The 144,179-nt window shown below is 40.4% G+C and overlaps 9 protein-coding genes across 13 annotated transcripts in view; 2 read left to right on the top strand and 7 right to left on the bottom strand.

Moving 5' to 3' along the window:
- Positions 1–1,056: 1,056 nt before the first annotated feature.
- inab (internexin neuronal intermediate filament protein, alpha b) lies at positions 1,057–5,861 on the bottom strand. Its single transcript, XM_063882941.1, has 3 exons — positions 4,793–5,861; positions 4,187–4,311; positions 1,057–3,973 (listed from the first exon to the last, which is right to left on the bottom strand). Exons 1-3 carry the CDS (start codon positions 5,828–5,830, stop codon positions 3,691–3,693), a joined length of 1,446 nt encoding a protein of 481 aa, XP_063739011.1. The 5' UTR covers positions 5,831–5,861; the 3' UTR covers positions 1,057–3,690.
- A 2,927-nt stretch (positions 5,862–8,788) lies between these two features.
- nt5c2b (5'-nucleotidase, cytosolic IIb) lies at positions 8,789–34,876 on the top strand. Of its 3 annotated transcripts, XM_063882939.1 has the most exons (19): positions 9,053–9,627; positions 9,906–9,950; positions 12,422–12,541; positions 17,050–17,123; positions 21,854–21,971; positions 23,271–23,366; positions 23,884–23,975; positions 24,171–24,228; positions 24,809–24,902; positions 26,092–26,145; positions 26,242–26,325; positions 26,427–26,468; positions 26,580–26,687; positions 27,234–27,300; positions 27,386–27,556; positions 28,616–28,667; positions 28,904–28,964; positions 30,273–30,449; positions 31,792–34,876. In XM_063882939.1, the coding sequence occupies exons 3-19, from the start codon at positions 12,441–12,443 to the stop codon at positions 32,029–32,031; spliced, it is 1,689 nt and encodes a 562-aa protein (XP_063739009.1). In that variant the 5' UTR covers positions 9,053–9,627; positions 9,906–9,950; positions 12,422–12,440; the 3' UTR covers positions 32,032–34,876. The 3 variants fall into 3 exon arrangements, with proteins under 3 accessions (XP_063739008.1, XP_063739009.1, XP_063739010.1); XM_063882938.1 differs by lacking the exons at positions 9,053–9,627; positions 9,906–9,950 and adding an exon at positions 8,789–9,022; XM_063882940.1 differs by lacking the exon at positions 9,906–9,950.
- Positions 34,877–39,444: 4,568 nt separating this feature from the next.
- Positions 39,445–77,528, bottom strand: cnnm2b (cyclin and CBS domain divalent metal cation transport mediator 2b). The gene is given in 9 exon segments (XM_063882680.1): positions 39,445–42,658; positions 42,861–43,039; positions 46,038–46,100; positions 46,737–46,830; positions 48,297–48,466; positions 50,735–50,872; positions 51,842–51,985; positions 75,861–76,103; positions 76,106–77,528. Coding segments are annotated over 9 exon segments (2,571 nt in total). The 5' UTR covers positions 77,358–77,528; the 3' UTR covers positions 39,445–42,370.
- Positions 77,529–78,132: 604 nt separating this feature from the next.
- On the bottom strand, positions 78,133–85,197 carry as3mt (arsenite methyltransferase). The gene is given in 12 exon segments (XM_063883306.1): positions 78,133–78,792; positions 79,711–79,833; positions 79,907–80,046; positions 81,050–81,131; positions 81,133–81,182; positions 81,262–81,343; positions 81,435–81,504; positions 81,590–81,726; positions 83,014–83,164; positions 83,259–83,386; positions 83,916–83,964; positions 84,239–85,197. Coding segments are annotated over 12 exon segments (1,134 nt in total). The 5' UTR covers positions 84,256–85,197; the 3' UTR covers positions 78,133–78,687.
- A 187-nt stretch (positions 85,198–85,384) lies between these two features.
- wbp1lb (WW domain binding protein 1-like b) lies at positions 85,385–101,694 on the bottom strand. Of its 2 annotated transcripts, none has more exons than XM_063883304.1 (4): positions 101,324–101,694; positions 94,665–94,767; positions 91,293–91,454; positions 85,385–88,921 (listed from the first exon to the last, which is right to left on the bottom strand). In XM_063883304.1, exons 1-4 carry the CDS (start codon positions 101,408–101,410, stop codon positions 88,110–88,112), a joined length of 1,164 nt encoding a protein of 387 aa, XP_063739374.1. In that variant the 5' UTR covers positions 101,411–101,694; the 3' UTR covers positions 85,385–88,109. The 2 variants fall into 2 exon arrangements, with proteins under 2 accessions (XP_063739374.1, XP_063739375.1); XM_063883305.1 differs by lacking the exon at positions 101,324–101,694 and adding an exon at positions 96,256–96,410.
- Positions 101,695–102,014: 320 nt separating this feature from the next.
- poll (polymerase (DNA directed), lambda) lies at positions 102,015–110,712 on the bottom strand. The gene is made up of 9 exons (XM_063884829.1): positions 110,642–110,712; positions 109,382–109,525; positions 108,910–109,207; positions 108,509–108,626; positions 105,361–105,699; positions 105,053–105,226; positions 103,902–104,030; positions 103,147–103,315; positions 102,015–103,047 (listed from the first exon to the last, which is right to left on the bottom strand). Exons 1-9 carry the CDS (start codon positions 110,649–110,651, stop codon positions 102,692–102,694), a joined length of 1,737 nt encoding a protein of 578 aa, XP_063740899.1. The 5' UTR covers positions 110,652–110,712; the 3' UTR covers positions 102,015–102,691.
- A 162-nt stretch (positions 110,713–110,874) lies between these two features.
- On the top strand, positions 110,875–113,185 carry dpcd (deleted in primary ciliary dyskinesia homolog (mouse)). Of its 2 annotated transcripts, none has more exons than XM_063884412.1 (6): positions 110,875–110,985; positions 111,506–111,586; positions 111,693–111,817; positions 111,947–112,080; positions 112,254–112,356; positions 112,764–113,185. In XM_063884412.1, exons 1-6 carry the CDS (start codon positions 110,922–110,924, stop codon positions 112,866–112,868), a joined length of 612 nt encoding a protein of 203 aa, XP_063740482.1. In that variant the 5' UTR covers positions 110,875–110,921; the 3' UTR covers positions 112,869–113,185. The 2 variants fall into 2 exon arrangements, with proteins under 2 accessions (XP_063740482.1, XP_063740483.1); XM_063884413.1 differs by having other exon boundaries at positions 112,254–112,350.
- Positions 113,186–114,922: 1,737 nt separating this feature from the next.
- fgf8b (fibroblast growth factor 8b) lies at positions 114,923–119,187 on the bottom strand. The gene is made up of 5 exons (XM_063884411.1): positions 118,495–119,187; positions 118,362–118,398; positions 117,585–117,765; positions 115,973–116,079; positions 114,923–115,701 (listed from the first exon to the last, which is right to left on the bottom strand). The coding sequence occupies exons 1-5, from the start codon at positions 118,551–118,553 to the stop codon at positions 115,405–115,407; spliced, it is 681 nt and encodes a 226-aa protein (XP_063740481.1). The 5' UTR covers positions 118,554–119,187; the 3' UTR covers positions 114,923–115,404.
- A 23,476-nt stretch (positions 119,188–142,663) lies between these two features.
- Positions 142,664–144,179, bottom strand: part of slc2a15b (solute carrier family 2 member 15b) — a 16,504-nt gene continuing 14,988 nt past the window's right edge. Inside the window, exon 12 of the mRNA XM_063884402.1 lies at positions 142,664–144,015. Coding sequence (XP_063740472.1) covers positions 143,794–144,015 — 222 coding nt within the window. The 3' untranslated portion in view covers positions 142,664–143,793. The remainder of the gene's footprint in view (positions 144,016–144,179) is intronic.

Below are 144,179 nucleotides of genomic sequence, written 5' to 3' on the forward strand. Positions count from 1 at the left end.
ACAAGGATAGCATGATCTCTGAAACTATTACTTAAGGTTGTGAATATTCTCTCAATCCTTTCAATATATTGTTAAATCACATTTAAAAATCAACGATGGACAAGGTGCTCAGATATTTTAAGTGAACAATATAGAAATACAAAATGTTTCTACTAAAAGCATCAATAGTAAAAATATTCATTCTGCAGAATGGCTCCTTTTTAGAACGTTGTGTATTTTATTAATGGATTATTATCACTGATGCATTAATGTGTACATCACTCCTCATTGCAGCTGGCAAAGGGCGGGGCTTATAATTATTCATTTGAATACTGCTGGATGGCTAGTGTATGGAAGAGGATTAGGGCCAAAATGACAAAAATATTATATATTTTTTTTAGTTCTGCGATTAAAGTCATAGTTCTGACTTTAATCGCAGAACAAAAAAAAAACAGGTTTTTGTGTGCTCCTAATCCTCTTTCGTCCTAGTGAAACTTCCCTCGGTCATCAAAAAAGTTTTCCTTAATATTACATCATGTTTTTTTTCATAATATTTTGTTTTATAAGCTTGAATCTGCATTAAATAATAATTGTATCTACCAAACATATGTAAATAGTACAATAATACATTCTGAAGTAACAGCACCTCCCGTGTGTATGCACGAAGACTTTCCCATTGGTTGGGTTTTATATATAAATCTCTCCTTGGGCTGGTTCCTTCTTATCTGTGCACAAACAGTATATGTGTAAACAACCAAATCTACATGGCCTGCACTCCCATGATATTATACAGATGTTGGTTCCCAGAGTTAGAACAGAACTAGGGAAAAAAGCTTTTAAATATGCTGCAGCTTCTGCCTAGAATAATTTACAGAAGGAGTTAAAACTGTCAGATCTGATCACTATGGGGGAGTGCAAGTCCATCTTAATGACACTTTTTGCCAGGTTAAATAAAATATTTATATACATAATTGTATTTTGTTAATGTACTTGGTTACTTTCCCCTTCGTTATTAGACACCAAAAGTTGGTGTTGAATAAAAAAATGAACACAATGAAAATCGTGTGCAGTCTCAATAATGTCAAGTCTTTATTGATATATATGGTGTCGTACAGCAATACATAGTAATAACAGTAAAGAGAATAGCATGTCAACTACATTCAATCCCTATGCTTTTTGTTGCCATGGTTGCTCTAATAAGACATAATAATGATTACACCCCACTGGACAGAATCATACACATCACACACGACCAGAAAAGAAAGCTGCTGGTGTTTTAAGGCATTTCACATCCTACAGTTATTTGTTCTATGGCTAAATGTTGATTGTTGGTTTTGCACTGGTCACGTGCTATATTTTCAGAAAACTCTTGATTTTTTATTCCATGGAGAAGTGGTGTTGTATGTGCACTTAGAAAAGTTTGGCAGTGCAGGAGTTGCAGCAGTATGGATGGGTTTTTTTCAGACACCAATGAAAACTCTTTTGGTTTACAGTGTAAAGATAAAGGCTTGACATTTGCAACCATGAAACATTCATCCATTGTTATAGCTGTATACTATAAAACGCTCCTAACATTGTAAGTTTTAACATCTTTTCATCTGCTTTACACTTGAATTCAGTTATCTGTTAAACAAAATGCCCAACTTTCAGATTTGCTGCCGCTCTGAATATTCCCTGTCATGATAGGCCACTGTGTAGAGATACAGACACACTCTCTGCAGTACTGAAGTAACCACAAGTATCACAATCCTCAAGTTAAACAACCAAACCCGTTCTAGAACAGTCTGCCGTACAATCAGTCATTTTTTATTTTTTTCGTCTGAGTGCAGTTTGTCAGGTCGTGGGTCGTCATGACCAGCAGCATTACAATAAGATGTGTTAAATTCGGCAGTTCACAGGCAGAAAAAACAAGCTATTCCTTTGTCTGTTGTACTGAGTATTTCTAGTGGTGAGGTCGTACTACAACAGACATTTTATCCCGTCATGACCGCTGTTATAAAGAGAGAAGTTAATTTGTTTCAAATGTGTTGCAATCTGGCGTTTCCAACTGATTTTGTGTGTTGATTTTAGGGCTGTGTATCAGTAATCTGTATCAGTAAAGTCTTGACCGAAATAACCCAAAACTTTCGATAACTCTCCAGTCAAACAAAACCAGATTTTCTTTAACCCACATCTAAAATATGTCTTTATTGGTATGCTCATAGCCAATCGACGCAAACATTCTTTGATCCATGCGACGTCTGGTTGGTGTCAAATCAATTTCTCTGGTATGGTATACTAGTGTGTTGATACTGGTATCGAAACATTTTTTACGATACCCAGCCCTAGGTGATGCCATGGTTTTTCTTCTGGCTGAGTGATATGGTATGGATTCTGGGGCTCACATGTGCTTCAAGCATCATTGATGGCAACATGGGAAATGATGTGGTGTAGGCATACAGCCATATGGATCATACAGAGTCTTGTATATTTGTGCTGAAGCGTGATTTACTGTTTCAAAAGAAAAATCACTTCCACTTTAATATCATATTAGCTGCATTTTGCCTCCATTACGGCATCTTTGCTCAATGTTCCCTGTTCCCTGTATCCTTCGACAAACTGTGCAATCTGCTTTGCAAATTTGCCAGATAACTTCCTGTATAAGTGCCTAAAGAGATTTCCTTATTCCTATCCTCACAGCTTTTACATCTACCTAAGACCTACCTAGCTTACAGGCTAACAAGCGCATGTCTATGACTTTTATGAGTTTTGTGCCTGATGAAGCTCAGCATGGAAGATGGTGAGAAGGAAGGCATGAGTCGGCCTTTTATCTCCGAACAATGAATTTGTGTCCCAAGAGCACTGAGCCGATGGATTCCATGCAATCATCTACATACAACATGCAAATTATGCTCGATTATTAGTTTGCCTTAGATTCAATTTAAATGAGGAATCCACTTTTGGGAATGAAACTTCACTAGGGAAGTTAAAAAGGAGTTTAAAGAGAATGACTCTTTCATACTTATGTCATGCAGAGCTGATTGGACCACAGTCAAACCAGTGAAGAAATTGTGCAAGGACACATTTTGCTCATGTACCTGATAATTAGTCTTTGAAAAATTGGCTCAGCAGTACACTATCATATTTTACGGTTTTTCTTGGCTGGGTTTCCATGAACTGTGCGCTTCCTCGCTAAACTGTTGCAGGTTGTTTTTTTGCGTGTTAGTGGACACACACACGTGCTTCCATTGGAATGTGTTGAGAGTATCTCACAGCTTGTGGTAGTTGGTGAATGACCAGAGTTTTTATTATCTGCCGTGTTTCAGTAGTGTGAAAGACCAGAATAATATTATTTTCTGATAGAACCTGAAAGAGATGCTACGTAAGTGCTTGTTATTGTTTGAGTGTGTGAACTACAAAGAGAGAGCACTGTGGTTTTGTAAAGAGTGATTGTTACAGATGATTTATAATGGATTTCCTTTGGGGAACACATGTGGGGGGGAAATGGGAGAAAGGGAAGGATAAAACAACATCTAAATCCTACACTCACTCACACACTTGTGGACATATAGCAGATAGAAACCATGACCATCTGCTTATAATACAAGGCAAGGCGTTCATCGTAGATGCCCACAAGTGTGTAAGTGTGAAGGTTCAGGGTTTGTTTTAGCTTGGGAAATGATAAGATGTATGCGGAGTTAAGGGTCAGAAACTAGCTTACAGTATAGGCTCTTAGTTTTTCTGATTGGTGGAATTGTCGCTGGGGTCTTGCTGCTTCTCCATCTTCTTGGTGGTGACAACGGTCTCCTCGTAGACCTCACGCTGGGTTACCTTGCCCATGGACTTGCTCTGCTGCTGCAGCTGCTCCTCGTCCTTGCCCTTGGAGCTCTTGCCGGAGCTGCTGTACATACGACTCTGGTAGTTGTAGCCTTGCCCGGCACTGATGCTGCTCATGGAGGACCCGGGAAAGCTGATCCCAGTCCCGATGCGGGTCTCCTCCCCCTCAAGCAGTTTCCTGCAGAGAGAACAACAGGGGAAGGGTTTAGAACAGGTAGAGACTACACAAAGATAAAGAGTAAATGAAAGGACAAGCATTTTTACAATGGAGGAAGTGATTTTATCCCATTGTATGTCTGTATCTTGTGTTTTCAATTCCATTTTATGGTGATCATAACTTAAGAGTGATTTTTAAGAGTGATAGCGAGTTGTGTTTAAGAGAACAGCCTACCTGTAAGCTGCAATTTCAATATCCAGTGCCATCTTGACATTCAGCAGATCCTGGTACTCCCTGAGGTGACGAGCCATCTCGCCCTTAGTGGCCCTCAGGTCGTTCTCCAGCTCCATCATGTTGTCCTAAGGGCAATCAAAGAATACAGGAAAAGTACGTTCAACATTTGTTTAAAAAAAATAGTTTTAAAAAGTCTTTCTCCTAAGGAAATTATGGCAGTGACAATACAAAGACCTCTGTCAGTAATGTTTTTTGATCCATTGTGTAGCTGGCAATTCTAATAATTTATAAACATAATTGGTTCTACAAAAACATTTTCTCAGCTAGGATTTTTGGATCTAAAACAGCACAGAAAAAATACTGATCCAGCACATCCACTCAGTGGGCGTTGTCAGATGCAGCTGCACCAAGCTGTCCCATGGGAGCGAGTTTCAGCACCACGGACAGAGCTCAGCTGCTCCTCATATTATTACCGCACTGACACTTATTTTTAATATAAGAAGAAATGTTCATATGCAATGTTTACTATTCAATGTAATTATACCTTTATTCGACTGAAAATGAAATGATTTTTCTAGCATTTAAAAAGTAATTTAAGACGATTACCTGGTAGTTTCCAATCTCCACATTGTGCCTTTCCTCCATCTCCCGCAGCTGCTTTTCCAGAGACTCGTTGGTTCCCCTCAGACTCTCTATCTCGATGGTCTTGGACTGCAGCTGCCTCCTGAACTCGTTCAATTCCTCCCTGCTGGCCCGGATGGCGTCATTGCTCCGGGTGGCCTGCTCGGACAGGTCGGCAAACTTGGTCTTGTACCACTCCTCGGCGGACTGCAGGTTCTTGGACGCCATGGACTCGTACTGGCCTCGGATCTCCTTGAGAGCGGAGGTGAGGTCCGGCTTGGACACCTCCATCTCCACGGACACCTGGGCAGCGTGGATCATGTCCGTCAGCTCGGCCACCTCCTCCTCGTGCACCTTCCTGAGGAAGTTGATCTCGTCCAGGAGAGATTCCACCTTCTTCTCCAGGTCCAGGCGCACCATTGTGGCATCATCCACATCTTTCTTAAAAGCCTTGAGAAGGGCCTCAGCTTCCTCGCGGGCGCGGAACTCGTCTTCGTATTTCCCCCTGAGCTTCTGCAGCTCGTCCTCGATAGAATCCCTCTCTATCATGAACTGGGACTTCTCCCCGCTCAGCCCCTCCAGCTGGGAGCGCAGTTCGCGGATCTCTTGCTGGTAGAGCTCCGCCAGGCGGGACGGTTCGGCCTGCCTCTGGCGCAGAGTAGTCAACTCTGTCTCCAGCACTGCGTTGTGCTGCTCCAAGTTGCGCACTTTGTCGATGAACATGGCGAAGCGGTCGTTGAGACCCTGCATTTGTTCCTTCTCATTGGTGCGGACAATTTTGAACTCATTGTTGAGGTTATTGCTCTGTGTCAGGTCGAAGGTCTCCATTGGCATGGAGCGGCCGGACTTTCTGTTGTACGAGCCCAGGACGGAGGCGCTGCTCCGGGACGCAGAGGTTGACCGGTAACCTGTCCTGGAGGACAGGTTAACGGTTGACCGCGACGGAGAGGATGCATAACGGGGAGATTCCCCGAAAATCTTCCGGTAGGAGGAGGCGGAGAAGGATTCAGATCCGTAGCTCATCTTGGCGTGTATGGAGAGACAGAGCAGAGCAGTGGGCGCGTCTCCTTTATATAGGGGGACCAGCCCAGTCACTTAAAAATGCAGAACATGGGAACATCCGGACTCATTGCTTCAATATGCATCAGGTAGAAGAGTAAAGAGAATCACAGTAGAATTTTTTTTTTATTATTACTATTCTGACGTAAAATTAGTCTGAAGTAATCTTACTGTTGGTCCAGATGTGCACAGTGTAAAGTTGTCTTCGTGTGGAGCAGATGGAACTGTCCTTTTTGGCGCAGTGGTGCGTCAGAGTTGTATCGCTTCTTTTACACCTAAAACAGAAGAAATCATAATTAAATGCTCCTCCAGAAGCAAATGATTACAGTTTTCATGTTAAGGGAGCCTCTCCATCTGATCTTGAAAACGAGATTTATCGCAAATGTGTAAAACAACCCCCTATATTTACATCAAATCTGAAATTGTTTTATAGGTTTATCTTTAACATCGTAATTGATATTGAATGTACCTTTTTCTTTTATAGTAGTAAAAATAGTAGATCACTTTTGATTGGTGTATATTTAAGTTTCCTCAACATCCCTTTAGCACGTCTCCACTTACAGGCCTTTGCTGCCCTCTGTTGTCAAACTGCAGTACACTGCAAGCAGCCAGGACATTTTAATATAAAGGCTGGAATCACTTGGCAGATTAGAAAGCTTCTATCCTTTTTTACGTTCCTGTTTATTCTGTAGTCACATTTTCAAAGCTCAAATCCAAATTATTCCAACATTCATCTGTTGAGAAACTTTATTAACACAGCACATAGTTTTCATCTTCTAATTTATGGGTATGTTCTGTCTTGTTTATGCCAGCAATGAATGAAAACAGTTCAGAACCTTAAATATTGTCAAATGAAAAATAGCTCAACACAACTCTAAATTGTGCAAATTACAGCAGCAAGGAAGGGCAAGGCTTGCAATGTATTTCTTCCAATTAGCATAGCAATATATACGATGTGAACAAGAACATGTTAAAAATGCAGATTGGCTGTGTTTTGATAGACTTAGATTCTTGTACAGGTAAAAAAAACAACAAGACATTGCAATGAGAAACGGACCACAACCAAACAACAGACACAAGACATAAAGGACGTAGGGGTTAAAATAATAAAATAAAGTGCTTGTTAGAAAGAATGGTAAAAGCAATACCACTGCTGTTTAGCAACTGCAATTTAAAGGTTTTTCCTAACATGTCCAGATAGGTTCAAGAGTTAAGTATGCCCTGCAGCTCATTAAGAGCTTGCAGGGCATAACATGATTTTCAGATTTGTCTGTGTCTGAGTCATAGAAGCAGGTTTTAATAGAGAGTCTGTTCTGGGGGGGTTGTGTTTAGTGTGACAGAAAGTGCGCTATCATACAGATGTAACGGGATCACGTCCATGGTTTCATGTGGGGTTGCTGTGTATACAGTTGCCTTCCAGTACCACTGGGTTTCAGTGAATAAATACCCGCCACAAGTATCTGTCCGAAGAGTTTAGGAATTTAAATGACATACTCTAATTAGTTAGTTGAACATGGGGAGTCAACATGTTGCCACTAATGTTTTAGTAAAGGTTTAGTGTATGTTACCTCAATTTGGGTGTCTAGGTTGCTAACATTTTTGGTTGGATATGGCTAACATTTTGTGGTTGGATATGACTAACATTATGGTAGATTTTGTTCAGTGTCCCTTGGATGAGTTGTTGGAGCAATGTGCCTGGGAGCAGTTGGTGAAGATTGCTCATTGTTACTTTGATGTTGATTCTTAACAAACAAAGGAAAACTTGAACCTCTCTCTCTCCTGTTGGGTTGCTTGGCTCTGCTGACTGTTGGTTTGGTTGTCTCTGCTTTATACACTGAAACATGTTCACACACTGATTAACAGATTTCGCAATTAACTTAGTTTCTTTAAATAAATGTACATTAATTGGAAATGAATCATAAATGAAACATCCTTGTTTTGTCAGTCCTTGTGCCAGGGCGTGACACCTGGCTATAAAAAATATAATTTACAAAATAAAAGCTTTAGAAAACAAAATAAGAGCCCCACCTTTACCAGCTGCACCAGTAAACACGTAATAAACACCTTGATGAACGAATCATTACCAAAAAAACTGTGGTGTAAAGTAGCTGAGTTAATTTTACTTGAGTACTGTACTTAAGTACAATTATGAGATACTTGTACTATACTTTATATACTTTTACATTAAGTCACTTTACAGACATGGACTTATGATGTGAAATATATTCAACACTTAAATCAGACTTTAGTAACACCTGGTGTTATAATCAAAACATATATTATTCTGAAATGGACCAATCTGCATAATGAGTACTTTTTCTGTCGGTATTTTAAGTATATGTTGACGCTAATACTGTTGTAGTGTTACTTGAGTAACATATTGAATGCAGGACATTTACTAACAGAGTATCCCTACACTCCGTTACTTCTACTTCTACTCAAGTACAAGATCTGAGTGCTTCTCCCACCTCTGCTACTCAATTATATAATCATCCTGAAATGGGCCTTTGTACAGGATACATTTTGTGCTATTATTGATTGACTAGTTAATTGATAAAATAAGTAATATTTTGTATGCAGGACTTTTATTGTGGTATTTCTAATTTCACACAAGTAAAATATCTGATACTTATCATAGAATGCACATGTTAGAGGTATATGAACCTAATCAGATGTGAATCCAATCATCAAACATGAGACAACCTACTTTATGCGGTTTGTTGTGATTTTAATAGGGTTGTGATAACTGAGTAATTCTTTCACAGCTGCAGGCACACTCAAAGCAAAGGAAATGTTCTTGCAGCGAGATAAAGGATGCAATCCGCCTAGTGTCTCTTGTAGTGAACTGATAACCGATGCAGAACCGCGGTGTCACGTTTCTGTGCCACGACAACAGCGAGTCCCCCCTCCTCCTGGCAGACAGGAGGAGACGCACAGCCCCTGAACGCCTCACAACAACAGCTGGTAGCACAGAGAGGAAGAGAGTGAGAGCTAAGCACAGAGCAGGAACAGCACTCATCCGCTGCCTGGCGTTTTACAGTGAAGACAGATAGAGGAAAACACAGCGGCTATTTCCCTCCGACTTTCCACACAGCTCAAGGCGCATGCTCAGACAGACAAAGTGACGGTGCAGTTGTTTTATCCAGGAACTCGGAGGTGAGTACAACGGTGCCAGTCACGACTAAAAGCAGTGAAATCTGCCCCCGACACTTTGTGACTTTTGTTATTGCATCAAAGCCAGCTAACGCGTTAGCTTCGCCCGAATCACTTTTATCCGTCCTTCTCAGTAATGTCAGCTATGAGAAACAGAGCCGGACCGAGACTGTTAGAGCGGACTGTTAGCTAGCTTCACGTTGTTTTGCACCGTCGTTAAACCCTGCGAACAAGAGGTTTCTTTGCTGTTAGCTTGAAAAGATACTTTTACAGCAAGTTAGCTTAAGCTAATCTCTCAGCGTTTACCGTTGGCTTAATTACACCCCTGTTTAATGTAAACAGCTATGCAAACGTTATTCCTATATGTCCTTTATCCTATGTTGAGTGACAGCTAACGTTACGTGAACCATTGTTTGAGATGAGCGTCGACCCTCTTTCTCAAGACTGACCTGCGGCAACAAATCCTTTAACAAGTTATGTTATGCCCTTATGAAGATTTTTGCAGTGTAGTCCTGCAGGTTTTCCTATTGTTTGGATGGAAATGTCTGCAAACCACAGCTCCCTTCTCCTTCAGACCCCAGTGGACCCAGTTCAGACAATGGGCCAAGGTACCATAAAGGCATTAGATGAAATAAAACAAATGCATTGGAAAAATCTTTAAAATGTCTAGTTATGCTATTGTTCAAACCCTATGTGGAATAAGAGTCCAGATTGTAAAAAGCAAACATATCAAAGCTTTTGTTTACCCTCATGTAAAGTCAAGATTCATTACGTTGTTAATACTCTAACGCAGTGTTAGTTGACACTAGCGTCAGCATGCTACTTTCATTTGCATTTTATGCTGGCAACAAAAACAAGAAAGCTGATCTGCCTTTCCTTCTTGCAGCCCAGCCTCCAGCGACAGTATGAAAATGATAGGGAGAAAACAAAGGTACAACTCTGGCCTTAAAGACAAGACTAGGCCTACATAGCACAAAGAACACATTACCGACACATCGATTCCACACATTATCTTCTCTGTCCACACATATCTGATGTTTCATCACCAAAGAAAGACTTGATTGCGTTATTTCCGTAAAATACCCTACTGGTATGACCCTGTGTTAAATTGTTCCATTAGCTTTTGATTCAGTCTTCTGTCTCATGTTGTTTGACTCTGCCTTGTGATTTAGTCATGGTTTGATAAACAGACTAGGTTGAATCTTCATAATTTGATCTGTCTCCTAAAATGAACCCTGTGGCCCCCCCTTCCCCCCATGACCTCTATTTGCAGTTGAACACACAACAGGAAAGGCCCCATTAAATGATGATGATGAACAACAGTGATGCTAACTAAATGTATGAACAGAATGTAAAGGATTCACAGGTTGAAGTTATATCAGTCAGCTGTGTATTGTCTAACAGACTTATCTGATGAAATTAGCATGCTAACTGACTAGCCTGGGACTGTCCCATAATCATGTCCTCTTGAGGCAATGGTACATCACTAAAATCATAATGGCTGAAACAGGAAAACCCAACTACATCACATCTGGTTTTATCCCAGGGGGCTTCAAACTTTCTGTTGCTGCCTTTGCAAGTTATACCAGACTTTCTCCAGCTGTGACCCTTGTCACTGGGGCTTGTGTTTCTAGGAACCTTCCTTCTACCATATTGCAGCCATTAAAAGAAAACAGCTTACTAAGCTCTAAGCTGCTAAGGTGCATTGTGTAGGTGGTTGAAGCTTAAGGGCTGCACTGCACTCCATCTGAAGAAGATTTCTATACGTATGGCATATTCTGATTGTCTGCTATAGCGTTCTGGATCCAATATTGCCTCTGTCGAAGGATACTAAGGAAGAACCTCAAACCACCTATTATACCCTATACAATAATGTTGGCTAAACCATGAATGCCACCAATGTTCCTCTCTTTTAAGCCGTCAACAAACTCCCTATTGTTCTTGACCCAACAAGTCTGGATTCCTGTTACTGCATATCTGAAAAATGTAAAAAGGACAACGCAAGGTACCACCGGACCTGTCGCCTTAGCTTCACAAACATTAAACGGTAATGGGCACACAAAAGAAGAACTTCTGGTCAAAGTTATCAGCTGACAGAAGATTGCACAACTATGAGTAGAGCAAGACATGAAGACCAATCTGCAGAAACAGTGACAAAGAAGCTCCAGTACCAGGTAATGACAATGCATCCTAATGAGCGGTTGAATGAAATTCTGAATGGAAACATATGGACTAACCGGCTGGTTGGACTGCTATTGCACAGAAGTTCAAATACCCTGTTGCATGTTTTGAACAGACCTGTATAACAGACAGAAGACCTACCTAACAACTATCAAGAGACGGCAGCAGTGTGTGGGAAGAACCAGTTAAGACAAAAGCGTACATGGCACAACTGGGATATTTCCCAGGGTGTTAATGACGGAAGGCTGGACATGTTTTCTCAAAGCCATCTCTCCTACTCTTGCAGCTAATCCTGTATGTAAAGCGTGCTGACAACCAAGCAGAATGCATATGGGTCAATCAATACTTTCAACCAGAAGCACAAAGTCCTGCAGACTGGCGATGCATCAGGAAAGGTCATCTGCGGCAGATCTGTTACAAACCAAATGTTGGTCCAAGAACTGATCAGGTCAACTGCGGATGCATATATGAATGCCGTGGAAGGTGCAAATGCTACAGCTTTGGTTTTGCCTGCCCAGCACTTTGTAAGTGTAAGGCTGGAAGACTAGGCTGTAAATCAAACCAGAGTTTTGATTAATAATACATGTCTATCAACTATGAGAACACAGGCTAATGTTCAGGTTATTTAAGTTACAGATGTGTCCAAGGATAAAACATTTACATAGATGCTAAAGTGGTCAGTTTACACATGACTGTATGTTGTATTTTTTATGCTAGAGAAGTGGTTTAAAGAATAGTGACCATAGGGCTTTGTTCAGTTCTTTGTTTGCAAATCAAGTTAGCATTTCTGTGCAAAATTCCTAATAAAATTTGGTTGAAATAACGCTGTTTTTATGCATATTTTTTTACAGTTCAATTTAGATTTTTAAAAATAGAAAGAAAATGTAAGAGAAGTGCTGTTTTATGAATTTTTTCTATATCTAAAAACTTGTCATGCGACTCTGGAATTATGTGTTGGACAAAGAAATTTGGGGCTTTTTTAAAAATAGCAGCCATTTCAAAAATGTATTTAACCAATGGGATTTTAAAGAATGAACCAACATTTACATTCAGTCAAATGTGGGTGCTTCTTTCCAGATTTGAAATATTTGTTCTGCTTTACTGGGAAGAACACTATAGTTAAGTTAGTTAACAATCCTCTAATGTGATAGAATTACATGTGTTTGTGTATGACTGAATATTTTCTAATTGAACCCCTCCATGTGTGTTTCTTCTTCCCAGACACTGAACGGTTTTAAAGATGACCACTTCATGGAGCGACAGACTGCAGAACTTTGCAGACTTGCCTGCAAACATGGACCGCGTGACGATGAAAAAATACAGAAGAGAGCCATACCACAGGTGAGGAGCATATGTGGAGGTACAAGGTGCATTTCTGACTATCTGAAACTACATCCGGATGGGAGTGTTTCATGCCATAAAATACACAGCCACACTTTGAAGTCAGCCCGCACTAGTTGGTTATATTTGAAAAAAGTGAATTTGTCAAGGAAATGCATCAGCAGCAGGACTATTCGATAGTATTTATTTATTTTTTTTATCATGAAACTAAAGATTGAAAGCCATGTCATCATCATGTAGAAATATACATGCAAAAAACATTGGGTCTATTTCCACCCATCTTAAATTCCCACTTTGTAGAACCAAAATGTATGAAGTTATTTCATTTTAAACAGTCTCTTTTTAAAGCAAGACCTTTGATACTCATTGAATCCGTAAACGTTGGCTTTAGTTTAATATATTATGTCAACAAAATACACATAATTGTTTTAGGATACTTGTGAAAGCAATACCTTTTAGTTTAAATTAAAAAAACATTATTGCGTTCATCCAACCTAACACATTTATGTGTACATTGTTGACATAATACTTTTAATTAAAGACAACGTTTCATTTTTTTTCAAGTCTCTTAATGTATTTTACATTTCACATTCCCCGATATTTATTGATGCAGAAGCCTTTAGTTCTAAAACATGTTTGGTCAATAAGATTTCGGGTGTGGTTTTCACACTATTATTTAAAATTCCTCTCTGCCCTGTGGCAGAACATCACTGGTCTGTTGAGGTTCTGGAAGTGAGCGAATGCGTGACTCAGCTTGTAGTTGGCTTCAGGGTTAAACGATACTTTTCACATTTGCTGGAATTGAATAAAGTTGTTTGTTGTTTTATACATGCACAATAAAGAGTCTCATTATAGTAAGACTTCCTTGTTCCTGTACCTGCTCAATGGAAACGCCCTGCAGCCATTCAGGCTGAAAGTCTCATGTTAGGAAGCATTCAGCCCTGTTGAGAGCTATAAAACATGTGTTGCTGGTCAATGTTTAACTCGTATCCACCGCTGCTCTTTCACACTGTTATATAACACAAAATGCTCACAGGGTTTATGAAGCTGTCAGTCATCCTTTAGCTCTGCATGTGCCCAGTTGTCCCCCTACCCCCTACGCGCTCCAGACACAGTTGTGCAAAGATTTTTTTTAAAAAGGTACAAAGGTGGAGTTGAGATAATAGAAACAATCTAAAGTGAATAGTTCAGTTTGATTGATTTAACCAACCTTGATCTGCTGAGAGACCATTGAAAGTTAACATTTTGGTTTATCTCACGTGGAGACAGAGAGCATTCCTTTTTAAAGTAAGTGCTCAGCTGAAACAATGCAGGCTGACAGTGAGTTGTGGGTATCACATAGCACAGGGCTGACGGCTCTGCTCGGAAACAGATAAACGTTCTATCTCAGCGAGTAGAACCACTGTCTGCAAGAGATTAGAGAGCAGTGGAAAAAATCTGACAGATTGTCACACAGCTGAGCTCACGTGGAAGTTGTTAAGGGATTCGGTCCTAGGTGAGGTGCCGCCCATGAGGGATATTTGAGGCAATCTGGTTGTCAGTTGACCAAAGCCGAGGCCGGTAATCAAGGTGCCCCCTTGAAACCTTGAAACCTTGAAACCCACCCATCCCATCCCAATCCATTGTCAATATGGGCGAGCTTTAGAGCATGATCTCACTTAGGTTATGAGTTATTGCTGTCATTTACTACACCTCCCAGATATATTAAGGAAGAGGTCATACGTGAAATGACAACTGCTCAATAAAATAGCCAAGAATTAGATTTGAATCCCTCTCTGGAAAAGACGTAGGCTCGCTCAATCCTGAGAAATACTGAGAGGACAGGAGTAATATATTGGTTTTTGTTCAGGCATATCTGTGCTTGAGACAGACCATGGAGGAACGGTAAGGCCATAAAAATGTTAATTTTATAAGCAACTGCAGATAAACAATCAGGAATGAATACTTCATTTGGCATTCAAATGAATGGATAACACAGACATATCATATTTTTATGTTAATGTTTTTTTCCCCAAAGGAAATTCTAAACTTACTTGTTCTGGGTTAATAGTTATTCTAAATTTGTTTTTCTTGGATCTAATGAAACTGAACATATAACATAATTTAATTGATTAGAGCAATTTTGAATTTCGATTTGACTTAAATTTAAGATGCAAGTTGATCAATCAAAATTGAGCATCTTAAGATATTTCTTTTATATGTTACACTTTTTCTAGTTGAACTTCCCAGTAACAGTTATTATGTAATGAAAGCCCGAAATAATATTAACTAGTAATTACATTGTTACAATTTAGCAGTAATTTGCATGATTTCCCTCCCATAAAATGGGTTTTATAAGATAAAATTAGAATAAAACCTAATGCCCCTCTGAGAGAACTTATCCTAAGTGTCTACATTGAACCAAATGTCAGTATGGTAAGCAGCTGTCCCTCTGTTGGTGTTGTGAAGGGGTGGTGCTGGGGGGGGGGGGGGGGGGCGCACAAACATCACCGCAACAACAACAACAACAATCCTGACTGGCGGCAGACGGACAACAACAGAGAATGACGCAGAAGGGCCACAATCGTTTTTGCAACAAGTCAGGAAATTTTCTGAATGGCAAGAAAGCAAAGAGAGAGAGAGAGAGAGAGAGAGAGAGAGGAGGGTGGGGGGTGCATTGTTTGTGGACCAGAGCTACCCTGTGTAGCCCGAGCAGTTTAGAACAACGGAGAGTCAAAGTGAGGTTTAATTTTGCTCAGAATGCATCGCCAGTCGTCTGCTGGGCTAACGTCTAAATGGGAACTCGTTCACTATGGGTCTGCCGCCAGGTATTTCACAACTGATTTAGAGACTGGTGATGATGAGAAGGTCATTGTCACAGATTTACAACAAGATAAGATGCCTTGCTGATGGATATACTAGAGAGATTGTGTTTTTGTTTGAGTGTTTGAATACCCTTTGGCTGATCTGCAGCCTATTTCTAGCTTGACTAAATATTGACTTGTGTGAAAAGATCCAGGAACACGGCTACATGTTCAGTTCAGGCACAGATGCTGAAGATAAGGTATGAAGGTCTGTGCCAGCAGTTTAGCAAGCAGCATATGTCTTTTCGTTGGTAGCCCTGTCACTGTGTAAACACTGTCTATCACTGTGGGCTCTGCGGTGTCCTGATTGATTTATGACTCAGCACAGGAGAGCTGTTCCCTGTAAGATGTGCTCAGTGTGGTTTCAACACCCCCTGGTTTTTCTAAACTTCCTGTGGTTTTAGCAGCCGCTGGACTCGAGACATGGGGTTTAGGATTACCCAACAATTTTGAGTCTTTGTTACCCAAGTTTACCCTTGTGTTGTGCAATAATAATGTGTTGCAAGATGCAGTCTTGATTTGAATTCATAGTTTCTGATGCCTGATTATTTCAACGTTTTCCTTTGAATATGTTGATTAAATGCACAAAAGTGTCATCAATTGCTAGATGTTCCAGTTATTTGGGATTTTTTTAACAACTGCTGATCTTTGCTTAAGTATCTGTCATTTTGCTTTTGATTAGCTAGGTTTGCTTTTCTCCAACATAGAAATACAACCCACATGTAACACATAGTAAACTGCCTCCTGGTACATCATGCAGTTCTTACACTTAAACAGTAGGACTCAACTCGAATGGCGTTCCCTTCTTTAATAGTTTTGGGTAATTTTAGAATCCTTGCAATGCAAAACTACCCCCCTTTGTGCTTGAACGACAACAAAAAAAAGATTTATAGAGTGGAGACCTCTGCGAAGGCCAATGGTGTTTCCGATTTCCGGGAAAGAAAGTTGTTTTTGCAACTTTATTCATGAGCTTTATATCATATTGTTAATATAACACAGGCGCTATAAAGAAAAAGTGTTATCTTTATTGCTCACTGTGTTAAAACAACCCGTTGATTGTTTAAGCCAAGTTGTTGGTCTGACTTAATGGGGCGTTGGGTACTATTTTTATTTTTGATTACTGACGTCACATGAAAGCAGCAAAAATGCCCTGATGTCCTGTTAATACAAAGGAATCATGAGCTTAATGTCCTGTGATTTGGATCACCTACTACATGTAATGGATGCTTTCTTGGCCCTTGTTCACGTCAACAAAGTTTCATGAAAATGTAAAGCGATAATTACATGGCACGTTGTTGTGTTTCAATGGGGTTTAATTATGACACACTGTGCAATTGTTTTAGTTCACAGGATTGCACTGCTCAATTTAATACATTTTTTAAAAAGTCAACATTTATACCCGAGGTTCTGAATGCAAATGCCCAAGAGCTTGATCTATTGCACATTTCATTGTACGTGTAATTGGCTTATGGAGTTGCAGCAGTATTTTTAGACATTTTCACATTACCAGCTTTTTTTCATTCTGAATAGGCTGATTATTTAGGCCCACACATTGATTATAGTGAGTCCATTCAGTTAGAGACACAGCTTCTTTTGGGCCTGCCAGATTGCTCATTGTTGAAAACTATTGAAACTAAAACAGGAACCTCTACTTTTGTCTTACAGAGTGTTTGTCAACAGAAGCTTGGCAATGGAGAAGATTAAATGCTTTGGCTTTGACATGGATTACACTTTAGCAGGTAAGTTTGATGCACATTTTATGGCCAGAATTATTATTGTTTTATTGGATAAACAGTTGATACGTTTATTGGTTGATAAAGTAATCTATTGTTCCAACGCTGTGCTTTACTGTTGGTGCTTTTACATTTTTGGTAGCAGTCAAAGTTGGACAGAGGAGTCTCTTTCCTGTTGTCATATTAATACTATAGACTACTCCTGATGAGCAAGTGTCACTTGATCAATGTAGAATGATGAAAATGTATCTTTAGAAGTGAATCAAAAAGTATGCTTTAATCAAAAAGAGAAAACACCAGTGTTCATTTGGATTTTTAAAGAATTTGGAGTCCATGAAAAAGCATATCTCCATGTACTGAATGAATGTTAAAGTCTTCCGTATCCTCTCTTTTCAACTCTATATTTGTCCTCCGTCCCATCCCCCCAGGACTGCAGCTATTCCACAAAATATTATTTAGGTCAACGCTGCGGTGATACTTAGATAACAAAATGTTAAGCTTGGCTCCCTGGTACACAGAGTATGGAGATGTTCTTTTTCTACTGACCTCTAACCTGATTGAAAATACCCAGATTTTTGAAGCCACTCTGAGCTGTGACTCAGCTCCAGTTTTTTGGTCTCGCTATAAATACATCCTCCCTGACTTTGAAAAAGCAGGTCACGTTTGTTTGTTGAATTCACCGGTGATGGCTCCCATGAGAACGGGGATCACTCGTAGTCCCTCTCCGGCTCTGCGGCCCTATCCCCGCAGAGGCCGCGGGAGATATTACAGACGCTCAGCTGTTGACATGAGTCTCTTTATGGGCGCTCATAACCGAGTGTTAATGTTTACTGAAAGCACGGCTATCATGTATCTTTCTGGGTGCTGTTCAGGTTTAGAACCACAGAGGTACTCCACCAACTGCAGGGAGCTGGGGGTGTCACAGACTGGCTGCTGTTTAACCCCGGTGTTTGTTTATCAGGGGGTTGTAAACGGCTGCACAATTTGAAAAATGTGTGTTTGTTTTTAAGAAAAGGTTCCCAAAGACTTTTTTTTCGGAGGCAACTGCTATAAAAAAATTCATGACTAAGTTTAAACTAAGTGAGGTAAAATTGAAAACACCAATTATGTTTTGACAAAGTTGACAAACGTGTCTGTTATAAGGCATACAGAGCAGTGGAGAAAACTCATTTAATTATTTTGCCTTTAAAAAACTGTACCGCCCTTTCTCATTAAGGTTGTCTACTAATTGCTATATAACCACTTATGTGAAGGATTCAAATCAGATATTCCGCCATAGAGAAGTTCATCCATAATGACTAAAGCTGTAACCAGTAGTCAGCTAACCAATAAGTGGATTAACAAAGATCAGATCATGATTATAATAATACTATAATTGTTCATACAAATAATGCAGAAAATACTATTTTCAAAAGTGGAGAATTTCTGCTTTCCTCTGTTAAATTGCATATTAAAAAGAATACTGTTGGTTTTTGGAGTGACTAAACAAGCTGCTAGTTTCTCCTCATATTGTTAAGCCTTTCTGACAAAACATATAAAGCTCAGAGATTGCTGAAAGATGTACAACTACTACAATGCGTGCATAACACGTCACATTTTGTAGTAATTTGTAAGACTAAAAACCAACATCAGACAACATTGGCTATTCTGTTCTTTGTGCCCCAAAAGGAAGCACATAGCCTGCAGAAAATGTGGCCCAACCACACTGATAAGCCAAGTTTTCACTGAGGGAAACACATATTTTTGTCCTAGTTTTCCAACACACTTTTGGCTGCACTGTATCTCCCCGAGGCTGCTGTTCAATTTTCTTTCCGATATGTTTCATGGTGTCATAAATCTGTGACAAAAGCCTATTTGCGTAATTAAGAGCGATGACGCGCTGGATTCTAATATAGATAGCTATGCTGCATGGTTCAGATTAAGTCACACTTTTATGGGATTGTGTTTGAGGGCTCAATTAGGAGAAGGGTGCGAGATGTTTACCTTGTGTGTGTGTGAGGGGGGAGTTAGGCCTGAGGTGACCTGCCCTTTAGACTCTGGAGAGAAACCGCACACTACAGCAATCGGAGCGGCGGGAGTATGATTAACTGGCAACGATCTCATCGCAGACTCGGCGTTAAAGAGCCCTGAAGCAAAGGACGCTTCCCGCCCCAGCTCTGTGTGTTTGTGACAGCGTGAGAAATGTGAGAAGGGGCGCACAGCAGGGGAGCAAATACCCCTATAAAACAGAAATGTGCAAAAGTCAAGCACACGACAAACAACAGTAACACGACTTCCGCTCTGCTGTGACTCTAACCCTTTCACCAGATTACTTTTTCACTAAATGATGCGTCTTTTAATGACAGCTAGGAAAAACTGTTCGCAAATGACTCCACCGCTCAAGCCTTTAACCTTTTAAATAGTGCGGGGCGCCTAGAATTACTTTTGATAAGGATACACTACTGCGGGCCAGGGGTATGGTGTGTCAGTGTTGAGTTTGTTTGTAAGAGGGGGGGGGGCTTCCATCCCTCCATCAGTGCTGCCGTAAAGTTGTTGTTGTCATAGTTCCAGCCGTTGGTGCGCCGTGGAACCGAGTTATTTTTTATCTTAGCGGAAAAAATATGATCATCTTGTAGTCAATAAAAAAAATTCAATTAATATTGGGAGTCATTAGTTTGTTTAGTATCTGGCCGGGTATTAAGCCAGATAATTGTGCAGCTGTCAAGTGTTCTTTTCCGCATAATGACCACCGCGCTGCACATTATCCCTTGCGTACGGCTAAGGGGCGGGACATCTCTAAACAGTTGACCAACCTCAACAGAGCCGGCCAGCTAACCAATCAGAGCAGACTGGGCTCTGGTTTCAGACAGAGGGTGAAAATAGGTGCTGCAGCACAGGCACTATGAGAAAAATAAAGAGCTTTTTGAACATTAAAGCATGGAGACATGTCACAGTAGAGGTACAAAGTACAGATATGAAGCTGAAAATGAGCATAACAGTGGCCCATATATCAGTTGGGAAATAGTTATCTGGTTATTATGTCATAAAACAACTTCCCGCTCATAAATGACTAGCGTGACTCACTCTGACATTACCTAGAGATGAGATTTTATTGCCTGTTATGCAAGTGGGAGGACCCCACCAGTGTCCGAAGGTCAACACGTGGAAAGAGCCACCGAGAGAAAGAGAGAGTGATGATAGCAAAGGTGACGGAGGGGAAGCGGCTCCTAAAATAGGTTTCTTTGTGGAGCTTAAAGAAGATTATGACAAGCCATGGACGAGAAGCAGGAGGAGTACGAGCAATTTAGTGGCTGTACGCTGCTGCCCTGGGCACCCGGCCCAAACCCCTCAGTTTTGCTGGGAAACCACAACGGGGGGTTTGCGGAGGGAGAAAGGGGGACGTGATTGTAATACAGAAACAGGCTCAACAAAAGCTTTGCTCTACACAAGATGTTCCTGTAGCCCCGTGCATACATTAAGCTTCTGTGTGTAACTCAGCACGCAGTAGGACACAGATGTTTTCCTGTTTGTCCTCCAATGCTGCGCCCCCCCCCCCCCAACCCTTTCTAACTGTCCTTTATCCAAGCATCATCAGCAAACATTTCTCCCCCCCCTCCAAGGGCCTTTCACAAGCCCCACTGGGCAGTGGAAAGCAGGCAACAACACAAGCACATTCTCCCATCGTATTTATAACATCTGACATATTCTCTTCCCAGTGTCACATAGCGTTTAAATCCTCTGCGGGGTTATTCTGAGCGCAGCATCAATCTGAGTTTTGTATATTTTCAGAGCCCCCACACCCCCTCCTCTTGGTTTTGGTAAATATGTTAGCTGTGGCGGTGACATGGTGGGGAGGGCTCATTGGTGACTTTTCATTTTCACGCCTGATCCTGTTTCTTTCTGTGGATCTATGTCCCTCGTTGATAGCGAGGAAAGACGAAGAGGGGGGGGGGGTTAACTGTAGGGTGAGAACATGTCAGAATACTGAGACAGCACAATGGACTCTCGAGGGGATGAGAAAAGTCTTGTGTGCATGTTGAGTAACACTGAAGGCTCCTCTGAGTGTGTTGCCTCTAATGAAAGCGTGTTAGTTGTGTAATCGCAGCTCACGTTCCTTTAACTGTAAACATAAACCAGTGTTTGTGTATTTGACCTGTATGTGACATGTACCATACTGTAAATGGTTGACTGTTGTTCTTTCAAAGAGCCATAAAACTTAACTGTCACCTTTTTAACTGTGGACAAAATCTGTAGTTTGCCAAGTTGCCATAGACTCTTTTTAAAAAATATATGTTTTTTTAAACTACTTTGTTTCTTTCTGACAACATATAAAAAACTTGAAAAATATTTACTTACTCAAATTGAAAGCGTCAGTCACAGAATCAGCACTTCAGGAACAGGGCTGAAATAGAGGGGTATGAGGCATGCTACAATGAGGGATATGTTTGGTATTTTGAGCAAAACACTTCACAGATAAGTTTTGTATAGATATTGCCCTACAATATATAGTTAAAATATAGCATAATAGGAGACCTTTAAAATGACTGACAAAGTCTCCCAATAAAGCAGTGATCAGAGCAAACCGCTTAATAAGCCAGAAATAAAACAATCTGAGAACAAACTGTATATGTAGCATTGGATATTTGTTTTAAATGTCAACAAAAACCTCTTTTATAGAAAATTAGACCCCAAATGATGCTGTGGCATCACATGCATTGGTACCTTTTATTAAGTTTGTTTGTATGTTTTGTTTCTAGTGTACAAGTCACCAGAGTACGAGTCCCTGGGTTTCGAGCTGACGGTGGAGCGGCTGGTCTCCATCGGTTACCCGCAGGAGCTGCTCAGCTTCGTCTACGACCCGACTTTCCCCACCAGGTCAGACCCATTACAGCCCCCCCCACATACGGACGCCATGATGATGATAGCCATCCGTTTAATGGCCGGGCTGTGGCTTTTATTGCCTCATCGGTTATTATTTGAGTTCATTAACAAGCTAACCTCAGTGGAAGGAGCTCAGATGTTAAGCAGGGATCAGGGAGTGGGGGGTAAAAAAAAAAACCCGTCACCTGTTCAAAGTTCAGCTCCACCCTGGGGAAATACCTCTTAATCTTTAGAAATGATAACTGTGATCATTGCATAAGTGATAGCGGGGACAGTTCTTCTCAATTACTTTCGTTTCAGCATTCTCTAAATTGTAAGTGCAATCGTTGGATATCACAGCTCTAATATATACCTAAGAAAGGTAGTTATTCACCTAAAAACATTGTATTTATGCTTACAAACCTAGGTATTATGTCAGTAAATAAGACACCCATATGGAAAGGTGTTTTGTCATTTTGTGTGTAAGGTCTAGATCAGGGGTGTCCAAACTACTGCGGCCCTTTGTCCATTTTTAATCGGCCCTCAGCAAATTCAAAAGCATTATGGAATATGGCCCACACCTGAAACGTGTGCTTTCCTTATATTGTACTTCTTGAATATATATTTATAGACAGATGTTACACAGCAGTAATCATGTGTTAATAAGCTCACTTTTCAAATAAATTGTGTCAATAAAGATTGAAAACATTTTCTGACAAATGTTAGTTGGTTAAAAAAGCCCAATAACTTACATGCATAACAAGCTTGCAATATGTCCTTCCTATTTCCACTTATTATAAGTAATCTGAGGCTTCTGTTTTAAGGAATGAGCTGCCAATAACATAAACGAAACCCTACGGAGAGCTGTGGTGTAGGCTGTTTGTTTGTTCTAGCATATTCAAACATCATTTACCGAAATTTGATTGATTTTGCTGATTGCTTAACTTAGGAGGCAATATACCTCTAGTGAGGGGCCCAGCCCTTCGTATTTGTTTTTCTGTATGCGGCCCTCAGAGAAAAAAGTTTGGACACCCCTGGTGTAGAGGTTTTTCATTATGGAGGTTCACCCTGGAAAGGTGTCTTGTATTCAAATCTCATTTTTGGTCTGTTTTGGTTCAATATTTTAATTTACAACTACATACTTTTCAATATAACTATGCGGTTTTGATTTTTAGCTCAATGCTTATCTGTATTACACTGAGCGTTTTAGATTCCTGACAGAAGATGACTGGGAAAAGTCACTACTGTTCATCATTATAATACACAGTGTAAATCCTGTAGCCTAATGAAGCATCTGTTCCCTCCGACTCTCAGGGGCCTTGTGTTTGATACCATGTATGGGAACCTGTTGAAGGTTGATGCCTACGGTAACATCCTGGTCTGCTGCCATGGATTCAACTTCCTCCGAGGGTGAGTGTGTCCCACATTTGTTTGTGTTGAAAGTTTGGAAAATGCATCAAAATGACAGTTTATTTTCCAGCTTGGTATTATACTTTAATTTAAATAATGAAATACTTGATTATACCCGTGTACATTTTTTTACTGTTTTTAAGCTTTTCTAAGTTTGTTTGTTGTGTTCTGGGAATTGAGATGTGTTGAAATGAAGAAATCATGTTAAAAAAAAAAATAAAGTTGGTACTGTGAACAGCTGTTCAAATAAACAGTTACATTCATTACTTTAGGTATAAAATAATTCTGTAAACTTTATTTTGGCAATTATATTTACAACAATTTAGGCTTCAAGATTTTTGGAAAGTGTTGGTTATTTTACCTTGAATGTGCTTAAAAAGTGCTTGAATTGTACTCTATAAATGCTATATAACCTTGATTTAGCTTTTTCTCTGATATTTTCTACTCTAAATGTATATGAGCACGAAAAAAAAAGGGCAAACAGAAACATACTCTTGTCTTTTTCCTGTTTTTCCAGCCCTGAGATCCGCGAACGGTACCCAAACAAGTTCATCCAGAGGGATGACACCGAGCGCTTTTATATCCTTAACACACTCTTCAACCTGCCAGGTAAGGCCTCTGCGCTCAGAGGGAAGCATCACGGGAGTGTTGCAGAGAAATTTAACCTGCAAGAAAGACTTTTAATCAGATTAAAAGCTGAGCATGATGTGATGGGGGATTCAAACAGAACATGTTCCCTGTCAGTTTGACTGAGCTGCTTCCCCCCCGCTAAAGACTCCTCCCCCACCTCTGTTTCGTTCACAGAGACCTACCTCTTTGCTTGTCTTGGGGATTTTTTCTCCAACTGTGACAGATACACAAGGTAAGGAACTGTTTGTAACACTATCCGTCATGTGACAAGTGTCTGGTGACACCAAGACAGTTGCGAACCAAACCGGGGTCAGCATGGGAGGGTGCGGGTGTCTCCACCGCTAATCTAAGCTAATGGTTTTAAATGGAAATCAAATGGGAGTTCAGCCATCTTTGTTTCGCTGTAACAATGATTTATATTAATCTCTTCTACTAATTGTAGAAAAGCATGGATTCTTATCAGAATGAGATAGGAATGAACAATGTTCTCACTAACTATTGAAAGAGAATGAAACCCTGATAAAGCTACGAGATAATCTTTTATAATGTTACTCTGATGAGATCTAATGGCCTGTAAATCTGTTGAGAATGTAATCTGGAATGGTTGCATGTCCTTTGTCCTCTGAAACCTGGTTGTTGGTCTTTTAGGGGGAGAATGCTTTCCTGTTTGGCTGGGGACCCCTCCAACAAGGGAAGGCTATCCCATTTAAAAGCAAACAAAAAAACAAAATGTCATGTTTTGGAAAACCTCCTGTATAAATGTGGCCTGTCCGACGGCTGTGCTCGTGTGTGTCTGTGCTCCTCTCCCCCAGCTGTGAAAGTGGCTTCAAAAATGGCGACCTCTTCATGTCCTACAAGAGCATGTTCCAGGATGTCCGGGATGCCGTCGACTGGGTCCACTTCAAGGTGAGACTGCTTTTGAAAATGTGTCAGTTAGTGAATACTGCGCTCCCTTTCAAGCCACTCGACTCAATTGACCACAACATTTTAAAGGGGCTCTTTTCCCCATACTACCTGTGCTGCAGCACCTCTTTTCACCTTGTCTGAAACCAGAGTCGGCTCTGATTGGTTAGCTGGCCAGCTCTATTTTGATTGGTCCTCAGCTAAGAGATGTCCCGCCCCCTTAGCCTATTATGTAAAATGTGTTGGAGTGCTAGCCTATAGAAGCGTGAATGTTAAATAGTGATGTCACTGTGTTATGGAAGTAAACAAAGGGGCCCAATCAAGGCTTTTTACGCAGGGGTGGACTCTGGGATTTTTTCCTTTGCAGACCATTTAGATGCCGTTTATAAAACTGATATAACACACGGGAATACCCCCAACAAGCATAAAAGGGCCTAAATAACGATTTATATATAGGTAATTTATATAATAATATCATTTTCTAATTTGGGATAAATGAAGTCCTATGTATTTTATAAATTCATCAATTAATTGTGTTTTAATATGTCATACATATATATGTAAAAAAAAATGCCCACCATAAATATAAGTAGTTTGTTATCTACGCCCCGTTCAAAGCCACCAGACTCCTTTCACAAATCATTTCACCTCACAGACCGTGGGACTATTAAGATATTAAGATATTTCTTTGATTAAAAATAACTTTACATTTTGAGTTATAGGTTGTTTATTTGTTCAGATTCATGAATTCATCATATTGTCTTTAAAATGTCACAAAACAGTGAAAGATTCTCACCACAAGTTTAAGTAGTTTGTTATCTACGCTCACCTTAATGCCATTACCTCATGGAAGTTGCTACATCTTCCTCCAAATCCATCAGCCATTTGACTCTCTAGTTGTTGGAAAATGACACACTTGAAAATAAATGTAAAGCTTAATCCCTTTCCTCTTTTCGTTATTTTCTGTTGCATCTTCTCTCCCATTGTGTGACGAGTTGCATCTTTTCACCAGCTAAAAAATAAAAATCTTGCTTAGTTTTCTCCCCTTTTTGTACGACCTACAGCTAAACGCCACAATTCCCTATGTGCTCTGTGTGGGTTGCCACTGACAACTGTTACTCAACTGTTACCCTGGCATTTATTCAAATCTCTCTGATGAATGTTTGTTCTGACTCTGTGTTTCTCATTGCAGGGTACTCTGAAGGAGAAGACGGTGGAGAACCTGGAGAAATATGTCGTGAGGGATGTAAGTAGTACTATTTATATAAGAAGGATTCTTGTTTTAATCTGCTGGTTTGTAAAGAGGCTAACGTCTTTTTTTCTACTCCTCTGTTCCCTCCAGGGGAAGCTGCCTCTTCTCCTCAGCAGAATGAATGAAGTAGCCAAAGTTTTCTTGGCTACCAACAGCGACTACAAATACACAGAGGTGAGCAACGGTGATGAATTTAACTCTGAGATCCAAGTCTCTCTGCTAGTCTGTTGTATTAACGCTAAACACTGCTGTGTGTGTGTTTTGTGTTCTCACAGAAAATCATGACCTACCTGTTCGACTTCCCCCATGGCCCCAAGGTAAAACATTGCCCCCCCTCCTGCTTTTCACACTTTTTAATATGTGGAACATGCAGGTGACAGTGGAAGATGTATGTGTGGCTTTATTTCCTGTGTGCTTTCGTTTTACAGCCTGGAACCTCCCACCGGCCTTGGCAGTCCTACTTCGATCTGATCCTGGTAGACGCCAGGAAGCCGCTCTTCTTCGGAGAGGGGACGGTGCTCAGACAAGTGGACACGGTGAGCAGAAAGAGCTGGGACATTGATGCACTGTATGTGGAACACATTTGTGGACATTTTGAAACCTCTTTTTTAGAAATTGATAACCTTTCTCGGACTGAAACTAAAATATTTTGTCAGTTTGTGTTTTTGTTCAGTTAGCAGGCATCCTAGGCCACACACACCTGAAACTGCTTCTTAAAAGACAGTTTTACAAATTGGATTTCACATTTTTTGTGACATTTTTTTTTATACTTAAAAGTAGACAACATCTAGATGCTCCTGCTCTGATTCAGCTTCACTCGTGATTGAGATCAGATGGAGAAAGATTAATGTAACCAAAACAATATTTGTCTCAAATACAAGCATGACTCATTATGAGTTGCCTTTGTTTTACTATGACTTGATAAACAATCTGATAAATTGTAGTTGTTTGCAGATAATTTGGATTCTAACTATGTATGAAAAAATATAGTTTTAGCATGTGGCTTCATTCATGCACATTTGAGTTATTCACCTCTGTGAAGGTCTTTCTAACCAATCAGATATTTGTGTTCTTTATTTCAGATAACAGGGCGTTTAAAGATAGGAACCTATACCGGACCGCTGCAGCACGGCATCGTCTACTCCGGAGGTACGTCTTTTTCTACCAGTCTTGCATTCTTTGACCTCATGCTAGCTTTGTCGGATACGGGTATTTTAATGTCCATCTCCTCCAGGTTCCTCCGACATTGTGTGCGACCTGCTGGGGGCCAAGGGGAAGGACATCGTGTACATCGGGGACCACATCTTCGGAGATATCCTCAAGTCCAAGAAGCGTCAAGGCTGGAGGACTTTCCTGGTTATCCCCGAGCTCGCCCAGGAGCTGCATGTGTGGACCGACAAGAGCTGTGAGTCTGAAGGCGGAACACATAAACACGGGCCCTAACACACGTGTGTAGTGTCATTTAGAAATAGTAGCTTGACTGCATACACTGGAGATGCCCCGAAATATCAGCTGGGCACCGGAGTGGACAATTTTGTGTCAGATTTACCTAAATGGACCATGCCACGGTGCCACACACACTGTGGAAACCCAGTGTGTACAAACACACACACATACACACGCACACACACTGTTGCCTACTTACAGACTTTCCCGCCATATTTAGCAACTTTTCAAACCCTCTCAGTGACTTTATAACTATTTAAAAGACAATTAAGTCTTGATGTAGCAATAAGATATTTACTGAGGAGATACTATGGCCTGTAAAAAAGCCACAGGCGACATTTGTCGAGTGAAAAAAAGAAAAGATATGTTCAGAAATATCATATTGTAATTCATATAAAGTAACCGCTGCGACTGGCTCTTCTGCCAACAGCCGGGGGTCTCTCCATCTCCTCATGCTGTGTGTACAGACAGTGGGTGGTGGGCAGGCAGAAGGACAACGCCTGCTGCAGGAGTGGGAGTTAATATATTATAATAAACACCTTTACATTCTTTAAAAAAAGTTATAAACGTAGTTTTAAAAGGATCACACATGTCTCTTTATTATGTGTTATTAAGAGCACACACAGTTTTCTCAAAAATATTCATGTATGTTGTAAATAATATTGCACAGAAGGAAGAAAACACAGTCCGCAGGTCCGACTTTAAAGGAATTATAGATCAGAGTCAGCAAAGTAAACGGAGCCGGTGCATCTCTATTATGTATGTATCTGGATTTAGACTGTTTCCCAGTACTGCAGCCCTGGTGGCATAGAAACCAGGCTCAGCAGGGATGTGACCTAGAACAGCAGCCCCAAAGTCAGATCTGCTAACTCAGAAACACTCATAGTAAACACGCTAAATGTGATAAAGATCCTCAAACCAGAACTACGCCAAGAACATGCCTCATTCTCAGAGCCATGAGCTCTGATACACTGACGCCAGAACCCTGTTTTCACCCTCCTCCTGTGTTTTTTTTCAGCGTTATTCGAGGAACTGCAGGGCCTGGACATTTTCTTGGCAGAACTATACAAGTAAGAACTCCGACCTTTGACCTCTTCACTTCAGTTTTGTGTTTGAGCGGGAACGACGGTGCCAGCAGAGTAAAGTCGAAAGGGTCGTCTCTATCCTGATAAGCGGGGTTCACTGACGTTATTTTTACCCTGGCACGACTTGTGGTTGCATCAACTCTGTGACATATTACCTTTCAGCAGGCTGATATTTATACACCCTTTCATCCTCTCACTGTCCTCTTCTCGTCCTTTCTCAGACATCTGGACAGCAGCAGTAATGAGAGGCCAGACATCAGCACTATTCAGAGGAGAGTCAAGGTACGGCCTTAATCACCCCTGTTTCTATGGCGACAGGACACCTTTCCACATGCCGCCCGGAAACGGCTTTCAATGCCCGTATTTACGACGTGTATGATACCGTTTATGAGTCTGCTATTGGTCAATCATTACCGTTCAGTCACCATGGTTTCATCAATGATCCATCACACCTATACTTCTGATAGAGATGCTACCCTACGTTTTCTTGTTTACATTTCTCATATTATCTGTTATATTTAATTTTAGCTTTTTATGTGATTATAAATATTTTAACCACTCTCACCTGGGGTAAAACAAAAACTGATTCTGATTTAAAATAAGTTTTTATTTAACTTTTATAAAAAGTATTTCTGCGCCAGTTGAGCATTCATCAGAGATATACAGCTCTGGAAAAAATGAAGAGACCACATATTGTTAAATCTCAATCTCTACATGTATGGCAGCCATTCCAGTGTTTGTTGAATTTCAACACAGATAAATGTTGTCAGTAGTTTATAGAATACAATAAAAAAGGGTTTAACTCAAAGACATGTCTATAAATAATAAAACAAGAGAAACTGATAATGCTGAGGTGGTCTCTTCATTTTTTACGGGGCTGTATGTGACTGGGGAGATGGAGGAGAATTTTTACATTTATTTTAAATGTATTTATTCTACTATTTAAGTAGAAGCGGGAGGGCAGAAAGCATAGCTTATACAGAAAATAGCTCTCCCGTTGGTCATCCAGTTGCAGGATAAATCAGCAAATAAATACACACAATAAACAAAATGATATATATACTTACACATAAATATGTACACCCATTTAAAAGGTCAAAAGAAAAAAATAATGTTCAGATAACGAGACAGTTTCATTTCTCATCCTATTTTAGTATAAACCATAATATATGTTCATTATAACTGTGATGTAATAGTTTTTATTATTATTATCATTATCGTATATCAGTATCATTTTTAAAAGTTAAACCAAAAACACAATGACCCCAAAAAATAAATTAAAGCTTCTCGGTAAACCCAATTTTTTTTTGTCAGTTTGAGTAATCTGCTAATAAAATATGTCAGAATCTTGATTTGAATGATTGATGACGGTGAACCCCCTCAAGAGAGTTTGGTTAAGACCATCCCATAGTTTTGCCTCCAATATGGATAAGCCTATAGGGACTGCAGACCTTATTCAAACCTGTCCACCGCAGTGTATTGCCCCCCCCCCCGCTCTGCTAAGTTATCTTTTCAGCCAAAATGAATAATTTTAAAGGAGGGTCAACGTAATTTTCACCAGTGTCTCCTCTTCTCCTTTTTCTCTTTCAGAAAGTGACCCATGACATGGACATGTGTTACGGCATGATGGGTAGTCTGTTCCGCAGCGGCTCCAGACAGACGCTGTTCGCCTCTCAGGTGATGCGTTACGCCGACTTGTACGCTGCCTCGTTCATCAACCTGCTGTACTACCCCTTCAGCTACCTCTTCAGAGCAGCACACGTGCTGGTGAGTGTGTGTGTGTGTGTGTGTGTGTGTGTGAATGAAACCGTGCTGTTATGCACCACAGCTAAAGAGGGAGGAGGAAAACCTAAGTGTCAGAAAGGTCTGGGTTGTGAGTAACAGTAAACAAAGTAAACAAACAGTCAAAAAGACATTATTAAATATTGCCTGTAGGATACAGCAGACACATGCCGTGAGTGTAACAGTAGTCCGGCCCTACAGCCTCAGCGCCCAAACTGAAAGTAGGTTATTATATCAGGTAACACCGATACCCACAAGGCTAATAACTAGGGCACTAGGTCTAATTTAACCGGTTCACATTACAACCCGTCAGAATAAACGCAGGTATTTGAACTCACCATGTGTGAATCTGGTGGTCAGCCCTGAGACACACAGGCAGTAGAGGAGCGTGTAATCATGTTGAGTAAGGGATAATGTGCAGCGAGGCGGTCATTATGGGGGAAAGAACACCCGACAGGCTAATCAGGGAGCCCGTGGCTGATCTTGATCAGCATGATCCCTCTTATAACCCGTCTAGATACTAAACAAACTAACGACTAGACTCCCAATATTAATTGAAAGCATTTTATCGACTCAAAAATGATCGTATTTCTTCTGCTTAGAAAAAAAAACTCTGTTCCACTGCGGACCGATGACTGGAACTGCGACAACAACAACATTACGGCAGCACTGATGGAGGTTTTCTGTAACTGTTCAAGTCTGTTCACAGTTTCTGAACCGCTAACAAGTCCTTAAACCCTGCAGAGCCCAGACCGTGTTCCTGTTAGTGTTCACTTCCTGTCTGTCTTCTTCTGGGGATTTACCTGATGTCCAGCGCTCCGTATTTTAACCACTTTCCCTTTCTCTCCTCAGCAACGGTCAATAAAGTCATTGACAGCGGTCTGAACTACTGGAGTAACAACATGTCACATGTTCTGAATTGACCAATCAGAATTAAGTATTCAACTAAACCATGTCATAAATAAATTCATTGAGAGTGCGGCTAGCATCAGCGACGATTTGAATCACCTCAAAAAGGAACTCCGTAACGAAAGTATAACATAGAAAGAGGATCTTGAAAGGGACATGATGCAAGAAATACTCTGACAGGGCATTAACCTCAAAAACCATATTTAATCTTCAAAATAAACATGTGTGTTTGTGGTAACGTTTCACATGTAGATTTGATGATTGAAACATGTTATTTGTATGTAAATGAGTAGCAAGGACGCACAAAAAGGCATCCAAATAAATCCTGCTATTAGAAAAATCCCCCTGCAGACCTGAATGTACATTGTCACTGCTTCTATTCTCTTAAATACTCACATTTGTACTTCCTCCTCCCCAGATGCCCCACGAGTCGACGGTGGAACATGCCCACGTGGACATCGACATGGAGTCGCCGCTGGCAACACGCAACCGCACCCACTGCAGCGACTGCAAGGACCTGGAGTGCAAGCGCAGCCAGCTGACCCGCTCCTTCAGCGAGATCAAACCCCCCAACCTGTTCCCCCAGACTCCCCAGGAGATCACTCACTGCCACGACGAGGATGATGATGAAGAGGAGGAGGAGGAGGAGGAGGAATAGGCTGGACATGGAGATGAAAGGCACTTCCTGCTCCTTCCTTCTCATGTTTCCCAGTAGAGTCGGGTAGTTGTCTCTAAATGTGAGGCATCTCCAGTGTGTGTATGTGTGTGTATATCAATTCTGTATGCACACACACACACACTGGAGATTTCTGAGGAAAGTAGAAACGGACCAGTAGCTATCATATGACTGTCAGAAGACTGTATGCATGCTCGGTCCTCTCAAAGCTAACCTTTCCTAGCTTCCTTATATATAAAAAAAGAAACACTTTATGATTTGTTTTTAATGCCCTTGATTATATTTCTATTTTATTTCCCCCGTCAGATTTACAGAACATCACATACTGTTTTTATAATCTGACTCTAAAGGCCCGCTGGTGGATGAAGTAGATCGCGTAGAGCCATCACATAGTGTTCGGTAACGGAAGAAAAAAACACTGTTCAGCTTCAGTGTAAAAAAAAAAGATGCACACTGTATTAAAACACTTTCCTTTCTTTTTATGCAACATGGGAACAATGATCAGTTTGCCATCTGTTTGCTTTCTTTTTGTCTCTATCAATATTTTGATGCGTGTGTGTGTGTCTCTGTGTTTATGTCTCACTCAGAGCGCAGAATCCTGAGTGACGGTAAGCTAAGAATGCCTCGTACTAAACTGAAGCACAAGCCGGCATTAAACGGATGCTTTTATTTTTGGTTGAGAGAAAACACGTTGAACTGATATTTTGTTACCAGGCAACAGTGAGGACTGTATTATGCCTCTACAGCAATGTTGCTGGAAATAATGTGCGGTTTAAAGCCACCAGCTGTTAACATGCAGTATTTCCTCTGCACAGTTAATTTGAACGATTGCATTTGTCTTTTATTTTGAAAGGGGAGATATTCCAGTCCTAATTTAGAGATGTGATCCTTCTGGTGTGTAGAGTGAAAGTGACCTTAGTATGCAAGGTAATAAGGTCTTTTCAGGATGTAAAGTATACAGATAACTTTAGATTGTGATTCCTCTTTGGTTTTGGGGCTTTGTTGGGTGTCTGCTATCCTCTGGGGGAAACACATTAGCCTCCAAACACTGTGAAGTGACCGTTTTCATCTGAATGCTAATGTAAGCTCTGTTAGCAGCTGAGAACTGGATGATGATTAAGTGCTTGAGTTCACATTTGCATGGCTAAAAGTCAACAAGTTAACAAGATAAATCTTTTGGTTTCTTTATGAAGATTTAAACTCTGAAAAAGCTCAGCTTATATGCATCATCGGCAGGATGTTGTGGGATTTTATTGACAGTAAATTATTTCCCATCCATTCATTTTTTTGTGGAGTGGCAACACCAGGAGTTTGAATTCATGACAAGACATTTTTTTTTATGCCTGTGTGAGGTGGAAAACACCATCAAAACGGGACAAAGTGCAATGTAAGTTTTTAAATACAATGTCTTGTTGCATGCTGTCCTCCTGCAATGACACCACCAACGGCTGGATTCAACTCCTGATATATGCAGAACAGCAGTGTATAGAAACTAACATGCTTACAAATTAGCATTAGCATCAGATTTGGATTTATATGTTCCTAAATTCTGATTGGTTACCAGAAGTATGCGACATCTCCTGTTTTAAACAGAGCCCCGCCCACTTCAAACTACTGGGAAGAGCACAGAGACCAACAGAAACTCCGATATCTGTTATGTGAAACACAACTGTTTTAAGTAAAAAAGTGTGTTCATTTAAAGACCCCATCACCCATGATCATATATTGTATAGATCTTTAATGTTAATTTGTGTCCGTTAAACCTGTATGTCCAAATGCATCAGGGTTGCAGAACACCAACAGACCTGCCTTTATTTCAAACACATTTATTGTTAACCATTGTATCCCGTATGTAAACGTTCCTTACCTTTTTATATTTAGTCCCTACATGCTGTATTGATACTGTAAGTGTTGGAGCGGCCTGTTGATCTAGGCAACAAAAGGGAAGAAACATGCCATCTACTTTTGGCATCATTTTTTTGGTTTGGCCTTGATGTGCTGTGGAGACTGATACTGCTACTCAGTGGAAGATGTAGAACATTCAGAAACATAACAGCTCTTTTATTCCTTGATATTTCCTCCTCTTTCTTTACAAATGAAATATTTGTATTTTCATTTTGTTTCGTGACCATAGAATAACTGGATATGCGACGCCAGGCAGCGGCACCGCAAATCGTCTTTTCTTTGCATATTTTGCATATGCATGTGAACATGACAAACTGCTAAGGTGGGGGTTGTGGCAGCAGTGGTTTGACTTCTATGTGGACTGCACCGTTGTAGGAAAGCTTTTGTCTTTGTAGTTTACATGGGGAGAAAAACTGCAAACCTGTAAAATAAAAAGAGAATAAAGCCGTGCAGTGAGGGGAAATGTGAATAGCATGTTCAGAACTGTAGCTGATATGTTACTTGTTATCAATACCATAGGGTTATTTTTATTTTTCTAAGCTAGTGTTTTTAAACGGCCCTGGTTTACAGAACTGTAAATAGACCTTTCCATTTTCTTTTCGTACCTTTTTTTTCAAAATAACTTTTCTTTTTGTCACCTTTTATACAGCACCACACACCTTTGTCGTGTAGACTAACTGCATCCTGGCAAATATGTTCCAGTACTTTAGATTTTGACCCATTGTTGTGATGCCCTGATGCATCCACGTTAACAGGTGCCAAGACATTCACCTTTCATTTTCTAAACTATCTTTTGTTGTTATGCATATCACTTCATGTTCTCCCGAACAGTGTTTTGTTTGTTTGTTTCCAGAACTTATCCTACAGACTGTACATTGAGGTAAATGACATAAAAATGTAGAATAAAGATAGTTTTTCATAATTCTCTTGTTGTTTGTTTCTTTACTACTGTGAATTAATTATTAACTTTAGGTTCACCTTTTGTCAAATAGTTTGATGGATTTTACCAAATGGGGTCCTATTATGTTTATTTTCAGGTTCATATTTGTATGTGGTGCCTCTACTGTGACATGCTTTAATGCTCTTTATTTTTCTCATACTGCCTGTGCAAAAGTCGTCAAAAAGACCTTAATATTCAGATCAAAACAGGAGTGAATGTTGAAACGGGTTTTGTGCCAATCAGAAAACTTCACAAAATTGAGTCAACATCTAGTGTTTAAGATTAGATGTGCAATGTACATAGATACCACAGCGCTTTAGAAATATCCTGCACTGTATCACATTTTGTAAATAGCCATGCTGACCCAATATATTAATTCAGTATAGTATTGTGAGCGGGATGGCTCAGGTAACAGGTAAGAGACGGAAGCGTTCGGCGTTGGGCAAAAACAATGCGTTTATTGGTTGAGAATTGTGCACAGAACAGGCAGCTCCGCGGTACTTTCCGAGCGGGGAAGGCCAGGACGGGGTGTGTCGTCTTCCCAGGACCCAGCCTACTGCAAGACAGATCAGAACCAGGTTACCAACATGCCTTATATTAAACGCCTGATTACCTGATTCCGATCAGCTGTCTGGTCTCCGGCCGAGCCACTCCCCTCACCCCAGCAGCCGGCGCTCTAACCACACCCGGCTGCCACATACCCCCACCGCCCGACTCAGGCCGGGATCCCGCCGGCCGACAGCCGACCTCCCCCCCCCCCCCCCTCCGCCGAGCGGGAGAGGAAATCGGCCACGACCATCCGGTTACCCGGCCTGTGGATCACCTTGAAGTTAAACGGCTGTAACGCCAGATACCAACGAGTGATCCGGGCGTTGGCATCCTTCATGCGGTGGAGCCACTGGAGCGGGGCATGGTCCGAATAGAGGGTGAAAGGGCGCCCCAGGAGGTAGTAACGCAGGGCGCCGACCGCCCACCGTATGGCGAGGCACTCCTTTTCCACCGTACTGTAGTTCACCTCCCTCTGAGCCAGCTTACGGCTAATGTACAGTACGGGGCGGTCGACCCCCTCTACCTGCTGGGACAAAACGGCCCCCACCCCACTGTTCGAGGCGTCGGTCTGCAAAACAAAAGGTAGAGAGAAGTTAGGGGTGAACAGAAGCGGCTTTCCACAGAGGGCTTTCTTAACCCTCTCAAACGCCAGCTGACATTGCTCCGTCCACTGGACCGGATCTGAAGCACCCTTTCGGGTCAGGTCGGTCAGAGGGCTGGTCAGCTCCGAAAAGGCGGGGATGAACCGCCTGTAGTAACCGGCCAGCCCCACGAACCTCCTGACCTCTTTTTTCGTCTTGGGCACCGGACAGGCAGAAATGGCGGCAGTTTTCTCTATCTGTGGCCGCACCTGCCCGCCGCCCAAGTGGTACCCCAGATACCGTACCTCCCTCCGCCCAACCGCACACTTCTTTGGGTTGGCCGTGAGCCCCGCCTGCCTCAGGGACTCGAGCACTGCCCCCACCTGCTGCATATGCTGCCCCCATGTCTCACTGTGGATGATGACATCATCCAAGTAAGCAGCAGCATATGCAGAGTGGGGACGCAGCACTCGGTCCATGAGCCGTTGGAAGGTGGCTGGAGCCCCGAACAACCCGAAAGGAAGTGTGACAAACTGGTACAAACCGTACGGAGTGGAGAAGGCCGTTTTTTCCTTCGACTCTGGAGAAAGGGGAATCTGCCAGTAGCCCTTGGTTAAATCCAGTGTCGTATAAAAACGAGCAGTGCCTAGCCGGTCCAGGAGTTCGTCGACCCGGGGCATTGGATAAGCATCGAATTTGGACACCTCCTCCTTGGGGCTGGAACGGGTCGGTCCGCGGGGAAGACAGGTTGTCGGGGCTCCTCCTTCATGCTCCGCCGGGGAAGCGAAAGGTGGTCCTCCGCGAGGACGACGGCTGCCTCCAGGCTGGCAGGGCGGTGACACTAGACCCAATTCGCCGTTGACGATGGCAGCCCGGCGACAAACTGCTCCAGTGCCACCTGCTCCATGACGTCCTCGGCGGAGCGCATCCCCGGCTGAAGCCAGCGCCTCGCCGCATCGAGGAGCTGCTTCGCGTAGGAGAAGGGGCGGCCAGCGTCCTCGAAGGGAAGGGCCCTGAACCGGCGGCGGTGTCCCTCTGGTGTGCTGCCGAGCCGGTCCAGGATGGCCCTCCGCAACTGCTTGTACTCATGTCGATCGGACGCTGGCAGGCTGTGGGCGGCTAGCTGCGCTGCCCCGGCCAGCAGGGGAAGAAGCCGCACAGCCCACTCCTCCTCCGGCCACCCGCACGCCGCCGCAGTGCCCTCGAATATGTCCAGATAAGCCTCTGGGTCGTCGTCGGCTGACATCTTCTGGAGGGCAATCTGCGGCGGCCGGGCGGGGTTGGTCACCGGCTCGGCCTCCCGGGCGGCCGGACGCTGCAGCAGCTCCCGCAGGAGAGCACGGTCCTCCCGCTGGCTGGAGGCGATTACGAGGAGAGCCTCGCTCTGCTGCCGTTGTAGGGCGGTTGTGCTCTCCTGCATGAGGGCGAGACGCTGGAGGGCCTGGCCCAGCGGGCTTTCTCCTTCCGTCATCTGAGGGGTTCACGTCCCTGTTCAGGTGCCACTGTGAGCGGGATGGCTCAGGTAACAGGTAAGAGACGGAAGCGTTCGGCGTTGGGCAAAAACAATGCGTTTATTGGTTGAGAATTGTGCACAGAACAGGCAGCTCCGCGGTACTTTCCGAGCGGGGAAGGCCAGGACGGGGTGTGTCGTCTTCCCAGGACCCAGCCTACTGCAAGACAGATCAGAACCAGGTTACCAACATGCCTTATATTAAACGCCTGATTACCTGATTCCGATCAGCTGTCTGGTCTCCGGCCGAGCCACTCCCCTCACCCCAGCAGCCGGCGCTCTAACCACACCCGGCTGCCACAAGTATATTGTGTGATAGATATAAACATTTCAATTGGATGGTAATCTACATATAAATATATATTGGTATAAAACTCATCTGCTTATTATGATAATTAAGAAGTACACGGATGTGTTCACTATCTGAGGTTTAAAATACTGTGCTTTATAGGATTTTTAGGTACTTGAGTTTCCATTTTTTTCTTCCTCTACTTCCTCATATTTTGGAAGCCAGCATTGTAATTCCAATTATTGAAATTATAAATACAAAATATAAAATGACATTTTCATTAAGTGAGGTATTTAATAATGAATTGGATATTTAAAATAATTATTTGTATTGTTGGTACTTAATCTATATTTAATGGTATTTATGTACACAACTCGATTTTGTATGCAGGACTTTTACTTCAGTATTTAAGTGTTTTTGCACTGTGGTATTGCTGCTTTAATAAAATAAAACAGAATATAAAAGCATTTTGAGTTAACAAGGTACAAAATAACTATCAAGAGACAAACACATAGCAATAGCTAATACATAATGAACGTCAAATGTAAAGACAGGATGTCAATGAGGGCACACAGCTCATTCTCGCCCTGAGCTTCATCGTTGAGCATGGATCTAGAAAGTCAATTAGTCATGTTGACCAAACAAGAAGGCAAAGGACTGGAGGCCGTAGAAACTTCTATAAGGCGATGTTTCCATTGGCGTAAGACTTATGCAATGCCTAATGGCAGACGTGCATGTCATGGTGGTTTACACAAGCAAGAATAAGTTAAAGGGCAGTGAATACAAACCGCTGTAACTCAATACACATTCATGTCGCGCAGCCAAACGCTGCTCAAACCCAAATAACCGGTCCTTTATTTCCCAGCTGCGACTGAACGCTGGTAGTGTTTTGTCTGCGTCATCATGGCAAAATGTGCGAGAGCTACCACAGTGGAGGAAAATAACTAAGTGCATTTACTAAGTGTTATACTTAAGTACACTTTTGAGGTAGGCCTACTTGGACTTGAGTGTTTTCATTTTCTGCTATATTGTTCTTTTCACTCCACTGCATTTATTGTATCACTGCAGATTCAGAGTAATACTACAACAAATACATGATGATGTAGTGCAGATTAAGATAACACTTTTATCCATTTATCCATAATATTGTACCAACTAAAAAGTATGAAAAGTAATTCAAATGATCTCCACCTCTTCTCTTCAGGGCATCAATGATCATAATGTTGTAATATAATTCACATTATTCTGGGATTACTTTTAGTATATTTTCTTCTATTTTGAACTAGAGTAAAACCCTGACTTTTTTCAAGTCTGGAAGAGAGAATATTTGGTTAAAAGTAGCCGCTTCAGTCACAATAACAGGATAGTAGTATGTTGCAGTAGCAAACCGACCCTAGGGTCTGTTACAAAGCAAATCCATCCAACGTTTAAATAGGGGTGCATTTTATTGCCCTTTAACTTCACTTAGAATTGCTAATCTTGTACAATACTCCAAAGTGTTTATACATTGCTAAAGCGTACAAAAAAAATCCCTCATAAGAGAACATTTAGAAGCAGCAGAGCTTTTAAATCGAGGACATTAAGCCACCAACTGTATGTCTGTTAATCATTCACTTTTTTATTAAACCAGCTGCAGGAGGCAATGGGAATGTTGTCGTCAGGTAGAAGAAGCATTATGGACAGCACATGGGTACAGAAGTAGCAGCATTGGGATGGACAAAAGACCAGTTAAACATAGGCCAGCAAAGCATTCACATAATGGACAGATAATAATCTTGTGTTCAGCAGAGGATGGGAGGAAAAACAAATAAAAGTGTGGATAACAGAATATTCACAGGTGAGGCTTCTCCCCAGTGTTTCCTGTTGTGCGTTTTTGAATTGACACCATGCTTCTTGTTATCCTGTCACTGAGTCTGTAAAGCACAATGTCACAGTCTGATCTCATTCATTGCTGTATCTCCGGAGTGATTGTCCCAGCAGAGCAGGTGCGGTCCACTGCATAGGAGCACTTTCAAGTAAACAATAAACAACACAGCTGCAAACAATGCAGAGTACTCTATATGTCTGGTTATGCAACCGAGACGCCCCTTGTAGCCAAGCAGATGGAGGGGCTGTTTGTCCATGTGTGCTGTTTTCAGGGGCTGTTACACACACATTGGATTACATGTGGAAACAGCAACCACCAGTGGTTTCAAACTGGAACTGCATATTTAAAAGAATTCAGCTTTGAGGACTCTGTATTTGCCTGTGGCCAGAAAACTGCCAACAAACAGTAATGTTAATGAACAGGCCTGAAAGTGGAATTAAAGTCATTTTTGTTAGAGAGTTAAAAATCTACGCCTCTACAGATATTAAGTAGACTGAATTTACTCTACATTAAGACAGTGTACTTTAAGGAATCATTTCAAGCACAAATAGCCTACAGTATCTTATCACTCATTCCTGTCTTTATGAGGTAAAACAATTAGGGCAAGAAGGTATAAAAGAAAGAAAATACTAATAACATAAACAAGACTTCAAGGAATACTTTGACATTTACACTTATTTGCCAAGAATTCAGTGAGAATATTGAGACCACGGATGCTAAATTTGAAGCTAGAGCCAGGAGTGTTAGCTTAGCATCTAGACTTGAGTTTATTAATAACTACTCCAGGTGAGATGTTCGAGACCAATGAGAAATTTAAAAGCTTCATATATGGTAGTGTGTTTGCTTATTAGCTGAGAGTGGAATCAATCTTCTCGAAAAAACTAATCTTAGTGTGTTCCCCTCAAACTATACTGATTGTGTGTTCTTTAAGCGTGAAAAAAACAAACATATATGGGTACAGGGTTTCTAAGATAAAATGAAATCAATATAAATATATCTGTTTAATAGCAGCCAACACTTGTGAAGAATATATTTTAAACGTCAAACTGAATGAAATCAGGAATTATTAACCACGGATTATAGTCTGAAATGTGTGGGGAGCCAAACCAAGGAAAGTGTAGTCTCTTTCACATTCACTCCTGCCAGCCTTTATCAACTGAACCAACGGGCTATGTTTTGTAGACACACACAGAAACACAGTCACACACATAAACAGTGGAAAAGCATAGCTTTGTATCATTCATGGACATGTTTAATGTCGAGGTTACTTTTTGTGACGTTGATGATGCTCAACAGGTTAGATGAGGTCATTAATACTGTGCAATTATCAAGTTTGATTATGCGTAAAATTGGCAACAAAAAAAAAGACACAACCGTCCCATGACTAGGTGCCGTGTTGGCACTTTCACGCCCTATTCATCGATCCCCCCCCCCATTTCATTACACTGCGGTGAATAGTCTCGGCATCATTAATCCCATATGAACATGAGGTCAAAGGATGCAGAAACAGGAAAGAGATGAGGAGAAAGAGAGACTAGGACAAATTTGCTTGTGGATGGCTGCAGTTTAGCATTTTTCAAAAAAACCAAATATACATATACATACAGTACATACATACAAATATATCTGTCAATTTATAATACAGTGATTTTCTTAAAATTCATAATCATCTCTTAAATAAATTGCTTTTCATTGCACTTTGTTAAAATAATTAATTATATGATTTCTCTTAAAGGCAATAGTGTGATTTTTTTAAAGGTGAAAAAGATAGTGTACCATAAGCCTGATTTAGGATAATAGTAAAAATAACAAGATCTGTAATATACATACTGTATCTGTAAAAGATCCTCACCTCCTCATTTACATGAATGGATGTTCGTCTACATATATGTAGCATGTCCTTTTTGATATGACACGTGCGCCCCTGCACACACCTTTGTGTACATGCTGGTATGCCAGTTTATGTCATATCATGTCTCCACGCGTACATATATACATACAATATTATAAAATAAATAAATACAGGATAACATTCTTGGTTCGTTGTTTTTTACGGTTTTCCTTCAAAGCGGTTTTTGGTGCAGTCTTTGACCAATCTCTGCTTGTTTGGGTTTGAGTCCTTGCTGATGGGATCAACAGTCGACTGAGCCTCCCTGAAAGATGCACGGGTTGGGGAGTTGCATTTGTGTGTGTGTTTGGGGAATGTTTGAATATGTGTGTGTAGCAAAACAGTCTGTGTCCAGTGTAAGAAGGGGGGACCAAAGCCTTTGGCCTGAGAATACAATACAGCGAGTGTTGCGTTTTGTTGTTTCAGGCATAGGAACTGGGTTTGCATGCACTCTGTCATCTTTTAGTCAGCGCTATGAAAGTGTCAGATTGTCCCAAAAAGAAGCTCAGTCGCAGGAACTGTCTGAGTGCACCCTCTGTGAGAGGGTGAAGTACAGCAGGGATTCTGACAGCGTTCAGGTAGGGGGCGTTCAGGCTGACGCAGCACCTGTCTTCCCCACTTGCCCCTCCATGAAAGGGTCTCACTGACTGAATGGCGGCTACTGGTTGGAGCAGAACCTTCACTCCACCCACCTCCACTTCCCACTTTCCCTCATCTCCACCTACGCAAGAACTCCGCGCGTGTCCACGAGACAGGGTGGAGGGTCTGAGTCTCCACCGGGCTCGGCGGGGGCTAGATGGGTCCCTCGTTGTGGGTGGTGTGGTTGCTCCTGTTGAGACCCACACAGTTCTGCTGCTGCTGGTTGAGCAGGTGGGATGTCTCGTTGGCGACAGATACGGACACGGCAGGGGTGGTGCTGGTGGTGCTGGCCGTGCTTGTGACAACGACAGTGGGGGTCTCCACTCCATCGTGGAGCTCCGTCAGCGTAAGCTCTATCTTAGTGAACTCACTGTCTGTCGATTGTGGCGTTTTGTCCATCCGGGACGCCATCACGGCGTTCTGGTACTGCTGCCGTGTTACCTAGGATAATAAGGTCAAATGTCACAGCAGTTGTGATGGTAGGTGCTCCCAGAGCAACCTGCCCGATGACCTCACACTTAGGAAATCATCTTTTTTAAATATATATATGAAAACGTATTTATATTGCAAGTAAGCATCATTTATTACAGCATGTATGTCTACACATGTGAGGCCGGTCTTGCTCATCAGTGTGTGTTCTCACTTTTATATACTGCAGGTCTGTCCGCGCTCTGACTGAGTAGTCGGGTACGTAGATCTGCAGGAAGGAGTTGAGCTGGTTGTTGCTGCTGCCGAGGGACGGGGTGATGGCGTCTATACGGTCGCTTCTGTTCAGCGAGTCTGAGTGGTTGAGTCCAAACGGCCGCGGAGGAGATTTGTTTTCTGTGGAGGTGATGAGAGAACAGAATGACTTAAAATAAGGAAGGTATCTCAGAAAATATATTTTCATCTTTGGCTGTTGTCAGGGCCTATATGTTTCTTTCACAACTAGAAATGGTGAACACGTGGAAAAACAAACACCCAAAGCTACAGTCATTCAACAACAGAGAGCTTATGTCACAGTCTGCTCTCTGCTTGAACTCATTATTAGGGAATGCTTTTACTTCACATGCTGTGCTGTCATCTACTCTGCATTTCCAATTGTTCTTTGTCCCTCCTGGGTTGCCATATCCAGAAAAAAAATGTGTTTTTATACGAGTTTGACGCGGGGACTATTCCTCATTTGTATGTGAGAAATAACAGATCTGCACTTTGAGTCACACCAGCAGCAGCTTGGCTCTGGATGGCAATGTCGGTCAGTAACTACTAGATGAATTACTATGAAATGTAGTATTGATAACTGTGGTGCCAAGGCGATAAGTCTTAATGACTCTGGTAATCCCTACACTTGCCCTCTAGCAACAAAATTAGGTTAAAATGCGGGCATAACAATTAGACATATTAGCAACATTGGCAATCTTTTCTTAAAACACAATATTTGGGTCAAAAATGTAGTTGTCTAATACTTTTATGATCCAATATCTGCAAAACTAATCAAAGTCCTGTCAACCACAGATGTAGTCCGTATTGTGGTAACAGGCTAATGCTAGCTTGCTAATATTCTAAACTAAGATGGGGGTCAAGGCAAACATTACAACTTCAAGCATCAGCATGTCTGCAATGTCAGCATGCTAATGTTAGCCTTTAGCTCCAGGCACCTCTGCACTCAAATAGATAGTTCAGATTTTTTTGAAGTATGTGTATGCTATATTTAGAACATTTTTTAACCATTTTACCTCACCGGCAGTCAGACAGCCCTTTTGGATGGGTAAAAGAAGCCAGTGGCTATGCTTTCTTCAAAGCAGACCAGACCAGACTTCATTGACAAAAAGATACTAGTTTTTCTACAGCCTCAATGGCTTAGTTAGTTTGAATTATTGCATAATTTTGGTGTTTTTTCAAGAGTTATGACACATTAAACCAGCAATAGAAGCTGCAAGCTGTGAAAAAAACCAAATAAAAAAGTGTACACTATTTGATAAATAGATATAATTAAATAATTCTTCTTCTTTAGGATGCTATAACAGGTGCTGTCCACGGATTACTTGGGGACTTGCAAACCAGCATCTAGTGAAAGTAATACACTGATCCTGGATACGTGCCTCATACAATCCCACTTCAAAAAATGGAAATATACCTTTAAGTATGGCCTAAGAGTCTGTGGCGAGGGGATAGGCGCTTAGTCTTAGCTGCTCACCAGCTTCCGCAGCACTTAAGATCCTGTGTTATTGGTGACATTTTTCCAGGTCAACTTCTAAGAACCTCAGTACAGATGCTTGCTGTGATAAATGTAATTTCTAATGTAAGTCTTTAGGTGCGAGGGGGGACCTTCATACAGCAGGTATTGAGTCGGTGGTCTCCAGTGATGCTGCCTCTTCTACGGTTACCACATGGAAGACTTCTAGTTCTTTTTTCTAATATTTTCTTAAACATTTTTTAATTAAAGCGAGATTATGTTTTCCACTTCTTAAAGAAGCCTAGTGAAAATAACACACAACAAAGTGGAAAAGCCTTGGCCAACGCTAATGCTACTACACCGACTGGAATGTATGTAATCCCATGTTAGAATATGTGTGTGTGTGGACCGAGCGCAGTGGGCCAAAGACCTGGCATGTGAACTATAGCGGATTAGTACTCCAGTGTCTAGGGGCCAAAGGGGCCAGGTCAATATGCAATGAAAAAAAAACCCTAAAAAAATGCAACGGTGTGTGTCATGCATACACACACATAAAGCATTTAAATACAGCCACACTAAAAAAAAGGGATTATTCGGGTGAAAAAAACATGTTTAGAGGTGAAATGTAGGTCACCGCTACAGAGAGGAAGAGAGTGTATTTGTTCAACTGCATTTCCGGATTCATGTGGGTGTGTTTGTGTTCGTGGCAGCATGTCCGTAGCTATGTGTATGTACATGTGCCTGTGCGTGTGAACATATGCGTCTTTGTATGTGCGCTCAGCGGTGTCTGGCAGGGGGCTGTAGCTGTAGGTCTTGTTTATATAAGTCGGAGGGTTAAAGGTTAGGGGCGAGCGGGGCGGAGCCTGGGTCCGCCCTGGGGCCTCCAGTCTCCAACACCATTCAGCCACTTGACTAATGGCTCAGGGGATGAGGGTGTTAAGTCTCAACCTGAATTGGTTTTCCTCTCTCCCCCTTCTCTTTCACTTATGTACGCATGAAAATACAGTGCATGTTGCATTCAGTTGAAAATAGACATTCAGGCATGCTTCCAAAAACATACAGAGACATGAAACACATACAAAGTGAGACAAAAACACAAAAAGAGAGACACAAAATAACCACAAAGAGATTCAGAACAGCTACAAAGAAACAAAGAACTACAAAGAGACACAGAATTACAAAAAATAAATTATGAAGAACCATAAAAGACACAAAACAACTACAAAGAGGCACTAAATAATCTATAAAGGAACACGAGACAATCAGAAAAGAGACACATAATGACAACAAAGAAATCTAAATCAAACACCAAGACACAAAACAACTTCAAAGCGGCAAAAAATAACTACAAAGACACATAACAGGACAACAAAGATTCAAAACAACTACAAAGACACAGACAACCACAAAGACACAAAATGAGAACAAAGAAAGTCAGAAAACTACAAAGACACAAAACAATACAAAGAGGCACCAAATTAACTACAAATGAACACTAAACAATCAGAAAAGATACTGCTCTTGCAGACATCAGGATTAAAAAACATGTGTAGGTTTACGCAAAGCATGCATGTGGAACAGACAATATTCTTTCTCACATTTCTATACTTCAGCACAAACAGATCCACAGCGTGTTAGAACTTGATACAGAAAAGGCCACTGTACCTGGAGATCCTGCTAATGATTCAGCCCTACTGACCACAAATGTACGAGACAGGGACAGAGGCACTGAGGGGAAGATAGGGAAGATAAAAAAGACAATTAATAATCTGTAAAAGTTGAGAAACAATCGATGCCTATACACGTACATGGTAATGTGGATTATATCTGGTAGGGAAGTATCAGCAACACCAGGCACGACAACAAAGTGTTCAAGTCTTATCATAAAGTCTTTGCTTTTATTTCATGATTTTTGAGTGCCTGCACTCATGACAGGAAAATGTATTCTACTATTTCACCAGTAGGGGTCTCTCAGATCTCATCACCCATGTGAATCAGAATAGTGAAAAGGGCTGAGAATAATAGAACTGTAGTTTATGAATGAACTGAGAGGATCACTAGGTGACGCTTTGTTATGATGTCACTGCAGGACAGCGGTCAGTATTACAATCAATGTTTGCGAACATTCATCAGAGGAAAATGCAGCCCTAAAATCACTCCTAAACCTGTCTGTACTTCAGTGACACAAGGGACAATGTGAAGGCAGACATTGGACATGGTCAGACTTGGTCCATATCACATTGACATGGTTTTCACTGGATGAAAATTACTTCCAATTTGTAACTATTATGGTACTTAAGAAATCAGAATACTATATATCCTGGAAATTTGTTTCTTTGTTTGACTTTGGTTTGTAGATCTTACCTGGCGAGGCTGTCAGAGCCAACATCCCGTAGAAGGAGAACGGTCCCGCTTCAAACTTCATCCCCTCTTTTCCCGCCTCCACCTCCACTTTCCCCTGTGACAGAAAGATAGTTACACAAACTATGTTCTTTATTTTGTTCACATCTTTAACATACATAACACATAATCATTGCACATTAGCAGTTTGTAACCATAGTGAGCCCTGTGAATGTCCGCTACAGCTTTGAAATCACACTTTTCACCCCTTTGTAAACCGCTTTCCCATCTCAAATAAATGTATTTCATGCTGCCGCAAGTTTAGAACAAATCCCCCCTTCCTTTTTACTACTTGTAGAAAATCCGTACTCTTGTTTAATAGCTTCCAATCTGCTGAAAAAACCCTGGTCCATTGATCCAGACCCACACTGGTCCAATCTGGACCTCATTTGATCCAGGGATATTACACATATTGTCTAAGTGGGTGCATATTATAATATAATAATCATCCATAGTGTGTCAGTGTCAGTAAAATGCTTGATTTTATATGGATTCAAACATGACTTTCAACTCAAATTTACTGCCAGTGATTTCGGACTTCTTTTGATCTTGATCTTTTTTTAATGACTCCTTAACACCAAAGAGGAAAAATCTGCAACATATTGAGCGACAGAGCGCCCGATTAAAACCACCTTTCAAACTGTAAGGCTACATGGAGGTCAGCAGCTCTGTTTTGATCTGCTTTTTAATAAATAAGTGAAGTTGCCTGCAAAGAGAGATTGGCAAGTATCATGACAGTAGGTTAATCAAAACATTTTAAAAAATACAGAACATCATGCTGCATACTCTAATTATGAGGTTAATATAATAATGAATTAGGTTAATATATTGGCACCTTTCAAATTAACATCTGAAAGCCCAGCAGGATTAGTTTGCATGTGTACTCACTCTGTTAACACCCAGTATTTCTGGCATTATTATTATTATTATTATTATTTTGTAAAATTAGTTTCCAGCAGTGATATCATTCACGATAAGGAGGGTTTTAAAGTTCAAAATCATTTTTCGGGGTTAATTGGTAATATCATTTCTTATTCCTAGCGAAATCTTCTGTGTCACACTATAAATAACATTTTCACTGTGGACAAAGACAGTTTGCTCCTCCCCTGCTGCACACAAAGATAAAAAAGACAAGAACAAATTGACTAGAAAAGAAGACAGCAGACATCTCTCAGGCCAGACATTTGTATTACTAATGAGCTGTTTATCTTGGGGATTGTTTGTTTCTTTAATCCTAACTGCCCTGCAGTACAGTCATACCATTCATACCTCTTCAGGATGCGTGGCCCCCGTGGGAACAAACCTGCAGTACAGCTCTGTTAGAAGGGTGGCTATACTGTTATTACTATGGGAACAAGGGAAAAAATAGCTTGTAGCGCTAACGTTGTATGTAATGTGAAAAGTCGTTTGATCACTGAATGATAAATTGACCTTCAGCATGTTACACAAATTCATTGGAGCTGTTTTTTAGGGGTTGATGTCGGACATTCTTTCTTTACTTTGAATCTCATTGTTTCCACACACCTGCAAAAGGAGGATGAAGTAATCCACAGGCTTGTTCCTGTGGAAGAGGTAGTGCTCTGCTGCCCGCTTGTTCTTTTCATCGTATTTTAATTCCTGGATGACGTTGGGATGCTTCAGCAGGCGCAGCAGAATCTTTTCTGACATTTGCATCGGTGCGAAAGGCTCGATCTCTGAAGAACCGGGGAGAGACAGAGAGGGATACTGTAAGGAATTTGAGATACAAATTAAAATCCAACACATACATATGGGGTTTGTAGCATAGTTCATATATACTAGTTTTATATATATACATATATATATATATATATATATATGTATATATATATATTGTGATATATTGGCCCAAAGCACTTTATTTACACAACAAATACATACAAACTATTTGTTTTATTAAGTGCTATATGGACAGTAAAAACACCACAATGATTGTTATGGACACTTTATACTGAAATCTGACTCATGTTTTATTAACTTAACATCAAATGGGCAGACCGGGCCTTGCGCTGGAACAACTCGTACAAGAGGACATATTATGCTCATTTTCAGGTTCATATTGTGTTATGCTATGGGACATGTCTCCATACTTTAATGTTCAAAAGGTTCTTTATTTTTCTCATACTGCCTGTGCTGCAGCACCTCTTTTCACCCTCTGTCTGAACCAGTCTGCTCTGATTGGTTAGAAGTCTGGCCCCTAAGCCTATCAACTACAATGTGAGCGCTAGGCTGTAGGAGCCCTAGTGTTACATAGTGATGTCACTGGCTAGAAACTCCCTGTGGAGGAAATTTGGGGATTTTAGCCTTTGCTGATCATTTACATGCATAAAATCCTCAATCACACAAAACATGAAAAGGAAAACCATTAAAAGCATAATAGGCCATTTAAAAGCTATATTTCACCCATAAAAGTATCAATTATATATAAGCATTCACTCTGTGCCACCTTGGCTTCATGAATAAAAATAGCCTCCACGGTGAATAAAGAATCAAAAATAGAGAAAAATCTCAATAAATTAATTAAATGGGGTGCTGCGATTAGCAACAGCAAAAGAGCACTGACATATCTGTTAACAACAATATGATCCAAGTCACTATTTATCCAGCCACATGCTCGCTATTTCCCAAAGACATGCATGTTTGCTCTAACCTTACTATTAACACACTTCCTGCTTAAACAGATGCACCATGAGTTGCCCTTTGTAAAAGGAAGATTTGTGGTTGTTTATGCGGCCCCAATTGACTTCAGTTCGTCAAGACTTTTTTCTACTTTCACATTATTAGTCGAACGCGGAGGCATGCCAGAAAAAAATATTCCTTTAAATGTTCAAGGTAACAAGGAGAGAAATGGTAACACAAGTGGTCGTTTTGGGGGAAAAATGTTCCTTTAAAAGGGTTGAATTTGTTTTTTAAAATTCAAATTCTAAGGTAGTGATATGTTTTCATATGAAGCTACATTTGTCCAAACCTGCCCAACCAGACTGTGACTGATCTGTTTCAACCAGCTAACGGGCCAACCAGCTCGTTCCGCTGAGCGGCGGTGATATGTGTCAGCTGGCTGCTGGCTCCACCACCAGGAACTAAACTCCCTAATAGCCTTTAGAGGAACTTAATCAACGCTTAGCTGCTAGGTCAAAGTTCTGAAGCAAATCCAAGTGCAGTGAGGCATCGTCAACCTCTGCTGCTGTAGTAGTTCTTGGATACTCTGCCCCCTGAACAGAAATCCATTTCCCCAGGGAACGCGGGTGAAATGTTTCACATTTTACACCAAGTATGTCGACTTGTGTGAGAACCCCGATCATAGGCCAAAAATGCTGGATGTGATGTCACTGAGGAACGCGTGTAAGCAAACAGGGTGGTGTTTTTAAAGCTGTGAGCTAAGATCTCAACATGTAACCTCCAGTGCATGACACGCAAGCAAATAGAAGCCTGCATTTTTTGGGGGGGGATCTGCGCGCGGTCTGCACAGACATCCCGTGCCGCGCTGCCGAGAGGCCTTTACCACCTCTACACACAAACCAACACACTTGTTGCGAGTCCCCACACAACTCATTCCCTCACACACACAAACAACAGATACTCATTCCACACACATACTCACTCCTCCCTACACCCACTTGCCAAAACTCAAAGCCCATACGGGCACATGCTCACACAAACAGCTCTCTCACACACACACACACACACACACACACACACACACAACAGCTCACACACACACACACACACACACACACACACACACACACACACACACACACACACACACACACACACACACACACACACACACACACACACACACACACACACACACACACACACACACACACACACACACACACACACAACACACACACACACACACACACACACACACTTTCCCCGCAGCGAGGGGCTGAGGGCACACTGGGGGAAGTCAAGCAGCAACGCAGCCCACTTGCCTGTTGCTAGGAAACGCAGGGTAGCCAGCAGAAGCTGAGGTGATATTTTAACCTTCATTTCATTGTCGGTAGGCTTGAAGGCCGAGAAATCCTGCTTCCTTTCCCGATGGGTGATTTTCTTCTTCGTCTTGTTGTCAGCTGAGGAGGGAAAATGAAAAAGTAAGACACAAACTCCAAAGTTTCAGTGGATCCACGCCACTCCAGAGACAGGGAGCTCGTCCCCCCGGGTCACAGGGTGACTAAACTTGAGTTACCCAAAGCTTATTGCTTTTTCCTGAAATGTAGCTGTGGCGTTCTTCTCAGAACTAAAAGGGAGCTATAGGGGGCTACACTGTTAGCTTACCACATTCTTAGCATTACTTAAAGCCATATGTATTAGGCCAACAAATAGACTGGCACGTATGCTATATCTGCTGGCCATTACCATCAGACAGCTCATGGTTTGGTAAAATACACTCTACTAAAAGTCAAGGCACATTTAAAACAGATTATGACACTATAATTATTGATAAAAAAAACAATGTTTAAACATGTTTAAAATGATTGAACTTAAATGAAATTGTAACACAAAATGATGATAAACAATAATCCACATGTAATGAAAGGGATCTCTCGTATGGACGAACCAATTATTCCTATCGAGTGCTTCCCATTTTAGCATCTTTCAGCTCTATTGTTTGTTTTTTTCCTGCTGGAACTTAACTGTTTCGGTTTACACTCACTCAGGCAGCATTGACATATCTATAAAAAACAACAGTTGTTTACCTACTTAGACCCGAACTGCAAAGTTACCGATTTTTAAAAAGAAAACTAATAATTTCTCAGGAGATGTTACCAGGCGGAGCAGAGCCAGACCATACTTCTTTGTGGGTTCATAAATACAAGGAAAACCTTTATAATTACATGCCATTGATTCAATTTTTATTCGCATTAAAAAATATGTTTTCCTTCACTGATATATTCTTTAAATGCATTTGCTGCTGTACATTAAGTTGGTTAAAATGGTCCCCATGTAACCCTCACCCTTACAGCCCCTGTTACTTTAACAGGCTGTATATACCTGGGGGTTCTACAGTGTAAGGGGGTATGTGAGAGAGAGGAACTTACTGTACAGGTCCGTCTCATCCAGGATCTCTGACTTGATGATTTCTTCAATAACGTCCTCTAGGGTCACAATACCCAGAACCTCGTAGAAAGGGTCTCCCTCGCCCTCGTTGTTCACCCTCTGAACTATGGCCAGGTGGGATTTACCTATCAAAACACACACAGATACACAAACACAGGTTATAAAGTGAGGGTTATAAACTGATAAAGGGAGTTATGGAGTGTAGTAGAATACTACATAACAAGGGAGCATACAGGCAGGGAATCACATGGCTATATCCACTTTGACGTATTTGAAAAGTGTCTCTTTTTAACATAGTCAACACCTTAGAAGTGGTATTTTATACTGTGAAATAGAAAAAATAAATCACTTATGCCAGCTGGGACTCATATAACCCTGATGCTGCAGTTTGTCATACAGCAGGTGACACAAAGGGATCTGAAGGAGGCATTTTTCTCTTTATCAGTTAGATAACCAGGTATGCACGACAATGGTAGTAAGTGTTAACAGTGCCAGCTCAAGCAGCCATAGAGACATACAAAGTGACAGTCAAACAGTCAGAGTTTCATCATATAGCTCCCCTTAGCCCTCCCTCCCTCCACATCTGTGTTCCCAGGACCCTCCTGTGAGCTGTACCATCCAGAAAAAAAAGGAAAAAAGCAACAAACTGCCGTGTATGCAGAGAATACTGTCAAGAAAAACGCTAAACAAATTCTTTGCCTTTTCTCAGCTTGTGATCATTTAAAAGGAATTTTCCAGAGGCCCAGGCTAATATTAGCCCCTGCAAAATGAAGTTTCCATTCCGCCCCGGCGATATTCTCACCGAGCGGAGGAACAGACCCGGCGAAGCCTCCGCTGTGTGATCAGATTGTCTCGGAATGGGCCGTTTGCATGCAGATACTCCACAGTGTGTCAGAGTGCATGAGTGTACGAGTGCACGAGCGTGTGTGTGTGTGTGTGTGTGTGTGTGTGAGTTTCTGGAGAACACAGGTACATCACTGAGTCAGGGCTCACATGCTGTTTCAGCTAATGTTGGCTGCTTTGCTGCAGGACTGAGGGCTGATCTCCTGAGTGTTTTATTGCACTGCAGCTTCCACACTGATGTGCAGAGCCTGAGAGTATCAATGGGACAATGTTGTGAGCATTAGTTGCACAACTGATGCTTTCAAGACATGTACTCAGGTTACACTTAATAGCCTGGCAGGGGAAGGGATTAATAATGTAAACACCAGAAATAAAACAAATGGGTCAAAGCGTCCTATTTCTAGTCAGATTTTGAGCCAAGTCTTTATCACTGAGGATTAGGTTTAACATGGATACTCAGCGGGTTACAGCAATCAAGCCTCAGAAGTCATTTGGCAAGCAATTTACTCTGAACTGTCCAGAGGGGGAAACTCATGGAGTGCTCAGCAAAGCAGAGTACAGTGAAACAGATCAATGCTCACTTCCTTCTCTTTAATGGAATGAACTCCACTCTTGGCAGCTGGTGGTCGGAGTGAACTGAACATTCTAATTCTTTATCAGGATCCCCATTAGCACTAGCATGAGCATTGGTTATTCTTCCGGGGATACTCACACACACAGTCAAACAAAACAAAACAAAAACAAAACAGCTCATCATTTCATCCAATTTACAGTGCTATACGAAGCGAAAACTAGAACATGCATATCCAGCTGGGAAAGTGAGATTAGCCTCATTTACATTGATTTGTTTTTAGCAAAAATACAATTGTCAAGACTTTGTCCGTATAACATTGAAGTCTTTATTTGTTTCTTTATTTCTGAAGGAATCCATTCTTGGCAATAATCTCGTTATCTTAACATGAATGTACACCACGTTCATGAATGTTTGATAAATATAAAGCTTCTGTCAGCGGCCAGTTAGCTTAGCTTAGCATCAAGAATTAAAAAAAACATGGGTACAGCTAGCCTGTGCAAAGGTTAAAAAATCTACCGACTAGCCAGTTGGGCAATAGTTCACTTATATCTTACTCGTAAAAGAAACATGGTGTGAATAGGACATTGTTATTGTTGTTGTTGCTTTTCTGTATTTATGCTAAGCTAAGCTAACCAGCTGCTTGCTTCAGCTTCATATTTTTCATACAGGCATTTTTATTTTACCAGAATGACAAAGTAAGCAAAAGTTAAGGTTGATCAAATAAAGTTTAAAACAAAACTTTGAAAAGAGCTTTCAAGCAACAATTTCTCCTGTCTGCTGCAGGCTGGCAGGTGGTACCGCAGCATCAGGAGACAGACCACTAGACTCAGGGTCAGTTTTATCCAACAGACTACTACTAACAACTGAGCTGTGTTAAGTACCTCCATTAAGCATTCATCGGTTTACATGTTATAATTGATTTATTATATTATTTATCACTACAATAAACAGTATTTTATTTTACTTTACTCTACAAAATGTAAATGTACATTCTGCTCTCGTCTATCTTATACTATTACATGTATGAAGACTGCTGCATGTACTTGGTCACTTACAAGATTCCCTTCAACATTAAGATAATTGTATTTACTTTTTCCGACATGTATTTAGTTTATTTCATCTGCATTACTTGCACATTGGTTGTTTTTTCAGTTTCTTGATTTGTTTGACTTCTGAAATATATTACGTTGCGTTGTTGGAGGATTGTGGGACTTCAGTTTCATTGCCATACACTGCAGCTACTGTGCATATGACAATAAAGCCTTTGAATCTTGAATTTCTTGAATCAACCTCTTCAAATAACATATGAATAATTTCCAAAGAATCCCTAATTACTGTTCCCACAATGTTCTTATCCAGAACTACTTACAATGTGCAACTACTGTGAGATGCACATTGAAAGGTCAGAAATAAGATGGTAAGTGGACCTTGGGTTGAGAGCATCAGCAAGGACTTTTGCACTCAAGATCAGTTAATAAGAAATGATTCAACTCACTACATACTGCACAAAATAACAAGAATCTTTACTGTACAACAGTAAAAGTAAAATCACTTATCAAAGTCTTAACAAAAAGTGATAATTCCAACGATTTATGATGTTCCTGTTATTGTATCCTTGTCTTTATCAGAAGAAAAGCAACATCCAATGGTAATGTGTGTAAACCAAAACTCACCTTTCTGACACAAAAAAGGCCCGACCTCCGACCTTTTTATGAGCCACCTGATAAGAGATGGAGGCCATCACTGATACCACTCACAATTTGTTCTCCTCTACAAGTGGCCATGTGCACACACTCACTAAACACACATGTGACATTACGAGTCACTTGTTTGACAAGTTAAACTAATCCCATCAGGATGTTTGTTCACATCAAGAGCACTTTCTATCGCCTCCTTCAACTCAAGAGTTTACTCGGGGTTAACCATTAGATATGACCCGTTGTAAAAGTTTTAACAGAGGCAGCATAGGTCACTAGTAGATAAGAACAACAAAAGAGAAAAAGAATGGGATGCTAATCGTTTAGACATTTCCCAAATTCCTTGCATATGACAGCAAAGTGATAAGGATACACCCACCATTCCCATCATACTATCTGGTATATGTTTAATGGAAATAAAACTAGTGAAAGTACCCATCTGAGAAATGTAAACACATAGTGGATGGATTGGCAATCATGTTTGAACAGACCATGATGTCATGAAGTCCTTACTTATCCCAAAATGCCATCAGCAACCTAGATGTATTACTTATCCTGTGAAGTATTCCCATCTTCTACATGGATTGGCACAATGTGTGGTACAGACATTCAAGAATGGGCCACCATACGATAAATTCTAAGGGGTACCAAGTGGTTAAGTCCTATTTCCGATGGGTCAAAGTGGAATACCTTTGTGGAATTCTTGACTTTTCCTCTAGCAACCATGAGCAGGTCAAAGTTTTCAATTATCCTGATATGTATCTGAACTATAATTGGTGATTGGTAAATTATCAGTTCCCAGAATATAATTGATTATCACTTAGTTATCCCAAGTTCTCCTCTAGTCACAACTTTTTAGAAATGTTTTGATGAAAGTGAAATGTATTGATAACTATTTTATGGATTTCCACTTTTGTGTCCCCTTCAGAGTGGATTGTAATCATTCTGTCATCCTCAAATTTGTGATGAAGGGCAATTTTCATGCAAAATTTCCATTAGATTTTTTACTAAATATCAGCAGAACAAATGAAATTCACATCAGCCTTCGCTCTGCTTTTTGTGATAACTGATAAATGTTAGCATGCCAACATGCTAATCTGTGATCATACTAAATATTACCTGTTAACACCAGCATGTTAACATGGTTTTTGTGAGCATGCTAGCAAGCTAATGTTAGCATTTAGCTCAAAGCATCACTGAGCCTAACAACAGTCCTGTTAGCGTGGTTGTAGACCTTTAGAATTGCCATGAGCAAGATTAAAGGTCAGTAGAAATCTACTTGGTGGAACATGAATGGCTGTACAAAAGTTCATGGCAATCCAATGAACAATTGTTGGACTTTAGTGTTGGACTGATGGACAGCCATCCCCAGAGCCATGCTTCAAACATGGGTACATTTATGCAGACAGACATATCTTCCTACAGCCAGATAGATATACAGCTTCCTTTTTTCGCTCCAAAATATATTTTTATGTTATAATGCTGGTGAGTGTCATGTATGTATCATGTAACATCGATTCCAGTACTTTTTATGCAATATAACAGTCAACTAGGGACTGAATATTGACTGACAGAACATAGACATAAAAACAGACACCAGAGTTTAAAATATACAGTAGAATTTCAAGACAGAGGATAGATATATATTTGGATACTTTCTTCCACTTACAGCAAAACGTTTTTTTTTCTGAATCTTTTGCGACTAATAAAAAGTGCTTTGGCTTTGAAGATGCAATGACGGTCTAAATGCAGCCCATTGACACACAATGTAAACAACTCTGGTGTTTCTGCCTAGTCTATCAAAAATCTATTTCTGTATCTGTGACACACACACACACACACACACACACACACACACGTCTTTTGCACAGTAGCTCCACTCCACATCATTTTGTCTCGAGGTCCCACAAGATGAGTGCATACTTTCAAGTTTCCCACACAGACAAAATACCACACAAGTGACAGAAAAAAAATCAGCTTCTGTCTTCCATAAATAAAGTGCGAGACAATGACAGCCTGTTTATTCATAGCTCCTTAGCTGCTGTTGTGACAGTGGGTTCGGTGAGGGGGAACTGGAGGTAGAGTGGGGAGGCTGACCCTCTGGACCCTCTGGAGCCTGGAACTTGGCAGAGGGCCACGGGGAGAGCGTGTCCTTGCGAGGACCAGTCGTCTGGGGTCCTATAAGCCACCACTGCTGCCTGACATCTGGGGCTGTCTAGCTGGGCTGAAGCTGAATGCATGCTGGGTATTCTAGCACACAGGCACACTGCACATATCGGGGTCGGGGGGTCGATTCACTTTCAATTTCATTAAGGAAGCGTGTTTTCTCAAAACCTGAAATGCACTTAAAAGGTCTCTTATTCCATTTCAAAACTTCAGAGAATAATGGCTGTGTCATTAGACCTGTTACTGGCAGGGTTAGTTTGCATTTGTAATTGGGTGAAGTAAACACACACAGAGGATTATTGTGTTTCCCCTAACAGCAAAGCAGCAGATGACTCAGGCACCAGGAAGTGCTTAATCTCACTGAGGAGAGGGTTAGAGATCACAAGTTGTGTGTATTAAAAAAACTGGCTGCAGAAGAATGAAAATGCATAGCAGAAGAATTACTCGAGAGGGCCGTAACTGAGATACTGAAATCCCCCCAATAGTTGTTTACCGTTGGTGCAATAGAAAAAGTCAAAGGGTCATCCAACTCTAAAGGCTTTGACCCTTTGGGGATAATACATGTACAGTATGTATGTGTTTGAAGTCTATGTAAGGTTGTTGAGATATTTTAGTCTGGAGACATGCCTCTAGTGCAGCTAAAATGAGCTTTTAATTTTCCCACTATGTGTAACTTTACATCATGAAATGTACACTAGACCTTTATTTATGTCACAGAACGTGCCCTGTAGACTCTCTGGTGATACAGGTTAATGGCACCCAGTGTTCCAAAGAAATAAAATGCATTGGATCAAAAATATGTTTTAAGATACAATACAGAAGTCCATCGATAGAAGGACGAATATTTTGACGACCATTAATTCAACGCTAAAGTCATGATTCAAGCAAAATGGCAGAAAATAACGTTTTCAGCCTCTCAAATATTCAGAATGCTGCTCCCTGTTTTACATTATACGGAATAGCTGTGGGTTTTGGACTGACAAAACAAGACATTTTAAAGATAACTTTGGACTTTTTTTCTTAAAATGCAGCCCTACAGCAGGTTAATAAGCACAAACATAATTCTGCTAATTTTCAGGTTCATTATTGTACTTTGAGTCTCTCCTGGGACATGTCTCCAAGCTTTAATGTTCAGAAAGCTCTTTATGTTTCTCATACTGCCTGTGCTGCAGCTGCTCTTTTCACCCCTCTGTCTGAAACCAGAGCCCAGTCTGCTCTGATTGATTAGAGATCTCCCGCCTCGCCTCCACTGGTTGTCGCGCTAGCCAAGAAGTCTTAGTGTTACATAGTGATGTCATCATGTCGCAAAAAGTATTCCAATTAAGGAGTTTCAGGCAGAGGGGATTTTGGGAGAGAAACTCTTTTAGCCCTTGCACACCATTTACATGCACACAAACCTATATAACACACTACAGGAAAGCATAATGAGGCCCCTTTAACAAAGGCCCAGATTAATAACACTCTTGTTGACAGCACTTGATAGCTGAACTGGGTCCAACAAACAATCATCAACCAATCTGTTGCATCAATATCTATCCATCAGTCTATTTATCCGCCATCCAAAGCCAAGCCTGAGAACCTCCTCTTAAGCCTTCAGAGACCAGGCTGTGTGCTCTTTTCCACCATTCCCAGCTTATTTATGGAATGCAGCTTTGTCATATTTTTCCATAGCGCAATTTCCCCCCTATAAATAGGCGCGTAAGGCTCCAGGAGTTGGGGTGGGAGTATGAGGGGTCAGTATCTGCTGTGGACACTCATCATTGCCCCCCTCCTTGTCTTGCTCTCCCCCTATTTTTCCAAATACTTGAGCACTGACAAATATAGTGCAATGTTAGGGTGATGGGAAACCATCGGACAGTCGTTCCTCCAAATCTACCTCCAGTGAAAGTTTCCAGCCATCCTGACCCCTTTTTCCATCCACATAGACAAAAACTTTACCCTGATGCTGGTGGCATGTGGACTATTTAGAGCCTGTAGTCTGAGTACACATGCAATGTAATAACATTATTCTGTGTCTTGGTCTGTGTTATCTGGAGACACAAGTGGAATGTGTGTCTGCCTGTATGTTTGTGTTTAGAAGTGTCTGTATTTTCTTGTCTGGAATCATTATGGATACATTAGATGCTATTAATATAAATGAGGGAACAAATTAACCATAAATAGTCACTTAAAGGGGGAAGTACAGCTGCTGAAAACTCTGAGGAAAACATAACAGTGACATCACTCAAAGAAATGTACAACATAAGGGATTCTTTGGTTCCCACTTAGTCATGGTTTTAAGATGTTATGCACCACGTTTGTATGCCATGATTTTGTTGCCTCTACTTTCAATTCACCTTTCAAAGAAGTTGGGACTAAATACAACACATGAGCAGTTAATGTGACCCTTGTGCCAAAAAAAACACTGCCGTTTTAAACAGTTGTGACACAATATTTGTGCTTTCCCCTACACAAATTGCTCAAAATGTATTCTATATGGTGCGTTATTCACCATATCACTCAAAAGTTTTCTTACTGAGATTTAGTCGTGAAAAGTAAGGTTTCATAATTAGGGTTAGGGCAATGGTCTGTAAATCACTGGTCATCCAGATAGATAGCTAGGAAACAGATATGAGACTCATTCACACAAGGTTGAACAGTCAAAGTTCAGAAGGAGAAAAAAAGATTAAGCATCTTAACAGACCACAAAGTATTACTAATCTACTTAATTCTCACCACATTTAAATCGTATACTTCTATTTAATTTCTGATTCCAATCTTATTTCTGTCATATACAAACAATTTTCTACTGATGAAACCAAATACAATCAAACACGAAAGCTGGTTCATTTCAGAAGTACTGTAGCAATAAGTCATTAGCACGATTATAATAGTGTATTACTATAAACAACGTACAACACTCACAGCTACCAGCTTAGCCGTAGATTTGAGTTGGTAAATTCTCGTTAAATTCAGCCGAAGCTAATTAATGGCACAGAAGTAAGCAGTCTTGTTTTTAAGGGGTTATGGGAAATGTAGTTGTCGGCGTAAAGTCCTATGTTTTATACATTATGTGACTATGTTAACAGGCACAACATATTCATTTTCTGGCCTTATCCTGAAATAATTTCACCACGATAAGCAATTTAAATTGCTAATGAAAACTTAATATTCAATCACAATACCGTTCACATGCAAAAGTCTATATTTGGATTTAAAAAAAAAAACATTTTCCACTGGTGGCAACTTCCTTCTTACTCACTCTATAATTCCACTAACCACACTCCTAAAAAAGACGTTACAATATTTGTTCATTTAGATAAACCAGTAGTCTTTTTATAATGTAAGTTTGTAATGTAGTAGGTGTGTTTCTCCTTATTTCTATCCTAGTCTTGCAATGTTGGCTTGTTTGTTTGTGTAAAAAAAGAGCTGATCATAAACAGGAACAAGGCCAATATGTCTCCAAGTGCAGAACAACCCAAGTTAGGTTAGGGTTGGGCATATCATAGATGTCTTAGTTTAAAAAATACTACATTCGGCCTATTTCACGATATATATGCTTTTTCCATGATCTGTATCAAATTCCGAGCCTGCGACAACAGAAATCAGCCAGTAGAAAATACTACATGCCAACTTTAACCATTTGTAAAATACATTAAAGTATCAAGTAGAACATTTGTCAAAATGCAATTAGTTACATTCCAGTCCCTGACACTTGGGTCCCTTTGCCTTTGGGTCAAACAATAGTTAGCATCATATGTACTAACGCAGAGGAGTAAAGTCTGCTTACAGCTCCTAACTAACCGTCATTAAGGGGCCTTGGTCACAAGATCACTCTGCTGCTACTAGCCAGTGGTGTTTCACTACACACACACATACAGTACAGCCACACACACGCACACTGCTGGAATGACATTGTTGTTCATTCAGAGAAGCAGCTTGCTGTCGTAGCTGGCTGCGTTTGTTGTTGAAAGGTCCCCTGGGTGGAGATTCCTTTGGGCCTCAGTCATAAGGAGAGGCATCAATGGGAAAGCAGTGGGGATAAATGAATGGGCCTGCGGTCAGGTGCTGCTCTGTTAGTGAGTGTTGCAACTGCTGAATGGTGAGCACATCAGAAAACAATGACAAGAACTGGGGGTGTTTTTAAAGTAGCTAACACACATAAAGTACAAATCTGCTCGTTACTATTTTTAGCTTTAATGTTGCAAAGTAAAACAAAATTGTGTTCTTTTAAGACACTGTGAGTAGTTTGTCCAAACAAAAACCAATCAAAGTGCTAAAATCAATCATTGTTTTATCATTAGGGTCATTCATTTCTGGTTCTTTCACTTGATCAGGTTTAGAAATACTAGCTTGGCTGCTCTCATGGTATACGGTATCTATTTACACCAGGGCACGTTAAATAACTTGAGCCTTGGTGCAACATGTCAAATAAAATCACAATTTGCAACCACAGCAGTGATGGAACTTTTTATACTCAGTATCAGCAATTTAAACCGGGTAACAGGGGTGCTGCGCCCTCTTACTGTGGGCGTGTGCCCTCATACCAAAATGCAGATTTCCCCCTTGTCAAATACAGCGTCAGACAGTTTTACGGAACTCCAAATAAATAGGAGATGGATGTCCGGTCGGTCTGCCGGTGGACAAGTGGCAGGCAGCAGGCTTACACTGAAACTGTGATTTCTGAATTACATCTGTCTGTCTTTTTTCTGTAGAGGAAGTAAAGAAACCGTAACTCTGGATTTATTTGTTGTTTGAGGTGCAATGTATGACTCAGCAGCTTTAAGACATGAAGGAATTATTATTTTCAGCTTCCCTCTAAAAATCGAAAATGCTGCTAAATGTTCTGTGTAAACAAATATTATACCAAAAAAAGCTGCAGTATCCTCACTGAGACATGTTGTGAGCTATGTGTTTCATTCTTTAGTTGGCAGAAAATGTGTTTCACAGTTTGAATAGGAAGTTATTAGTTGGCAAGGTTTAGTAAAGTGCATCCATACAAATTTATTAATAACAGTTTGTTGTTTAAAGGTCCCCTACTATGCAAAATGCACTATTCATACATAATATTATATATATATATATTTTATACATAAATATGTGTCCCCGGTGTGTAAGGAGACTCCCAAGTGTCAGAAAATACAACCCTCTGTCTTTTCCTCCTTACCCACATCTCTAAAAACGGGGGTACAAATGAGCTGATCCAGATGACGTCATATCAGAAATGTGGGCTGGCTTTACATTCAACTCCTGGCAACGTCCCGCCTACGTGATACGTCCCAACCTATCGTCCCCCATATACAGTCGCGAGCTGAATCCCCTCCGCAGCAGCTCTGTGTGTCTGTGTATTCAGCAGGATGTCTGCAGGAGGGACTTAGAGTTGTTGTTTATATAACACATATAATGTCTCTGTTCTAGAGGTAAACACTGAGAAGTGTTTCAGAAATAATGCTGGATGTGGTTTGGAACATCATATGGTGTTTAATCACGGCAGCGTTTAGCTGAGTATCTCTGTTAGAAACTTCTCTCTTCAGACAGAGAGATCATGACGCTCCAAAGGGGCGTGGCCAGCTTCAGCTCATTTGCATGAAAGGGAACGTCACAGAATCAGCACTTTCGAAAACGGGGCTGAAATAGAGAGACAGCAGACATGCTAAAAAGCATGATCTGTTTGGTATTTGAGCACAACACGTCAGAGACATGTTTTTTAATATATTTGACACCTATAATATATGCCATAAAAGAGCCTAATAGCAGACCTTTAAGTAAAGGAAAAAGACGGTATCAAGAGTGGTAATCATTGCATTGGTGATGATGACACCAAGCCATCATTTTTTAAATGTTATACACCCTGGTGTTTTACTTGCTTTACTTGGTCTGCTCTGACCTGTGGTGACTAAAGTTAGCTAACTTCAGATTTTGTTGTGTAAAAGAGTCAGTTTGAGTTTGTTGACTCTACTCAACTTGAGCTTTTGGGAAATTGTGTTTTAGTATGTAAGAGAATAACAAGTGAGTGGTGTTTAACCCTAAAAGTAAAACAAAGAACTGACTCATCTTCTTGGAAATGAAGGAACATTCTGTGTGTTTATCCTGTAGCTACCAAGTGCCGCCACATTGGTCTCTGGTCAGTAAGAGTCATGCACATGGACTTCACTGAGTTGCTTAATGTTCACTCTTGTTCTCAGAATGAAATAAAAGGTAAAAATCTGTTCCTTATATTTGTTCCTTATAATTGTTCCATCATATTTTGTTATGCCATATATGTTGAACTTGTGCACCTTTCAAATATATTTTTTCATGATTTGGATGAAGCTACCCATCAATTGAAGAGTTCATTTTAAATCTCTGTGTCAATGTACGGGCCTCCCCAAAAACTTGTTATTCAAGCCCGATGGGCAGGTTCTTGCAGGATAGTTTATCAGCGGTCAGATTGAAATCTAAAAGGTAAAGCTAGTCGTTGTTGGCCAGTAATACAAGCAGAAAACATGCACGTGTCTTTTCTTTCATTGATGACCACAAAAGCATGACAAACAGATGCAAGTTTAATCTTCAGTTGAAGGCATTCATTAGGTTACTATACAACCTTTTAGGGTACAGCGGGGAAGACAACCCACTGAGCTGATGAAAATATGTTTCAGTCAAACAGCAATGTGTGTGTCACAGGGAGGCATTGCCCCCAGGCTGAAATACCAAGTTTTAGGGGAGACCCATCTTTGTAAAGCTCCATATCTGGCCATACAGTATTTGCTAAGCTACATCAGCTTCTGATCCAACAATACATTTAGATTTCAGGCCTTCTTTAATTATAGCAGACCAACTATTCTGGTTCACTTGGAAATATTTAAAGATATGGAACCTAAAAACACTCCATCTTCGATGTGATGTTAAACACAATTAAACCATTTGCTGATAGGCTAAGGGGCGGGACCAACATAAAGTTGTTTGGTTTAAAGAACTACAGTATAACATGTGTCATCTCTTATTATGTTTAAACTTGCAACAAGAACAACTTCACTAGTAGTTAATATGCATATCATTTGACGCACCCTTCACTTATGACACAGAAAGCGAATTAAACACCCGAAAACACACATTGCTGGCACCGGGTACTTTGAGCTTTGAAACTAATAATTAATACCTTAATAAAAACAATTAGCTGGGGTGAAATCCTTAAAGCTAGAATGAGCTAAGTACTCTAAAAAAGCTCCCGTGCTTTGTGCAATAAGCTTTGAGAATGTGGGTTGATGAGGAAAACAAGAAATCAGTAACAACTTCCTGCTTCCTGTGTAGCTTTTCTTACATTACTGGCTACATAAATCATCAGAATGAAAACAATATGAACCTGTTCTTAAAGATAACATACACACAATAAATTATTATCACTCCATCACAGTTGCCAACAGCGTCAAAATGCAAATACACCCAACATGCTTAAATTCAAATGAGGGAGTGACTGTGTTTTCTAAAATAACAAAATGAAATAGTTATAAATAAATAATATTAATAAAAAAACACAATATATTAGTCCCAAATGTAATCATAACATCATTGTTTTTTTATATTTTAAGAGAATGGAATTATTTAATCAGTTAAATGTCTGTGTAAAAGAGTTGTAAATAGTGAATCAAAATCCCCTAGAGTGACGATTAATACCACATATTAATGAAGTCTGTCCATTTGTCCATATTTGTTGTCTAAATTCAAATACCGTCACCTTGCCACAGAAAAAAAGTGTGAACCTACGTCTTTATTGAGTTATTCTGTAATTTGAGAGGCTGAAGACAGCATTTTCTGCCATTTTAAAATGAAAAACTACCAATAAATTGTGTCCGTGAATAATTGCAGCTCTTATGTAAACAGCCGTAACAAAGAAAATCAACCCTAACGGTCATTTTCTATAAATATTACCCGATTAAATTCTGGTTAAACTATTAAAATGCTTACCCTGTAAAATCTCAAATGGCATAAATACTGCGTCTCCACACTTCAATTCCTACTTGTTAACCATTAAAGCTTAAAATAAGACAACGCTTTAAACAGCTCTTATACCCAAAGGTAAAATCAACCCTAAAACAAAATATGTGAAGTTAACATCTACAAACACTGACAGCTGCCATCTGAGATCAGGACATCAACACTTACTAATACCCACTGAACACACAGCTTTAAAACACCATATGAGCATTGCAAAATCCCCATCTGCACCACCTGGGTCTGGGGGTCAGCTGTAGCAGTGGCAGGCCTGCAGACCAGAGAGGGGCTCTACAATAGAGAGGGGGAAAGTGCAGATATACTAAGAGATCTATATGACCTAAAAAATGTGCTTTTACACCGGCAGCTGCAAAGGACGATATTTGGTTTCCATTTGTTGTATTTCTTCTTAAAAATTGTGCAAGCTTTTTTCTAGCTGCTTTCTCGTGTTGACACTAACGTAGCACATGTGTTATCTGTTTGTATGACACGTAGGAATGAAAATCTGAATATGTCATTTAAAGAAGCTGATGTGACACTTTTGGGAGATGCTGACGAACACTTTTATGTGAGCTGATGCATCTAAATTGATTGGATGCATCAGTGCACGCAAATAAGTTGAACACAGCACATTGTGTAGGGGAAGTTCCTTTTTAGGCATAGTCGTGTAAGCAATAGGTTACTTCTCATTGAAAATGTTGAACTACAGCAATGCTTAATTGTAGCTTGTTAACTAAAGCTTTTAAGAAGTAGTTAAAACTAATTTGTAAATAAACGGATAACATTGTAATGTGAACACCATACGAAATTATAACAGAAAAACACCAGATACCAAAAGATGCATCTATTAAGTTCATTTAGAAAAATGTGTTGGCACCAAGCACCAACCTAAGGTACCAAAAGCTGCAGTTCATCCAATGGCCACTTGAGACTGCCTCCAAAAGGTGTCAATCATCATTGACCCCCACGACAAAATGGCTAACTTGGCAGAAATAAACACTTTTATCTACAGCTTCCATTATTGAAATAAACTTTGGGTGAAGTTCCATATACCTGAACCGTATCAGTGAGGCTGAAAGGTATGTATTATGAGGGGCGTGGCTAGTTTGAGTGACAAGTTGGGGGCCTTCTCAGTCCGCTAACCAGCGGTCCCTGGTTTTTCTTTGTCACCAGGGACCGTTTCAATGCCAACATGAGTTTTACACTGGCTTTAGAAATGTGGAAGAAATCTGGATGCACCGTCGATACAACGTGCATATTTTACACAGGTTTGGGTTCACATAAATCATACATGAACCAGTTTGAGTTTCAGCAGTTTACAGTAAAAAATAGCCACAAATATAACTACTTGAGCCACTATTTGTATATTATGCAGTATCAGCACATAACTGCTAGATGTAGCTATATTACCTGTTAAATGAAGGTAGTTCCCTACTTCTTGACACAGGGTGTGCATTTCAAAAAGTCCTCAACTGGGTTAGGTGTCCGTAGTGTGAAACTATTTGAAACTCTGAAATAAAAGCAGCGATAACCCCTCTTGCTATGCCTGCAATGTCAGTGGAAACAGCTTATTCCAGTACTGTGTGTGAGGGCATGAAATGGTCAGATGAACTTTTGAGATTGACACTCTATGACCCATTGGCTTTTGCTAATAAATGCTTACCAGTGTTAGGTGCCAATTTCTCACAAACCAAAACAGTGTGTTCCAAATGCCCCGCAAAAATACCTCCCATGGAGAACTTTAACCCGTGAATATTTAAATCATAATGCATCATGTAAGAATGAGCCTAAAGTCTCTTTCACTGATGCACTTATTATTGTTGATGTGCTCTACTCTAGCGCTGGTGAAGTCTCAGAGAAGTAGGCTTCATCAGTCGATTGTAAAAAAGGCACTGGTGTCTTTCGGGCCTGTGAAGGGCCCGTCTTGGGCATTTCCTCCTGCCAGCAACTGGAGAGACGGACAGTGTGCCCGGTGTTATCAATGAAGCCAGCCTCTTGGCTCTGCGAAAAGTGCAGCTTGGAAGGCGTCCATGGCAGGGCATTAGGCCTGGAGGTTTGTGTCGTTTGTAATTTATAACACAGAGGGAAATGGGCAAGAGGACAATATGGAGAGAAGAGGGAGAGAGGGAATGTGGGAGGAGGGGGATGGGACCGCTTGCTGCACAAGCAAGTGGCTCTGCTTCCCTGAGTGTGCTGCACAGAGCCTGGTTACTAGGCTGACCAAGCTGGAGGGCTTTCTGTCCCTCTCGGGGGCACAGCCTGAAAGGGCCTCAGTTTTCCTTTCGCTTGAGTAAAAGTTAGACAGAAACTATATAAAGTTTCAGATGCATAAAAATATAAGTGAAGACTCGACTGTGGGAGAAATGGAGCGTGTGGTTTTAAGAATAAATATTGACAACAGTACGGTGTTTGATGGCAGCTTCAGCATGTCAAACTCACAAGGAGACAGAAAGAACATGACTGAAGAGCACATCTTTACAACATGTCAACCCTCCCTGCAACACCATCATCATTCTCCTCCTCCTCAGTATTTTCAGACAGCGATACTAATAGCAGTAATTTCCCTTCATTTCATGAGAATGACATAATGCACAACACCCACATATCCATGATAACATCTTAAAGACCTGACTGCAGTCAAAATAAACCTCGTCTCTCATTAGAGACAAAGGAATATGGCTTTTTACTGAGAATAGAGTCACAGAGTTATAAAAAAAACAACTTTATTTGAGCAAGGCAAGATCTGCCACTGAATGAAAAACAGCATCAGCAGGGTTTGTCTGACTTAATGACATCAAAGATGACTTTACACTGTTAAGTGTTTTCAGCTCCAGGAGAGAGATTTTATACTGGCAGCGCTGATTAAATGGGCTTGAATTTACTTTTGTTGCATTCCTTATTGTATTTTCCCTCAGACAAATGAGATCTTGGCAGTAACCTTATGATGCCTCTACCATTCAATCAACACTGTGGACATTAACAATGTCTCTCAGAGCTTGAGAGCACAAAACCAAGACCTGAATCTGGAATGGGATCAGTATGGACAGCTCAGAGATGCTAATGTGACATCTAATTAAATACGATATGTTTTTTTAAGCTATTTTAAGTATAATTGTAGAACTTAGATGCTGTTGGCTTTAGTTAGTATTTTACAAAAGAAAAATCAAACAAAACAAAAGTTAAAAAGTATAAAGTTATCATTTATTTTGCTAAAAACTAAACTAGCCAGCAATTGATCAAAGAACAACTTGGCTAATGAATCAACAAGCTCATTTAGATATTATTATTTGCATTGTTAAACAGGAAATACATTTTCTAATTCATTTTAAATCATTTGAGTTTTTTTGGTGTGTTTGTTTTTGCTACTATAAAATAAGATAAGAAAAGATGTAACTATTCAAATTCAGGAGTTTAAGCAGCAACAGAGTGAGATTGAAAAACAGGACAGTACGGATTCACACAAGGATAATACAATTCAATATAAAATACAAATGATATACAGGTTAAGAAAAAGTAGAATCAAAGGAGAGCTGCTAAAACAGGCTGCCACTCCGGGCGGCGCCAGACTCTAGACTATTATAGTATTATACTTTTACGTGTAATACTTTGATAACTCTATGATGGCACTTACTCACTTTAACTCAAGAGACATTTCTAATTCAGCACGTTGTGGTAAGAGTACTTGGACTTAAGTAAGGGATGTGTATATGTCTTCCACTACTGGTTGATATCAACGAACCAGTACCATTTACAGCATAAACAGACAATACTTCCTGTTTTGCAGTTATGGTTATAGTTCTGATAACATGTCAGTTATAAAGTCTATAACATCTCCTAACACTTGAGTCCATCAGAAAGGAGAATAAAAGGCACACAGGTCCAGAGTGATCTCTGTTTTTGGAAACAGGTTATTAAAAAGAACGAGGGGGTGGTTGCATTCTGGATTGCGTAATAACACATTTCCCTCAGTAGTGCATGGCTACAGACCAAACATGTTGCTGGAGGCAGACTCTGCTCCTTAACTACGTCCACAACACAAGAAGTACCAACGCCTTTCTTCAGGAAGAGGCATCATCATGAAGCGTCCCTAGTCGAAGGTCAAGGTATTAAGAAGAAAAGATGTGAAGCCCGATGTGCAACTGTGCCGAAAAACAAAAACGACACTGTTTTGATTTCTGTGGACATCATTCCGACCAAAAAACACAGAAGTAATACAAAAAGATGAGTATAGCTGTTACAATAAGTGCCTGTGAATCCTACTCATGTCCTGGGTACAATATGGGACTTATTCTTATGTGCTCTATCTTAGTAGGCCATTGTGCCTCTACTATAAGCAGTCTTCTGATACGTCAGTGTTGCCGTACAGAGGCGATGAAGCCAGATCACAGAGGTTTGGATCAAAAGTCTTCTATGAAAGAAAAATTCACAGAATTTGTTCTTCAAAGCGAGACCTAAAACACTTGACATCTTCAAGGAAAGCAATGTTGTTGTGATTTATGCGAAACAGTAGCACAATGTATTTTCAGTTTGACCTTTTGTTGGTTGCACTTGGGTTCATCCAAGTGGGGCAAATATATGGGCTTAAAGATCTACCAATTTATGCTGACACTGATACAGTTTGATAAAAAACAGAAGCTTATAGGAGGCATCATGCTAGAGACCTTAAGATATGACCACACACACCAAGAACATTATATATAATAGCATCATATCGATGAACCGCAAATCCATGATGTTTTTGAGGAAAATACGTAGCATGGGTTGGCCAGGATACAATACAAATTTAAAGTAAAAGTCATAATGCCAGATCAGACAGGCTTTGGGAATGCTCTGCGCCTTGATTCACACTCCTCAACTGTTGTACTAATCGGGTCTTAAAAGCCTACTCCATGTTGTACCAGAATCTGAAGAATGTAGGCCAATTCAAAAGCCAACACAACAAACGCGAGAGTTCAATCCAGACAATATCCAAATCACCTAAAGTCAATCGAGTACTCATTTGCTCCTATTTCACGTTGCGATTAACAAGTCTGAAGTCTGAACAAACCTGAATAATCAAAACAAAGATACTCTGCACTGTTGCTATGCCCAACAGTATCATCCTTTATCACTACTTAATTAGGCGGATGGTTTTAATGACAAAAACTTAACATTACTTCTACCTTAAATCAACCACATCTATCCATTCAACTCGGCTTCGACAAAATATCAACATCTTAATTCTGTATCAAAATGATTGTAATGTGGGGTGCTGAAACTGTTGGAATGGACCATTGTAAAAACCCTACACGTTTGATCTCTGAAGGACACTGACATTTTACGCTGTGCATTCATGATAAACAACCAAGAAGACAAAGAACAAACAATCGTGTTATACATAGATCATGTCTATTTAGTTTGTTGTTGTTTTTTCAATGTAAGATTCCTGAAACTCCTTATTAATACAATCATACGACCAAACGTCTACACACCATTTGAGCGTCTGAGCCCAATGGTTTGGTTTTCCAGCACACAAACCCCCTCCATATACCCACTAGAAGCTAACCAATCAACGTCAGACAGCAAACACAATTAGCAACTAGCTGGCTAGCGTAGTGGAGTGTTAAGCAGGTAAAGAGCCAGATATATTGGTTTAGAGTTATTCACCTTGTAAAGTTGGTGTAAACCCAAAAAGCTTTGAAAAGAGATATAGTATACATTTTCCAAATGTCTGGGAGAAACCTCAAACTGAATTTTAACATTGCTAAGTCTGCTGTATACATTTCCTTGACCAAAGCAAACTGTTTTTGCCATTTGCCATAGCAACATTAGCATGTCAGCCCTACTGCAACAAAATGTAAAGACAATGACACTTTCACTGTGATGGATTACTCCAGTCCTTCCAGATGGTTTCAAGGCTCTGCAGAACGATGCTTTGACTGAAACAGTTGGCAGATACATAAAGTATTCATGATTTGAAGCAAAACCATGCGAAAAAACAGGTGGTCCTTAAAATAAATCAACAGTACAATAGAGGAAAAGTTACCACGCAACAGGTTTCTACAACAGCAGCACTGGCCTTTTTCTCCAAGGGGGTTACATGAAAACTCAAACACTGAGTGATTAATTGATGGACAGGTGCTAATTACACAGAACATTAGACCACCAGCACTTTTCAAAACTAACTCTGGCTATATAAAACCTTAAATAGCAGCACAGATGACTTAACATAATTAAGAAACACAGCTGCTTTTTAAGCTAACAGCATGCATCAATGTGTTAACTGTGCTGTTTGTACGTCTGATATGAACGTTTTCCATCAAAATTACATACATTACAAAAACTGCTACTACTGCAGTCTCCCGTAACACACAGTATTGCGAAATGCAGACAAGCTTTAATTCGAGGTAATTAGTTCTGATAAAGCAAGCGGCTGGCAGGAGAATTCTCGCTGAGTTCAAAGGGGTGTCCCTCATCAGGAAACATTAAGTGTTCTTACCAACATGATGCCATTTAATCCCAACACTCATTGCCGCATTAGCACCAAGGGTTACCAGGCAAACACACCGAATTCTAGACATTCTGCTATGATACGCTGCACACAAACACCCAGAACGAACAACAGCGTTCGAAGCAAACCACAAAACTCCTGTCAGTATTTTTCAGCGGGCCGAAAAAAGAGCTTCACTTTAAGACAAAGTACTGAGCAAAGAGACCGTGAAGGCTCTTGAATCTGAATTAAGCATAGATTGGCCTATATTGCAGCGATCGGGGGAACTAGTTCAAGACGTGCCAGGCCTCATGTAGGCTCTTTTACACTGGGGACCTTACAGAGATGCATACCCTGGGCTACGAGACACTAGCTGAATGGATAACTACACAGACAGTGGGAAGGTGAGGAGGGAGGACTGTTTCCATAAATAAAATAATTAATAGAATTGGGAACTTTAAGGTGAGACACCAGAGGCCAAAACATTGCTGTTTCCTGCACTGGTCGGTTTACAGACTCTAGGCAATTTTGCTTCTGTCTTCTTTTATAATAGTTCAAACAAAACATCCAAAATACACAATTATTTATTATCTTACTACACTTTGGGAATGTTCATCAGTAGATCTTCTGAACTTACGAAATGTTAGCAGATAATACGAATAAGATAATGGCTCATTTAAACATTTACAATACAAAACATATGCAAGAAATCCACTGGGAGGTTTCATGGGGATGTCTATTTGTTACATTTTATTATAATTATTTTACTTTTTCTTTACGGACTTGGATTGTCCATAAATGTACTTTGCTCAAAAATACAAACACATTCTTATATATACCGTGAAAGTAAAACAGAACAAAGAAACGTTCCTTATTGTATGACTATGCATTTTTGTTTTGGTTTGTAAAGATATAATAATACAAATGAAAACATTGAATAGATTTTACTACCCTATTCACCAGTAGTGGCTTTTAAAGTGTATGAACTTCTGAAATACATATCTTTAAGGGCATTTTGTGTGTTTTGTTCATTCTCTTAGCTAGAAATCTCCACTTCAGCATCACTTTCATACACCCAACCTCTGAGCTCTGTTCCTATCCATATTCTGAAGGACTTTGAGGGGCTTGTTCAAATGTCGTTCATAGCCAGGTTTATATATTTGACCTAAAAAGCCTGTATGCGATACAAGCAGTGTAGCTATATACATTTAGAAACCAGGTTTAGGGATGAGAAGAGCTGATAGTTTGTGTCTGTGTTTGTTGTTAGCAAAGCAGGGAGACTATTTGGGACAGTGTTTTCTCCTTGCCTCTGTTGGGTCAAGTCCCAGTCCCCCGCCTGGACTCCCAAATTCAAGTAAGACAAGTACTGTGCTTTCCCCGGGGGCACAGAACACACATAACCTGATTTGAGTTCTCCAAACATCCATACAGTAGATCCCGTTTTCCCCCCCAACAAGGCTGGTTACACTGCATGTGAGCGAGTGAATAGCTTTCACTTTCAGGAATATCACAAATAATTGAAGGTGAGAAGGGCAGCTAAATTCCTGTTTCTGACTCAGGTGCTGCTTGCTTTGTTTCCCAAATGGTGCACAGTGACCCACTCATTAACCGGTAAAGCTGCAGCCTGACAAGCAACCCCCTGGATGACAGTAATTGTTGCAATCGCAGACAGAGAGCAATTAATGAATGGGTCAGAAGTTTCCAGAGGGGTGTCTGCCCAAATTAAAATGCTCCTGCATGAATGTGACTGCAACCCCTAACCTAGGATCAGGGTCGAGCTGGGTAAAACCTAAACATGTGAGCATATTCTCACTATGTCCAGCAAATCAAACATTTAAAGCTCATTAATACGGCAACATTGCTTCAGTGTGATTTCAGAGTGCTAATACTAGCATTATACTGAAATTTGAAAAGTTGAGAATGTGAGCCTGAAAGTATTTATTACAAAACTGCAAAGAGAAACCTCTTCGCCGCAAAGTTTATACCCAATGCTGCGACACAGTCTCTCATATGAGCGTTTTTTGCAAGAGACTTCAGACGTCTTTGCAGCTCGGCGAGCGGCGTCAAATTAATTAACAATGACTTACAATACAAAGCACTTTGAACTGAGTGTGCGCTGCGCACAGAGCCAGATTGACGGGAAACTTTGACCCTGCAGCCCTCCCTACAACAGTCGCTTATGACTTACATGCGAGGCCAAAGGCGAATCCCCTCTGGCAAGGGGCCAGCCGCAGAAAAACCACTCAGACCAAAACTGGACATACTGTATGTGATGAACTGTGCTGCTGACAGAATGTGTTGTTTTGTGTTTTACGGGGAGGAAAAGAACACATTTAACAGCATGAGTAAACAGATAGACCTGAGCCCACAATGGAAGCTGTTGACAACATTTTTAGTATTTAAGGTGTTGCTTGATTTGCATTTGGAGACAGTGTCAAACTCTGTATGGATTATATAATATGCTTATTTACAATTAAGGCTATAGTCAACAAGTGTCAGACTAGCTTGCAAGCTAAATCAGTTGGACAAAACTAGTATATTGAAAACTATTATAAAAGTCTCCCTCTAAAACTGATATTGCAAACATTTCCCAGCTGACAAACATTGAAAACATAACTTCCTTGGCCGAAGTAACACAATGCAGCACGTAATATACTATGTAACTATATTTGAAAATAGTCTTATAGTCTGAGTGGTAGATATAACGTCCTACAATCCTGCCATGTTATTACATAGTACATTACGGAATTACGTTTTCTCTTTGGTTTGTCAGTTGGGTAACGGAAAACATGTCCTGATGTTCATTAAATTGGAAAAAGGGTGTATCATGGTCAAAGGGAGAGCCTTACATTATATTTAGGAGAAACACCTTCCTTACCATTTGGAGATAGGGCATTGGGCAATGAAGTATTACAACAGAAGTATTGTCTTCACCAATACTTCTGTTGTAAAATTATACCAAATGTGTTTATGTCCCAACATGAGAAAGATGTAGCAAATGGTTATAAAGTACTGACTTTCTGTGTCTGAATACGATCAACAAGGTCAAGGGAATTGATGTTTCCTGCTGCTAGTGCATGTCTGTAAATAGTCTATGATGAAAACAAACAAACCTCCCTATTATGTAATGCTAATTTGGCATTGAGCGCTACAGTTAAATTCTAGTAATGGAGCTCAATGATTTGCCCTGTTTCCCCCCCAATAATCCTCTTAATAGTGAAGTGAATATTCCAATGAGCACGCAATGCAACAATCGTGCATTTTCCACCACATTTTACGCATTGATAAATTTGTTTCTAAACATGTGTGCCCATGTATCACTTGGTTACACCTGCAGCTGCTTATCCGGGCATAAAGCAAGTACCAAATTCCGCACACACACTGAGTCAGAGAAAAAAACAGAGAAGGGGGATGGCTATGCAAAATATCAGGTAAACCATGGGTGAGGTAAACATCTTTCTTAAACGCCATGCGCATACACACAAAACACATGAGGGCAGGGGGCTTGAGGGTGTTAAAGGCTGTTATTCATTATCCACACGACTGCATTCCAGGGCTGGACAAAAGGAGTTATCGCCAACATCATTCAGAGGCAAGCACAAGAGAGGTAGAGAGGGATTTAAGCAGGTTCTCAAACAAGATGCCCCCACCTGATAACCTTAGCACTGCCGTTGCACCATTCCCACATGTCCTAATGCATTCACAAATCAGAGAGAGAAAGAGAAGGAAGGAGGGGAAAGAGTAAAAAAGAGTGAATGAGAGGGCAAGGTTAGAGTAAGAGGAGAGAGAAACCGTGTGAACATTAACAGTGAATGGAAGCGATGGGGAGAGATAACCTCCTCCTCCCCTTTACAGGAAGTGACCAGTGAGGCTGTGGGCAAGTGCACCTCGCTACAGCTGCCTCACAGTGTAGTGATGCGAGGCCGGAGAAGAAATGCCAAAATAACTTTCTCTTCCTTCACTACCTAGATGATTCTTGTTAAATCAAAGGGGACACACATTCTTCTAACCCTTTTAAGTCCTGTGGATGGGTTTTTATTTTATGTAACCATTCCCTCACACAACATGACCTCTTCATGGGGCGTAGTACAGATTGAAGGGGACAAGCGTATTGTATTATTTTCCCCTAAAAGTTCACCTGCTATCCTCCCTCATCCAAAGGAAGGAGGATGTGCACTGACTTTTTTCACTTTGGATTAAACTAATAATAAGCATGCTCTCTTTTATAGTTTCATATGGCATCAAATAATATATGCATAATGAAACATGTGAAAATAGTGCACTCTTTGTAGTTATCTCACCTTTTTTGAACTCCTCCAGCATTGCATCCAACTTCGTGTCATTGAACACAAAATGCAGCGGGTGGCTGTAAAACTTTGTGATGGTTTTCAGAGGGGTGCAATCATCCGGGTCCACGAAGGCCAGGTCCTTGACAAAGAGCAGATCCACTATGTTGGACCTCTCGCCCTCGAAGACTGGGATGCGCGTGTAGCCACTCTTCATGATCTCGGACATGGTGTTGAAGTCGAGGGTGCCATCCCCGGGATCATGAAGCAATCTCTCAGCGGCGTCATCACGTCCTCCACGGTCTTAGTCCTGAGCTCCAGCGCGCCCTGGATGATGTTCAGCTCCTCCTTCACCAGGTCGTTGTAGGGGTCCGTGACGCGCAGCATCTCCAGAAGCTTCTCCCGGTTGTACACGGTTCCTATCTCCTGACCCAGGAGGTAGTCGAGGAGTTTGCTCACCGGGTAGGAAGCAGGGAAGGTGAGCAACATGAAGAACTTGGTGAGGAAGATGGTGTTGGCCCCGACAGCGAGGCCGTGTCTGGAGCAGATGGCCTGGGGAACGATTTCTCCAAAAATCACTATTCCAATGGTGGACATGACCACCGCAATCAACCCAGAACCCGCGATGTCATCCAGCAGGATGGTCAGCGTGGTGTTCACTAACACGTTCCCCAGCAGGAGCGAGCATAGCAAGTAATTCCCTTGGCTCCTGACCGGCTCGATTTTTTTGGCGTAGTTCTTCTCCTTCTCCGTGCCGCAGTTCTGCACTATCTGGAGCTCCATGGGATCCAGAGCCATGAGCCCCAGGTTCAACCCGCTGAACATGCCTGAGAGGCAAAGCAACATGGAGATGAAGATGACCTGGAGCCAGAAAGGCAGCAGAAACTTTTTCTCCTCCACCACTATCACTTTGGTGTCATCCCCGTCGTGGTAGATCCAGGTGTTCTCCGTCCACGGGTCGTGCATGCCGCCCACGGCCGGTGTCGCGGTGGCGATGCAAAGGTAATACGATTTACTCCTCTCGGTCTTGCGCAGAGGTTTGACCTCAATTTCAACTATTCCCGACGTCTTTCGATTTAGGATGATGTTGGGTAATATAATTATATCCGAAGTCCTTATACCGCAGGGATGCAAGTTGGACGAGTCCTCCTGGCTCTGGTTATCCCCCGAGGAGCTGTCAACACTCCCTACCGTCCTGCTCCGCTCGTGTTCCGTGAAAGAAATTTTGGACCAGGTCTCGTTGTTGATGTTATGCCCGTACACCCTTAGTTTCACCCGAGAGCGCTCACTCACCCGCAGGTAGCCCCTATCCATGAAGGAAATGTCGTCCGTTTCCTCCAGTCGGAGTCCTATGATGACGGTCTCCTCGGACCCTTCCTTGCCTCTTGTCGGGGTGACACAACAGCCAGTGACAGTCAAGAAAATCATCGCCAAAGCTCGGACCCGGTTTAGTGACGCCATTTTTGCAGCGGTGGGTGCCTGGGATGACGGCTCTGCCATATTGATAACCATTGGCAACCTACCGCCTGAATGAAAAGGGCTTTTAAAAATCAGAGCCAGTCGGAGTCCGCCTTCATCTCCGCCGAGGGTTGCCGTGACTTGTGCATCGGGACCTGCTCGTTCCCACTACGTGTCCGACACTGATGACTCGCGAGCGCAGGCTTACGGGCCAACTCGTGCCTCCCCTGGTGTCCCCAAGACAGGCGACGGAGGCGACCAATCATGAAAGGCGTTTGGCAGGAGGCGGGGCGTCTGCAGCCTCCTTGGCCAATCACATTCCAAAACAAGTGCACCTCATGTTAAGAGACCGACAGGAATCTACTGGTGACTTTTTTAACATACAGAAGATAACCAATGTGCAGGATTTAAACGTATTCAAGGAAAAAATGACATGATAAAAACTGCAACATTAACAGATGCCTTAATGCAATAAAACCTCACTGAAATGAATTGTACTTTATAATGTTACATTTATATTGAAACTGCCCATTAAACGGCAGTTACTTTGGAGGAAGTCCATATTATGATCTTTCAATGCATTGAACAAATAACAAAGAAGAATATGCTATGTCTCCTACAGCAGTGGTTTTCAAACTTTCGTTTGAGCTGTGACCACCTAAAATTGAAGCATCATCCAAATCCTAATATCTATGTGACTCATGGGCAGTTTGACCAAATCATTCTTAGTTTATTTGATTCAATTAAAAGGCCTTTCTTAAATCATACGCACCTTTTGGTGTAAAGATCCCACCATATGGCATTGGCATGTGCAATAAATGACTATTAATCCAATAGTTTGACAGCATTTATTAATAACATGAATAACACAAAACAATTAACATAGCAGTGCACTTAAACACTTATGGCAACATACTCCTTAACCAATGAATTAAATTAGAGGTTATACAGCGAATATTTTTTTATATAATTAAGATGGAAAAGTCCCAATAAAAGGAATCGATGACACATATAAGACAATGCCGATGTCTAAGATTGTTAAGAGATATGAAAGTAATAGCACTATAAGAAGATTATGTACAAGTTTTGCACGTGTGAGTATCTTGATTGTGCCTCGATACAAATCCAAAGTCATTTAATTTGTGCAACATAATTATTCACATAAATCAAAGTCACCATTTCAGTCTTCTGTTTTTCAGAGTTCACAGAACATCAATAAGAGACATGTAAGTATATCATTTAAATTGCGAAAATCTCCATTCAAATGTTAATATGGCACAACATCATAACACCGATTGAAGCGTAATTAAGTTAGGACATTTGCTCTATTGTTATTATGCTTCATATTATGATAGGCCTGTATTTCTGAGTGCTCTTCCCACCATCACTTGCAGCAGGCAGACTGTGTGCTGCAGCATCCCCCTGTGGCTGAACCTGGCTGTTGTTTCCCCAGCTGAAGGACCAGCTGGAAAGGATCCACAGTGCCCGCCTGTATCAAAAGTTCAACAAGGTAGAAATCAGTCGGAGTTAACAACACACATCTAGTTCTATGTATGTAAGTACTATATTAAAGGTGTGAACAAAATTTAAGAATTATAGAAAAGTTTGTAAAAGGTATTCTCAACTTTTTTCAGAGTAACATCCTAATAAATTATTAATAATAGCAGAATAAAAACTTGTTGTAGACTGAATTTTTGAATACTTGTGTACACCTGCTGTTTCTTTTATGAGATACTAGTTCATGAAATTAACATTTTATAGTACCATTGCTTTCAATAACAAGACCAAAGGCTATGTATTATCGATTATCACCAACTAGCCGCGCTGATTAGGGAAAACGATCTTGGACCTGATTTTACTTCAGAGGGACAGGCCAAAGGGTAAACCCAGAGACAGATTATGATACATTTTCAATTTAGCTTTTTTGCTCCACAAAAACCAAATGGAACTTCCTCAAAAGCAGAACTAAATGTTGCAAGTGATCATAGGATTAGGGTAGTCATTGAAAAATATATAGTGGTGTTAGTAGATGTGAGTGTGTGTGCACAGAACGACCATGGGAGCTGATAAGATGGCATTCCGTTAGCTGAGAAGAGAACATTCCTTCCTGTTCAAGGTTCCCCAGCAGGACTCCACAGTCTGGTTATGACTCCAACACAGCTGCTTGACCTTGTGCGTGTGGATGTGTGCGTATGTATGTTTGAGTGCGTATGTGAGTGTGTGTAAGAACTTGCAGCATGCGTCCTGGTGCACACATGCCGGTGTGAATGTGTGCACAGTTCAGACAGAGGGGCTCTGTGGGTGTGTCACACACTTGTAAGGGATACAACAAACACACTGACCTCTAGCGTTTAATGAAGAATCACACAGACATTTACACATCCTGGAATTTAGTGGTGACACTTACCTTAGGTTTGACTCCGCAGGGCTCACGGGGGCCTCCCTGAGGCTGGAAAGTGAAATCTTCCTTGAATCTGGAATGGGTCAGTATGGTGGCCACTTCTCCATCAACCTCCACCACTTCGTCCACCTGTCAAATCCAAACCTGTTTTACAAAATGTGCATACAGAGCGTGAGTGGAAGAAACTATGGGAAATACAGACCTTGAATGTGTACTGACAGTCAAACTGGAAGCTGTTCTCTACTCCTGTTATGCTCCCATTATATATGACCTGACAGGGCTTGGTGGTGCCTTTAGGGATCTTGAACAGGCGGTATGTGGCGGAGATAAACTTGAAGTCACCTGTATTGTCAGAACAGGTCAGAGAGAACAGAATCAGTCAACATCTACAATATTCTAAAATGCCTTGTTTGGTATATTCAATAAACAACTAACAACAGTTTCACCAACACAATTAGAGGTTTGTGATAAGAGTTCAGTAGAACACAAGTTAAACGATAACCAAAGCACAATATACACCCACCCTTAGCTGTGTAAACTGAAACAAACCTGAATATATTCATCTTTACAGAGATACTATAAATATTTTAATGGTGGATACCAACAGCATGTAGATGCTCTGAGCATTAAATCGCTGGAGAAATCCCAGAACGGAATATATATATATATTTTTTTATATTGTTTGTTCCACAATGCAACAAACAATGTAAAAGATGTAGCTGTTCACTGCTAACACATTTTTAAGAATTGCAATTTTGGGCTTCAGGTAACCCTCGTCAATATCTTTTCAATGTTTTTTTTTCAAATTAAAGTTTGATTTGTATGTTTGGATTTTAGCTTCCAGAGAATGCCACTGTCAACATTACTGCACACAAATAGAGCATATACCAAGAACATTAAACCCTCCTCAGAATCAGAATCACCACTCCTGAGAAAACAAGTGGTGAATTCGATATCTGGTGACCAGGAAACATGTCCAGAATGCTACTAAATGCACAAGACAGGTAAGTAAAGACATGTAGTAACACTTAAACTTAATAAAAATAATATAAAGTAATATAAATACATCGGTAAAGAGAATTTTAGCTGTTGAATTATGTTGGTACAACCACAATTATGTTTAGTTTAGAAATGAATGCTTGTTACTGCAACACCAAAACAATGTGATATAGAAAAATGAATAAACAAGGAACATACTTAGATTAAAATAAAAGATTAAAGATAACATTTATTTTCTGAAAATGTGTCTCCCATTTTTCCTTTCAAACATAAAGGAAAACTTCAGCATTAAAATGTGTTTAATAAGGAAAATTCTGAAAAAATTCAAGTATAATAAGTATCAAACCTAGGAGGTCCTGCAGCTCTTGGTTGTCCACAGTGATGACGCTGGCAGTAACCAGTCGCGGCAGGCTGAATCCAACTTCTTCAGGCCAACTGCAGCAGATCCTTCCACCAGAGTGCTCCACCAATACACTCGCCTGCCAAGATAAATGACATCCTGATATGGTAGCACTATCTGAGAGCTTTTTATGGCTGTAAGATATTAATTCAACGCACCCCAAAGGACTTTATGATTTTTAATTTCCTCTGTTAATCTTCCACTGCTGTAGACATCACTGAAGTACAGCTCACCACCATCCTAAAGATCAACAGATAGACGGTGATGTTATAATTATTGTTTGGTCATTTGTCAAAGCATTCATGTCATGTTTAGTGAGAAAGCAGCGTACCTTGAGCACACTGTAGGCTTCAGCCAGTACTCGCTTCTTGTCTGGAGAGAGATTCACCACACAGTTGGAACTATGAGAGAAAACAAACACATTATTTCTAGAAGTATACAGCATAAAATAAGGACAGAGGAAGAGAGTTGAGAAAGACTTCTTACATTATGATGTCAAATGAGCTCTTTTCCAGACCCGCTTCTGTTAGGGCCTCGATGTAGCCCTGGACAAAACTCACATTGGGCTTCTTGAAGCCAAATTCTTTCATGTGATAATCCACATAAGTCCTGGCCACATCCAGCTAGAAAAGAACACATTCTTAGCAAGATACTGAACCCCACATTCTATAGCTGGCATGGTCAACAGAGCTATTGAAATGGAATGTAAATTTAAGAGCTGTACATCAAACTTACAGACTCACCAATTAAAACAAGTAAATAGAAATAATAATGATAAATGAAAAAGGGATAATTCTTATTAAAAAATAAGATGATTATAATAATAACACAATGAATCCACAGCTACAAGACACATACATACTCGATATCGGGCCAACATGTCCTGCGGTGTGACAGCATAATAAACTGTGTCTGTAAATAATAAAAGAATAAATTTGCAATACGTGTAAAGAAATTTTAGCTGGTGGATATGTTGGCAAACGATATTTTCAGTGGTTAAATATCTTTCTCAACATCCAAAACAATGTGATATGAAATTGAATAAACCAGGACACAGAAAAGTAAAAGATTAAAGAACACATTTCTGTGTGTCATACGCTTTTTTTCAAAGCCAAAAAGATTTCCATAAATGTGTTCAAAGGAAAATTCAAAAAATGATGAATTCAAGCCTTAGATGTCTGCAGCTCTCTGTTGTACAGGTGACGTGGCATTTCGCGGCTGAATAACTCATTCAGCCCCAGCGTATCCATTACCGAGCCCCGAAACATTCTCCAATATCCGTATGGTTAACATCTGAGCTGTTCAATGTGTAAGATAACTCACGTCCATAGGACTTTATGATCTTAATTTCCAGCTAATTCACTGCTTACACACGAATATCAGAGCCCACCACTCTAGATCAACAGAAGACGTGATGTCATATAATTGTCATTGTCAACATCAGATGTTAGTGCAAAAGATACGCTTAATCACACTGTAGTTCCGATCGCACTTGACTGAAATTCAACGTTGTATTTTTATGAGAGAAACAAATATTTTAAATTATACACATAAATTTAGACAGGCAAAGAGAGTTGAGAAGACTCTACATTAGATTAATAGTTTTCAATGTAGGGCTCATGTGCCTGGACCAATGGCTTTAACATTTATTTTATGTGATAATATGTGCCTTGGTCAGTCTCGTAAAAAAACATTTCTTTAATATACTGATCTAATTCTATGCTTGAAATTGGCAACAGCTTATTTTTAGATAAGGTTACATCACAGTACAAGCCACAATAAAATGCAATAGAAATAATAATGAAAATAATATAAAGGGATAATTTCCTTTTTCAATTGATTCGATTGGATAAGAATTAACATACATAATGAACACAATATTTTCCATAAAGATTTCTAATGTACACTACCTGGTCCTCAGTCATGTCAATGCCAGTGACATGGCCCTTCTCGCCCACCAGCTCACTCAGCATGTACACGTCCCTCCCACTCCCACTGCCCAGGTCAAGGATCCTGCAGCCCTCCAAGCACTCTGGCACCACCAGACCACAGCCATAGTACCTGAGGGAGAAGAAACGCACACACAGTAAGCTTCTGTGGATCAGCGATGGTTGCTAATATTTCTGTACTTCTGAACCAGCAGCTGCCTGGTGACCTGGCGGTGACTTCAGGGTGCACTTTCTTCAGAGCCTGGCGGATGAAGGCAGGAATGGGCTGAGCTGGAGCCACACAGGCGTTGCTCTTCAGGTCTGAGGTTTTCTTCAGCACCTTGCCATAATAATCCTGTTTGGGCACAGAAGGTTGGAAGAAGTACACAGATATTGTACTCAAAGTGGAAGTAAAATTCAAGAGTAGGAATAGTCATGCAATCAAAATGTTACTCAAGTAAAAATACAAAATTAGCATCAAAACTTAAAGTACTGAAAGTAAAAATACTTATTAAGCAGATTTGCCCATTTTAGAATGATATATATGTTGAATTGTAGTGCGGTACAAGTACAAAATAGCAGAAAATGGGATACTCATGTAAAATACAAGTACTTCAAGTACAGTAGTACAGTACTTGAGTAAATGTACTTTACACCAGCTTGTCATCAGTGTGTAGCCCACATGGCACGGTAGTAATAAACTGACTCATAATACGGTGAGATGTGCTTTGATCGATTAACTCGCCTTGAAACCAGAACGTATTTACGTTACAACACTACGTAGTTAGTAAGAGTTGTCAGTGGTTTAGCTTATGAAAGCACTTAAGCTTAGCTACCTAACACTATGACTCTGATATGTAAATATGTGACGCATGTGTAATTACCTTGACGTCGACGTGAATGCTGCTATCGACGAAGCCTTTGGCACCCGCACTTTTAAAACAACTTTTAGTTAACTTCAAATTGCATGTTACGACGTTAACTCTACTGTTAGCTATATGCTAAGTGCTAACTGACTTTGCTAGCTTGCAACAACAGCATGAAGAGTTATAACTGCACACAAGTTATTTTTAATACGTAATAAATGTGACTTACCATAATGGTAGAAGAGTCGAAGCTCACAAACGCCTCGCTCAATTTATAAAGCTAGCTCACTGGAAAACCCAATACAATGAATGGGACATGGGGCATGTTTTAAGGTTCTTACCTGTTTTCTTCGGCCATTGTCTCGAGTGCTTAAAGTACTAAGGTAAAGTATTAGTTAATTTGTCCTTTCTATTATCTTTCTGACGCACACCTATTTGGTCTCTGATCAAAGTGAATATGAAATGACTTTCTTTTTAACGGCACAACCTGCCCCTCCCTGCCTGAAATCACATCTGAACCCTGGTACAGTCATATTTCACAAAGATAAAATGGCTCAGTTTAAGATCTCCAGCAACGTCAGAGAGAAACGCAATCATTTAGTAAATTCATATAATAGAACATCTGCCTCTCTGAGACATGATTGAAAAGACACAAATTGAAAAGTACTAGAAAAACTGGAATTGTTATTTGAAACCCAACGATCTCCTTACTACCAGAAGTGGGAAGTTACTTAATACATTTACTCAAGTACTGTACTTAAGTAGAATTTTGAGGTACTTTTCCCTGAGTATTTCCATTGTATGCTACTTTATACTTTTGCTCCATTACATTTAAAAGTGAATCCATTTTATTTTACTCCACCACATTTATTTAACAGCTTGAGCTACTTCTAACAAAATGCATCCCTCAAAATTAAACTATTGTACCAACTCTTTACGTCACAAGAGTCAAATAATTTACATATTTTACACAAAGTCAATCCAATCTTTGTTTGCCTGTAACAGTTAGATGATGCGTGATGCAACAATAGCATCTAGAAATGTTAACCCTGTGCTAAAGCCAAATAAATGGATCTCAATCTATAAATGGAAGAATCACAGACCAAGGACAGAGAGGACCCAAAGACCCTGATAATGTGATGTAACCCTGCCTTTTTTAGCCATATGTGTCTAAATATATATACTGTATACATATAGGAGTATCTAAGTAGATAAATGTGCATATGAATGTATAGGTTTGGCATGGATGCATATTATTTTCTTTCTTTCTACATGATGGTAAGCATTTCATTTCACCCATGCTTTCAAACTGTTTGTCTGTTTGATATTGTAACAAAAACTAAAAGAACTATTAAAAATAAAGTTTTAAAAAATAAATCCCAAAGATATGACATGCATGTTATATATTTTTTTCAGTCTTTAGAAGTGCAAGTTTAATTTTCCACACACAAAAATAGAGCTGCACTCAGTCCAAACAACGAGTCAGCTTGAATTTGAAAGGGCATGTTTTATTAAACATACGTCCATGGTTGGTTGTAATAAATGGCTTATGATCAGAGCATGTGCAAAACCACCGTACACACACACTGGTTTAAGAAAGAAAAGGTGTCTTTGGCAAGATGCCCCTGATCTTGTTTACATTTATCCAGAGTCTTGTTAGTCAAAACGTACCCTTCACACAACTTAAGAAGTGAAATCTTCTCATAACAGAAAAAAATAATAGCCATAATGACAAAGTCTGTCCATAACAATAAAGCTAATGATTTCATAAAAATTATGAAAGCAACTATTTGGTTCACAAACATGTTACAGTATATTTTACATATTTTCAAATATAAAGTGGTTCTGAAATTGGATACAGTTCCAATGTTTATTTATTTTTTAAAGGTTTTCAGCCGATATGAAAAATAGCTTTTCTTGGTACATCATGCACCACAATATCACATTCGAGTTCACAAAAAGCATCGACATATAAAGCACTTTAGAGTGTTCAGGCATTCATGTGTAGGATTCAAATATCTCACTGCTTACAGAAGGTTCACGTTACAATTCAACTTGTGCTAGAAGTTTTGAAAGACATCTCTTGTTAGATTGTTTTAGGCCCTAAAATCTCACTTTATAGATAAATCTGTGCAATATATTTGCTTTGCAACATTGGGACATGCTCATCTTTCAGGATGCTCCAAAGAAATCTAAAAAAAAGACATTATCATGAGTCATGACATGTAGCGTCATCAAGTTCTAGTTCATTTAAAGGGACTGGACAAAGTCTAATTTCTTATTTTTGTATTTGTTTTTCATTGCATGCTCCTGTTAGAACCTTTTCATGGCTAAATTCATCATTAGAACTTCTTTCAAATCTGGATTGAAAGGTAAGGTTGAATCATTCAGGATCTTAAAGGCATTACAGAGAACATCCTTATGATGGAACAACGGTGGTCTTTGCTTTCTATTCGCAGTGCAGCATTATGAATATTGCTTTTTAAACTGTAATGTTTTTCCATAAAACAAATAATATCCTCTCTTTTAACGGTGTCGATAATAACAAAGGACAACTACCAAACTTATTGTATTACCTTATCAGATTTTTTGCTACTTGGTTTATTTTCCTTTATCTAAACTTAATGAATTAAAGTCCCCAAAGAGGTATTATTCCATTTAACAGGCTAAATTATGGTATAAAAATAAAGGAAAATACACATACACCAAAAATATTAGATTCTTTTCTCTATAAAGGAGCATTTCCTCTCTCAGATTGTACAGTACAGTGCATTATATCGACAGTCATTAATTACTCAAACATATTCATAGCTATATAGCTGTTTATATAGCTATTTTGGTTAAATTGCAATTGAATCCAACTTAATATGACGCTGCTGTTGATGTTTAATGGATGAATACCACAGCAAAACTGTGATCAAGTTGTGCTACTATGAAAATTCCATACAGGGTGTCAATATTTGAATAGCTGGTGAAGGTGGTTATGTATAGAAGTGACCAAGTTAGAGGTCTGACGTTCTCATTTGTAATCTCTAAGAAGCTTTTTATGCATTATTTTGTTTTGTTTGTTTTTGGTACCTTCTTTATCATTGTCTCTCAGTTTCATGGAAACCGTCATTGTTCATACAAGTTCTGCATTTTCTTTGGGGAGCGTAGGCACTACAAACATTCATTCGATTATTTTGTTTAGTGATTGTGTTCAGAGTGAATCTGTTGCATTCCCTGCTAACAGTCCACAGAGGTTCATTTCTTATTGATGTTGCACCCACACCCTAAGACACTAAATCATGTAACTGCAATTTAAGACTGAAAAGCTGTTTTTGATTGGTTTAAGCCATTTAGGTTCCTTGTATAAAGATAAATACACTTTGTGCAAAAAATAGGAACTGCTCACATAAAGATTTGTAAATGCACTTATACTTCTCTATCACTATCTGGGGCAGAGAGAGCAATACAAACACACACGAGGCAGAGCGGTTTTCAAATCGCTAAAGAAGCACTTAAGAAATCTGACTGGACGTCTACACACAGTCTTGTTCTAGCGTCCCTGTACAGTATCAGTTAGCATAAGCACGCACAGTGGCAAATCCACGTTGCACTCATCCAAAAATGTTCCTGCTGTGTGTGTTCCTTTTGTTTTTACTACCTAGTTTCCTGCCTTGAAAAATGGCTTTGTAGAAATGTTAAAAGCACCCAAAATGCAGAGCTGCGTTAATCCAGGGCAGTGAATGTCCCTTCCTGACGTCACAGCTTTAGCTTTCAAGTCTTTGACTGTGTGTCAGTAGTTTCTGTGGCATGACAAGGTCAACTGAAGGACTGTGTGTGTGTGTGTGTGTGTGTGTGTGTGTGTGTGTGTGTGTGTGTGTGTGTGTGTGTGTGTGTGTGTGTGTGTGTGTGTGTGTGTGTGTGTGTGTGTGTGTGTGTGTGTGTGTGTGTGTGTGTGTGTGTGTGTGTAAGTCTCAATTTGCCCCAGGTTTGTTAAAGGGCTTGGACTGCCCAAATGAAAAACCACAGGTTAAGGCCATCATTCCAGTGTGGGGGGGGAGCAGTTTTTCTCAACTCTCTCAGTCATATTTCTTTGAGTTTCAACTTCCCGCTCTCACACCTGTTTTTATCTACGCACATTCACAAAAATACTTGAACTCAGTATTTAGACATAAAACACTCGCTCAGATACAAAAGCCTCTTCCCTCTCAGACACGCAGGTCAGTGTCAGCCCTGTGGCTCAGTGCTGGTGCCGAAGGGCGGCCCCTCCTGCTCGTTGATGGTGTGGAGGAGGAGGCACACTGGGGGGTTGGGTGTGGCACCGCTCGCTTGGATAGTCGGCTGAGGAGGCCCGCGTGCGACCCGCCTCTCTGGCTCGCCAGGCGCCTGCTCCTCCTCCGCATCGAAGCAGGCTCGATGGCCACAGCTGTCGCAGAAGTCGCTCGCCTCTTCCTCCTCCCTGCCCTCCTCGTCTACCCCCTCGTGCCCCAGCAGGCTCTCTAGCTCCCTCAACTCCTTTCCCTCCTGGCCTGTCCCTCCAGCTCCACTAAAACCACTGCTCCCGCGTGAGCCGCACACGCACACCTCAATCCCGGAGTCCCCCGTGAATCGCCTCCTCCGTCCATTGGGGAGTCGATCTTTGTCCTCAGCAGGACCCTCCGGCGGCTCCTTCAGCAGGGGGTCCTTGCAGCAGTCCTCCGCACCGCCGCTTCTTTTCTCCGGGTTGCTTAGTACCTCCCTGTTGAGCCCGTCTGACAGTGGTATCACGCCAGACTCTTGGGGCTTGTTGTCAGGCTTTGGCCTCAAGTCTAAGGTGGGGGGTTGTGGTTCCTCTATCCCAGGTCTGCTCAGACTGTCAGAGACCGGGGGCACCGGAGTGGGCTGGACATTTGGACAGTGTCCCTCCTGCTGATCAGCAGCCAGAGGACTAGTAGCCACTGAGGATGGGCCTGTGTGTAAGGCACTGTAGGGAGGGGGAGGAGTCGGGGGCCGGTTGACCACTTCTTCGTAGTCAGGCAGGAGGTAGTTTGGCAGGAACCCTGATAAAAAAAAAAGAAGCAGAAATTTGCTTATGCACTGAAAAAGAAAAGGCAAACAACACTTAGTTATTTTTGCATTTACATAACTTCGCTGTTTGACCCCTAAATATTTTAACATGACCTCGCTGAACTTCCAAGAGCACTGATTGCAACATTCCAAGAGCAACAGGGGGACAAATGTGACAAAACAAGCTCATATCTGGGTCAATTCTGCGCCGAAGGTCGCTGCAGCTCTGTGCGTGATGCTGTTGCAACACTGGCAGGGAACCAAGAGAGCAACGCCAGCCACTTCCTGAAACTGGGGCATGCAAACAGGGAAGGTTCCTTCGCTGTGTGAAACCAGGGATACATGTCAGAGCAAACATTACATCTGAGCCAGGGACCTCTGAGCCAGGCTCACACCGTGGTGATGGTCACTAGTTTTTAATTCCTCAGTTTGATGATTTTATGTTAATGCTTGACATTTTAGAGGTTAGGTTTTTCTTTTCCAGAACACCTTCAGCTCTATGATAGAATTGACATGGGTGACCTTTGAGTTGTACACTCAACACCCAGCTGGTAATCCTTGTAATGGGGTCAAGTTATTACCTTACATGTTATTTAGCTGAGGCTTTTATCCAAAGCGACTAACATACACTTCAACCTGTAGTACCCAGCCCAAGGCAACATGTTGCATCACTGGGGGACGCCTATTAACCCCTAGCAGCACATACCAAACAATTAACCAAAAAATGCTTAAGCACAAACATATTTCTTGTTTTTGTATATTTTTTTTACAAAAGAAAAGATATATGCGTGCATTGTGGCAATACTTTTTCTCAGAAAAACCCGACAGCTCTTCAGAACGATGTTTAGAATAGAGAGCCTTTGTCACTTATTTAAAACATACATAAATCATGTTTATCTATTTGCAGTTACACTTGAGATTCTCACAAGACGGCTTTGTTTTCTCAATCAAGACGCGTTTACAAATCTTTTTTTATCAACTTTTGAAAAGAATGTCACTGCTCAGCTTTTAGTTTATTCAAATCCAAAATTATCAAATTTGCGCCCCTGATTTTTACTACACGTTAATTTATTTTCCTCTGTAAAATGTTTCTGCAATTACTAAGCTAACACTTGTTGCTGTTGATGGAATTAATCGATTTTAAAGTTGTAGTGTAGAATGTTTGGCTCCCCCCTCTGGCAGTGAGAGTAACTAACTTTTGGGAGGGATGTTCCAACAAGGAGCTAGCTAAATGTAACTACTAAATATGATCTCACCCATCACGAGTCGGCCTTCAGTTGAGTGGGGGAGACGTTATGTGAGAACAATGTAGTTTGTTTATAGCCTACTATTTGCATTGAGCAAGTCAATGACTGGATGAGTCAGAACTTTCTCCATTTAAACAAAGACAAAACATAGGTTATTGTTTTTGGAGGAAAGGAGGAACGATTCAAAGTCGGCGCTGAGCTTCAGTCGGCAATGCTCAATACAACAAATAAAGTAAAAAACCTAGGTGTAGTCATGGACTCTGACCTGAACTTCAACCGTCACATTACAACAATTATTAAGTCCGCCTACTATCACCTGAAGAACAGATCTAGGATCAAAGGACTAATGTCACAGCAGGATCTAGAAAAACATGTCCATGCTTTATCTTCAGTAGACTGGACTACTGTAACGGTGTCTGCACAGGCCTAACTAAGAAATCCTGAGTGATGTGACCCACTAATAGAGTGGATCACGTCACTCCAGTTCTGAGGCCTTTACACTGGCTTCCTGTCTGTCAGAGAATTGATTGATAAAGATCTGCTGCTGGTTTTTAAAGCATTACATGTCAGGTCTTCTGGGACAGGTCTGCTTTCTGTCCCAGAGTCAGAACTAAATATGGAGAAGCTTTTATTCATGCATTTTATAACTGCTGGGTTTATTTTATTCTCTTTGCTTTTTTTGATGCCTGTTTTTAAATGCCATTTTATAAGCTGCATTTGTTTCTAAATGTCTTTTATTTTATTTTGTAAAGCACTTTGAATTGCTGTGTGTTAAAAGATGCTATATAAATAAACGTATCTCGCCTATTGTTAGCTATTTAATTCCGGCTAATGCATTTACGCTTCATAAAAGTTTTGGGAGGATTCTGCTGATCAGAAAGTGCAAGAGTCACAAACGCATGTTTGCCACAGATCTTATTTTCTCCAATATTCCAAAAATCTGATGGAGAATCCTGCGTTTTTTGGTCATGGGACCTTTTGCGACGCTAATTTCCTGGTCGGCCTACAAAAACACGTCATGACTGAATAACTATATTGTCAGTTATCAATAATCAACCAAAGAAATCCACATCACGCTTCCTCGTTATCTTGTGTGTGTTGGTGGGACAGCTCTTACTGAAGAAGAAGGGCACGGAGGGGTAGTTGTGTGCCTCGCGGTAAGCGATGAGGTTGATCTCGTGCTGCCGTTGTTGCTGCTGCAGACGCTGTTTGGTGCGGCGGTGGTGACACACACAGCAGCAGCTCAGGATGAAGATGATCGCCCACACCAACCAGAACCCTGAAGTGAGAGGAAGAGCAACACTGTTGATGTTCACATTGAAACTCCAACAAATCAGATAAGATGGGCTGGCTTGATATTTTAAGATAAACTTGTTGGCTGATGAAAACGAGTAAACAGGAAAGTGTACACGTGTGTTGTGCCTGTTGCTAACACAAACAGATCAAATACAGCCAACATCTGGTTCTAAGAGTAAACATGTATGTATTACATTATTAATTTTACGTCATATAATCAATTCAATCATCATCGAGAGGTACAAGTCCGTCCTTATCTCCACAGCAACACACTGACAGAATTCTCTGTGGAGAAACTACAGCTATGACCTCAAAGAGGCCTCACACACTAAACTCTGATTGTGAAGATTGAAATCTTGAAAGACTAAAGAAATAAAACAGAACTCGACTTGAAAAAGCAGGTATTAATTGGGTATATAAATTATTACCAAATCCCAACATAATGTGAGTGTTTGAAGAGGACCTATTATGCTTCTTTTTTTTTAAAATATAGCTTATATTGGTTTTTGTGCATGAAGTGACCTCTAGAGGGAGTTTCTCTCCAACACACTCCCCTGCCTGAAATGCCTCCATTGGTCTCCTTTGTTTACTTCTACGACATAGTGACATCACTATGTAACACTTGCGCTTCTATTTGCCAGCACTACAACACATTGTAGTTGATAGGCTAAGGCCGGGACATTTCAAAGAGGTTGACTCATCACAACAGAGCCGGCCAGCTGACCAATCAGAGCAAACTGGGCTCTGGTTTCAGACAGAGTGAAAGGTGCTGCAGAACAGGCAGTATGAGAACAATAAAGAGCTTTCTGAACATTAAAGCATGGGAACATGTCCCAGTAGAGGCAAAAAATACTGACATGAACCGGGAAACGAAGAATAGAGTCCTTCAAGAATGATATTGTTCCATTTTCAAGTCCTTATTAAACTGTACCACCTAAACTCCAGCCTGAAGCATGACACTTTTTTAAACAACAAGTTTCGCATCTTGCATGTGAATCTTTCTCTGAAAACAGGCCAGAACAAAGGCTAAAATATAACTTTCTATGTTGGCGGTTTCAAGCTTATTTGGCGGCATATAAAAACATGTACTGTATGCAATATAATAATCTGCGTTAAATCATCAAAACAAGTGGATCTCTCACACCTGTGGTTTGTACCTTTTTAAAAGTCTTATCTAATAAGGTAAGTAGGGTTATCTTGTAGAAAACATGTTTCTGCAGTGTGTGTACACAAGGATTCCAGCCCTTAAGATAAAACCCTTATATCCTGACTACAATTGCTGCCCATATGCCATCATCAATGCCTGCTGCTAAACCTCATGACATCAACGGGACTGAGAAAAAACAGTCATGGAAGATTTGGAGCCCAGACGATCTAAAAAGGTTACAGGGTCAGATCAGAAACATGACTGGAGCCCAGACAGGCTGCACGTCTGAACATACCAAAACATCTTATGTCATGGCTGCCTTGTGGAAATAATGAGGATACCTTATCACAGACATTTATAGAACACTAACTGAATCTGTGTAAAGTAAGACATTTAATAGTGCACGTCGTTACAGTATATCGAGAGGGAATAAGGTTTAGCCGAAACATAATGTCCCTTTAATCAAAAAGTGAATTCAATATGTTTTAACATGCACTGGAATCATTTCATTTACATTAAAACATTTGTATGTGTTTCAATAACCTAGGGACACCTACCGTCGCTCTGAATATGTTATGGTAGTCCTGAGTAACATATTTAATACTTAAGGTCCTTTCCTCTCTGCAAAAATCCTCCGTCTAATCTAAGAAGCTTGTGTTAAAAATTGACATTTTTGGACATTTTCTGCGTAGTCTTCCAGATGACCAGTTTGCCGCTCTGATGTGAGGAACGACATCCTGCCCTTCAGTCGAGCTTTTATCCCCCTTTGGCCATCTGAGAAACTTAATGTGACATCTGATCTAAAGTAATAGTGCTGAGTCCAAATGTCCATCTGAGCTGGCCTTTAAGTGAGGGTCTTTCCAAAGTCTGCCCTTTAACTTATGGGAAATGTTGCCAGTCAAGGTGGGGATACAAGTGTTCATTCAGAAATATTTCGTAGATCAGAAGTGCTGTTCCCCCACAGTTACTTGTTGTGCTGGCAGTCAGTCACGCCCCCACTTCTCGGCAGTCGGACTATTCAACATCGAACATGACACCTCTCACGGGTTGGTGCTGTACCGGAGTCGTGTAGCTCACACTGGCACGGAGAGGACTCACTGATCCCAACATTTAATCTGAAACACAGATCAGTGTCCTGCAGGGGATGGGGTACCAGCAGGCATATGGGTTGTGGAACCAGGAAAGAATGAATAAATTCCTAGATTTTTCCCAATGTCTGTTTGGTAAACTGGACGAGTGCCTGGCTGTAACTGACACAACCTTAACATTTGAGACTTTTGCTGCTGCTAATATATTATAATTATTATAATATATACAGCTCCGGAAAAAAGACAGACCACTCCACATATTTCTTGAATGTGTATCTCTACCTGTATGGCAGCCATTCCAGTGACTGTTGAATTCCAACACAGAGAAAAATTGTCAGTAGTTTATAGAATACAATAAAAAAAAATAATCATCATTTAACTCAAGAAAATGTCTATAAATAATGAATAAAAAGAGAAAATGATAATGATGAAGTGGTCCCTTATTTTTTTCCGCGGCTGCATATATATATGTATATGTTTTTCTGGAATCTATGGTTATTTTATCCTCATAATTCTGACATTTTCACATCTTATCTCATTCATGCCTTATCTATTACAGGGCTGACCCAACTCCAATTTGCTTGCATAATAACAATAAAGTTCTTTAAAATGTTTTGAAGAATCCAAAATGCGCCCTTACTTTATAACTATATTATTACTAATCAGACTCAGGGGTGTTGACACTTTTCATTGATAGTAGAGAGGTTTTGTGAGGCAGTGACAAGGGGTATACAGCCCGGAAAAAATTGAAAGACCACTTCATCATTATCATTTTCTCTTGTTTTATTATTTATAGGTACGTCTTTCAGGTTTTTTTGTATTCTATACACTACAGACACATTTTCTCTGTGTTGAAATCCAACAGACACTGGAATGGCTACCATACATGTAGAGATAAACATCTATCTTAATTTTTTCCGCAGCTGTATATACATTTTTTTTAAAGCAGGATACTTACACCAGAGCTCATAGTAGTAGCTGCAGCACTGAGACTCCCCGCAGCAGTGTCCAGACTCACAGACGTAGCTCTGGTTGTTCACACCTTCACATTGCAGCAGGCTCTGCAAGAGAGGAGCAGTGTCCCTTTAAAAAGGAAAGTGTTATCATCATCTCCACTAAAAAAAAACTAAAAAGAAACATAATCTTAAGACATCTGGTTACAGTGAGCTGTGCCAATAAATTAAAACAACAGAACCCCCCACCCTGATTCATGTTTTTAATCCTTGACACACAGTGTCACATGTTACATGTGTGTCGTGTTTGCACTGTTAGTTTGGGGAGAGGATTTACTGCCAAAACAAAAAGATTAATGATCTACATTAAGCAAGCATAAATTAAAAATAATCTGCAGAACATTTCAACTGCTTAGAAACTACATACACTGTTTCTTTTACAAGTTTTAGATTTTTTTTCTGATTTTAGACCATTTTTGAATATAGCTTCAAGCAATGATATTGACTTTCTTTTTTATTCTAATTCAAATAATTAAACTCTTGTTGCTCAGCAGCCCAGATTACTATCATTGTTATAGCAGCATGTTTTCACAAATAGGGGCTAAACCTGAAACTGATTGTGAACAAACAAATACATAAATAACTGAAGGTACTTTCTTGAGTGACTCCTCTTTACTTTTGTCCCATACTTCAAATAGTATAGATAACAGTGACAATGTGTCTGTTGTTTTCAAGTGTCCCAATAAGCCGTGACATTTAGACAGTGATGCACAATGCACAACAACTGGACCATGACACAAAAGCAGCTCTCATCTTTTTCATCTACACTCTTGTTTTTCCTATAGAACATTTATTTTATCTTATTTCTGACTCAATTTGTTCTAAGGCTGGTACATTGTGTATTAATTTCTTCATTTTATTCAAACATGCACTGTGTTTGAGTTAAATAAAGAGAATACACATTTCTGAACAGGATTTAGGTAGTATGGTGTGTTTGCATACTTTATTATGTACAAACTTTCCCACACTACAATTCACTGAGGGAAAGAGACGCAGGTCTCAAAGCTGAAAGAAAGAACTAAAACATTTGGGGAAAGCATTTTTTTACATGCCTACCCCTGATCTCTGATTCAGAATGATAACACTGCAGACGTATCTTGTAACCACATTTAAACTTAGCTCCGGAGTAAACAGGGTGCTTGAATTTCATCAGTGTTCAAGACCCATATCAAGTGCAAACTTCTGAACAGCAGCCAGGGAAAACCAGTCAGTATGTTGCCCAAGATCTAAGACACACACTCAACCTGAAAAGATTTAGCTGAGGCCTAAAAGAGCTTTAATATATCAGAAAGTGTTCGACACAAGAGTCAACTTTAATCCAAAACCAATAGGGTATTCGTCCACTGTCAATAAACTGCTCAAAAGTGAGCCTGAGGTGGATATTCAGAGCCGATGATTCGCAAAGTGCCTGAAGACAAGGGAGTAATCAAAATCCTTTCATATGGGTTTTTCCAGCTAGATGTTTTCTTCTAGATTAGCTTAATGATTAGCTAGCCCAAGTTCTAGAGAAGGAGAGGTTTGATCCTTGTAGATTACCAGTGCAGGTCCCAGACTGCGATGCATGACGATGATGATCCAGGGTCCAAAAATCCCAGACAAGTCCCTCCAACCTCATGGGTCATTATCCCTCAAAAGAAGCTCACACACATACTCTCACTGTCTCAGTTCCTGCCTCCCTCTTTATCTTTTTCACACACACACACACACACACACACACACACACACACACACACACACACACACACACACACACACACACACACACACACACACACACACACACACACACACACACACACACACACACACACACACACACACACACACACACACACACACACAAGGATTGCTCTACGGAAATTTCCAAGCAGCAGCGGAGGGCGAGCTCCTAGCTGGGCATGATAATAAGGCAGTACAGGGGGCTGAGAGGTGTGTGTTTAAAGTGTGAGGCCTGGGGAGAACAGGCGAGGGAAAAAAGCAAGAGAGAAATCCAGACACAGAGCGGTAGGTAATGCAGGAATGATCAGTCACACGCTGGATCAGCACAATCCAAACTGCTGACATTAAAATGTGGACGCAACCTTCGAAAGATTTCTCAACAGCTGCTTCAACCTTGTCAACATGACATTTTAGAAAAAAACCAGCCCCAACATGGAGGGATTTAATTGTCTGTGTAATAAACACATAATGTTCTGTTCCTCTGATAACTTCAGCTGTTTTCACTGACTCACTACTCTCTACCATATGCTCCCCACTTGGCAGGCTGAGCCCTTTTTGGAATTGGATACAGATAACCATCCAGTTTGTTTGTGTCTTCGGCCTGCATAAAGATAGCCGAGCGCTGAAGTGGGTCGGGGGTTTTCGTAAACAGGCCTTACGTGGAGAAAATGTGCTCCGTCTAATCTTTGACATGCAAGATGTCAATCAAGCCTTAACCTGAAGAAAATGCGGGTCATCGGAGACGATTGCTCAGTAACTTTTATCTTCTAAGAGACAGTGACTGAGCAAAGGATCTGGAAAGACTAGATTCCTCTGTGTCCCATCCACACAATCCACTCTCTCATGCTACGCTACCAGATTATAGTAGGATTTGATTACCATCCCAGAAATGATTGCTGCGTTAGAAAATAATAAACCTTAATAATGAGAAGCTGCTGAAATGAGCAGCCAGTAAGAATGGCTATCGATTACTCATCCTGGAGGTAAGTGGGTACAGTTCTTAGTTAATTCTGAGTTGATCCACAAAGACCTGCAGGGACGTGGCATGATGCACATAAAGACTTGCTGACCCCTTATTTATTATTCTGTCTTACAGCAAAGAAATGCACTTTTCATAGTCGTCAAGGTCATGGATGAAACAACACCACTGACACGTTCCCAACAACCTTTAAAGGGCTAGTTCACCCAAAATGAATATTTATCCATCTAGATTGTTTTGGAAATATTGGTGTTAGACATGTTTAAGGGGAAAAAAGTACTTGACGGCAATGTCTCTTTCCAGAAATCATGAACCGGTTGTGCCCAGGTTCATAGAGGAACTACTTTCTCTCTAACCAACAACACCTGCTAATGTATCATCGTGGAGAATGAAGCTAATCGATAATGCTAGCTTACCTAGCCCTACTGAGCTAGCTAACGTTAAAGCTGTTTTAATCTGCCGCTGTCACCCGCACAGCCATGGAACATTTCTTAACTTCCTCCACTTCTCCACAGCTAAAAGAAAAAAGTAGGCTACACATTTTTGTGTTTGTGAACTGTCCCTTAAATGCCATACTATCCAAAAATGTTAAGAGCTGAGGAGTTCGGTTTAACAAACAAGAAATACAAGAAGCTACATTGTACCTAGAAGTAAGAACATACAGTGTGTGTTCCAGGACTTTATGATACAAGATTACACTTACTGTAGCTGGTACTATTCAAGGACACGATCAAACTGGGACACACAACTGTTGCTGTAAACTAAGAAGTCTCTCTAAGTAACGCTGTTAGAAAAGCACTGATGTAAAAACATGAAATGTGATAATGGCTTCAGAAAGGACTGCATTATCATAATTATCAGTATTTCTTCTTTTTTTTGATTACATGGTAAATGTATTAATGTGGCTGGGTGAATGCAATGTTAATACCTGTAATGTTAGTACCTGCTATTAAGTAGTAATGGTCCTTTTCCCTCCCAAAAAACACTTTATTTATACATTTAAGTTGTGTGTGTTGAGGAGGCTTATTTTTCTAACCCCATTATGTAATGTGACTGCAGAATTTGACTTACAAGCTCCAAGTCAAAGTTTAAGCCCAAAAGATAATATACAATAATAACTGACAACTATTGTTCCTTATTTTATGTGCTACAATAAGCTGTGTAAAGAAAAGAAGTGGTTAAAGCTTTTGAGACAGCAGCTCCTGAATATGTAACTTTGGAAATCTATCAGCTGGAGGTATGTCATTTTGACAGCGTACTGAAAAGATGCAAACTAGAAGAAATCGTTTGCCATTTTGCTGGAAAATGGTGATGAAAACTGGTGTTAATCATAATAACTGACAGTAACAGGTTCCCATAATACTGTGACTCAGAAACAATATAGCTGCCTCTGTTTTTGTATGAATTCAAATAGAAGATATAACTCAGGGCCATGTGATTTGAATTGTCTCCTACGGGCTGTGAGTCTTACATGCATCAACAAATAACATACTTCTTGCAGGCATCATTTTTACTATCCAGTCTTCAAATAATGATAGATAACTTCCTGCAACTTTGGGTTTCACAACTTTAGCATTTATGCTCACACGTATACACTGATAACAAACAGATACATGACGCTGCACATGATAACACACGTGACTACGAAAGAAAGAGGGCTTTTTCTTCGCTCAGAAGAACAACAAGTAAAGCCCGATTCAGTCCCCTAGTTTGTGGCTCGTGTAGGGTTTTTAGCCGTCATCACTACTGACAAAACAAAGAGGTATCTTGTATGAAAGGACTGATAAAGTCTTGATAGGGTTGATAAACAATATGTTTTCTCTACTTTCTCACGACAAATAGCTCACATTTACAGCAACATAACTGACTGCAACTCATTATTGATTCATCTGTCGACTATTTTCTACATTAAATCAATTGGCTTATAAATTAGAGAAAGAAGTGAAAAATGTCAATGTGAGTTTCCGCAAAATACATTTTATAAGAAAATCGTAGTTTCCTTATTTTGAAAGGCTGAAAACAGCATGTTCTAACACGTTTTTCTAAACAAGTTTACATTACTCTGAAATGCTGACCAGCTACCATTATTTCCCCAGTAATATCTCTGTTTTATGATACCGTACCTATTTATACCAATGTTTACACTGATGAAATAAATGTTTTGGACCATTAAGAAGTTGGGTGTTGGATTAGTTTTAGGGTATTTATTTGGTGTTTTCTTATAGATTGTGGTGTTTCTGTTTAATACATGAAATCTCTCAAACTCAAGATGTGCTATTAAAACATATTGTACTTGTTTAGTGTGTGGGCCCCTATTCTACAGCTTGGATAGCTTATTGAGGAGTCACATTTCACATATCTCCATTATGGCTGATGCTTGTACTTGTATTTTTAAACGGTTTATGATTAAATGAATTGCATGAAAAATGTGCTCTAACAATGATTGGCTTATCAAAAAAGCATCCCACTCCAAACACAAGACTAGACATGCTTAGGTATATAGCATATTGTTCTTTTGAATTTGTCATTTCACCCAATCAGAGGAACACAGCAGTAATGTGGATGCCATGATTCAAATTATCATGAAAACCCTTTTAGTCAAGCTAGTAAAAAGAAAGTTGTGACATACCTTAAAGTCCTAAATCAGCCAAAAGTGCAGATGCGTTGCAAGAATATCATAACTGCATCTCTTTATTAATGCTACAGTAAGTCAAACGTGCCTGAAACAACGTAATGCAAAATATGCTGCTTCAACATATCGTTATAAATAAGTCTTACTCAGTAGTTTGCAAGTTTGTGGCTTCACACTTACCATTGCTTAAAAACACTACAAACCTATATCTAAGTGCTTCTCTCAGAGCAATGTAAAGGCGTTTAAATGTTGACTGAAAGTCATAAGACCAAGAATAATTGCATGACTATAATATACTCTATGTGTTGGCAAATTACATTAGTCCACCCACTCATATCGTGCAAGGCCACGAGTGACACAATAATGTGTCTTATTGTAACCACAGCATTTCTCCAAAACAATGCTAAGACTGCAAACCCTCTTGGCAGGTACACTTGTTTTTGACAATCATTTGAAGCTCACTTCTAACTTCCACCTCCTCAGAGGTTGCAATTCAGAAGTAAAAAAAACAAAAGTCTCTGATCCATTAATAATCAACATAACATAACGACATATTTATCTGGAAGGTTTCTATCAGTTTGATTTAAAATAATAAAAGGCAGGAGAATGTCTGGAGACTGTACTTCAAAAGAAAACACTTAATAATAATACATGAATTATTATATTTAAAACAGTTTACATAATAATAAGTAATAAGTCTGCTTGGTGACATGATGATTGGGTCAACTAATTATAACAACGTCATTGTCAACAAACAATTACATATTTCATTATCATGTAAAAATTACATTTGACCCAAATTGCTATTATATTACAAATATTTTCTTTTGTTTCCTTATTTTTGTTAATACATGTACCAGTCAATGCTGGTTGTTATGTCTACCTGTGTGGCTACATTCATACCTGTAGAACTGCTTTTTATTTATTTTTTGAACACACTTCTAACTGAAATGTCAAACCCTGCCATTACCATACACAAAACACAGCAGGGCCCTGGCTCACGAGCGTCCCTTCACTTTAACAATGCTAGCGGGGTTAGCTATTGCAGCTAGCAGACGAAGTCAACAAGCATGCTTATCTTTCGTGACAGCTTACTATAAGTGAAAGAAACTCAATATATAATGACAGCAGATACACTATGTTGCTTTACTGACTTGACATGTTGTTTAATTAGCCAGTTAATATAAAGTTGTCCAGTTTGCTAAGTTAGCCGGATAACTAGCTAGCCAACAGCCCTGAGAGAGAGAGCCTTGTTTTTGACCGCTCAGTCTTACCCTGTCTGCTGCGGACTCGGTGGGGGTGACAGAGCCAACAGCGTGCAAAAACAATCCCATGTTGAGAGCCGGACATACGCCTCTCATTCCTCCAAAAAGTGGCTACAGCTCCGACAAAAACATACGCACGCAAACACTGTTGTTCGCAGACTATGCCGGAATATCTTCAACTGTTTCGCAGCCCCTGTGGCGCTGAGAGGCCGCTGAACGCGCCGCCTCCTCTGGACATCTCACACCGAGCTGGCGCAGGCTGTGTCGGTGCCACTGGCTGATACAGCTGTTACACAAGCCGCTCCTCCAGCACAGCCACTCCGCCTCGGTCTGCTGGGTGTGGCGTGGTCACCTCGACCCGATCCATGTGCGCAACGTGATGGGCGTGTGGTTGCGTGGATCGCCACTGCTTTTGCGGACTGAGTTGTGATTGGACAGCCAAGGCCAGCTGGGGAGAGACTGACCAATCAGGGACCGGTGCGTCCCCAGTGGAGGGCCTTGTTGTCTTCCTGGGTGCCCCTTCTCCAGATAATGGTAAAAGTTATTTACTCCACATGACCTTTTAAATGTGGTATCGCCCTTTATGAGGTCATATTCAATGTACAAATGACTAGAGAAGTACAAGCCAGTAAATACAGTAGCTTAAACTGGGTTGTAAACATTGTGCAGTTCTACATGTGTGATCAACAAGACACAGGAAGAGATTTTCAATTCCCTTTGTTTATTAACATAACCCACCTTTTTAAATAAACAGTATCAAGCATATATGTTAAAATTACTTTAACAGACAAGTTTAATCAACTTACAAAATCATTATATTTCTATTTACTTCAAGTGATATCCAGCCCCTCACATAGCTTTTTGATTAACCTTCACTGGCAGCCTTGACTTATAGAAGTCTTACAATTCAACATTGATTAAACTTCAAAGCCATATCTATTTTTCACTGTTCCTTTTTACTTAGTTTATTTCAGCCACCTTCTGTTGAAGAAACTGTCCTTAATGAATACAATACAAATATATATTTTTAAAGGCTCTTGACCACACAGCAAAATTCCCCAAAACATTTGTATAATGGCATGTCAGGAGGACTTTCAGAGATGGATCTCTCATAATCTTGGCACATATCCTTTAAATAATCCTGAAGAAAAGTTAAAATTAGGCTTAAGTGGATGAAAAAAGGTAGTTATGATAGAAGTGTACCTCATTCATTAATATGTAGAATAAAATAGCATTCAAGTAAAATAAGTCTGATGCATGATCAGTTGAGCAGTAAAACATTCTTAAAAATAGTAGTCAGGGCATAATTGCAGTTTGTCATCAATCATCATCATGATTATTATTTAAAACAGACAAGGCATTGTGATTGGTGAATCCTCACCAGTCCCTTTCATGGGGCTCTCTGTATGGTATGCCTAAAATACTAAAAACATCCTTCTCTGTCTTTGTAGTGAACGGTGTGCCGCTATACACCTTTAAGCTACCCTGACGCACCACATCTTTGTTCAGCGAGTGTTCCGATAAGCTCATTCTTTTTGTCTTTGCCATGGCTCTCATTGAGCGATTGAAGTGTGCCGACCCGGTGAAATACATGAGAGCACAGGCGAACTCGCTGTGGGGCACGACGATGACATCCAGCCTGCGATGGCGTTGGCCTGGCAAACGGCATACGCCCATGTACTTCTTCTGCTCTCCGTTGTCCTCGTGGCTCACCAGGTCGTCCGTCAAAAACCCTTAGAAATAAAGTTTATCATTAAGGTTTCTCTTTAAGAGAGCAACCCTCTTAGTAAGACATCAGGCGGCGCTTATCACTCAGAGGAGATGGAGCTTACCACTGTCACGGAGGCTCTGCAGCACTTTGCTGAAAACCCCTTTGTGAGATTTGCCATCAGGGTGAGTTATAAGCACATCAACATCACCACACGTGTTTTTTCCCCGACGGTAGGAGCCACATGCCATCGATATTAGGCCTGGGTCTATTGCATGGACAGCATCCTTTACCTGCACATTAAAAGACACAGAATATAGGCTACCGTCTTTCCGAGTAGGATGGAGCATTTTTTCAAATACTTGGATATGTTCTCTTGTTTTTACTCTTGCAAACAAGTAAGCCTTTTAGCCAAATTCTGGGAGGTAGGTTTGCTGAACCAGCACATAATTTTTTCAACAAGCCTGAGGGAATACACCTGCTTTAGTCATCTATCTAATGTGCACTTTCTATCTGGCAGCTTTCAAGGAAAAATAAGTAATACAATATGAAGACAACTAGTCTTGTGCTCAACGCCCTGGAGTGAACAGGTATCTGGCTAACGTAAGATGCGGCTACTTTTAAGGAGTAGTTTTCCCCTTTGGGATGCTCCACACTGAGAGCGGAGTCTGCTTTTCCCATTATCAAACAGTCAAGGAAAGCTTACACAAACGTTTTCCTACTTCCAGCATCTCTATCCAAATTACTGAGGGCTAGAGGGGGAATCTTTTTTCACCTCACCTCGTATTACATATTAGAAGTGGTGAAAGCTGCAGGCATATTTCAGTCTTTCATACAGAATGATATATGTAAATATTGCGACAGATGAAGATGCATTACCACTTTCTCTATGGCAGCTGCTTCTTCTCTGGGCATTCGGTCTAGAAAATCATCGTAGTTCTTGAGTCCTATTTTCTGAGTGTTGCTCAGGTGGGCTTTTGTGCGGATGTCCTCCAGTGTGCGAAACCCCTAATAGAAATAATGAAAGAAAAAAGCATGTTATAGACATGTGTCTCCTGTGTCTATCTTTTCTCTGTTATCCAATGAATTAATAACTACAATTCCTTTATGATTTTGATGAAGAATGAAAATGTTTTTCCATTGTTTTTTAGTCTTTTATTGGGATTCACAGCCCAACTAATTATATTTTTGAGGATTATACTTCAGTTGATATTTGAGAGTTTACAAAATCAGATAATGATATTACCATATTTATTATTATTATTATTATTATTATTATTATTATTATTATTATTAAGGGGCGTGGACATAGGAGCCCAGCCAGGAAATGTACTTTCAGAGCCTTTCTTATTGGTTGAAAATGTTGCATTAGAAAATTATACACAGAAAGAGTGAAAAACCCCTGCGACTACAAGCGTCACTATTTTTGTCGACTTCATTTAGCATGTAATCTTCAAGCTAGATGTCAAACAAACACTGGTTGTTAATCTGTCTTGATCTCAACAAATGCCTGCATAGGCAGCCTATAATCCCTATGTTTTGGCAGAAACCAAAACCATCTGGCAAAAAATGGGATTGTTTTATATTTTGGCAAAACCAAAACACAGGGATAGGGTCGGTTTATGTTCTCCTTGCATTTCAAACTCACTAGTTATCGTTTAGAAATGATCTAAAACAACTCTCACACTGGGTTACTTAATGACGGCTACTTGGTTTAAAACTGCACAAGCACCGCACACCATACGGCAACTGATTCCTGATTTAAACAGACTATATTTTAGACTGTAAACATGCCCTTAAACAGTTAGGCAAGAATAGTACTAAGAGGACTTTTTAGTTGGAAAACAAACTTTTCTATTCATCTTTAATGCATGGTTTTCCTGCAGTGCAGTTTCTAGTTATTTGTCAGACAGCAGATATGCGTCAATATATGCAATAATGTCATAGAGTTAGTATATCAGCAAGAAGATTTTTTAAGTCAGTGTATACGTGTGTCTTTGGGGGACTAATAAAGGTATTCTGATTCTTACCTGTTGGTACCACAGCTGTGCAGTTTTAGTCCCTGCACCCCAGATGTTAGTAAAAAGCTCCAACACCGGCACAGCGTCCCCGAGGTGGTCTAGCTTCCGCAGGTGACCACTCTCCATGATCTCATCGATTTTGTCGGCCATGCGTTTTCCGATTCCTTGGATCTGGCAAGCCTCCTAAAACACATTAAAAAAAGGATTTAACAAAAAAAATATCTTCTATGCATGAGAAATAATATTTATACTTGCCCGTCATCAAATGAAAAGCACTTGCTACACACACAGCTCAGGCACTACCAACAAAAGGTTACCTGATATGATGTTATGGGCTTGTGGTAACTCTTCAGAGCGTTGACAGCCTTGGAGTAGCCCAGCGCCCTCCACTTGTCCCCCTGGTGAGTGTAGGCCTTAGCCAGCACTTCCAGTTTGTCTGTGATTTCCTTGTTGAAGTTACTGTTTTTGGACTGAGAGGACTGGGCACAGACCCATTTCCCTGAGACAGCTTTCTGATCAGCAGATTCTGGAGCAGGCTCGAGGCTGGGGCCAGGAGTCTCATCTGTGGGGTGCTGGCCAGTGAGGAGAGCTTCCAGGTCAATCTGAGAGACCCCGTCTTCTTCTCTGTGCACTTCCTCTTGAGTGTCTGGGACTGCCTGAGAGTCAAATATGAAGGTTATGTTATCTAAATTGCAAGATAGAATAATGCAATATCCAAATTGCAATTAGTGCAATGTCTGGTAAATGCAATTATGTGAAAATAACTGCCTTAATAAAATATTGTGGTGCAGTCAATGCCAAACAGTATTCTACAGACCTAAAGGGGCCCTATTATTTTTCATTTCATTTCATTTGTTCCGCTCATGATGGTGCACCAGAAAATTAATTCACATTCAAATCACAACTCTATGTAGATATTCCATGAGCAAAAAGGAGCAAGGAGAAGAATAAATCTTATTTTGCCTGCCCCTTACTCAAAAGGTAATAAACAATCAAAATAGATGGTCTGTCAATTATAGTTACTTACAACAAATACTTACAGTAACGTGAGAAAAGAAACAAGCGACATATACACTAATTCACAATCAACTAAGGAAACAGATTACCTGCCACTTCATAAAGTTTAGTTACTCTTTCTTTATACATATTTATACAACCCTTTAAATCATTCTGTAGACAATTCCACAGTTTGACTCCAACCACTGAAATACACATCTGCTTTAAAGTAGTCCGTGTATACTGATGCTTAAAATGAAAATTCCTTCTTCGGTCCTCATCCTCTGAACTAAAAACAAACAATATTTGTAAATGTTCTGGTAATACTTTGCTTTTTGCCCTGAATAAAACTAAACGTGTCTGGAACTCAACTAAATCCTTAAGTTTCAAAAGTCCTGACTTGATAAACAGACTATGTGTGTGTTCTCTGAAGTCCACTTTATGAATAATTCTTACTACTCTTTTCTGTAACATAAACAATGGGTTTATATTACTCATATACGTGTTGCCCCACACTTCCACACAAAGCTAAAATATGGTAAAACCAGTGAGCAGTACAGAATTCTCATTGCCTTGTAATCTAACACATACTTTGCTTTACGCAAAACAGAAATATTCTTTGACACCTTTTTATTTTACATGTGCTATATGTGATTTCCATGTCAATTTGTCATCCACTGTCACACCCAAGAACCTCAGTCCAGACACTCTTTCAATACAAACTCCATCTATTGACAGCGAAACTTTTTCACCCTTTTTTTTATTAGCAAAAACCATAAACTCGGTTTTGTTCAAATTTAAAGATAACTTATTTTCATCAAACCATATTTTAAGTTTGGCCATTTCATTTACAATGCTTTCTGCTAAAACTCTAAATAGTCTCCTGAACTAAGGAAATTGGTGTCATCTGCAAACAACACAAACTGCAGTGTCTTTGATATCTCACATATGTCATTGATATACAAAAGAAAAAGTTTAGGCCCCAAGACCGAGCCCTGTGGAACTCACCATTCAATGTTGACACTCTCAGATGTTTTACCAGCAAACTCTACGTGTTGTTGTCTGTTATCTAAAGAGCTACTTCACCAGTTTAGAACTATTCCTCGCACACCATATGTGTGTAATTTAGAAATTAGGATGGTATGATCTATAGTATCAAATGCTTTTTTTAAATCAATAAATACGCCTATTGTGTATTTCTGACTTTCTATTGCTGTTGTAATTTCTTCTGTTATTTTCATTAATGCTAAAGCTGTAGATCGGTTTGCCCGAAAGTCATACTGGCTCTCATTCAACAAATTATTCCTTTCAATAAGTGTATTTAATTTTTGTACCAACAGTTTTTCAAGCACTTTGGAAAATTGTGAAAGCAAAGACACAGGTCTGTAGTGAGTAAAGCTGTGTTTATCTCCCATTTTAAAAAGTGGAATAACCTTTGCTATTTTCATTCTGTGTGGAAAAGTACCTGTATTGAAAATATAGCTTAGTGGTTTGGTCATACAGTCAATAGTCTGTTTCACTATAATCATGTCGATCCCATCACTATCAGATGATGTCTTCTTTTGGGATTTTGCTACAATTGATCTCATTTCAATTTCACTCACTTCCCCGAGAAACAAGGACTGCAACATTTTATTTCTCACATTCCAGCCACTCTCTATTTGCTCATTTTTTTTATAGAATTTGCGAGATTAGGCCCAACAGTTACAAAAAAGAATTGAATTCATTTGCCACTTCATTCATGTTTTTTATTTCCTTATTATTGTCGTTAATGAAATAACTGGGCAGACCTGTGGACACGGGTTTATTTCCTATTACATTGTTTTGAAATGTCCAAGTGCCTTTGATATCATTTGTATTTTCTTTTAACTTCTTATTATAATACTCTTTTTTGGCTTGTCTCAATATACATATCAACTTATTTTTATAAACTTTGTATTGTTTTTCAGCAGTCTCTGTTCTAAATTGAAGGAAGTCTCGATGAAGTTTCTTTTTCTTTTTGCAAGCCTTTATTATCCAAGGCTTTTTATTGAAACTACATTTTTGATGTTTATGTAGTATTGAAATGAAATGAAATGAAAAATGCCAAACACTATTCTACAGACCTAAAGGGGCCTTATTCTGCAAAACATTTTTGTTCATATTTGTATTTTGTGTCTCTACTGGGACATGTCTCCATGCTTTAGTGTTCAAAAAGCTCTTTATTTTTCTCATACTGACTGTGCTGCAGCACCTCTTTTCCCCCTCTGTCTGAAACCAGAGCCCAGTCGCTCTGATTGGTTAGCTGGCCCTCTGTTATGATTAGTCAACCACTTAGAAATGTTCCGTCTCTTAGCCTTTTACATACAGTGATCGAGCGCTAGTCAATAGAAGTGTGGTTGCTACTTAGTGATGTCAATGTGTTGCGGAGGTAAACAAAGGAGTCCAATGGAAACCTGTGAAACCTGTACACAGGAGCAGGATACATACCATGTCTAAGGTCTGCTCTTGTTTGCTGTGATCAGACACTGGCTCTACAATAGCTTCTGCAGTCGGCTGGACATTTGGCAGCTCTTCTTTAATGTTTTCCTTCTTTGTTTCAGATTGCCTGAGTAGGGAGAACATTAAAAGACTTTATAAGACTGATGACTCATTGTATTTTCTAACCCAGATGGGGCATTTTAATTTCAAAGGACTTTTGTAAATGCTTCGATTTTATAGGGACACCCGAACAGTAGTAGTAGAGTAGTTCAATAGAAAGAAAATAGTTCCTACATGAAACTGCTCACAACACATTTATGGCTTTTTTTCTGTAGAAAATTATAAACTGGAAACATTGTTAAATCAAAATGCAGTTTAGCATTCTTAAAGAATACAATAAGGTTATTTACCTCTTGGTTAAAAGAAGGCTGTAGCTGTCGACGTCCAGCAGTTGTTTCTGACTGATGCAGGAGCTCAACCAAATGCATTTCACCAGTTGGACTCCAGAGGGCACACAATCCACTTTAAGTAATCGCAACGCTCTGTCGCTGTCCATGTTGTCATCCACAACAACATGGGTGACGCCGGGGCACAGTGATCTCTCTGTCTGCCCCCCATTCTGCTCAATTTGCCTTTCAAAGATTTGGCATCTGGCATTTCCTATTCCAGCAGGCAGAATGTACACTGTGACGTCTTTAAAACAGTTTCCTGGGACAGAAAAGAGGAACATGTTTGAAAGACGGAATATGTTGCATTTTTTTGGCTTCAACTTTAGTGTTTCTTCTCCTGATGCATCCTTCATGCAGATCACGTGCACACACACACACACACACACACACACACACACACACACACACACACACACACACACACAGTAATAACCTGTGACATCACATTCTTCAGGTTTCTTCTTCACTGGGGGGGCATCCTTTCCGTGTAACACTCTGGCCCTTTTAACTTTGGGAAAGGCTTTCATAATACCATGACGAGGCTCCATCGTGTCTCTTGAAGGAGGGTGCCAGAGGCCTGTGAAATGGTAAATTGATGATTATTGTTTAAAATTTCGCACAGTAAAATCAATCCACCAATGTATTATAACGTCTGTGTGATACCATAAAGAGCAACAATTTTAACGATGTTTGAGTTGGCAGTAATTACACATTGAGAGGTTGACTGAATAAATATATTAAACCTTTGCAAAACACTTCTTTTTTTTTACCTGACACTTATGTCACGGTTTTGACTTTTTGACAGTAGCAATGTGATACTGGAAAAATGCTCAAATACAAAGTATTGTATTGTTACATAATGAAGTAATGCAAGTATCTTCATCTGAATGAACTACTTAGCAAAGGTATACGCAGACGGTGTATGCAGACTGATTCCCCCCTGTTAATGTTATATTATATATAATACTATAATACATCCATATATATATATATATATGTATCTGCAGCATGTTATGTTATATCTTGTCAAGGTGGAAGTAATTTTGTCTGGAATAGGTGGATTAGTTTAATCTATATTAACAAAACGTTCCAATTATGTGGTTTGAAGCTAAGAATTCATCTTGAAAGTAATAATAAAACAAAATACTAAATTGCATTAGTAGGTCATGTGTCTTAAAGTACTTAAGTTAATTAACTGTTTGCTATTACAGGACTGCCTTTTGACTGAGGCCTGTTATTTCGAATAACTTACATTTAGCTATTACAAAACAGTACGATTGTTGTACACTTGTTGCATAAAATTGCTCTGGAATGTCAACATTACATCTTTATCAGTCGAAGTAGCACATGTAGATTTAAAAACACTTGAATAGAAAACAGTGGGATCAGTTTCAGCTTGTACTCAGTGCAGATATCCAGTTAGCTGGGACGGCAGTTAATACAAAAGGCTTAGTAATCAATCTGTGATAACAATATAACGTATCACGAGATTGTTTAAAGATAAATTCGTGTTAGCTAACTTTCTTTAGCTTGTGCTAACGGATTGGTAACAGCAAAACATCTATATTTAAACTGTTTAAATTGTTATTCTAACTCAATGTTTAAATAAAAGTTGAACTCACTTCAACTTATCAAAAACATAACAGCACTTTTATTTGAAAACGCTTTTTAAAACTAATAGTTGGGCTCTTACCCCTTTTCATATGGAACCATACGAACAGAACAACATCCAATTCAATGGGTTCACTTCCGGGTCATTTAAAAAGATGTATTTTTAAATGTTGTTTCAATCATGCTTTAATATTTATATATTACACCATGCCTTTTTTTATTAGTTTTGCAACTAAACAGGTCAATTAAATTATCTTATGTATTTTAATTCAATTTCTTGTTTACGTCTTTAGTTTCTCCGTTGCTGTGGTTACGGGTCGTGTCCGGAAGTGGCGCTGTGCACGAGATACATCTTTAGAAACATGGCTGTGCAAAGCTGGACTGATATTCTGAAATTCTCAAAGAAAACAGCTCTAATACACGATGGTGGGTGACTTATAAAGAAAAAGACGCAACACAATTGTCAGATATGCTTTTGCCAATATTACTATTACTATAGTCTGTTCGTTAGCTCTAATGCTAACAACAATGTCACTATGCAACAACCAGGTGGCACAACTAGCCTTGTAGCAGTTTACACATGTTGTTTTAACACAAATAGACCGTTGAACTCATGCTGTAAGATACGTGTTGACAATTTATCAAGCCCTTCGCCAGTAGCATGTAGCAACATTTCTGAAAAAGTTGTGTCTGACCAAAGAAGGACAATTTGACTCGCTTTTGTGAGTGTCTGTAGAGAGAAGTTAAGCATTTCTACTTTTAGCATCTAGCTAATTTTGAGTCTGGCCTTACTTCCTGTTAGTATCTCTGCTCGCGTTAGAGTTATCCCTGAAAGTACATTTTATTCATCCATCCAGTTGTCTTGGTTGTGCTAAGCTAACAGCTAAGCTGTTCTGTTGTTAAATTGTAGTTTTATATGAAAAATCATTTCAAATTCCTCCTCCAGGAAAAAGGAAAATCCACTACCTCTTTACAGATGGAAAAGAAATGTCAGAAGAGTACGACTTGAAAACAGATGAGCTCATTGGTGAGAACCACATCTTGAGTTTTGAACAGAAGCATGTAGCTACTGCCCTTGTGGTTTTTAATGGCATAAGTTTATGTATGTTATAACAACATTTGATTCTTTACAGTACGAAAGTGGCGCCATAAAAGTACACTCGGAGCTCAGAGCCAGTGGCAGGTGGAGGTTGGGGAGCCTCTAGCGGGCCCTGACACTTCCCTGGATTCGGAGGTGATCAAGGAGAACTGCTCCAACGTAGGTTTTCATTCTTCTATAGTTTATCCGCTTCCTTCTATACTTTATAAGTTCTCTTTACTCTTTCAGGAGAAAACACTAGTAAATGTCATGTCTGGAAATGTATTTGAATCTTTACTGTTTCCACAGCCTTTGCTTATGCGTAAAGACACAAAGACCAGCTTTCAGTGGAGAATCCGCAACCTTCCCTACCCTAAAGAAGTCTTCAGTGTTTCTGTGGAGCCGTCTGACAGATGCATCATCGTAAAAACGTCAAACAAAAAGTAAACAACCATGAGAACACTGGGTTTCCCATTCTATATGTTCTTATAATTCCTGTGGTATACACTTGTTGCATGCAATCATCCTATCCTCCCTATAGATGGCGCTGTTTACAATGCATTTGTTTTACACAGGAGTGTGATAAACCTATGACATCCTCTCCTTATCTCCCCAGGTATTACAAGAAGTTCAATGTTACTGATTTGGATCGAAATGAGCTGCCATTGGATAACTCTGCCCTCAGCTTCAGTCACGCCAACAACACTTTAATTGTCAGCGTAAGCGTAAATACATGAATCCTTACCAATAATGCTGTGTTGCCAAATGCTTTAAATGTAAAAATGTTAGCAATAAAGGCTGATTCTTCTTTTTTTGTGAGTGCAGGGAACCAATTGTTATATTCACAGCAATAATGTGCAAAGGTAGATGAACAAAAAAAGTTTAACTGTGCTTTATTTAAAGCTTTTTATGCAATTTTAGAGCATTTGATACAATTGTTTTAACTCAAGCCTTCCCTCTGAAAACCAATAACTGAAGTTTTTGACATTACAGAAATATTTTCGTTTTTCATATTTGCTTTATGTTTTGCAGGCTCTTTCAAAAAAAAGTTTTACAGTGAAGGATTTGCAGGAGGGAAACGGAGCGAATGTTGAAGTAATTCATTTTTTTCTTCTCTCTCGTCCAGTACAAGAAACCCAAGGAGATCTTAACCTTGGAACAGGAGCTACTGAAGGAGCTGAAGAAACTGAAGGGGACCGACGAAGGGGATGTCGACTGCAAAACTCAGTGAATTCGGGACTGTGGGAGCGAGGGGATAAATTCTGCGTTGAATTTAAAGCAGAACCTCACTGTGTCATGTTCAAGTCACATGTGAGCCCACGTTTATTTATTCCTTCGACGCAGATCCATTCAGAAAACATTTGCACAGTGCCTGGTCAATGAGTTCCTAATTGGGGTTCATTTATTACAGTTGATAATGTTAACATTTCTCCTTCTGGATACATTTGATACAGATATTGGTGTTTGAAAGCCTAGAGGTTACCTTTTTTAGGTGAACCATAAATGTTCTTTTTTCAAAAAATAATTTACATAAAAAATGCAAATGTCTATTTTTTTCGTTTCTTGTTACCAAAACTACTAGGGAGCAATTTTGATGAGGATCACATAACCTACCATCTTCCTTTCATTGATGTCCTTGTAAAACACTCAAAACACACAATGCCTCATCCCTGTTCGTTCCGGGGTCACCGTTACGAGCACATCCCGTTTGTGTTAACTGAATACCCTCATGTTCTTTGCATGTAGTGGGCCACCCTGAAAGCCATTACTGAAAGTCTGGTCAGAGAGCAAGCTAGTGTTACTGTTCCCCCTTTACAACAGAGGGTCACTCTGACTCTGTGGTCTGCAGCTCCAACTACTTGCACACAAGTTAGGAATGTTGCAGGGCTTTGTTCCGAACAAATTTGATATTATTAACAAATATAAACTGGGCATAGCAAGCCTTTTTATATTTTTTTTATTACTCTTTATAATACAACATGTACAAAAGATAACACATCCTTTAAATGTCATATTTTTTCAATTGTTTTACCTATTTCAGTTGACTGGACAAACATTGTCCAGTCAGAAAAAACTTAGATAGTGGATCAAAAAATAGCAGTGCTGTTCAAAAGAGACAATGGCATTTAAATATAGCTTGTTTGAACCGTGTGATTCCTAGCATTTTTTTACCACTTGTCCAAACCCAGAGAGCAAGTGCAAAAAGCAGAGACAAAACCACAGGTCTCTCACTATTGTGCTTTGTCTTCTTCCAGATGGAAAGAACAAAACAAAACATTTCAAACCCGGCCTGTCTCGTTGTTTTGCAAATTCCTGCAAGGGATCTAATTTTAGAAAAAGAAATGCATCCTTGATTCCTGTATGTTCTCTTTTCAAAATAGTTGCTGTGTTAATACTACTTTGTGCGGATAAATAGCAAGCATTCATTCAAAAGTCCTCATTTTAGTTATTTACTTCAATGCTTTAGTCTTTTCGAGCTTGAACTGCTGTCAAAACAAATTCCCGCTGCAACAAACACCAACTAACAAATTGGACATCCAGCTCATGCACTGTGAGAGCAGCCGGGTCCCTGTGTTCGGGGTCTTCTTCCTCCCCTGTCGTTTGGCCTCTGATGGTCATGCTCAACTGCTTCTGGGAAGAGGGTTTCTGTTCTGCCTCCCTTTCATTCCCGAATGCCTCTTCCCAGCCATTCCCCCTCTTTCAGCCGATGCCACATTTTGCCACACAGGCCCCGATGCTTTTGCTGCAACCCTTCAACTCCCTCTCCGCAACCCCCCCCCCCCCCCCCCCCCTTCAACCCCTCCCTGTGTGACTGGCTTCTTTTTGATAACTGACCCCTCCTCGTGTTATTATTCGAACCCACTATTGTATAACATGCCCTTTTATATGAGGTTTCACAAAGGGCCCATTTGATCAGAGGGTTACGGTGTGCGATCGTGAGAAATGCAACTACATGGTGGTAACCTTTGTTTGGGCCAAAATGGTGGGCTGACCTCATCGCTTTTAATGCATAGCTCGGGCCATTCAGGCCCAAGTCTCACTTGCTGAGCACATTGAATTCAGTAGCCTGTCACAGATATTGCCCCTCAGTTATCTGGGTCTCCAGCTTGAAGAAGAAGAAAAAACAACAGTTTTTTTGGGGGGCAACCAACAATGTATGCTTTCCATCCCAAAACACTCATGAGAAAAGCAGCACAGCTTGTGAATTGATTCTTTAGTGGTTTTAATATACACTCTACAATAAATATTTCCATCATTTGACGTCATTTACATTTTTACAGTAAAAATATATTCATATATGTAGAAAAAAAAAACAGGTTAAAGATTCTCCAGAATGGTCTCCTTAAGGCAGGATAGCATGTCGACTGAGACTCAGATGCTGTAACCACAAGTAAATCCACAGATAGCTGCCGTGTCTAGCTTCATTGTACTCATTTCTCTTTTAAAACATTCTTTGTTGCTGAGCTGGTTTTTACTTCTAAACAGAGGTTTTCATTCAAGACAATATTGTTGAGCACTTCGGTACCTTTACTGCCCATTGATTTAATAAGTAAAAATCTGTCCTAAAATCTGTCTGCATTGGAAATAACTAACAGATTAGATAGTCAATGGTTACATACAATCCAGTACAAAGAGTTACACAAAGTCCACAAAATGAGGCAAAAAGTGTATGGGCACTTGACTGTAAAAGTTAATTTCTCTGGGAGCACTTGTTTCCCTTTGTAGTGGTTCTTCTGTGCGGGTTCGCTCTTCAGTGGTTTCAGTCCTCAGCGGCCCCCTGAGCGCTGGTGATGGGAATGCTTAGTCCGCTTGCCTGAAGGGTTCGCAGGGACCCGGACAGGAAGGGCATCAAACGGCCTCCTCTCACTCAGCAAGTGGCCCCTGGGTAGACGCTTCATGAAGTGGGCCTCCCTCTGGTGCTGCTTGGTCTTGGAGGCCTTCCGCGGGCGGCCCTTGCGTGTGAAAGCCATGTACCAGCCCTCGTACTTGGCGTTCTGCAGCGCTGTGTAGTTGTTTTCCAGAACAATCTCAGTGAAGATGCAGTCCTTACCTCGTCCTTTCCGCTGAGAGAGAAAAAAGACGGGGGAGAGAAGTTGAGGTATGTTGGAACACATCCAGAAAGAGAAACTTGTCTTTATTTCCAGACAATCAATGCTGTTTGAAACCATGAGAGGGCTGTAGAGAAAAACTCAAAATAAAATTTGTTCTGGCTTTTGAATGCTTCTCAACACTGAGTTCATAAGCTGCAAATCTGGATATTTCTAAGAAACTAAACATCCTTCAAGATGTTGCTGTAGTCATATTCAGCCACAAAAACTATGAATTCCAGATTACCTTGCCGATCAGCTTCCCCCTCTTGTTCATGCATATGTAGTATCCCGTCTTCACTCCTTTGATGCGAACACGACTTCCAAAAGAGTCCGTCTCCACCTCCAGTTTAGCTGCGCAGACAAAACACATCACAACTAATGAGATGACACAGTCTTGACATGGTGCAGGCATGCAGATAATGATGTTACGGTGTGTGAGACAAATGTATTCTTTATGTATGGTGGGTACTGTAATGAACTGGAATTACATCACTTCAACATTTAATGTCAACACTTAATGGTTTTTCAGTAGCAGTGAACCAGAATCATGAAGATGACATATAAATTCCCTCTCTTAACCCTTTTATGCTCCAGTAGCCACCTTTAACAAAGCATGCAAGCCTTCCAAAAAAGCACCAAATGATAGTTATTTCGCACGGCGCGATTGTTGTCGAACGTCAGTAAATGCTGTGCTGTGATGCAGCTCAGACTGGGGAGAAAGGAGAGTGAGAATACTGCGGTCAGGGACACAGCCACAAGCACAGAGCAGCGGTCAGATTTGGGCTGCTTACAAAAGTGACACCCACTTAGGATGTGCAGCCAATGTGTGCATGACTGACTCTCTCTCCCTGCAAGTGTGTGTGTGTAGGCTGAAAGGTTCAAAAGACAAAAGAGCACACAGGAGAGGCAAGGAGAGGAAAAGGTATAAAGTGAAGATGCTGACTTCACCGCTCCTTATAAATTGAGTCATACATTGAGTTGTAAAGCAATGAAAATTCCTCATAAAATGAGCCTCCAGAAAGCAGGCAGCAGGCACAGAGAAGGGGATGGATCTTGGTGGTGGCTGGGGTGGAAAGATGGCTAGACACACCAAAATCCTTTGGTGACAGGATTTCTGCTCCCTTTAGGTTAAAGATAGTTTTTCTGCTTGAAGCAAAGAGTCTCTCTCTAAAGTCCATCACTACAGGTGCCGAGGACTTTATATACTGCCGAACACACAAACAAAAATATATATAGCTTCAAAAGGCCTCAAAAGATGCCACTAACGATGTTTACAATTGCTAACTGTTTCAGCTGGCTCTAACATTTTCCAACAGCCTGCCAAGAACGACATCATTTATACTTCTTTTCAACAACACCCCGCGCACCATTGAATTTAAACTAATCCCGTGTTTGTAATGTGAACACCTCTACTTTTTTATTGCTTTTCTGGGGTTTAAAAGAATTGAAATGTAACACAAGATGCCGTTTAGCTGTCAACGGTTTTGTTAATCTCGCTGTGACACACCGGGGCTTCAAGTGAAGTTTCTGCATCATTGTAAAAACAACACAAAGCGCCCACATTTATAAGAAAAACACGTGTGAACCTTTGTTTAGCTTTATATAATATAACAGATGATTGAATATTTGTTTGCCACTTAAGGCAAGAGTTTTTTCTAGGCTATATTCTTTAAACTCTAATTATTAAGGTTCTCGCGATATTTTGAAAACTTCTCGTAAATTCACTGTCCATGTCCTGCCTATTACTAAATCGTAAGATCGTTAAATAGACACTGAATTGTGTTTTTTGTCATTATTAGTAATATTATTAGCTCTTTTAATAGTTTCTTATATACATTCGTGTCTTTATTTCTTACCGTGCACCGCTCCGTCGTCTCCGTTGGCGTTGACCCTCTTGTTGGCCAGGACCTGGACGTGTTTCCCGCTGGTTCGGCTGTACAGCTGGTAGGTTCGGGTCAACCTGCGGCTCATCCGGTCCGACAGCCGGCTCTGCTCTGTGACATGGTGCTTGAAATTAGGTGGGGACTGCACAGTGTTCTGTCGGACAATAGAAAACACATGTCACGAAATGTAAAATTACTTTTTAATGTTTTTTGCTTAACAACTCGGGGGAAAAAAGTCAACTGTGAGTGAGGAGACTAAAGCTTGCCAGTCAAACAGCCGAGTCCCAGGCCCACAGTTCATTATGTCATTCATCACATTTAAAATAATGGCTCCTGCTTTTTTCTTCTTTCATGTATTTGTACATGTAGGTCTATCTTCCTTTTGGAGATGCTTTCATGGACCCTTGGGGATGACATCTCCCTCTGATAGTTTTTTTTTATTTTTATTTTTTTACCACCGATGATCTTTCACCCCTTCTTGACTTCTTTTTTTCTCATTTCAGCCCTTCTCCAACCACATATGTTTTAACAATTACTTTATAGGCCGGAGCTTACCTCTTTTCAAGATGTTTGAATTGTTGCCAATTGCCATAGCACTCATAATAAAATGTTTTCATTGTTATTGCAGCCTATTGCAGATGTAGAGACGCTAAAGTGCGGCGCCTGCATACCTGTTAACTTTTACCTACTTAATTATAAAACTTTACGCAACATTAATGATTTTTTTATTGAAGTGAAAATGTGAGTTACCTGTGCGTAAAAGCAAAGCGCCGTGAACTGAAGTAACCTGAGGGGAATAAAGAAAAAGCAGTTAGAATATTCGACTTTATGCTCAAATTTAAGTTAAGTTACAATTATATTATGTTGACACATTTGTACTTACAGATAACCTAACCTCGATGTTCTCAGCCTCATTTTGTAATAGTTCAAATATTGCTTCATGAATACTCCACTGATTCGGTGCTGGGAGCTCTCGGAAATAAAGTTCCTCCTGATGGGGATTTCAGGTCCGTTTTTATCCCCCCCTTGTGACACATAGAAGATGATAGCCGGGACAATTAAGAGATCCAAAAACTGTCAGCGTCCCATGCAGGATACAGGATCCCCTCTACTGAAACACTAATAAAGTCCAGAAGATTTAAATGCGCTTCGGTTCCAATCCAAACTGAAAGTCCGGAGAAAGCGTCGCTGTTACCGATCCACCTCCATTAAATCCTCTCCGTGTCAATCACCTTTTTTCAGTAATGAAGATCTTGATTAAGGTATCATGTCGAAATAAATCCTCTCTGACATTGAATGGCAGAGCAGTGCCGAATATATTTAGTTTTACGCACGGATCTTACGCATCAGCGGTCAGATGCGCACTGTGAATTTCCTTAAAACAAGCGATTAAATAAAATAACAAAATGTTCAATGAATCCCACAAATACCAACAAGGCTTTAATGATCTGCTATTCAGTTACAGCTAATTATGTCACAGCTGTCCCTCTATAAGATGCACGGATGGTGAAAAAAACTCCAACGTCAACCTTCCTCCCACACGTGTGTTTCTTGTGGTCGCCTCTAGTCCACATACAGCATCTGTCTCTCTCTACATTTAAATACTTTAACTTGCGGGAAAGTCAATATCCTCGGCGAGAGCAGGCGGAGCGTCCGAGCTGGAGCCAATTTGAAACTGAATACTTATTAAAACGCTTTGCCTGCACGTTTTTGCGCACAAATCCACAGGCACAGAATTCACCAATCAGTTGAATGTACATATTTCAACAATATGAAAAATATATATTTTTTAAAATGTATTACAAAATAATACCTATCAAGAGACACACAAACTGATCTAAAATCAGCATCTTCCAAATGTTTAATGTATTCACAATTATACACATTAACCTAAATCATGCACATGCCATGTATCTTCATCCATGTTAAATCACAGTGCACGTCTATAAGCAGACATGTACACATGGAAAAATTCCCTGGCATGTACTTAAGAAAATCTACAGTTACATTAACTTATTCCCTGGCTGCAGGTTAGAGGTTGTTTGGTGGTCCCTCAGGACGGACCTTTATGTACTTTTTCATCCTACATATGTAAGTAATATGTATTCCATGTGAACACATGACACAGAATGGTTTTCACATAACATCTAAAGCCTTCGCCTTGGATACAAATGCTCTCATGCTTGCAGTCACTCTTCCATAACTTTCACGAACCTAGGTTGATTTTCAAAAGTGTCTCTGGCCTAGGTCTGCTTTACTTTCACAGCAAGGCTTACTACACTACATCATACAATTATAATGTCATTATTCTTTACAAGGGAAACCTTGAACTCTGGCCTGTCAGAAACCAAAACGATCAATTGTGTTGACACTTTTTTTTGATCAAACACAAGCAGAAATTGAAGATTAATAAAGATGTTGAAGTAGTTTATAATCTCTCCAAATGAATTAGAAGTTTGTATACACTCACTGCTAATAAAATAGGTGAACTGCTGCCTTTGAAACACTGGTTGTATCACTTTAATTAATTCGGGCTGTGGTTATTCTAATTATCAATTAATTGGCCAATTGTTTTCTAGAGTAATCAATCTATTTGGTGTATAAAGTGTCAGCTAATAGTGCAAAATGTCCATCCCAGTTTATGAATGTCTCTCAATATATTTGAAAGTCAAAAACCAAAAGAATTTCAGTTTAAAATGAAATAAAAAAGAGATAAGCAGGACATCTCAACACGTGAGCGGCTGAAAACACAATTTTCTGCTTTTATTTCATTCACTTATATTTACTTTGATGAAGAATCAACTATCAAAATAGTCTAAATCAATCAACTGAATAGTAATTAAAGCTGTTATCCAGTTTTTTGTGTCAAAGATTCTAATGTTACTCCACCTGTCACAAACCAGTTATATATTATTGTCCTGACATAAATAAGAGGACAAATCTTAGATTGACCCCCACTGTATTCCAATTCTACTATTCTGGGTTATGCTTATGATATAGTCATTCACCGTGTTGTTCATAGGCAACAAGATCATATTAACATGCTTTGACTCAGATAGAAGTGCCACCCTGCAGTAACTGAATTCAAGCCTCAATTCAGATTATTTGAGAAACAAACTGTTTTCTTGTCGTTGACTTTTACCTGTGATTGTTCACATAGGCCTGTTTTCTCTGGATGATGGGAAACTTTTGCACCCCTCCCAGAGCACAGCTGTACAAGAGTGGAGTAAAACATACAGTATATAATTGTGAGAGTTTGGTCCATGTCTTAGCTGTAAATCAGTCATTTCAGCCAATGCAGGGGATTTAGAGGGTGAAAATGGACCTGCCTTATTAGTTCCAGCGGGACACTGTAACAAGTGATTTTGCCACCTGGAACAATTCAGCTCTTTGTTCTCTCATATTTTGACCCCAATGAAGCAATGATCACACATCTTAAATCTAATATCCACATGCATGATGATTAAAGTGATTGAGTTTTTACGAAGACCACACAATGACGCATCATGTTTGAACCACAGATCATTTCTGTCATTTAAAGCAAATGTGATTAGGAAGAGATGGAAGGTTTTTTTAATGTTCTGTAACAAACTGTTCATAACCCAACCATTGTTTTTTTTAACAAAAAATACATTATGTTATTCTCTCAAGCAAATAAAATTCCTTCAAATCATGCAGATAAATACAATAAACCCATCCTCTCCGTTGTTTATATGTGTCAACCTTTTTCAAGCACATCGCTGAGTCTATGACAGAAAGCACGACACTACTTAATTTCAAAATGTATTTTTTACTACCTTACTTCTTACTCTTGTCATGGCCTTGGACAAAGACAAATATCTTATGATTGTTATAAAACTGTCTTTCCCACATTTTCCGTAATATAGTGACAGCCAGAAAGAAAATAAAGAAAGAAAAAGCTACAGGATATTATTGCAATAGCTGTGTGAAGATGAACCATGCCTACTTAAGGCTTCTTGTTTAAGACCAGATCTGCACAGAACAGCCAGTGTTTGTCAGTTAGAGGCCTTAAGATTAACATCAGTTTGTTCATTTATAGTTCTGTTAAATCATTTTTTCTTGTTTGTCGTTTGTGTGGCAGAGAAACATGTGAAGTGAGTGAAAAGCTTTAGAGGAGATGTGTTTGTAACTGAGGCTATCATCAGTTTTTGTTGACAGAGTGCCACTTGTACACAGAATTTGTACATACCTTTTTGGATTGTTGTTTTAAAGGACGTGGACCTTTCAGACTACACTTATTCGCTTTCTTGCTGAGGGTTAGGTGAGACCATTGGAGTGACTATGGCTGTGAGCGAGTGCGGTCGTCTTTGTGTGTGTACACTTGAAGATCGTTGGGATCGTTGTGGGTTCGATCCCAGCCTGTGCAGTCAACATGTCAATGTACCCATGGGCAAGATACTTAACCCTAAGTGGCCAACGGTGAATGAATGTGTGTGAATGTTAGTTTCCAAGACCAATTGGCACTGGTCTGTATGAATGACTTGTAGTATGTAAAAGCACTTTGAGGGGTCGTAAAGCTGATAAAGTGCTATATAAGTACAGTCCATTTACCATTGATCCCATCGAATTAGTCTCCCACAAATATAACATTTAATCTAAGAACTCACTGCAGCTAGCTAAGAAAGTGTCAGAAATGTGCATAACCACAATATTATCTTAATTGTATGGATTAAAGATACGCGATATATCAAGTTAACTAGTAAGCATTAGAGATTCCAAAATACGTGAATTTACCTTTGGCCAGAGCTGTTAGCAGTTTCCCAAATGTTTCCAATCGTTATGCTAAGCTAACTGACTTTAGCCGTTTTTTTCCTGCGATAAATCTGCACACCAATTATTTTTTTCAAACTGTTGTTTTTGTAACAAATACTTTCACACAGAATACTACGCAGCATAAGAGCAACACAATGAGTTCGATTTTTCTGAGCTTTTGCTCGTCGAATAAAGGCCTCAACAAATCAAGTTTTGCAGAATGGCTTAAGCTGAGCCTACATTTATAAGCATTATAAAACAAAAACCTGCGGGCTAAGTAGTCCCAAACAAGGCATCAAACTTTATTACTCCTTTCAACCTTCATTTAAGCAGAGCATGCTAGATCCACTGGTTCTGTTTTTTCTAAAATAAAAGGCCTATCGATATAACATATTTTCAATATTTCGCATATTCGTGTTATTTATTTGTCATGTAATGGCCTTCAAGTGTACAGACACAAGAGTATTTCAATCTGAGCTAAGAAGTGTTGGACAATTCCTTTAAAAAAACCAAACATCTTAGCTAGTAATGCTTACATGCAGTATCTGCCTCACAGTTTTAACTTCTTAAAAAAACTTGAGTAAGAACATTTGGTCCTGTACTGTACAGTCGATACGTCTCTTTGAGTTCACCACAGTCTACAACAGCCACTTACAATTTAGAAACAACTCCATCTCTGCCAATGTAAATGGCATTTGGTAAAGGTGACCTGTCAGATAGTTTGACTAAAATTCTCCAGACTGTACATGAAAGGTTCCTCTGAAACCCGATCAAAAGCTATCATTTTTTACTGTTGCTTTTACATACCTAACTGGCTGCTGCCTCACTCCTGAGATTCTCTAGTGACTAGCTTTTCTGGCCTCTTAATGAGTTTGAGAAGAGTTGACACAGGTCCAAGTTTTGTCCCAGATCCTGACTCCTTTTGTCTTTTCTCTCAGTCTCCCAATGCTGCTTTTCTCATTTGGATCACAGTTTGCTAACTAATACCAAGGCCCGGTATCAGCGAATGAGGCACAAAAACAGCAATCACGAACAAGAGGAACTTTCTGGCAAAGACCTACATTGGTTATTCTTAGAAGAAGAGTGACTGAATGTCTGAAAAGGCCCCAGAGCAGACTACCATTCAGTGAGAGGTATTATTCCCCCTAGCTAATGTCAGACATAAAAATACACACTCTTGCACAAGGCAGAGCCAATGGAAAGGTAGACACCATAGAGGAAGAGAATGAAAACGGAGCCAGAGAGAAAGACGGACAGAATATGAGAGGGTGTGTATGTTTGAGTGTGGAAAGAAAATGTGGGATGTCGTGATTCCCACTGTCATCTGGTAGCAGTGTCGCTCGCCGCCCAAACCTCAGCGGCTTTTTAGAAGGAATAAACTCTTCAATCACCTGTTGTAATTATGCACTGCTGCTTTGTTGCAACAACGGAACCACATGATGTGCCAGGAACCACTTCACAACACTTACCTTGAACTGGTTGGAGAGTGTGCTGACAGTTTGTTCCTGGGGCATTTGCAGGATGACATTGAGCATTAATGGCATTTAAGCAATAATAGATTTAGAACTGTTTAATACTTTAAGGACATTAAACTAAATAAGAGACAACTGAAAGAAAAATTAAAACCCCCTTAGATTATCCTTAGGACAGCATTCATCTGTTGTAACTTAATTCATGTTAATTTATTATTCGCTAAGGCTGTATAACAAGAACAACTTTTGGGCTGACCTTCTGGAATCTTTAAGTCTTTACATCATTAACAACTGGAGATTTGGTTTATCGCCAATCCTTCCTCCCCTAAGAATCATCCGTATAGGTCGTCTGTTAAAGCAGCTTATTTTACGACCAATATTTTACGTTTATTTTTGAGCGACGAACTCTAGTGTCCATAAAAACTCGTAGCGTAGTTTGAAAAGCGACAACGACTAGCAGGGAAGACGTTGGTCCAATAAACACACTTTCGCCCAAGTGATCACCGTTTGGATGTTATTTGAGATATCGAGCATACTTAACTTAGATGAAATTGTGTTCTTAAAATACCCTCATAGTTCATTTCAATCGTTAACCAGTTTGAAAACTACAATCATCCTTGTACTTTTGAACACCTACTCCTATGATTTTGGAGTCAATGGCATATTATCTCTTCTTCCTATTAAACATAAGAATGTGTTTTATTACAGACGTATTACAATTGAAACGTACAGTATAGATGATTTATTCTCTTTTGCTGTGGGCTTATTATACAGTTTGAAATTCTTGAACTGTTATTAATGGCTTGTGCTCATTTATAACCACAGACTTGAAGGTTTGTTACCGTTAAATAATTTCTTTCTAGCTTGGCTGGATGAACCTGTTAGGGGCCACAGGAGTAAAATAACCTACATTTTCCCAGTTGAATACTCAATATTTCCAATTATACCACACCACGTGTAGCGATGTTCTTCACTAAGCAAATTAGGATTATGTACGCCTCGGATGCAGAGCTGTCCGTGACGTATTTCAAGGATATCCGTAGGATCCATTTTATTTTTACACAAACAAAGGCAGACAAGTCGTTGCCTCCATAAGGACGTTTTCTTTTTTGTTATCTTAGAAGCGAGTTCGGACTGATGGAAAGACAGCATGAGTGGGACAGTAATTGTGCCATTAGAATGAGGTAATCAGTGGACAGCGGGGGTCTGTCTACCTTTTAGCTACCCAGAGCAGCTCAGTCACACGGTGGTGACGATTTGGAGAGTGGGCTGCAGTGTGTTTGATTGAGTGTGTATGTGGTGGTTCCCAGCGCCAGCGCCTGAGAAAATTGTCACGGTGAGAAAATTTGGAAAATCAAGTCGAAGTTCTCGCCACCGTATGACGTTTGAAGTACTTACTCGTGTTCAAGGGGGAGCGGAACGACTTTTTAACTGGATGAAACGACTGTCTGGGAATGACCCCGGTGTGTAGAAGTGATTAAGGGGACCCGATTTTGCCATAACCCAAATGTGTTTGCGTAACGACTTTGAGCGCTGTTCCTGGTGGTATTAAATAAAGCTCTCTGTTGAACCTTTTAACAACTGTTGAGCAGAGCCGTTTTGCTTTGCTATTTCTCTTGGTGGTAGGCTTGTTGAAGTATCTCTACATAAATGTAATCATTCAGTGAGTCTTAAATTACTCATTACCCCCAATTAGAACAGATGGTAATGAAAGCAATGAAGACAAAGGGGCCTGCAATGGCATCCCCATCGATTTCCTGCGAGGGAAGGTGCGTGTGTGGCATGACGTGCTAGCGGTGAGGTAGAAAGCTGCAAAGTTGTCGTTGGCTCCCTCGAATTGCTCTTCCTTTTCCATTCCTTGGATGTTCCCCCGTACTTCACCCCCATAACCCCCCACCCCGAATGGAGCGTGATTTACTGTCTTGTAAACACATAGGAAGTAGCATTGAAAATGGTTTAACAAAGTCAATAAAAGCAGACATCATTCCTGGTATCAGGGGGTGGAGAGGGGGAGGAGGAGGAGAGGGAGGTCTGGGGTGGCTGAGGGCAGGTACCCCCCACTCCTCTAGCCCTCCATCTCCATGTTTTCTCCTTGTCTGTCATCTGTGTCCTCTGTTCCTTCTCTTTCCTCTTCTTTGAGGTTCTCTTTTCCCCTGTTTTCATATCATCCTCTCCCCCCTTCCCTTCACCCTCTCCTACACTCCCCCCACCGCTCTCTCTCTCTCTTTCTGGCTTTTTTATTTCTTGTGTTGGGCAGTGGACAGCCAGAGCAATGGCTTTACCAGACCTACCTGCAGGGCTGCTTAGGGCGGCTCTTTCATCTGGGCTCTGGAGAAAGAAGCCCCCGGCCCTGAAACAGCTGTGTAGACCTGGGAGTGAGAGGACCATGAAAAACGCAGAGAAGAAAGAAAGGAAATTCAATGGTCCTCTGGGAATCATACCTCCCCATGCCTCACTCTTTTTCTACTTCCCCTCTTTCTCTCTACCTTATTCCTCCTCTCTTTTTTTATCTTTCTCTTGCTTGCTCATTATCTTCCAAAGTGTTCTCAGTCTGTCCTTCTGTCTTCTTATTTACTTAGTTTTTGTGCAGTTAATTGTCCCTATTAAACCTGAAACCTGGATTCACATCTCTCGTTAACCAACCTCTCCTCCTGCAACAGACCTTACATGCTCCTCTTTATCGCTAAATTTCCCAATTTCCTGAAAACAAATTGAGACGCAAGAAGAAATATCAGTGAAGGTCAACCACAAGAAGACTAGGAGTAGGGCCAAACTCTTGCTATAGAAGTTTAATTCAGAAAATGTATACTTTTTAATAGACTTATATAATTATTATTAACTGACCAAAATGAAACAAATATTTATTTTAATTGCAGCTAATTAAAAACATTAAAACTTAAATCTTGCACAAGTTGTGTGTCTGGCCCCTATTGAACTCCATACAGAGAACCCTCTTACTGATCCCAAAACCCACAAGGAAATGTTTCTGTCAATTTCCTCCAGCCTCTTTAGTTTTATCTATCTTCTCTCTGTACATTTATCAAATAGATTCATAAAAGGGAACATTGTTTGCTCTGGTTGAAAGCTCTTTGTCTCAGTTTCAGTTACCCTGGTAAAATTCCAGTAGTGCTCAAACGGATCTTCCAAATGATTCATCATGTAAGAGTTTATGGAGACCAAACAGGAGCTGCTGACAGACGTGAGACTCAACCCAACAGTGAAGCATTTGTCAATCGGTTGTTGTTTGATTTGGGGGTCTTAGCAATTGAGTTTTTCTTAACTCCAGATCAAAGATTATTAACAGGTTTAGCAGAGTACGACACAATATGTGAAAAAAGTTGTTTAAAGCCTTTTACGACTCCAGAGGGAGCTGTACAGAGACTTAATTGCCTGAAGTGACTGGTGAAGAAAAACCTGGTGGGTAGAGTCAGAAACAAATGAAGTAACAAGACCTTTGCAGTGCGGTCTTCATCTTTGCTTTAGGTTAGCACCTCAAAGCTACTTTAGCATTACTAGCATAAAGCATCAATGCAAAGTTTTGTCAGGAAATTGGATTATGAATTTCTGTTATGAATTATAATTAATCGATTATTTGAAATGTTTTTTCTGTCAATCCTGTGTCCAACACTGTTTTAGGAATCTTAAACTGCTGTAGTACTTAAATGCTCCCACAGCTGCACTGAATCATCTTTAATCTGAAATTACTTTAGCTCAGTATTAAACACAACTCCTTAAATCTGTGCAGTGACCCTGATACAATAAACACTTTCTGCTGCTCTGATATGCACATTAACAGCAGCATGAAACAAATACCAATGGCCACATTTCTCATCTCTTGCATATTTCGTCCCCGGCTTCTGAAAAATGAGACAGAGGAGCTGGAGTTTTGGAGCTGAACGTAATGTCCCTCATGCATCATCACCATCAGTTCACTCTGTGGTGAGATCACCGTCCTGGTTTGTAAGTTCCTCACACTCCTCCTACAAGTGGTGGGATATCAGAAAAAAATGAGCAATTGGTGACAATCCACACCATCCCCATTGGTACTGCTCAAATAGCTTCTTTGTTTTAAAACCGCTCAGTTTTAGGCGTTCTAATCCTATTATTGCTACTCCAGCCACACTGTACGCTGTCTCTATTAGTTGATGTGTTTATGTTGGACAGTGTTATGCTAGCTGGGATGTAACAATGTAGCAGCTTGGCTTCATGATTGCTTTAGATTGCTGTAAGTGTGCACTTACGGCAATCTCAAGTTTTAGTTCTTCAGCACGGGAGTGTGTGTGGGAATAAGAGCAGTCAAGTAAGCAGGTGCTCCATTTTATGTAATTGGCTTTCCTTGGTGTGCTGAACCTCCAAACTAACAATTGCCATATGTGGTTTCTGCGGTTGCATCATTGATACATTCCCATTAATATCATGTGTGAGCAATCTGTGTTTTTAGCTACATGCACAAAATGTTTCTCTGTTAACAGGCACAGAAAATGTTTTATTGATTCAACGGCCTCATTTTTCATCTAGTTAGCTTAGCATTAACACTGAGGGGGGGGGGGGGGGGCAGCTTAAGCAAACAACACAAAGCAGGTGAGAGATATTCACTTACATTTTTTGCAAAGTGAAGATATAACATGAATTGGTGAGCTTTAGAAAAGCTGGCAAGTTTAAAAAAAAAACGTTTGGACAAAGCGGGGCTAGCTATTTTTACCCTTTTTCCAATCTTGATGTTAAGCTAGCCAACTGGCTTCAGATTTAGCTTCGTATTAGCATACATGAGAGTAAAACTTCTCAGACTCTTCACAAGAAAGCAAATGAATGAATTTACAAATATCTCAAACTATATTTTCTATTAATCTTCAGTAACCATGTTTACAAATCTTTAGCTGATGACATTTCCAAAAGTTACCTTCCCAACAATTCTGTTCTGAATTTGAATCAGACAACACATCAAATCATAAACGTCTATTCGTTATCTTTTTCTTATTCTTTAAAACTATGACAGAATTATATATAAAAATGCCTTCCAAAATAAAAAACACCCTCTTACGTGTTCTCATTGTGTCACATTAGACCAACCTCAAAAGAACTTAGAGTACCAAGAAGAATCAGTTCACACGTTTTCCATTCCCGTATTGTCAAGCGTTTTAAAGGCCACTTAACAGAGGGGACTTTAATAGTATCATAACACTTATGGATTACTAGTTAAGTATTCCAGCAGCAGTTTCCCCCTTCAGTTTAAAGCCAACTGTTGAAGATGTAAAAAACTGACCTGTGAATCACCTGGCCCTTCTTTCTACCTCCTACTCCCGCCCCTCCTCCCCAGGAGAATCTGCACACAGAGAGAAAGACTGCAAAATGGTAAACGAGAGAGGAAGATGAAAGATTGAGAATTATGGGTGGGATGGCGGCTGGTTAACACGGGGGGCTAAGTGCAGCAGGTAACAGAGTGAGAAAGCAGAGAAGGGAAGTCCACTTCGAGGCAGGGAGGGGAAAGGGATAGAGAGTGGAAGGGGCTGGTGTTGAGTGCTGTTGTGTTTGTTTAGTCCCCTTCAAAGGCAGGGCCTAATTATTTTACCATGCTGTGCCTGCAGAGACCGCAGGATTCATGGGCTGCTCTTAGCCCCTATCTCCTCCGACCAACTGAAGGTTTAACCCTTAAATCACTTCGAACATTCATTCCAAACCAGGTCCAGATAACTATCTCTACCAAGTAAGAGTTTTTACAAAGTATATGATTTAAATCCCTTTGTGTGGATTTTCTATGTTTTTAATCTCCATAATCCATTTTTGGTTAATACAATATTTCATCCAGTCACATTGAGCCAGCTGATGACTATATGCACTCATTTCCTGTCCAACCCAGCAAAGCATCACAAAAATGAGTCCCTCTGCCTGCAGAATAGTTTGAGTTTTGTCAGTGCGTGCAACAAATTTAAGTGGAAATACGTAACAGTGTCACAGTATGTGAGTGTAAACTGTACAGTTTCAAAAGAATAGTTTCCCATTTGGAGTATACCTTTGATTGATTTACTTGAGGAGTGTAAGATTGATGACAATATGTGTCTGTATGGTCTATATAAATCTAGAAACAGCAGCTGATTAGATTAGCATAGCTTAGCTTAGCATAAAGACTGGAAACAGGGAGAAAAAACTAGCCTAGATCCATCCAAAGGTAAAACAAATATGCCGATCAGCATCTGTAAAGCTCACTGATTGTCCTATATACAAAAACAAAGTGTAAAAAACCTTTACAGTTAAACGGGATGTACAACCTGTAAGTGCAGAAGGATATTTCTATTTATGTATCCAACCAAAAAAATGTTCTGCAAATAACCCCCAGTAGAAATAACATGCGTATTACATTATGATTACTTTTTATGGATTGCGAAGCTATTTGTTTTCCCTTGTTCTCAGTTTAAATGCTACCTAAGCTAACGGTAGCATGGAACTTAGCTTGACCAAAAACCTTAGAAAAATATGGTACAGTCCCAAATTACACAACATTTGGCCAAATAGCTAATGCTGTCTTCGTTGTCCTGAAAGTTTGGAAAACGTCTTACTATATTACAGGTACTATTGGGGTACTGTGCATGGAAATACATGTGTATTATTGTTGTTTTACGAGATCCAAACAAGGAGAAAATAATTCTGTTATCATACTGTTCGATGACACTAAGTGAAAAATACTGGATGCCACGTGAACTCCAACTCCATAGTCCCGAATTGGCCGTATTCCCACTTGATCGCCCTAATTAAAGTATAGTATCAATCTATCCATCTAACTTTCAGAAGTTATTCCTTTTCTGACCAAGCACCATAATGCGGTGTAGGAATATTTAGTTAAAACAACCACACCAGCCGTTTCACTAATGTTTAAAACTTTGTCTCTGTTAACATTAACACTCACAGTGGTTATCCAGCAATCTTGGTAGCCAACCTGGTTGCAGAGTTGCTCTCATTACTCCGTTGAATAGCTGGATGGATTTGGGCTCTATAAATGTGTCGGGACAGAGTCCAATAACCCGTTAAAAGTCCTGACACATAGTTGAGAAACCAGATTTTTACACTATTTCAAGTTCTTTTTAATTTAAAAGATGTGGTAAAGGCTTACATTTACTAGATATTTGACACATTCATAACACATCTATGAATACACCATTTAACATCTGTGTTACATACTTTTCAAAACATCTGGACCATAATAGTTTATCCATGACATTACTTAAGTACAGCTGTACTGGCTGAAGGTGTCCATGCTCGGAAAACAACCCATTTTGCAGCTTTGGAGATAAGAAATTGGCAGAAAGAAGTTGACAATGGTTTTGTGTTGACTGGATGTTAAAAGCTGAGAGGTAGTGCCATTGAAGCTTTTAAATGACACAAGTACTTTTGCCTCCTTTTTTACAGCTGCAGTATCACACACAAAAACACAAGGATTTGGAACATTTAAACTTATTGAATCCTTCAAATAAATTGTCTAACAGAAGAAGTGTCAGTGATCTTGTTCACTCATACCTGGCAAGCACACAGCAGATCAATTTACATAAAATGAGAATGCCAGTCACTTTAGGAATTTATATGTGTTATTACTATGGTCTAGACAGTCTAGGACAGATGTCATGGAGATGTAAAATTGGAACTGTTCCATATAAAGAAATAAACTATGCAACATGGTGACGGTGTCTGCAATAAAAAGTAGTGTAACATAACAGGAAAATCATATTTTTCCCCAAACATGTGAAGTATAGCAGCCAGGTAATGCTACTTATTCCCAGCACAGTATCAGGTGTCTCAGACATATAGCTGAAATAAGAAACAATATAATACTATAAAACCAAGCCGAATGCTGTAGTGTCATAAAGGCATTCATGTAAGGACACTCTTCAAGAAATGTCAAGCATTTACTGTATTTGCAATGGAAGTATGTTAAATGACTTCACCTTTGTAGATTTTGTAACTGCTTTTTTAAGGAAAATAACATTTTAAGAGCCCTAACTAGATTAAATGACTTGTAAGATTTCCTGTGGTGTGATAGCACCCAGGGTGATTTTTCTGGGAATACCATTTTCTGCTCTATAACTACCAATAATACAGACTAAAGCTCGTAGGGGTATAAAAAGAAATAAATACTCTGAGGACTCACAAAGTCACTCCTTCATCTGCTGAACAGTTCCAGATTTTACTTCTCAATGGCATTTCAGCTTTAAGGCTTTGTGCTGTGGTTTTCTGGCTATTGGCCTGACTCATTTATTGTCACATAGGCTGAAAATAAAGAGGTAATGTAAATCTAACAAAATACAAAAATACCACATAACAGGGAAAGGGGATCACACGTTGGCTTTGCCTTAGATTTAAACAAATTATGAGATATCTTTATCAGGTTAAAGAAAGTTCAGTTGTAGAGTCAATAATTGAGTCAATAAGTAACTTTATAAAGAGATTGTATTAAATGTCCGAGGACTTTCTTGCAAGTAAACACCCAAAATCATACGGTCTTCTGAGAAAAACAAAACCCACATTTGTTATGTAGAATTGTAGAAATGTTTGATAGAATTCCAAGTCTGGTTAGGGTAAATAGGTTTCAGACAGTGTTACCTTCAGTGCAGAGGCTCATGTTCAAGCCTCCATGAATGACAACAAGTAGTTGTCCTGCTGGTGGGATGCCGCTCTGTTGCTGACCCTGCTATCTGACCTCCTGTGGAGAGGAGCGAGTTAAAAAAACAATTTCCCCTTTTGGGATTGACATGCTGGTACAGGAAAACCTCATCACCTCTCGTTTTGTAACTAGACCACTAACAAGACACTATGAAAATATACCTCTTTTAATACACGGGAAAAAATATATTCATATATATATATATATATATATATATATATGAATATATTTTTTCCCGTGTATATGTATATATATATATAGGTATATACAATACTTTTCAAAGATATTGATAATCCCAAGTTATGCAGCCTAATATCTTTGGTGATAATAAACCATTATTTCCTTTAGCACCGCCATGAAATTTGCAATTGCATTGCATTTCCCTCTCAGGATAAACTGTAATAATTTGGTGATCCCTTAACTATTATCTACAGCCGTCATCAAGTAAATTCTTTTGTTTTGTTTTGTCCAATACTTTGCTTTTGACTAAAAACGTGCAATACTATATTCCCGCCTGTGTTGGCTACCTTCAGTTCTTAGCAAATATTAGCATGCTAATAAGCTAAACTAGCATAGCGCACATGGCTAAGATTTTAGCGCCTTAAGATGAGCATGTAGACATTGTAGTGTGAACATGTTAGAATTTACTTGTAAGGTCAGATCTGCAGCCACACACACTGAAGATAAGTTAGCATGGCTCTATATATTGTTATATCAATTTAAACCAGGTGTGCGACCCGCAGACCTTTTTGAATTGGACCTCAGCAGATTCAAAAAATATAATGAAATATGGCCTACAAATTAAATGTATGCTTGTGTTATATTGTACTTAAATATGTTGAAGTATATTGCAGTATTCATGTGTTAATAAACCCACTTTTCAAATAAATTCAGTCAATTAAAGTTGAAAACTATTTCTAACAAATCGAAAAAAGCCCAATAACTTATTTCCATAACAAGCTTGAAATATACCCTTCATATTTCCTCTTATTATAAGCAATCTGAGGCTTCTGTTTTAAGGTAGGAGCTGCTTACAAAATAAATGAAACCTATGGAGAGTTGCGATGAAAGCTGCTTTTTATTAAAGCATTTTCAAGTATCAGGCCTAATTTACCTACAGTTGATTGTTTTTACTAACTGAAGTTATGAGGCGATATACCTCACCTCCAGTTAGTGGCCCAGCCCTTTGTACGTTTTTCTATATGTTGCCCTCAGTGAAAAAAGTTTGGACACCCCTGATTGAAACACTTCTTTTTGTACACTATCATAGTGTGCCGTCTACATCGTATACGTATTTGTTGTGCACTTAGCCAACTTGAAATGACTATCGCATCATTTTACTTCTTTCAATGGCAAATTGTCACAGTGCGGAGCTTTACTGTTGGCAGCTTTTGTCAGCCACAATTCTTTTTATACAATTGTATTAATGTTTTCCTGTATCTGCTGGAGCAACTGCAATGGCTGCAGCTTCCTTTCCTCCCCATCTGCTTTATAGCCAAGATGGCAACCATTGAGGATGACCACTGCCCAGTGGTAACCAATGAATCCTAATTCAGTCCTTAACGGTCTCAATTTACTGCAAAACCAAACAGTTGTATCATTGAAAAGATATGCCTCTACTCTCTCCCTTCCTTTCTATTCCACCTCTCCATCCCTCCCTTCCTCCTCATCCCTCACTTCCTCTTCTAGCTTTATCTGTGTTCTGTGTTTTCCATCTATCTGATCCCTATCTGTGTTCTGCGTTTCCCCCCGCGGCTTGCTTTACTCTTCATGCGGACTCTGCCCGATGTCTCCTTCCTGTACCCTCCTCTTTGCTTTTTCTCTCCTCCTCCCATTTATCTGTCTCTTACTCCCTGCTGTTACTCTCCCCTCCCCCCCCTCTTTCACCCTCCTCCTCTTCCCCGTTCCCCTCTTTCCTCTGTAGTCTGCAACCTGTGAAACCAATTAGACCTTGTAAGCGGGGGGCTTTTGCCACTGTCGTGTGGTCGGTTTAACCTGCCGCTCCAATAAGGCCCTTGCCCTGTAGCGCGACCACCACAACCTTGCCTGCCTCAGTGGGTGGGTTTGGGACGGTGGGGTGGGGGGTGTATGTGACCGCAGGAGCCCAGGGACCACCAAGGCTCTTTTGAACCCCTGTCCTCAGTAAAAATCCCAAATGTTGGGTTGACTAGTTCTTAAAGAGAAAGGATGGGAGCCAATGGAAGATTGTTTGTGCCTTTCAGAATGACAGTAACATCATAGAGATACTCCGAAACAAGCTGAAATATTCATCCCTATTTTGTCCTCCATCTTTTATCTTTTGCGTGTGATTATGTTGCAGGCCTTTGAGGATATGGGTCATCCTCTTTTGGGGTAAACAAACTCCTCTTTTAGCACCAGACCGTCTCCTTTCACCCTCTTTTCACCCTCACCCCAACTGCCAGGAATGCTTTTAACAATTCACTGTCGGACGCAGAGCAACACGGGACGGTGGGAGATTGTCGCATTCCAAAGGGGAGCATTTTTTCAGTCGCTCTTCACGTGTCAATCAGCGACACTATCGCCTTGTCGCCCCTTTAAACCCCCCCCCCCACCCCACTCCAAGACACACAAACACACCAACTCTGTGAGCCTGCAGGCCGCTTTGCTGCGTCTCAGTTTAAGGACACAGTCGTCGATGTGTTAAGCACCTAAGAATGCGGGTCTTGTGGATGGTGTAGGACACACCGAAACAGTTTTCTCAGACTTCACACAAAGGACTCTTCCACCTCCAACATCTGTGATATGGGTCACTGAGGAGGAGCACCTCTCTTCTGGAGAGTAGCAGGTCTCTTTTAACAAGGACTCCCTTTAAAAAAAAAAGTATTGGTTTCCAGCCTCGTAAATCATCTCAACTAGTCACTTTTTCTTTCCACGCATGATGATTTCTTGCAGGACGGTGTCTTTCCCGGGCACTTTTGTCAACAGAAGAACAAATACCGTAAAATCAATCAAACAGACAGAAGAATCCTATATTCCTGTGGCTTGATCTGCAATGAAAACAGGGTCAGAAAGGGCACACACACACACACACACACACACACACACACACACACACACACACACACACACACACACACACACACACACACACACACACACACACACACACACACACACACACACACTCGCATAATACCGGCTAACTTTCAACAGCTCTCCTCCCAACACACACATTCCCCCCCACCTTACAGTTGGGATAACAGTCCTGGTGAAATTCCTTGGCACATTATCAGTGCGTTGAAAGCACCTGACTGGTATGTGACAGTGGCAGTTCGTGACAGTTCTCCTTTAAAGTGGGGGGCAGGCAGTGGTGGGGGGGCTAAAGGGTTGATCCATTTGATACGCGTCCTGCTGGACACTTGACAGGAGCTGTCAGTGAGCCGAGGGGAGGGTGGTGCTTATCGATCAAACACCCCTGCTATCTGCCACGCTGACCTTCATGTCCTGAGGAGGGGTGTTTGGGTGGGGAGGCTGTAATGGGAGACGTGGGTTGGGGGGGGGGGGGGCGGTGAATTCAATATAAGAGCCTAGGTGGAGAGAAATACATATGTTTAATCTATTTATCTAAGTGAGTTACTGTTTCTGACTTTTATTGGCTTTCATTGAAGGCTATTTGTTGAGTAATTTATTGCCTCAATTTTTCCTGGGTAAACTGAGTGAAAAATCAAAAGCGAAAATCAATAACACAGTGTAATATAGTAACACTTCTTTAAGGTGAAAACGCTCAAAATGTATGTATAGTTTCTACAGTAAACTTTACTTAATTATCAAAAGTAGTAAACTCAATAAAATGTAATACAATTATCCTTGCTATGCAACTGGTTTATTTTAATTATTAATTAATTGGTTGATATTTATTTAAATCTTCTTTTCTTTAAAAATAACCCACCAACATATTCCTATCATTTTCTTATCTCTAGCAATATATTAAATGAGTTTTTAAGATTTAGTAGTTTAGCCTTACTCTCTATAGTTACTGGAATATAAATGTAAATTTACAATATTATTCTTTCATCAAGTAATCTTTAAAATGTATTTCAGAATATGATAACATAATTAAAATAATAACTGATTAATATGAAAAATGACTCTTGAAGGGTGTACCGAACCCAAGTAAATTAACTTTCCAACTATGTTCCCAAACTGAGCCAATTTGGATTTGAACCAATCACAAGCCTTCTTTTCTAATCCTCAGGCTTCTGTTGCCCCTGTTCAAACACTGCATACTGAACTCCCTTCACAATTGGTATAGTTGTTGCAGGTTTTCCGAGTGATTCAAGTAAAAAAAACTCTTAAGTCCTTATTTAATCACCATCTCACCACACATGACCGAATCCGCTGTGATCCTGAAAACCATCTTTTTTAAGAGATTCTTTCTTCAAAAAATCTTGAAAATCTGGCAAAAAGCCAACGTTTATTTTTGCTGGAGAGGTGGATGCCGTGCGGCACACCAGCAGCATGCAAAAAAAGTGAGACTGAGGGACAACCCGTCATCTTGTGGTTAACCGTAACCAGTGTTTAGCCTGGACAACCTTTGTCCGCTGGTCGTTACAGCACCATGCAGGGCCCTGCTGTCCTGCTGTCAAAACACTGTTCCTGGCAGGGACTGCATACAGCAGAATGTGACTGGATAAAATATGTGTCTAAAGCTGCTGATTTGATATGGACAATTTTTTAAACTGGTGAGTGACTTGCAGGTTGAGTCTCTTGTTTTAACGTGATGTCTTAAGCAGAGGGCAAAAGGCAACTTTGCCCTTTTAAAAGTCAGAGTGTGTGAGTGTGAAGGAAACTCCACATATGGGGTCTGATGTGTGGTTAATGGGCTCCCCCTGCTGTCTCCTGACTTCCTCACAACTTTATGACTCCTGCACTCACTGACTTCATTTTTGTGCAGCCAAACAGTTCAGCTTTTGTTCTAACTTGCAATCAGCACTAAAGTAGATTTGATGCATTTAGATTAACATTTTTCGTCGTATCTGTATATCTGTGAGCACACGTCCTCTTAAAGGAGTACTTTACCCCTAAAATGACAATTATTTTATCGTGTGTATCCTTGAATTTATGAAGAAAAGTTTGTTTTTGCCTTCAACACTTAACAAAGAATAGAAAAACTGAGAACATTTCATGAAGCATTGAAGTAAAGATTGCTATGTTTAACTACAGCAAAACTGTATCAAAACATCCATTTAAATGTTCACTAAAACCTTACTACTTAAAACTGTTCTGCATAAACAATTTAACGCTTGTGCAAGCAAACTTCTAATCAATGGAAGGCAAAAGTGTTTTAAATAGTAACGTTTTTGTAAAGCTGTATCTTAAGAAGTAAGAATACAACTGGATCACTTGGATTATACTGCACAAGTTGTTTGAGAGATTAAAAACAGATGTTCATATCTTTTGCTCTTTATCCATTTCCTTGAATTCATCAAGAAGTTTCTCAATTTCTGCAGAATTTTGCATTCACCATGGAGGACTGCAAGTTTTCTTGAACTCAGGGTAACATGGGGTGAGTAATCAGTATACAAATGGTCATTTCGTGGGTGAAGTATTCCTCTAAGCCACTTATCCTTCCTCTTTCTTCCTCACTCCCTCCTGATCTATAAATACTCTCTCATCAGCAGAGGCTGGCTGCGAGAGGCGTCGACCCCGGCCTCTCTCTGTCCAGCAGAGCAGTGATTTATGGGAGCTTGGGCTGTTGCTAACCTTGCACTTGGGCCCTGGCAGTATAAATGATGGCAGGTCAGTGGCACTGCTGATGGAGGGGAGAGATTCTCTTTCTCCACCTCTCTCCCTCTCTTCTCTCTGTCCTGTTATCATCAGCGTGATGGAGACATCATCATCGCCATCTCCCAAGAGTATAAATAGTGCTGGATCAGGTGACAGTCCCGGCCAGGCCTTTGATGGGGGCTTTAATTTCATGCCTAATTTCTCTCGGCACAGAGAGGATCGATGCTGCCCTGCTCGTGCTCCCCATCCCTCTGCTGCAAAGACAAGAGAGCCAGGAAGGACAAATGTTGGCCACTGAGTGATGTGCATGCACCAAGACATTTAGCTTACCTGTAAACACACATATGTGCGGATATCCTTCACAAAAGCATTGGCGAATAAATGCCAAAACTACACACACATGCAGAGGTCTGTTTCTGCAGCCCGGTACGATCAATACAGCTGGAACGGATAGCTTTTGAAATAAGGGCAAATATAACTACACAGCTACCCACCTGTGTGTTGTGTGTGTTACACATTGCCATGGTGATAAATGTAAGCCCTCTGTCCCTGCTCACAGCCCCAGGGAGGCATTGAACTCTAGCCCCTCCATAATGACTTTGTCTACCTATCGATCCGGCCATGATCCATGTACTGTAATTCTTATATCATCAGCCCTGGCCCCAACCATAACTCCAAGTCATATTTCGGGGCCTCCCGTCCACTTGACAACTTAATGATGCAGGGGTCCTTGCCGAGTTTGGACTTTCACCCTCTTCCTCTCCTCCTGCGGGGCTCTAATTTCTCCTTGTTCGTTCAGACTAATATCAGCAGAGGCTCAGAGAGAATGTTCTCTCTAAGGACTCCTCTCTATGAGCCACATATCTTCTCCTCTTCACCTCTGAGTACTTGCAGTATTGCGCAGGGTTAGTGTCTGGGACTGCCGTGCATCTGTCTCCGATTTGGAGCACAGCCCCTGCAGGCTCCTGAGGAGACTCAGCCGTCGCTCTTTAGACCCTGTTCTTTTTCTCCCGTTGAGCCGGGGCTATATTTCATTGTCATTTCAACCCTCTCTTCCTAGCCTGGGTGTAATAGCAGGAGATATATGGGCCCTCGTTTCTGCAGTCTTCGGAGCTTCCTCAGCCCTTTTATAAAACACTGTCAGAGTGACAAAACAGCAGCCCTTGGGTATTCAGGGCACAGATGCCCCCCTCCATCCCTCTGCGATTTCTCAATATCCTGCGCTGATCCTTTTAGCAAAGAGATAACATCTGGGTCCTTGGACAGGATGTTCTGAAGTTCTGAGTTTGAACAGTCATCCCGGCTCAGAGTCGTAGCTCATCTCTATAGCTCAGTCTGCCTGTAAGCCATGGGCTGTCTGTCAGCTCTGTTTTTATAAGAGCTGATTTAGGGAGCAGCCCTTGAATCCTGAGCCAAAAGAGAACCACAAGAGCATGCAGGACTCTTTTTTTAATACTTCGATCCAGTGCTGACACACCTGATGGTGCTAATCAAGGAGTGTCAAGCTGTCAATGCAAAGAGAGGGAGGTGTTGTTCATTACTGTCTCTGTTTGAGGGGCTCAAATGGTGTTCCACCTGGCCGCAATGACATATAACAACCCCAACACCTCTGAGATGTGGCCCTGATTGAGATGTGAGTAAAAGGGGACAGGAGGCGGGGAGCAGATGGGCTTGGCAGACAATTAAAGCTGCATCTTCTGCTGTGGCTCCCTCCACTTTGTTCCTGTCACTCCTGCCTCATCCTCGGTGACATCCATTCTCTTCATAATGCCACTGCACCCATTCCCTTCCTGCTCTCACATTTCTACCCCTACCTCACATCATGCTCCCTCTAACACTCTCATCCACACACTCTCTCTCCCTCACCCCCACCCTCCTCCTTCCCTCCCAGCCTTAATTGGGAGTCAGGGAGAGCAGTGGAAATCGCATTAACGCGGGCCCTGCCTGGGTGTGCCATCCATCTTCTTTTTTATTACGCCGCGCCGGGGCTGCCTGGGCGCTGCCGTTCGATTTGTCACCGGCCTCGTTCGCTGATAACAGGCATTTGTCATCGCCTTGCCTCCCTGTTAATGTTATCATCTCCTCCTTGACAGCCGCCCTCCGCCGGGGAGCGCCGGCGACAAAGCACATCCGTCAAGCGAATATTTCCACGGCTAAGGGGACCGCACACTGCAATAAGCCACATTAAAGCACTTATGAAGGGTGCAGGCCGAGTATGTGTGTGTGCGCACCGGTGCCACCATGCGCGGAGGAGTGTGTGCCGGGTGCGCATACAGACACCCCGCGAACGCACGGCGTGTAGTGCGCTTGTCAGTGCCGTAAAAGAGGCGAGGTGGGGGCCGACAGGGAGAGGGAGAGGTAATTTGTTGCAATTAATTACGCAGTGAGTGTGGCTTTGTTGTGTGGGAGAGCATTTTATCTGTTGGAATGCTTCCTTGCCAGGCTGTGATGCTATTTGTTTGATTTATAGCTTCTGCCTGCCCCAGGCAGAGTGAGCCTGCGTGTGTGTGTGTGCGTGTGTTTTCACATGTGCTTTGGCATTATCCACAGAAATGTACTGTAGTCGCAGTGACAAGGAGCCCTTTGTTTTGGGAGTGAAGTTACATATGAACAGCCACACGGCCCCTATCTGTCCCCTCTCAGGACTCTGCCGTCCATTTGTCATTCAGCAGCGAATCAACAACTCCAAAGGTTGACTTTCAATCACCCGACGTCACCTTCTCTTTCCTGTGCTGTGACAGGGAGCCATGTCTGATAGTGAAAGTGGTGCCACACTCTTCCTCTGTACCAAAACAATCCAGATGGGATGTTTCCAACGCAGGCCTGGTAGACGCTCCTCTTGCTCTCAAGCAGAAGTGTTACACGAGTATCCATCTTGCCTCAGTTGGGGGTTTGCAGGGGCTCTGACAGATGGATCAGCCAGCCTAAAGGCAGTGAGTTGAGATGAGAGAGAGAGAAGTGCCACTTCCCATCCTTCAACATACTGTATGACTCGCAGATTTACCATACAGTGTCACATGGCAAATTCACAACCCTTCTGGCAAAGGACTGTAGCCAGGATGCAGCTTCACGCACTGTGAGATCCTTCACACCGTGATCATACTACACTGTTTAACATGAAAGTCAAAAATATCAGAGATTGGTCATAACCTCCCTAAGTATGATTCCAAAACACAGGGCAGAATTATTCTTGGTTTGAAAGAAAACAGGATTGTGTTAAATGCACAGTGTTATAACTCCATATAATGTTTCTCCATCATGACATATATTTGCTTTGTCTTTTTAGCTCTGATGACCATCTGGAAAACTCCTATTAATAATTTGACCTTTGACCTTCTACAAACAAGCCTCTGAAATACCTGTTTTAAGCTGATATGGCAGACTATTATAGAGTTATTTAATATAACTACTTTCCCATTCACACACACAAACTGATTTATCTGTATGTGTGTGTGTGTGTGTGTGTGTGTGTGTGTGTGTGTGTGTGTGTGTGTGTGTGTGTGTGTGTGTGTGTGTGTGTGTGTGTGTGTGTGTGTGTGTGTGTGTGTGTGTGTGTCATGCTGGCAAAATGTGGTCCTCTCCAGTAGGTGTCTATCTCTCTGTGGACAGATTTAGTCACTGCATTAGAGTAGCAACCATGCCTGCTAGTGGTAGTGAGGAAGGGGCCAGTCGTTTGCTAACCTTCCATACGCCCATGTTCCATTTTGCGTTACGGCCGGTGTGATGCCATCCCTAGTTGGACTATAAATAGCTGGCTTGGCTGAATAATTACCAAGTACAAAGGATGAAACCCATCCAAATGGATTTTCTTTAACAAGGTGTTGTTTTTATTAGCTTTGAACTGAATTTGATTGAATGTGCTTATGATCATGTCATATAATCCTCATCAGCAGATATTACATTTTTGGGTAATTATAAATGAAATTTCAATTTACAGAGCACCTTAAGGACTTCTTGTTCACGTTGGAGACTCAATAACAGCGAGGCAAACTGCTGATGAAGATCATGTGATATTATTAAATGCTCTTGATCATACCCCTAAATTGACTTTCATGGGGTATTTATTTTCTAGAATGCTGTCAAGGTCAACAAGATTTTGCACATCGCTTTTAAATCATGTGGAATAATAATAAAGCCCTTAGTTACAACCAATATGTCCAACACTGAGTAAAGGGTGTCTTATTGCTGCCTTTGAGGTGACCTCATAGCTGTTCATTGTTCTCTAACAATATTTTCTATTAGGTCAACATTAGGAATCATTTTGGCTTTGTGGGGAGATCATACTGTTTGTATATATATTCACTTTATGTATTAGAGTTTATATATGGATGCACTTTATATATGGATGCCAACACAGCTAAATGAATGTGATTCGAACAATTTCCCTAAAAGAATCGAGAACCATCGAGGATGGTGAAGTAAATTTGTTTATTGTATATACATAACATTTTTTTCACTCTTTTATGTATTTGTTGAGATTCCGAGCCTCAATCAGCAAAACAGTGTACAGCTTTATACAGCAAAAAACAAAGAAGAGACATATTTAAATATTTCTGCCATTTTTCGAACAGCTTTCATTTTATTTCAAGCATATTTTAAACACAGAGGTCTTGGGAAACAGGACTGTTTTAAAAAAAAGAACTAAACTTGTACAGATACTTTCTTGTGTTATATTGATAAGTTATAGCTCTTTAACAAGCTTTAAATATATGTGCATATCTTTGGACAAGACGTATGAAAGGGCTACTGCAGCAGCCACAATATCCAGCTCTCACAAAATAGTCTTACAATTGACAAAAGACGAAACACAGCTCAAGTTCTTTGTGGAGACATTCTCCTTGAGCTGAACACTATGAACATACAGTCACATATAATATTATATTATTCTTATGATGTCTTGTGACTTATTTAACCCCTGTATGAAACATATATCTTCCTTTAGTGTGTGCTATTTTGCTGTGTCACTAAATGAACATGTTTCAATGTTTATAGAGCAACAAAGACAGCATTCAACAGCGACTGTGAACAATGAAGTGATCATGGGATGTGTTTAAACAGAGTGAAGCTAATGCGGAGATTAAAGCTTCTCAGAGCACTGTGAGAAACCAACCAACTGCTCCTGCAAAAAAAATAAAATCCTTTAAGATACGGAGAAAAGGATTAAAATGTCAGTGATGGTTGATTTGAAATGCATAACCGCGTGACTTCTGTCTCATATTATGTACAGGAGTTACACTTTGACTGGACATTAACTGTTGAAACAGGAATGGTAGTGTGTGTGTGTGTGTGTGTGTGTGTGTGTGTGTGTGTGTGTGTGTGTGTGTGTGTGTGTGTGTGTGTGTGTGTGTGTGTGTGTGTGTGTGTGTGTGTGTGTGTGTGTGTGTGTGTGTGTGTGTGAAAAGACATGGGTCTCTGTAACTTCAAGCAGCAGATCTCCTCGTGGCCACAGAAGTTCCACCTTTTACCTCTACTACGTTAACTTCAGTCAAACTAAGAAGATCATTTAAATGTAGGTATGCCTCCTCGCCCCTTCTAATCTTTAGCTGTGAAGGCCAAGCGTTCCGTAGCCGTTCATCATGGCCATTTTGAGATGCCCATTGGAGGTCAGCTCTTCTTCCAGGATATTGTTCTTGGTGGCAAACATCTGGCTGATCTCCAAAAAAGTTTTGTTCTTGGTCTCTGGAATAATGAAGATGGCGTATAGGGCCACTCCCAAGCAGATGGTACAGAAAATCAGGTAACAGTAAGGGCCCATAGTCATCTGTAGGGGGGAACACACAGTGTCACGGTTAATAAAAGATTACAAATGTCTAATCAAGGAAAACAAATGTTGCTTAATTGCACATAGAGTAGATTCAGAGTTCCTTTGGAATCATGCTTATCTAATATTCTTTCTATTTCTCCTTTTGGGTTTTCACCAACATC

Source organism: Eleginops maclovinus, chromosome 5 (assembly GCF_036324505.1).
Source record: "Eleginops maclovinus isolate JMC-PN-2008 ecotype Puerto Natales chromosome 5, JC_Emac_rtc_rv5, whole genome shotgun sequence".
NCBI lineage: Eukaryota > Metazoa > Chordata > Actinopteri > Perciformes > Eleginopidae > Eleginops > Eleginops maclovinus.

Bases quoted from the DNA above. Each gene is read 5' to 3' on its own strand.
- inab (XM_063882941.1), bottom strand. From the start codon at position 5,830: ATGAGCTACGGATCTGAATCCTTCTCCGCCTCCTCCTACCGGAAGATT. The intron at 4,312-4,792 runs GTAATCGTCTTA...GATTGCCCTTAG, and splicing joins TGGAGATTGGAAACTACCAG to GACAACATGATGGAGCTGGA. The intron at 3,974-4,186 runs GTAGGCTGTTCT...TTCTCTCTGCAG, and splicing joins ATTGAAATTGCAGCTTACAG to GAAACTGCTTGAGGGGGAGG.
- nt5c2b (XM_063882938.1), top strand. From the start codon at position 12,441: ATGACCACTTCATGGAGCGACAGACTGCAGAACTTTGCAGACTTGCCT. The intron at 17,124-21,853 runs GTAAGTTTGATG...TTTTGTTTCTAG, and splicing joins CATGGATTACACTTTAGCAG to TGTACAAGTCACCAGAGTAC. The intron at 24,903-26,091 runs GTGAGACTGCTT...TTCTCATTGCAG, and splicing joins TCGACTGGGTCCACTTCAAG to GGTACTCTGAAGGAGAAGAC.
- wbp1lb (XM_063883304.1), bottom strand. From the start codon at position 101,410: ATGAGAGGCGTATGTCCGGCTCTCAACATGGGATTGTTTTTGCACGCT. The intron at 94,768-101,323 runs GTAAGACTGAGC...CCTCTCTTGCAG, and splicing joins CCGAGTCCGCAGCAGACAGG to AGCCTGCTGCAATGTGAAGG. The intron at 91,455-94,664 runs GTAAGTATCCTG...CTCTCACTTCAG, and splicing joins CTACTACTATGAGCTCTGGT to GGTTCTGGTTGGTGTGGGCG.
- poll (XM_063884829.1), bottom strand. The intron at 105,700-108,508 runs GTATGTATCCTG...TTTGACTCTCAG, and splicing joins AAGAGCAGACCTTAGACATG to GCAGTCCCAGACACTCAAGA. The intron at 103,048-103,146 runs GTAAGCTCCATC...TTTATTTCTAAG, and splicing joins GCAGAGCCTCCGTGACAGTG to GGTTTTTGACGGACGACCTG.
- dpcd (XM_063884412.1), top strand. From the start codon at position 110,922: ATGGCTGTGCAAAGCTGGACTGATATTCTGAAATTCTCAAAGAAAACA. The intron at 111,587-111,692 runs GTGAGAACCACA...GATTCTTTACAG, and splicing joins GAAAACAGATGAGCTCATTG to TACGAAAGTGGCGCCATAAA. The intron at 112,081-112,253 runs GTAAACAACCAT...TTATCTCCCCAG, and splicing joins GTAAAAACGTCAAACAAAAA to GTATTACAAGAAGTTCAATG.
- fgf8b (XM_063884411.1), bottom strand. From the start codon at position 118,553: ATGAAGCAATATTTGAACTATTACAAAATGAGGCTGAGAACATCGAGG. The intron at 118,399-118,494 runs GTAAGTACAAAT...TATTCCCCTCAG, and splicing joins ACATCGAGGTTAGGTTATCT to GTTACTTCAGTTCACGGCGC. The intron at 117,766-118,361 runs GTAACTCACATT...ATTGTCCGACAG, and splicing joins CGCTTTGCTTTTACGCACAG to AACACTGTGCAGTCCCCACC.